Source organism: Homo sapiens, chromosome 6, assembly GCF_000001405.40.
Source record: "Homo sapiens chromosome 6, GRCh38.p14 Primary Assembly".
In the NCBI taxonomy this organism is placed as follows: Eukaryota; Metazoa; Chordata; class Mammalia; order Primates; family Hominidae; genus Homo; species Homo sapiens.
In genome coordinates, this window is record NC_000006.12 from 137,685,652 (window position 1) to 137,822,802 (window position 137,151).

Below are 137,151 nucleotides of genomic sequence, written 5' to 3' on the forward strand. Positions count from 1 at the left end.
ATATTTAATGGTTAAGCCTTTTAAATCTCTTTGATTACAGAGCAGCTCATCACTCTCCTTCCTCCCATCCCACCCTTATTATACCATGGGTTTATTGAAGATACTAAGTCACTAAAGGTCTTATGGATGGTAGTGACTTGATAAAATAAGTGTTTAATAAGGAATATTGTGGCCAAAGTGATGAGTGCATTGGAAGAAACATAAAACTAAAGATTGGGAGAGTACATGTAGGAAATAATTGCTGTATTCTGGGCAAGCAATGATGGTAATCTGAATTAGGTAATTAGAGCAGGAAATGGAGGGAGGAACTCATCTTAGGTTCAATCCAAGAGATAGTTCCAAACTCCAAAGTGCATTACAGAAGCATTATCTAAGATCCATAGTTATCTAACAAGTGAGAGTAATATTAAATAAGCTTTACTCAAATGTTTGAGCAATATAATTAGGTAGTGATCTCTCCAACCCAAGAAGTGTTGAAGAAAAAAACTGGATGACCAGCCATGGGCAATTATGTAACCTCAAGGCAAGAATCTCTTGTTTCCTCTTCTTCTTCAACAAGTGATTGTCCAACATGTCATTGAAGAGTGAGAGGAAACACAGCTTTGCAAAGCAGTCTATTTTTTGACTGAGCATCTATAATTATAAAAACTATAAGTAGCTCAAAACCTATCTAGTTGGTCCTGGTCTTCTTTCTAAGACTATATAGAAAGAGCTCCATTTCTTGCCATTTTCTCTTCTCCAGGCCAAACGCTTTAAGTTCCTGCAACTGTTTCTAATTTCCCATCCTCGTTCCTTTTTTCTGGCCATGCTCCCAACTGTCACTGTCCTTTTTGGAGTGTGCACCCAGAACTGAACACCCTTTGTGAGGTACAGTCTAACCTGAGTGCAATAGAGAGGCTGTTAACTCTGCTGTTCCAGACCTTTCATTAATGCAGCCAAAAGTTACAGTTAAGGTTTTAGCAGTTCCTTCATGCTCTTGACTCATTTTGAGTAAAAAAAATTCCCAAAGTTATTCTCTTTATATGCTACTGTTTTGACATGTATACATGTGAAGCTCACCTTGAAATCTAACCAGAAAACTTCATGTTAACCATAATACATGTTTCTTTGTTGGATTCAGGTTATTGTTCAAGTTCCTTTTGAACCCTACATCAGACATCCAGCATTGCAGCCACTGTTCTGTTAGTCTTATATTTTCTGGAGCATTGACTAGAAAGCCAGCTCAGTCTATATTCATTAAAACAGAAAGTTTAAATAGGGTCAGACTATGATGGAAAACTCATGCAGATCCCTCTGCTGGATGACATGGCTTCATGAGCAGCACTTCCTTAGATATGGTCCCTTACCAGTTACAAATGAACTTAGTAGATTTATTACATTCTATCCCCAAATATTCTTCTCATGCCCAAGGATACAAAAGACTTAATCTTGTCTGCCTGCAGCCTTACACTGGTCTACCTAAAGAAAACCTCTACAGACAAAGGAGATGAGCCCAGCATGGCTTGTTTACAGTGAATCTAAGCAGATTCCTCATCTGTTCTGGGATACGTGCGTCGAGATTGCCAGACTGTGGTTTGTAGACTTTATCTTCCTCCCCTTTTGAAAATCAAGGTAGTGTATGCCAAATTCTACCTTTTGGAGCCTGTGCCATTCTTCACTGTCACACATTAATGCAGCCTTGTGACCTTTCTGACAAATTCCCAGGAAGCTCATTAGTTTAGACCAAGAGATTTAAACTCAAGGGAGTTGAGTTTTAAGAATTTTTAACAGAGTTGGATCAAACATGGCAGGTCTAAAGATTACTTTCATTGATGAAGGCAATGGAAGCAAACTAGGAATAGAAGAGTATAGTTTTCTCCCTGTCTCCCATTGATGTTACACCACCAGCCCTTGGAGGAGGTCTTTGCCTTCTTCATTCTTTCTTTTTTATAATGGAGTGTTAAATAGCTCAGACGATTTATTCACTACTGTACTGAAAGTGAAAAACAGAGTGGCTGTATGGGTACTCCAAGTATGGTTTCTATTGAATGCATATTGCTGTTGCACCACAGCAAAGTAAAAGAAAAATCACATCAAACCACACTCAGGGACCATCTGTATAACCTTAGCTATTCATGGTATTCTTGGGAATATATTTTTTAAAGTTTTATTTTAGGTTTAGGGGTAAAAGCGCAGGTTTGTTATATAGATAAACTTTTGTCATGGGGGTTTGTTGTACAGATTATTTCATCACCCAGCTATTAAGTGTAGTACACTTTAGTTCTACTTCCTGCTTTGAACATACTCCAAATCCCCTCACTTTTCACTTCAGCACTTTTCACAAGCCTTTGTTCCTACAACTTTAGCATTCCAGGTCCTGGATGTAACCTCACATGCATATTACTCCTTAATTATGAGCTTTTCTACCTTTCCTGTGTGCGTTTCTAAAATCTGAGCTGAATTCCTTGAGAGCCATATGAGCACCTTTGCCGGCCACTTCAGCTTTACTCAGGCTGGGTTATTTGGAGAGATCATTAGTTACCCAAACATTTCAAATGCTCTCTATTTTATAGTTGAAATCATGGACTTACATCTAGCTTTAACTGAACTCTTTCTGAAATGTCTCCCCAGGTCTAGTTTAAATGTCTGACACTCTTCAGAAGACATAGTCTTTTTTACTCAAGATTCTCAAGGAAGCAATGTGGTGATGGAAGAGGCCTGGACTCTTGAGTCAGGGCTTTGCTCTAAACCTGCACCTGCTAAAACTAGCTGAGTGACCTAAGGCCAGTTACTTAATGTCTCTGAGGCTAGGTGGAAATACTGATGCATTCCCTCACACAGTCATTGAGATGAATAAATACAGTGGTATGTTTTAACTGCTGTGGGTGACATCTGATATGTGGTAGGGGCTCAGGAAGTGTTTGTACCCTTCCTCTTTGACTTTCCCTCTTTTCCCTTCAGTTCACCAACCTGCTTTCACTTGTTTTTCATAATTTATACAGGATAAAATCTCCCCTCATGAGTTTTTGCTTCTTTTGGGAGTGTCAGCATCTAGCCAGGTAAGTTAAAAACTTATCAGTCTTTCAGTGTGAATGAATTAAACTCTGTCAGCATATGAAAAATCCCCCATCACTGCCACATCATGCCTCTCTGCTGCTTTTGCAATCTAGGTCAAGACTTCAGTCATATCCTCCATCTGGTCAGATGTTGATCACTATTAACTCTAAAAATTATTTAGAAAATACTTAGAACATTTTCAGCCTTTTACAATTATCTGTTCTTATGTTTAGCTTCTTATTCCAAAACACAGTAATCTTTTACATCCCAAGATGATTTTTCTCATCTTGGAGAGATGAGAAAATATGGAGAGTCCAAAACAGTGTTTTAGCCTCTCCATGATACTTTTCTATTCAGATTCCCTACAGTTGTATGTACTTCTGCAGCTATGTTACCATTCCAAGAAAGTACAATGTAGACTCCAATTTGATGATGGATTCAGAAATAAGTTTTCAAACTCTCAAATCTAAATATGATGGATGTATACATTCTCTGATTCCAAAATAACACTATTTGGTCTGTTTTCACAATTTGAATTCTATTCCTGTTGGAACGCCTGGCTCAAAAGCCAGAGTGCCTTCTCCATCTTGATTCTCTCTTCATTCTCTCCTCTTTGAGTCAATTTGCAGTTTTATTCCAGAATGAACCTCCTGGGTTGTCTGGGAGTATCAACAAAGGCATATTATAACACAATACATTCCTAGTTTTATTTGGCAGCACCAGCCCTGAGACAGGCCTTCATTTGTGATGGTCAGAATGCCTACGAAACAAGGAAATATTTATATGTGCAAAATTTGGAAGGTACAGGGAGGCAAGTTGCATCAGTGGGAGATCAAAGGTCAATGCTGGATGGGATGTTTTGTTCCCAGCCTCCATCGGTTGAACTTAGGTGGGAACAGATCAAAGGCTCATGGGAAATGGGCATGGAACTCCCCACCGTCCGATGCCAAGTGGTGACCAGAACAGATGGGAGCAGAATGATAAGCACAGCATCCCACATCAATGGATACTTATTTGGAAGTAACTGAAGTGGAAAGGTCAGGATAAAATGTCAGCATCTCTGTGTGGGTGAAAATATGTCTGAGAAACTAACTTCGCTCCAAGAAATATGAAGGCAAAGGGGAATGCCTTGGAATCAAAGAGAAGACACTTTCAGTGCCTTTATCCCAGCTGAATGTACTCTTAGACTCCCTAAACCTGATTAAAGTTTTCTCTTACCCTTAGTATGCAATCCTTGCTTTACCCTTGTTGCTATTTGGTCAAAAAGTTGGAGAAGTTGCTGCTAGTGAAATGTTTATGGAAGAAAATGTTTTGGTAATGAAAATAACAGGAAACAATTTTCCCCTCTTGATATTTTTAGGATACTTAGAAAAACTTCAGGAAAGTCATTTTGAGCTGATCACTAGATGTTCATTATTTCCTCCTCATTTAGTTTGATGTTACTTATGAATTCACTAACATTTATTGAGCATTTGCATTGAGTCAGGTTCAAGAGAGGTTTATGGTCAGTCATATACACCTCAGGGGCACTTAACTGGGAAGGTTAGTGATTTATGGAAGCAATGACTCAGGAAAGCAAAGTCTAAGATAAATTGATAGTATTAACACAAATATTAATATCAACACAGGAGTGCCCTAAAGAGCAGAAGGGAGTGGGAGGTTGGATGAAGACTAGAAAGCTGCACAGCTTCACAGCTCTAGGCCTTATTCTCCATTGTATAGGAACCCTTATAGTTTCTGTTTGCTATGCTGTGCCCTTTGAAAGAAAACTGCAAACTTCCCTAATCATGATATGGTGCACCCACGTTTTCCAACATTAGCAATGGAGTAAGAATCCTGTGTCCAGAGGGGCAGATGGATCTTGCGCCTCTGACTTGCTCCACTTTCTTAGGAATTGTATTTTTTTTTTTCTCACTGTTGCCACCATGATGCCTCAGGCAGCACTGCTCCTTTACATCTTTGTCTACATGGAAAACAGGACCTAATGCCTTAATGCCCTCTTAGAACAGTGCTTACAGAAGTAATGAAAGCTAGAAATGGCATAAATATAAATAATGTGATTTACAAGATGCATTTACCATCTAGGACTCCAGGCCTCTTCCCATCTCATCTTGTGGTTTTTTTCCCATGAGCCTGACATTATCTCACCTCCCAGATCCCATGTTTCCTACACTTATACCCAAGGGATCATACCCCAGGAAGAAATACAAGTTCAACTTTTCCGCACAAGGTCATCAAGGGTGTGGTTACTTTTATGTGTCAACTTGACTGGGGATGCCCAGATAGCTAGTAAAACATTATTTTGGGGTGTGTCTGTGAGGGTGTTTTCAGAAGAGATCAGCATTTTAATCAGTAGACTAAATAAAGAAGATCCATCCTCACCAGTGTAGGCATTCATTATCCAATCCATTAGGAGCCCAAGTAAAACAAAAAAAGTGGAGGAAGGGAGAATATGTTCTCTGTTTCCCCTGAGCCATCATCTTCTCCTGCTCTTGGACATTGAAGCTGCTGGTTCTCAGGCCTTCAGACTTGAACTAAATAATACCACTGGCTTTCCTGATTCTCTAGTTTGCAGACAGCAGATTGTGGGACTTCTCAGCTTCCTTAATGTTGTGATCCAATTCTCATAATAAATCCTATTGGTTCTGTTTCTCTACAGAACCCTAAGTCCCTCAATCGATTCCCAGGCTTGAGCCAGTTTAAAGATCCAGAATGCTTGAGTGAAGGCGAGGTAGGGTCCCCTCAAGGAAGAACCCCAGTACACTACCAAAAATGTATAGTATTAATCATCCTCCCAGTCTTCCCCAAAGAGACCTATGGTTTTTTGTTGTTGTTGGTTTTTGTTTTGTTTTTGTTTTTTGAGATGGAGTCTCACTCTGTCGCCAGGCTGGAGTGCAGTGGTGTGATCTCGGCTCATGGCAACCTCTGCCTCCTGAGTTCAAGCTATTCTCCCGCCTCAGCCTCCCAAGTAGCTGGGACTACAGGTGTGTGCCACCACACCTAGCTAATTTTTGTATTTTTAGTAGAGATGAGGAAGACCTATGGATTTTTACCAGTATAAATGTGCACCAGAGAAAGGAAAATAATCAGACATTTTAGGGACTACAGAACACTGGGAGCAAGGTCCTGCCATCATCCACAGATAACTACTCTCCTTTTAAGAGACAGCTTTTGGCCTGCTCCTGGGCCTTGTGCAAATGGAATGCAGAACTACAGCCTCTCTCTATGGTATCCCTAAAAGACAGTGGTGAAGGGAAATCCTCCCAGTGGGCAGAACTTCAGGCAGTACACCTGGTTGTGACTTTGCAGGAGAAGAAGAAATGGCCATATGTGAGATTACATACTAATTCATGGGCCGTAACAGATGGTTTGGTTGGAGGATCAGGGACTTAGAAGAAACATGATTGGAAAATTGGTGACAAATGAAATTTGGAGATGTATATACATAGATTACTTTGAATGTGCAAAAAATATAAAAATATTTGTGTCCCATACAAATGCTCACCAAAGGGTGACCTCAGCTGGGGAGGATTTTAATAATTACATAGCTAGGATGACTGTTCTGTGGATATCAGTCAGCCCTATTGCCAGCCACCTCATGCTTGCCCAATGGGCGCATGAATAAAGTGGCCCCGGTGGCAGGGATGGAGATTATGCATGGGTTCAGCAACATCAGCTTCCACTCACCAAGGCAAACCAGGCTACGGCCACTGCTGAGAGCCCAATATACCAGCAACAGAGATTGACACTGATCCCCTGCTATGGCACCATTCCCTGGGGAGATCAGCCAGCTACCTGGTTGCAGGTTGACTAGATTGGACAGCTCCTATCGTGGAAGGGACAATGTTTTGACCTTACTTATTCTGGATATGAATTTGCCTTCCTTACATGCAATGCTTCTGCCAAAACTACCATTCATGGACTCACAGAATGCTTTATCCTCTGTCATAGTATTCCACACAGCATTGCTTCTCACCAATAACTCACTTCACAGCTAAAGAAGTGCAGCAATGGGCCCATGCTCATGGAATTCACTAATCCTACCATATCCTTCATCATCCTGAACAGCAGCCTCGACAGGAAGATAAAATGACTTTTTAAATTCTCAGTTACAGCACCAGCTAGGTGGCAATACCTTGCAGGCTGGGGCACAGTTCTCTAGAAGGCTGTATATGCTCTAAATCAGCATCCAATATATGGTACTGTTTCTTCCATAGCCAGGATTCACAGGTCCAGGATTAAAGGGGTGGAAATGGGAGTGGCACTACTTACCATTACCCCCAGTGACACACTAGTAAAATTTGTGCTTCCTGTTCCCATGACTTCATGCTCTGCTGGCCAAGAGGTCTTAGTTCCAGTGGGAGGAATATTACCACCAGTAGACATAACAATGACTCTATTGAACTGGAAGTTAAGACTGCCACTAGGCCACTTTGGGCTCCTTATGCCTGGGTCAACAGGCCAAGGAGGGAGTTATAGTGTTGGCTGCATGGCTGATCTGACTACTAAGGGGAAATTGGACTACTGCTCAACAATGGAGGTAAGAAATAGTATGTTCGAAATACAAGAGATCCCTTAGAGTGTCTCTTAGTATTACCATGTCCTGTGATTAAAGTCAATGGAAAACTACAGCAACTTAATCCAGGCAGAACTACTATTAGCTCAGATGCTTAAGGTATAAAGGTTTGGGTCACTCTGCCAGGTAAAAAACCATAACCAGTTGAGGTGCTTGCTGAAGGCAAAGGGCATACAGAATAGGTAGTAGAAGAAAGTAGTTATCAATACCACCTACAATTGTGTGACCAGTTATAGAAACAAGAACAGTAATTTTTATGAGTTTTTATCCTTATATTGTTATAAATGCTTTGTGTGTCTATGAACATACACTTAGGAAATATCTAAGTTTTCTTTTCTCTCTTACTTCCTTATGATGTAACATAAAGTGTATTGACTTTATACCAGGATTTAAGTATTATTAATATTAAATCAGTATTTAAGTTATAGAAAATCAGGAGAGTAAACTTTACTCAAGAGCTTTGCCTCTTCTTTTAGGGAAGGGATTTTTGGTTGTATACAGCATAGTTGTATCATGTTAGGTGGAATTATGACTCTGCTGTCTTTATTTATAGATTAAGTATGATGTAAAAAGATGTGTGTGGGTGCCAGATTAGCAAGGGGTGGACTTGTGATGGTGAATTTTTCAATTTGACTTGGCTAAGGGATGCTCAGATAGCTGGTAAAACATTTCTTCTGAATTTGTCTGGAGGGTGTTTTCAGATAAGATTAGTGCTTTAAATAGTAAACTGCATGACGAATATCTGCCCTCACCAATGTTGGCAGGCAACAGCCAATCTATTGAGGGCCTGAATAGAACAGAGGAAGAGAGAATCCATTCTTTCTGTATGAGCTGGGACATCCATCCTTTCCTGCCATTAGACATTGGAGTTTCTGATTCTCCAACATTGGGACTTGAACTGAATTATAGCACTGGCTTTCCTGGTTCTTCAGCTTACAGACAGCGGTTCTTGGTAACATCTTGTTCTCCATAATCACATGAGCTAATTCCCATAATTAATCTCCTGTTACATACATATATATCTTATTGGTTCTCTTTTTTTTTTAGATACCTGCTTAATACAAAGGGTTAGTGATTACATTGGGCTTTGAAATTCAATAGGCTGGATTTGAACTCTTGCTGGCTCCATCACTCACTAGCTGATTCCCATAGTTTTTTCAGCTATAAAATGGGGCTAATAATTGGCTGGTTGTGAGGATTAAATGAGCTAACACAAGGAGAGCCTTTGGAGTAGGCCTGGCACATTTAACTGCTCAATACATCTTAGTTTCAAACTACACAACAATCATCATGTCAATGAATCCAATGAACCCCTTGAGTTGCCCATGAGGCAACATCTAGGTCATTTTCTCACAGTTTGTTTTGTAGGAAAGGTCGTGACCTGTAAAATCTTTTGTAGCAAGGTTCTGCTTAGTCAGAACCTTCCTTAAGCATTGAATGGGCATTTATCCTCTGTTAAAATAAACATGCTATGAACCTAAAACTGCTATAGAAAATAAAATTTATTTAAAAAAGAAAAATAACACTGATGAATGATGAAAGCAGAAATATCCTTTCTTTTTCCTAAATTGCTCAGATAATTCTCTCAATCTTTGTATCGCATCAATGATTGGGTCCTGGCTAATCAATATATCAAGTTTAAAATAAGAAAGTAATAAGATGGAATGAAAAATAATTAATCTGGAAGTGAGCCTGGCCTCCTCCCTTTCTCCTGACTCCAAGGCAAAGCACTGATTGCTAGAACCACTTTCCCTCCTGGAGAAGACGGGGTGTCTCTGCCTGGGAGAGTGGGTGGATGGAGATGCATGGGAGAGTGTGGAATAGGCAGGTTGGGGGGCTGGGAGAGAAGAGCCACCTGAGGGTGGAAAGATTTGGTGCACTGAGAAGAGAGGCACGCAGAGCATGTGAGAGGGGCATTTCAAAGGAAAGGGAATTGCTGTAAGAGTAGCTGTGGGTATGTATTTTGATCCCTTTCACAGTTTTATTGTTTTGTTTTTTAAAAAACCCCACTGAAATAAAGGATTAATGTAACTTTCAAAAATTTATTTTGGTCATTGGTCTGTGATTCTGCAACTCTGTCAGCATCTCAGAAAAGTATAAGGCCAACTCAATTTGGCAAAGGATTCAGAAATATCCTTTTGAACTTGAAAATCCAAATGTGATAGTCTACAGATTCCCCAGTCCCAAAATATCAGAGTCTATTGTGTTTTAAAATGTGCATTCCATTCCTTTTGGAATGCCTCACTCACAGGCCAGAGCGCCTGCCCCATTTCCAGTCCCTTTCCAGCATCTCCCCAAAGTTCAGCTTCTGCCCTAGCATGAGCTCCTTTACTAAGACACAAATCTGATTGCATTATTCACCTGCCTTTGTTCACCACTGGCTTCCTCTCTCTAGCAGCATCCAGTTCATGCTTCTTAAATGATCCTGGCCCTCTACAGCCCCTCCTCCTAAATAAAACTCTCTACCCCACGGGAGCCCAGAACACTACAGCAGACCCCCAAACAAGCTCGCTGCTGTGCACACCCAAGCCTTCACAAAGGCTGCTGCTTTGAAACGTGCCGCCCACCCTTCCTGCCTACAGAATTTCTACGAGGACTCCCTTGAAAACCTCCTGGCTGCCTACCTGGCTGTCCCACCTCTGTCCAAAGAGAGGAAAGCTTTTCCTTTATGGCTTTCTCTGCCATGTGTAAATCCTGAATTTTGCTGTCAGCATTAATGTTTCTCCAGCAGGTCTGCAGTTCAAAGGACGTGAACTTGTCCTTTGTTCATGCTAGACACTCAGTGGTGGAGGGTAGATTAAATGAATGAATGTGCTCATCATCTCTGGGTTGTTTCATTGTGTTTGTTTGCTTGCTTTTTAAGGACACCTGGAGCATCTAATGACCATATTCCCATTGGTTTTAACCCAAAGAAGTTCAAAAGTAGCCCACAGGAACTTATTTTATTTTTCCTGTGATTTTTTTTTCCACTTTGAAAATCTATGTCTCTCATTAGCTGTTAAGTCTTTAGAGACATCTGAACACTTTCAATCTCATAATTGAAGACCATTTAATGCTATGAAGCCATATACCCACTGGGAGACCCTCTGGATTCATCTGAGCCATTCTAGAAGCCACAAAAATATTTTTCTATTTTCACGGGAACTTATGGGTGCCTTGTACATGGTAGACATTGACAAATATGGAACTGAACCAACGTCTTGAAGACAATATAATGTGGCAGAGAAAGGAAAGCACCTGCCCAGGAAGAAACCTCAAACCTTGCGGAATGTAATGATCTACCCTCTCCGCTGATGTTCTTGGGCTACTGAGCACAGCTGGAGGAAAGCCTCCTAGTGAATTGGTTGTTCCTCCTATGATCTCTTGGGCTTGGGCATCATCAGGCCCTCCCCACTCCTGAATTTCTCTAAGGAGCTGTTTTTCGATTTTCCACTTTCTTCAAACCATCCATCCTCTACTTTCCTAAGAGAAAACAGAAGCCATTTGATGAAAATTCTAGTAAATCCGCCACTAAAACTTTGAATATTTTTAAAGAATGCTTTCTATTACATACATTAGAAAACCTAACTCAGCTGACTGAATTAGTAAGCTAATTTTATCAGCTCACATCTCAACAAGTGTTGTAGCAGGGCCTGTGAGTTTGGTTTTTCAGCAGCTCAGTGATGTTGTCAAGGGCCCAGGGTTTTTTTCCATCTCTCTTCTGTACTATGTCAGCTTGTCGACAGGCACTACATCCCCATGCAGCAACCTTTAGTGGAAGAAAAATTGTTCCCAGAAACATTACCAAGCCCCATAGCAAATTTCCCTTCATACCTACTTGACCAGAACTAGATCGTACGCCCACCCCTAAATCAACCCCTGGCAAGAGGAATATTTCCATGTTTAGCTTCTTCTAGATTAAACCAAGCATCAAGTTCTCTTTCTTAAGAGGCTGAAAACTGAAAATTGGAGGATGGACTTACCCCCAAATCCATCCCTCCTTTCCTAACAGTTTCACTCACTGCTCTTTCCCTGCACATGGTGCAGAGCATGATTAATATGTGTTGAGTTGATAAGTGAAGCTTGGCTCCTTGTCTTGGCCCTGCCACTAACCAGCCATGTTAAAATACTGAATGAACTTCTTGGACCTCTGTTTCCTGTTCTGCAAAAGGAGGGATTTAGTATAGCTTAAGGCCAACTATCACTGGCTCCATCTCCACGACTTCCTAGTGAAGTGAACAAAAGGTTCCCATACCTTAGGAGTGCCCAGCCTGCCCAGAGAGTGGCTGTGACTCCTTGTGGAAATTGTCAGCAATGACAGCTGTTGATGACAAGAGGTGTAGTAGTCACCTTTGTCAAAGCCCAGTCATGGTTCAGCAGGCAGAAGTCTGCATGCCTTCAAACCAGCTTTAGTTTCAGCTCAAGGCAGCAAACAAGGCAATTTCTTCCTAGGAATGCTGCCTGGCCCTGTCCATCCTGCCCAGGGAAACTTTGCAGGCCTTGCCACTTCTCAGGGTGAGGCAGTTGAGAGTTTATCACCATAAGCCATTGTTTTCACAGCAGTGAGAGCTCTGGACTTTCCCAGGAATTCCACTGGAATGTAAACAGTCTTCAGATCCCAGGCAGAAACCAGCGGATATCCTGAGCTGTCCAAAGTCCCATGTTGGATCCCAAAGATTTGATTTCTTTTTTTTTTTAAATCTTAAAATGTATTTTTGCTCATTAGATACATTTCTTTTTCTATCTCTAAATATTTAACACCCCTGATATCAGTTAATATTAATGATCTGGAATGAAAGAATAAATCAACTGAATAATAATTCTGTAATGAAAGTGTCATGCAAACAAATCTCCATGTTTCTGAACTCTATAAACTGTTAGAAACACAAGCTCATCAAATGTCCACCTTTTCATTGTCTCAGCCTGGCATGGTGGCTCACGCCTGCAATCCCAGCACTTTGGGAGGCTGAGGCGGTGGATCACCTGAGATCGGGAGTTTGAGAGCAGCCTGACCAACATGGAGAAACCCGGTCTCTACTAAAAATACAAAATTAGCTGGACGTGGTGGCACATGCCTGTAATCTCAGCTACTCGGGAGGCTGAGGCAGGAGAATCACTTGAACCTGGGAGGCGGAGGTTGCAGTGAGCTGAGATCGCGCCATTGCACTCCAGCCTGGGCAACAAGAGCAAAACTGTCACAAAAAAAAAAAAAAAAAGAGAATTACAATTCTGAATTGTTGTTGTTGTTGTTGTTTAATGAAATACAAATTCCTCTCCTTCCTATGCCAAAGTGCTCGGCCATCCAGCACGGCCTTCAAGCAGGGGACTTCAGAAAGATAGTCCACAGGAAGCCTGGGACTAAAAACTTGATGTTATTCAACTTGTGTGTTGATGATGACTGTAGGGCTAATGTTTTTCTGATTCTGTCTCTTAGATTCTCTCTGGACTATTTCATGGCTCAGGAACCACATCCTCCTTCCCCACTTCCTGAGTGTATGGGATGGCCACATATACTGAAGCTCAATCTTATGAAAAGAGCATTTCAGAGGCAGGAGGATCTGGATTTGAATTCCGGCTTGATCCTGGGCTGAACAGGACCAGTTCTGCTTTCTGCCCTGGGGCAAGTTACCCAACATCGCTGAGCATCTGTTTCCTTCACTATAAAATGAGGATGATGATACCACGTGGGATTGTTGAGAAGATAAAAAGAGAAAGCACTTGAAAAGCTTCTAAACATGACCTCTCACAAAGCTGTTCAATAACTGTTAGCTCCCTTTTCTCCTCCTTGCAGCTGCTGTTTCCTGGAGTTGCAAACGTTTCTAGGTGAGCTCATGTGAGACCATCTGAAACATTCCAAGAAGTAGTCCAGATGTAAAGACAGCTTTATCTTTGGCCAGGTGCAGTCTTACTAGAATGGCCCATCCTGGTAGAGAATCATGTGGCCCCTTAGACAACTATGACACCAGGAATTGGATGAAACAAAGTTTCAGCTACAGGATGAGGATATATAGATAAATGTTGATGACATATTTCTTTCCTTTTTTGGTTTCCTTTTCCCTTGAAAATGCTTTCAGATCTCTGAGACATCCCGTTGTCATCTTCCTCTTTTAAAACCCTTCGTGTGCTCTTTTCTATGAAGGGCTGGTTGGCAGCTGATGAGGCCCCAGGCTGGAAGGAACTCACCGGCTCATGGCTCACCAACCCCTAACTACAGCTGGGCAGGCAAGGAGGGAGGCTGCAATTTCATTCACTTCTTTAGATTGATGTTTTGACATCTTTAGAAGCCTCTGTTAAAATGGAAATGTGGAATCTGAGTAGTGTGGTCAAACTGGTATACGAGGACATTTTGGTGGTGACTCAAGTCTGATGAAGCTTTTCTAGTAATTTGTGCCTTCCATTTCCTAGGAACAAGAGTGAGTGAGGACTAAGGACACAAAACAGCAGCAGTTTCAGCCCCACTCCTATAATATTCTAAAAGCTTGTCCTTAGATCTTGATATTCTTCTCTCAGGCAGAGAGCTTAAGAATATTAGAGAAATATCCTGATACTTTTGCATTTTAAGGTAAGCCACAGCCAGAAAGAACAATGGGAGGCCCAGAAGCCCACCTCCAACCACTCCAACCAGATACACCAAGGACTCTGGCTCAGACCAGATACAGCCACCTTGGTGATCCAGAGAGGCCTCCTGCTGGGTGCAGTGGCTCAAGCCTGTAATCCCACCACTTTGAGAAGCTGAGGTGGGAGGATTGCTTGAAGCCAGGAGTTCAAGACCAGCCTGGGCAACATAGCAAGACCCCATCTCTACAAAAGAAAAAAAGAGAGAGAGAGTGAGAGAGGCCTCCTATCAGGAATCATGCTCAAGTTCCAATTCAATTTCAATGAGAGATAAGGGAGTAAACAGCAGGAAGGAGGGAGATTCCAGAAGACCCCAAGACTGCATTGTTGGGCTGTCATTGTTCATGGGAATTACTCACCCATGGGTCTCCATCGGGTTTCACCCACAGGTCTGTGCACCATGTCTTGCTCTCTAGGAACCAGAACATCTCTATGGTTCTTTGGATAGAAGTACTCTATTTCAGTGACTCTTAGATTTTTGTTTATTTTTAAAAAGGGATAGTTGTGGTGAATTGCATTAGGATTACTAAAATAAAAGCATTAAGAAACTCCCCAAAACTCCAAATACATCTGGAGTCATTCTTTCCTAATAGGGACAATATTTTATTACCAAAAATGGTAGAAGGGTTAGAAGGGCCTAAGTCTCAGGATAAAGGATAGTTCATTGCATTTAACTAATTCACATTCAGAAAAATGTTTTTCAAATTGATCTTATTTTTCTTATTTTGCCATGGATTGATAAAACTTTATCACAAATTAGAACAGAGAATTAGGAGGTCTATGTTTAAATCCAGACCCTGATGCTATTTACATCCCCTAGGCAAAGGAATTATTCTCTCTGACTTTTATTTTGTTATTTCCTAAAGGAAAGAATTGTATTAGTTGATTTCTTAAGCAGCTCTCACTTTCTTTGAGCTCCTATTTCTCTGATTGTAATGTGGAAAACTGAGCTCTATTTCATACATAACCACACCCTTCATCTAACATTTTATAACAAATATTGTTTCCCTGATTTCTCCATTTGCAGCCCAGATAACAACTCTCTTCCTAGGATTAGTGAAAGCTTGTAGTATCATACAAAACCCAGTAATTTTCCCACTAATCGGGGAGTTTCCCAGAATTATCTGCCAAAGGTTATTTTGGCACCTAACAACGTTTTTTACTTTTCCGTCATCAGTATTATCATCAACAAAAAATATTTCTTAAGTTAACAAGGAAAATACTGAATACAGAGAATAAAGACATAATCATAGAATGGGTAAAAGTTCAGGCAGTCTGTTAGAGAGCAGTACTTTTCTCATATCTTAACCACATCAAGGACCTGGGACAGGGATGATGGTGATTGGAGCGGCAGCTTTGAGGGTCACATACTGATGTCGTCAGTGGAAAGAGAAGCCAGCACCCCCCTTCTCATCAGTCCAAAACCATCATAGAAAAAAAAAAACAGGATTACGTAAGAAGTTGGACTATGGGGAGGGCAGGAGAAGTGAGACTTTATGGGGCCAGATGTCAAGGACATTTCACAAAAGAGAGCCATACCTTAGATCAATGCTGCGACTGGCTCCCAGAGACATTTAGTCATGTCTGGAAACATCTTTGATTATCACATCTGTGAAGGAGTGCTATTGACATCTAGAGAGTAGAAGCCAGAGGTGCTGCTAAACATCCCAGAGAACACAGTCACCCTATAAACACAGGGCAGCCCCCACAATGAAGAATTATCCAGCCCAAAATGTCAATGGTGTTGAAGTTGAAAAATCCTGCATTGGAGTAAACTTGAGAGTGATCATGAGACTAAGAGCAAGAGAACATTTGACGTCGGTGTGATAAACAAGGAAAGGGATATCTTTGAGGCAGAGAAGAGGAAAGTGAGGAGGTACATTCCTTACCAAAATCTGGACACCTCCCATCCTTTACTGAGGTTCTAGAATCAGTCCTAAGAAGTACAGAAGATCTAGCATCCAGGCCGGGCCTGTTGTCCTGAGAGCAGAAGCAGGGAGTTGGGATGAAAAGCAGAGGGACTACTGCTCTCCCTCATCAGTGCATTTACCATGGAAAACTGCTGGTGTGAAGATGGCTAAGACCACACTGAATGAGAAGGAATGAGAGCAAGTGACGTGAGGGCCAAGTCGTCAGACCCAGAGCAAAGCATGGTGAGCAAAGTGGATCTGCTCCCTCAAGAGGTGCAAACCTAACTCCTGGACTTTCCCCAGCTCAGAGCAGCTGCCCTGTTAGAACAGGGCCACACCATTGCTGGGGTTTGGCACACAAAAATCCCTGACCTTAAGTGCTCTGAGTTACTAAATAATCCCAGGGTAATTAGGTAGTCCCAAGGGAATCCCATAGTTTAAAATTATGGGCTCCTGAAGGTCCTGTTTGGTCCCTAAAGTCTTACTAAGATTCATTATTTCCTTAATCAATAGTTATTGAATACCTATTACTTGCCAGGTCTGTCCAGCAGGTGAGAAAACAATTGGAAGCAGAAACAGACATAGTCCTCTCATGCCTAGCACTTAGAGTCTTTCAGGAGAAATAGTAAGTAAGCAAATCATCACGCAAGTATCATAGCTGAAATGCATGCTCTGAAGGCATGAGGGAGTATCATGGGGCGTCTGTTAGTCATGGGGGAACGGGGCAGCCTTTCCGTGAAAATGGGGCCAGGAAGGCCTTTTAACTAAGGGGGATTTACTGGCAAAAAGACTGTGAATTTACATTCTTGATAGTGTGTCCAAGTGAGGTTGTAGGTTCAGGTGCATTGACCCTCTGACAGGACTGAGAGAAGTTGCTAAGTCCCCCCGAAACAACCTCATATTCTGTCTTTTCAATCTCAGTGGAGGCCAACTAAATTTTCCAGTACTCAGGCCAAAAGTCTTGGGTCACCCTTTACTCTGCTCTTTCTCACGTCTCACAATGAATGAATCTCTACTTAAATTTTGCTAGTTCTATGTTAAGATTGTATGCAGAATCTGGCCATTTCTCATCAACTCCACTATACCCTCAGTGCAAGCCACCAGCACCCCTCCTCTGGCTGCCTTCAGCAGCCTCCTAACTGATCTCCTGACTCCTGTCCTTGCTCCCTAGTCTATTCTGAAAATAGCAGCTAGCATAATTCTTGCTCCCTACAGTCTATTCTTGCTCCCTACAGTCTATTCTGAAAATAGCAGCTAGCATAATTCTTTTAAAATGAATGTCAGATCACATTGCTTGTTTGTTCAAAACCTTCTAATGATTCCCCATTGCACTCAAGAGTAAAAGCCAAAGTCCTCCCTAAAACCCACAAGGCAATTCACAATCCACCTTCCCTGAATCATGTTCTAGGCCCCACCTACCTCCTTGCCTCCAGCACACTGGACTCCTTTATTATTCCAGACACTCTCCTTCCTCAGGCTCTTTGCATGGGCTGCTTGCTCCCCTCGCCTGGAGTGCTCCTCCTCCCCATGGCCACATGGCTCCCTGCTTCATGAACTACAAGTCTCTGCTCAGATGCCATCTTCTCCATGAAGTGTGCCCTGACTATCCAACTCAAAATTACAACCTACCCCTCTGCACACATTCCCCACTGCCATTCCCTGCAGTCTGTTTTTCCATAGCACTTATTACTATTTCCCATCCTCTCTATATAACAGACTTATTTAGTTTATTCATTGTTTATCTTCCCCCATTAGAATTGTATGCTCTTAGAGGCAGAGATTTTAGTCTGCTTTGTTCACTGATATATTTGAGCATCCAGTAGAGTGCTTGGCATATACATGTACACAGCATAGATAGATAGATAGATAGATAGATAGATAGATAGATAGATGATAGATAGATAATAGGTAGATGATAGATAGATGATAGATAATAGATAGATGATGATAGATGATGATAGATAGATAGATAGACAGATAGATAATAGGTAGATGATAGATAGATGATAGATAATAGATAGATGATGATAGATGATGATAGATAGATAGATAGACAGATAGATAATAGGTAGATGATAGATAGATGATAGATAATAGATAGATGATGATAGATAGATAGATAATAGATAGATATGAAAAAACCATGGCTATTCATTCCATTGCTATGTAGATTTATAAATTAATATTTTAAATAAATCTTACAATTGTACAATAGTGAACACAGTTAGATTGCATTGCAGTTCATAAAAATAATCATTTTTTTCAATATAAGCTTTTTTTTCTTTTTTTTTGAACGAACGTCTTGCTCTACTGCCCAGGCTGGAGTGTAGTGGTGCGATCACAGTTCACTGCAGCCTTGACCTCCTGGGCTATAGCCATCCTCCTGCTTCAATCTCCTGAGTAGCTGGGACTAAAAGTGTGCACCACCACACCCAGCTATGTTTTTGATTTTTTGTAGAGGGGAGGTTTTATCTTGTTGCACATATCTCAAACTCCTGGGCTCAAGCAATTCTCCCACCTTGGCCTCCCAAAGTGTTGGGATTACAGGCTTGAGCCACTTTGCCCAGCCTAGACATTTTAAATATAGAATTTCATTAATTTGATTGAAGTATGTCTTCATTTTTGTTTTTATTTTTATTTTTTCATGTCAAAGATGTCATAGCATTTTATTTCCGTTACAAAAGTCAACCAATGATATTTTCATTGAAATATCTGCACTGAATGATGATTCAACATATGAGGCAAAGAGGGAGGTTTTTGGAAAAGGCATTTAAGGTAGAACATTAGCAAATCTTACCGGTTGGCTAAAACAAAAATGAGCTCGTTCAACCTGGCTGGAGGCCTGTTAGGGCTGTTCCTTCTCACTGTGGCCTGACTAAAAAACCAGTGACATTAAGAAAGCATCACATTTCCCAAGTCTGGGGGTGCCCCAGTGGGGTGGTGCTGCTCTCAAAAGCCCTGTGTTCCTAAAAACATCCATCCTCACAAGATCAGTTTCCCCAAGTGCTGGTTCCAAAAATAAGCTCAGGGCTGGCAGAAATTGTTCAGGAAGCTTCTTGAAGTCCCCTCCTTTATTTCTCAGTCTGACTTTCAGCTTGTCCCAGCTACTGTAAGCAGCTTCGGCTTCCCAAGGTCACTGGCAACTCCTACTTTTGCTAATATCCTTGGTTTTCCATGGCACGGGTTGTGACTGTTTTTTAGACTAGTGGTCCCCCAATTAACTGCACCTCCACTTCATACCCTTTTCTTGAATCTGAGCCGGGCTTGTAACTTGTGTAGTAAGTAGAGGGCATACTCCAGCTCTCTTCTGATTAGAAAAAATCCTCATCGTTATCATAATCAACAGAGGGCAGTAAAAGGGATGCTGCGACAATTCTGGACTTAAGTCTTCAGGAGGCCTGGCCACTTCTGCTTTCAAGCTCTTGGTATGTGAGAGGTCTAGCTACCCTGCCAGCCAGCCACTGAAAGAGACAACACAGTGGTCTTTAAATGGTTTCAAATTTTGCTTATCAAAATGTAGTCAACAAAAATGCAAGCCTTCCAAATCCAAATTCTGTCTTCACATAAACTTTCTTGTGTCTGTTCTTCATCTTTCTAGGGAGAGGGTGAAAGTCCACATCTGTGGACTTTCTGTGCTGAAGTTTTCCAGGTTTTCTCATGTGAAACTTTTCTGTTGTATCAGGTCCACGTTTTCACAGACTCCAGCATTGTCTTCTCTCATTTCTGCACAGGGTGGCGCTGCAGTGCAAGGCGGGAGGGGGCTCTGGGCTCCACTTGTCTGGTCTGCTAGAGAATACTTAATATTTTTATATTCGTGCCCTTTCCTCTTGCTTTTCTGCTCTTCTTCAATCTTGTGCTGTAGTGTTTCAATATAATGCTGGACTGCCATATAGATAAATCGGTACTGTGCTTCTGTCTGGGCCATCCCTGACCTCTGAGACTGCACTGTGTGGATGGTTTTGAGAAGGTCAATGTTGCAGTTAATACCTTTCTCTCTGATGATGTCAATAAGACTATTAATCACAATGAACCTCCCTGTATGGCCAATTCCAGCACTGCAGTGGACCACGACCAGCCCTGCATCCATGATGCTCTCCTGCTTATGGTGCACCTCCTCCAGGAAGTCCAGCATGCCCCCGGGGTCACTGGGCACTCCGTGGTCTGGTCAGGTCCGAAAGTGGTATTGCCAGACCGTTCTCGCCATATTCCCCTGGAGTACAGCTTGTCCAACCTTTGAAAACTTAAGTTCTCTTAGCATATAGTCATGAACAGCACTTCCTTTGATGTTCCTAACACACATGACCCCATATTCTTGTAGAGCATCCTCTTCAGACCAGTATTTGACACATTTACTCTTTCCTCTCTCCATTTCTTTCATTGTCATGACAATCACTTGGGAGTTTTCTTGGAACACCATCCAGCAAAAGTCATTCACCATGTTTTGCAGGCAGCCTTGTGTGGCAATGCAACTCTTTTTGGGTTTTGAATTGTTGCACTTGGTTTCAAATTCAGGCATGATGGTGTTTGCACTGATGTAATCTGAAATAGGCTCATTGGGATCATCATCGTGTAGGACAACCCTGGTATGATCAAAGGGCAGGATGTTTTTATATCTATTTTTGTTTTTGTTTTCTTGCCTTTGACCCTCTTTTCGGCTGTAGAGAAGTTTGCACTCCTGTGGTTGTAGTGTCTCAAATTCTTCCCAAAAGCCTTGTTGGACTTTGTCTGTGGTCTCAGCTAATTTGCTTAGTTCTCAAACTCTGCTTTCTATTTCAGCAGCATTTATACGAGTCATGTTAAGGGGCTGCTTGAGTCGTAGTACTGTACCCAATGTTTCCAGCATAGGATTCTTCTTGTAATGTTCCACGAGATCCGTCAAAGAATCAAACCGTTTTCCTCCACCAACGTCGTATTTCAGTTCCTGACAGCGAATCATGACATGGGTCACTTTACACTTGCTGTCATTGCTCTCTTTTTTGTCATCACTGGTGCGCACAGAGAGAACAAAATCTCCAGGGTGGCTCTGGCTCTCTCGTATAAGAAAGCTACCATGTTTTCCTTTTTCAGTTAATTTCTCTGCTTCTTTCCCAAAGAGGTGTCCGTGAAACCATCTTTCAGAGGCAGGATCCGCACAGTTCAGAGGATATTTAAGCTCAACAACATCTCCATTCTTCTCTTTTAATTGCCTGTGATGTTCCATGTAATACTGGACCAACTCAGCCGAAGTGGCAAACTTTTCCCCCCAAACGGGTCCTAGTAATCACCAGTGTTCTGAATCTTGATGTGGGTGACAGCTCTATTTCTTCTAATGGAACATGTGAAGTCTCCAGGGGTACTTTTACTAGGCCTTGCCAAAAAACTGCCATCAACTCCTCTTGTCGACAATAGGTTTTTCTGCCTCCACACCACTGATATTTGGGTGAAACCATTGTCTCCAAGCCTCAGTTTCCTCCTTTCTTTTCTTTCTATAAGATAAAGATAGTAGGCTGGGTGCAGTGGCTCACGCCTGTAATCCCAACACTTTGGGAGGCTGCGGCAGGAGGATCGCTTGAGTCCAGGAGTTCGAGGCCAGCCTGGGCAAAAAAGCGAGACTTTGTTTCTACAAAAAATACAAAAAACTAACCGGGAGTGGAGGCTGAGGCGGGAGGATCACTTGAACCCAGGAAGTCAAGGCTGCAATGAGTCATGATCACCCCGCTGCACTCCAGGCTACTTTATTTTTATTTTTAATGAACAGGGATCTTTTTAAAATGGAAGTGGTTGGTCCTTGATGTCTGGCTTCCCTTGCTAATAAATAAACCCAGAGAACTATTTGCAATGGTGTAGCATTTAGAATCAACAGGCTTCAAAACAGAGAGGGTCTATTCTGTTTTGTTTTGAAGTCACCCTTTGCAAAAAACATATGGTAATCTCGGGCAGCCCATGAAGCAATCGGCAAGATCTGAAGGATGAGAACAGTGTGTTCTTTGAAATCCCTCTGACAAGCAGACAGTCCCTCCTTCCCTCAAACCATCCTCAAAGGGAAGTGTGTCGGCTTGGGCAGTAATGAGACGGTGTGGGAATTCCCCTGTCCCCTTGGTTCACTTTACAGACAAAGTTCATTAGGGTTAAAGATGGGTCATTCCCATCCACAGATTCCTTCACTTGAAATCAAGACTTCTTGGGAAATATAAATTTGGAGAACAGGTAACAGTGAACTATAGTTCCCCCCAAAACAAATTTTTTAAAAATCAGGTGGTATTAAAAATTGCTGTTTCATGACATTACCAATAGATGGCAGCACGGGATTCATCTTCGCCCATAAGCAGCTTCACCCCTGCTTTTCCTGGCGAATGTTCACTGACAACTCGGCCTCAGGACTTTGACGCTCTTGGTGTCATCAGAGAGCAATTTGAGGTGTGCAATAAAATCTTTGGGTTCCCCGCCCCGCCTTCTGTAGGTGACCTCAAACCACAATCACCAATCGACTGCGGTGCTGTGACCTGGAAAAACAGCAAGGAAACTAAAAACAAAACAAAACAAAACAAAACAAAAACCCATCCTGTGAGCTCTGCAAAGGAGAACAAGATCATGGCACACAGGCAATTAGCAAACTAAATTGAAGATGAGTTCTGTTAGAAGAGTCAAAAAACAAAGAGAACAATTTTTGTGAATTGCGTTTTTAAGATCACTGCATCCAAACACTGGAGCTTCAACATAAAGACTCCTGAGCCATGTATTCTGACTTGACCCCTGCAGTTCCTTCCAGTTCCAAAAATCTCTGATCTGTGAATAGAAAAGTTCCAGCAGATACGTTTCTAAGAGCATGAAATTATTTCTAGATACTAGTCTAGTACCTACATGTATTAAAACACAAAAATAAACAAACAAAAAGACCTTCATGCTAATCAAAATATTTTTTAACAGAAAGGAAACCAAAACCTATTGGACCCAGCCCACAAGAACTGTGTTTTTTCCAATGCACATAGCAATAGAGTCATGTTTTGAAAACCAATTATGTAGGCTATAACACCCATTGTAGAAAGAATAGAATAGAATAGAACAGATCAGAATGCATCACAGTCTGCAGGGTTGTAAAGTAAAATTTCTTGCTTTACATCATGGGCCAAAGAAAACTTGCAAAGCTCTATCATGGAGAACAGCATCTGTCTTCAACCTTTGTATCTTCCACAGCCCAACACCAACAAGCTCCTCACCATCAAAACATCTAAATGGGCAAATAGAACTTTTGGTGGGTTTGAGTGGCACCAAGCATCAAGCTACATTAATACTCTTCTCAATCACTGTCATACAAATATGGAGAATTCGGTTATTTATCATCATTTTCTGCATATCCATACTATTCCAAGACAATCCCAATTTCTGGCTTTTTGTTCTACTCTTCCATAAGCATATTCATAGTGATAATGTTGTATGTCCTGAGTTTCAGTTTGGAAAATATAGTCCCTGGTTAAATCAATGGGCATCGGATAAAAACTTTAATGTCTAAAGGGGCTGGGTAGGTAGAATCAATGAGTGAAGCAAGCCAGGAATAACAAAGGATTAAAATGTGGATTTTACAGGAGATGTATACATTTTTTAAAAGTTAATAATAACATTAAAAAAGGAAAGTGACATTGTGCGGGAAGAAGAAATTAGGTCTTCTATGGACTGAATTTTATCCCTTCAAAATTCATATATTGAAGTCCTAGCTCCCAATGTGACTATATTTGGAGACAGGTCTTTAGGAGGTAGTTAAGGTTAAACGAGGGCATAAGGGTGGGGCCCTAATCCTGTATGACTGGTGGCCTTATGACCTTATTATGGAAGGAAGAGGTCTCTCTCTCTCTCCCTCTCTTTCTCTCTCTCTCTGTGTGAACGTGCACCAAAGAAAGGCATGTGACCATGTTGCAAGACGACAAATGTGTGCAAGCCAGAAAGACAGCCTTCACCAGGGAACCGAATTAGCCAGCACCTTGATTTTTGACTTCCCAGCCTCCAGAACTGTGAGAAATAGATTTCTGTTGTTTAAGCCACCCAGGCTACGATCTTTTGTTACAGCAGCCTGAGCAGACTAACGCGAAGGCTTAGGCCTGGATGTGCTCAGGGCCCTCCAGGGGGCAACTTCAGGTTGAATGAAGCCCTGCAGATTGAAGGAAGCACAAACTCATTGGGGTTAATATCTGATGTCATTTAAGTATCAGTCCTCATCAGGGCTCTGAAGTCCTGGGGCAACCTGTAACAGGATATTCATTCATTAAACAAATGTTTCAGGAGTACAAGATTGAAACTAGTTTGACTGTGAGTCAAGTGGGCCAAAGAACAGCTACTTGGAGAGCATAGAAAGAAAAGTGAGCAATTCCAGAAGAATGGGTGATCTCCAGAATTTCAGAATGAGCATCTAAGCACTCCCACACCCATGGGCCTGGGAAGAGATTGACATCAGCAGGGCAGGGACCATAGCATGGGCTTTCAATTTCACCTTCTCATCCTGCTCCAAGTCATTTTCTCTCCTGTTCTAGTACAATTCAAATATTATTTGATTTAAGCCTCATGGTTTTCAGAATTTCTTTCATTTTTTTCAATAATTATTTTTTAAGTACACATCTAGGTACATTGGTGAAGAAAACAAATGAAAATTCTTGTGTTCATGGCACTTTAGTTAGGTAGATAATAAAGTAAGTAGAAAATGTGAGATGGCAGAAGGCCATAATATGCATTGGTAGTATTGTTTGAGAATATTCAATTCTGCTAAAGAAGAAATCAACTGAAATAAGTGAAACTCATGTTTAAGTATAGGAAGATCAGTTAGCAGCATGAGAGACAGGTTAGAAAGATCAAGTGGGTCATACGTATACACACAGGAAGAGGAAGGAAGGGCAGCGCCAGGATACCTGAGATTCATAACACTGTAATATATGTGAGACACTCGATATTCATGAGTTCTTTATTTGGCTACTCATTTGTGAAATTTATTCTGACCTTGAGTGACCTTTGCCCCCAAAAACCAAATAGAATCTTGCTGCTCAGCAGGTTAATTGGCAAGCACCAGCCACGCCCATGTGCTGGAGCCTCATACCGTTTCCACCTGCTGAGACTCCATGCTGAAAAGTTCAATGCTAGGCCGGGCACCGTGGCTCACGCCTGTAATCCCAGCACTTTGGGAGGCCGAGGTGGGCAGATCACCTGAGGTCAGGAGCTCGAGACCAGCCTGGCCAACATGGTGAAACCCTGTCTCTACTAAAAATACAAAAATAAGCTGGGCATGGTGGTGGGTGCCTGTAATCCCAGCTACTTGGGAGGCTGAGGCAGGAGAATTGCTTGAACCCGGGAGGAAGAATTTGCAGTGAGCTGAGATCGCACCACTGCTCTCTAGCCTGGGGGACAGTGTGAGACTCCGTCTCAAAAAAAAAAAAAAAAGAACTTCAGTGCTGGTCCTAGTGACTGCCAGGAAAGGCTGGTGTGGTAGAGAAAGAAACAGACATCTGAACATTGTCCTGGTTAGGGTTTTTACCCATTTGTGTGCCGTGTGGGGCATGTTAACTCACCCCCACTTCTCCAGCAGGAATTTGAGTCAATTTAATAAACCATGTGATTCCATCACCTTCATTTGATCTGTGATCCCTTCTGGAAGAGTTTGCCTAGTTGTGGACTCAGAGGCTGCCATTGATTGCAATGAAAATAATTTTCCACTTGACAGTGATAAAAAAAAAAAAGTATTACAGCCTCCAAAATAAAGCATGGAAGAGAGATAAGGAGTTTGGGAGATGGGTTTCCATTTTAAATACGATGCTCAGGGAAGGTCTGATTGAGAAGGTTCCATTTGAGCAAACACTTGAAGGAGGTGCGGAAGAAAGATATGTAGCTATCTTGAGGAAGATCATTCCAGACATAGGGAACCACAAATGCAGAGGTTCTCAGCCATGAGTTTGCCTGGCCAGCTCCAGCAACAGGAAGGAGGCCAGTATGACCACGTGGAGTGAGCAGGGTGGCAGGAACTAAAGTTCGAAGTCACACGGGACCTGTCTTTCCAGGCTCTATAGGTCATTGGAATAACTTTGGGCTTTTACTCTAAGATGGTTTTCCACTGGACAGGAAAGTGGTCAAATTTATATTTTTATGTGATCAGTCTGGCTGCTGTATACCAGAAGGGAATAGAGAAAGATTGTGGAGGTCAATTATGAGACTACTGCAATGAGCCAGGCAAAGGTGACCATGACTCAGATCAAAATGGTAGCAGTAAAGGTGGTAAGTAGTGATGAGACTCTGGTTATGTTCTGAAAGTGAAGCCACTGGGATTTGCTATTGGATTGGATGTGGGGGAGAAACAAAGGGAGGAGTCAATGATGCATCCAAGGATTTGGGCTTTAGCAGCTGGAAAGATGGAGATGCCACAAATGCAGGAGGGAGAAATTTGGGAGAAGTTAGTATCATTTTACAGAAGAAGGAACTGAAACTTAAATAACTTATCCAAACTCACATAGGAAATGAGTTATTCAAGTCAAGAATCAAGCCAAGCCAGGCCATTTCCAAGCTCATGCATGTGTTTTCTGTCTCTCAAGTCCGTGAGAAGAGTATCCAGGGAATAATGGGAGCTGAGTAGATGGAGCAGCTAATTCTGTCTGCCATGGGGTTCAAAGGTTTCACAGAAGAAAATGTGCAGCTTGGCCTTGAGGGGTCTGGACCAGGTCTGGGAGAAGGGCAGGTATTCCAGATAGAAAGGAACATGGATAGGACTGAACAATCAATAGTGTAGGGAAAATTCAGAGGTTTGAAATGTCACTTTATAATTCTGTAAAGCTGTCTTATTCATGTGAACATAGGGTCATACTGCAGCAATATTTCAATATGTATTCAGTGAGTAGCTAACTCTATTATTGCTAGATGTGGGAATACAATGTTTTCACTGTGCATTTATTATTATGCATATAAGCATGCGCAAAGATGGGGTCTGCATTGCCCCTCTGTTGAGAAGGAGGCACTGCCAGGTGCTGCGGACATTGCACCAGAGTGATGCAATGAGGCTGGTACAGGGACAGTAGAAAGAAGCTGGAAGATGGAATGGGCAAAGGCTTCTGCCTGGTGAAGAGCCGCTGGCACTGCCACGCACAAGAAGCAAATAGAGAGGATGAAATCCCTTCTCCCTCCTTCTGCCTTCCAGTCTCTCCTCACGGTCCTTTGGGGCAGAACCCAACTGGGAGCTGACATGGAGATAATAGGGATATCAGAGTCCAGCCCAGCATCAGAAAATTGAGTATTAACAGCTTAGTCTGGAGCTGACAGACACTAGGGTATCAACCACTAAAGCAGTAAAATAGGCATAATAATACCTGCCTTAAAGCCAGATTAGATTTTATGTGTAAAAATACAAAGCGCTTTGTATTGAAAACAACATTATTGACAAAGGCTATGGAAGGTTTATTGGGCTGGTTGTAGAGGATCAAACTGATGTATAGGATGTGGACAGTCTGCTTTTTAGCCACTAACTTGTACATACGTAAGCAAATAAGATAAAATTGACTTTAACCTTGAACTTCCATTTTGGAAAAGTGTCAAACTGCTTTGTTATAGATGCTTGTAAACAGGGTGAAAGATGTCCAATGTCCTGATTCTGATGACTATGCTTGTGAGAGCCCCTCCCCCCGACATGTAGGGCAATTTTCTGATTCTGGAAAAATCTCATGTCCTGGCTCTGGGAAAGGAGCTATCTCAGACTTGCTTCTGCTCAACAGGGAGCCTGAAAGAAGCTGGATTATTGGATGAGGTTGCACATGTATTGCTGGAACACGCCTATTGGGAAAAACCACTTTGTGTGGTGTTTGTTGTTTATGGTAGACACTGATATTTATATTTGACTTTTTTTCCGAGTAATTTTGCCACATAGCTTCTCAAACACATTATATTTCCATTTCTATTGGTTCGGGTCACAGAAACAAATCCTGTATTAACATGTAGTTGATCCCCAAAACTTTGCCTCTGAATTATGACATTTATCTTTAAGAATTGTTACTTTTGTTTTCCAAAGGGACCTTCACTTTGTATTTCATGAGATTCCATGTGTTACAGATTATATTGATTTACTAATTCTACAAATAATAATTGAGGGCTTACCATGTGCCTGATCCAACGCTAAGGGATCAACCAGAAAGTGATTGTCCTTGCCTTCATGGAGGTTATAATCTATTGAGAAAGAGATTATATATAAACACAAGAGATAGATATATAAACACACAAACACAAAGGCTCTCTATGAGGAAGGACTCTGTGAACTGGGATGAAGAGCATAGGAACTGAATTTAGCATATAAGTTTAGAGAGATCTCCTAAAAAAAAAATATTGGAATTGCAACCTATAGGACATGTCAAGCCCTTGATGGGTAAGTGGGTGTCTTGGCAGAATTGAAGGTAGAGGAGAAGACTACAAAGTGGTCAGTCAGTATGGCTGAGATGCAGTGAAAGGCCTCGGTGAGGCTAGAGAACAGCCAGACCCTCCCTGCATGCATTTTATTCTAAGGTCAACAGGAAGCCTTGGGGGACTTAAAAAATGGAGGGACATATTCCACTTTGACTTTTGTGTGGAGAATGGATGATGGTGCAGAAGTGGATGGAGGAGTTTAAGAGGATGCTGCAGTGGTCCAAACAGTGTCACCCTGTGTCTGTCTCCAGGGGTGGACATTCACATAGAGAGAGAAATTATCATGGCTTAGACTGGGGGAAGAGTGGTAAAGATACATTGAATTAGATTTGACCTCTATTTTGGAAATCTGATCTGCAAGACTTGGTTATTGATTGCATTCAAAGGAGGATATTCCTGGGTTCCTTGCTTGAGCAATTGGATGGATGGATAAAAGAGTTTCTGGATGAAAGGACTTGTGACAAGAGAAAAATGAAGGAAAAAGAGCCAAAAAGGATGTCAGGAATGAACGGCTTTCTACAACCAATCAATATATGTGCACACAATTAAAAGAAATGCACTCCTATATAAAAAGGACTCATACACAATAATTGTTGGTAACAGACCGACTCGTGGAAGACAGTATATATCCTTTTATTAAAAACTGAAATTTCTGTAGCAACAACTTAAAGTAGGGCCACTAGTTTTTCTCTACAAACTTATCTTGGTGAATTCACTACCATTTAAAATAGTTAATGCCTCTTGGCTTTAGAAATGGGAAAAAATCTCTAGGAACAATTATTTAATACATAATTTCAAGGCATATAAAAGGTAATCCTTTGGTGTCAATTTGCTCAACACAAAGTCATAGTTATTTACATCTTGGAGAATAAAGAGCCTTTGTTAGAGATGATCTGTGATTTTTGAAGATCATATTGATTCAGAAAATGGCAGAGTCAATATTGGAATCCAGGGGAAAATAAGAGTTGAAATTCTTGAATGAATCAGGACAGATGATCAGAATTACCTGGAGACAAAACTATCCACTTTCAGTTTTCAATAATCCCACCTGGCTGTCTATGCTCCCCAGAGTCATTGAAATACTGTTCCATGCTTTAATTTAATTGTTTGGATATGGTCATAAGCTTTGTAATAAACTCTCTAATTTAAATAGATCAATAAGATCATAATTACAGGTACTCCTTTAACAGTCTTTACTGTAGACCATGAAATGACAGAGAAAAACTTTCTATGATAACTAACTGCCAAAACAAAACTAAAACCTTCTAATTTGATTTCAAAGATATTTCCCAGTGTTAATCATGATAGACCAAACCATTAACTCATAATGGGATAAGGCTTTAAACATAGAAACTGTCACTCACTGAACCTGACCATAGAATAAGTGGCTTCTAACATTTTATTTTTAACATATCTCGGCTTAACATAGGTTATTTGTCACATGAAAATCCCAGCTGATGATGCCTGCAGATGAAAATAGGGTGATGAGAGTTTGGCCTTTGACATAGCAAAGCTCTGTTTATGGAGACACTGCTTAATGGTTCAGAGCGCAGACTCAGGGCTTAACTATCTGGATTTGAATTCCAACTGTCCCCTCTTACCACCACCAAATTTCTACCAGTATGATCTTCACTAAGTTGACATCAACAGTCTGCACTTTGGTTTCTTCATCAGTGAAGATAATAATCTACCCAACCCTAGGGTTTTGTATGGTTTAAGTGAGACAATGTGTCTAGAGGGTTTATGACGTGCTCTCTCCATGTAAGTACTAACACTCTGGGTGACTGTGTAAGAGGTGGTGTTTGTTTGGGTTTTAGCTCTTCATAAACCAACCACAGGAAGATGTGGTGACTTGATACGAGCAAATGCTTGTGCGGAATACTTTTTCAAACCATTCCTTGGGTGTATTAGAACCTAACCATAAACAATATGAAAAGCCCCACCTTTCAAAAAATTTGATGTTATTTGGATCCTTTTGACTGTACTATTTTTAACTTAGCTGATGAATGATATTCACATTCGAGATGCTTATCCCATTTAGGTATTATTTGAAGAGCTTGGAAAAGCAGTAAATGATGGCTTATATTTTAAGAATTAATTTTGTATTTATCATGACAGTCATATGCAGAGCCCTTGGCAAGCCTTATGGAAGAGATGCAAAAATCTTAAAATATGATTGCTTAGGCCAAAGTAGCTTATAGTCTTATCGGAGAGGTGAACATATATTCAGAAGATAAATTGAACCAAGCTGGGGGATGGCAGTGTTAAGTATAACTAAAATTAAAGTTCTCCAGTCTCAAATGCCAAATTACAATGCTGGAGTTACAGCCTTCCAATTACTTTTAAGCCCCATGGATATGCCAGAAACAGAGACTCCTCCTGGGGCCTGAGGCAGTAGGTATGGACAGGAGAGCAGGTCTTATAGAAGAGGCGAGGCTGCTTTTGAATTCCATCCAATGGTGTGGCAGTGGTGGGGTCTACCTATTTGGCTGGCCTTGGAAAGTAGGATAAATATCAGGGATATTTCTTTAGTACATTCTGATTTTTAGGAGCTTATTATTTCATCAAAGAGATGAGTTGTATGCCTCCCAAAACTGATCATTTCATTCCCCACGTAAAGCCCTTTAATGTCTTTCAGGACAAAACCACAGTCCTTAGCAAAGCATATAAGATCTTGAAGACTTGTTCCTGCCAGCAATGGTTAGGGGTGCTTTCATCTGCAAGTAATAAGACATTCAATCAACAGTGGCTCCAATCAGTGCTTCTTAAGCTCTAGTAAACCTTCCAATCACCAGGGCTTCTTATTAAAATGCACATTCTGATTTAGGAGGTTGGAGTGGGGGCCTGAGATTCTGCATTTCTAACAAGCTCCCAGGTGATGCTGATTCTGCTGGTCTAAGGCAAACTTGTGAATAGCAAGAGCTTAAAAAGACCTTTAAAAGATGGAGTTTTCTGCCTCTCACATAACAAGAAATCCGAAAGTTGTTCTACACTTGATTCAGAAGATCAACAATGTCATTGCTCTGGGATTGGCAGATCAGGGAGTAGCAAATTATGCCCCAAAGGCCAAATCTAGTCCAACAATTGCTTTTGTAAATAAAGTTTTATTGGAACACAGCTCTGCTCCCTTGTTTATGTATTGCCTATGGCTACTTTCGCACTAAAATGTTGGAGCTGTGACAGAGACCATATCACCCACAAAGCCCAAAATGTTTACCTTCACCTGGCCCTTTATGAAAATAGTTTGCTGACCCCCAGCTTAGACATCATTATTTGCCTCTGATCTGGGCACCTCTCCTCTCTAAACTCAGTGAGGACTCTGTTAACAAGGAAGAGAGGGAGGAGGGAGCCATGTCTGCAACGTGACTCCTCTCACTCACATCCTGCCATCCTTTGGTGTAGACTCACCTTGCAGCCATGGCAACCACGGGCAGTTCCCCAAAGGCATCATGCTTCACTGTGGCTTCAGAAAATGCCATGTGGGTTTTGAGGACAATGAGATCAGAATGTTTGCCTTAAACAATATAAAGGCTGAGACGCTGGGCAGGTAACTATGGGGACGAAACAGAGGGTGGCCTCAGGTTCCAAGCTAAAGCATTTGGACTTAAAAGTCATGGGGGTGGGCAGTGGCAGCCTTGGGGATTTGAAAAGCATAGGGTCAGTTTAGTGTTTTATGCATGTAATTCTGAGAATACTGGGCAGATAGCCTATTTATTAGTCTGTTATGACTGACATGAAATACCACAGACCAGGTGGCTACAACCACAGAAATTTAATTTATCATAGTTCTGGAGGCTAGAAGTTCAGATCAAGATGCTGGAAAATTCATCCTAGCAAGGCCCTCTTGCTGACTTGTAGATGGCCGCCTTTTCTCTGTGTATGAGCAGAGAGAAAGAGTAGTGTCTCATCCTCTTCCTATAAGGACACCAGTCCTATCAAATTAGGGCCCCATCCTTATAATCTCATGGAACCACAATTACCTCCAAAAATGCTCGGTCTCCTAACACAGTCACATGGGGTTAGGGCTTAAACATCTGAATCTGGGGTGTGTGGGGACATAATTCAGTTCATAACAGCTGCTGGAGGGAAAAATGTATGCAAGGAGACAAGTTGGACCTACACATGAAGTATTAGAGACTGAGAATACAAGCCCTGATCTAGAAAATTGGGCTCTAAGAATGGAAAGGAAGGAATGGGTGACAAGACAGAGACTGTTAAAAAAAAAATCAGTAGGTCTTGGTAACTAAATGAATTCAAACAAAGAGTGATTGTGTCTGACAGCTGTGTTTAAAGCCTAGTGAGTAGGGAATGGAGTCACAATTAACAGAAAAATGAAGACGTGGGAAACAAGAAAGTCTTTGGGCAAATGTAGTGGTTTGGGATCTATTTAGTCTGAGGTGAGGTTATCCAGGTGTATTTGGAGGACTATAAATTCTTCCCTGAAGTAAATACTACCTAACACACCTTTTATCAGGAAGTTATGAATATTGAATTTTTTTCAAAAGTCATTGCACCCTTCCCTTGAGACCCATGTAATTACATGTAAGAATGAATGTCAGGTTCTTCATTACCTATCCCCATCCCTACATACTAGGATTTTAGCCAACTTCTCTTATTCTGATGAGTGGGGATGAATTTATCACCATGACATGTTACACATAGGATACTCTAAAGAAATAGTTAGTGGAGATTCATTCACACATGCATTCAAGCAATAAATATATAGTAAATATATAGTTCTGGGCACTAGGGATTTTTTTTTTTTTTTGCAATTGCAAGATTTAATAGAGTAAAAACAGAGCTCCCATACAAAGGGAGGGGACCCAAAGGGGACAGCCATTGCCGGCTCCGATGCCTGGGTTTATATCCCGATCATTGTCCCTCCCCCTGTGCTCTCAGGCAATAGATGATTGGCTATTTCTTTACTTCCTGTTTTTGCCTAGTTAGCATTTTAGTGAGCTCTCTTTACTACCTGATTGGTTGTGTGTAAGCTAAGTTGCAAGCCTCGTGTTTAAAGGTGGATGTGGTCAACTTCCCAGCTAGGCTTAGGGATTCTTAGTTGGCCTAGGAAATCCAGCTAGTCCTGTCTCTTAGTAGCCCCTCTCAACAGGAAAACCCAAGTGCTCTTGCGGAGGTTGGCTGACGACAGCTCTAACTGCTTCCTGCTGAATTGGGGCATAGTAAGGGTCGTGCAGTTGAAATTTCCTTGGGAGGGGTGCCTTCGATGTCATCAACTTCGGAGCATGGGCTAGCAGGCCGGTCCAGGGGTCCATGGTAGATCTTAGTCATGGACTGCATCTGGGGCTCCATTTGAAGAATGATTTGTAGTTTTACAGCTTTGATTCTGGAAGAGACAAACTTAACAAAGGGGTTAAAGACACAGGGATTGAAATGTATGGCCTGCAGTGCAGGGGATTATTTCTTTGGCAGTTTTGAAAAATTATTTCTTTGGCAGATTATTTCTTTTCTTGACAGTTTTGAAAAGGCCTGGTCCAGTAAATAATAATTTGGCCATCTGATGGGTGCTATCAATGCCTAAGTGAAAGGTTTGGTGAAGGGTTTTAAGTAATTTCCATTGGTTAGCTGCAAGTAAAATATTTTTCCTTCTTCAGTGGTTAGCCATCCTGAGGAGAGGAAACTATGTCCTCGTGAGGTTCCGCATTCTATTTCTTTTTCTGAGTACTGGGGCTTGGTTTCCCAGGGGGGATTACTCCATACTAGGGGTCATTCTATAAGCATTTCTAATGGAGGGTCCTGCCTTGTGGCTCTTTTGGTTTCAATATCCACTTGGCGGTTCACTTCTATTTCCCTTTCCTTTCCTTTCTGATGCCCCCAGCAGTGTAAGACTGCCACCTCTTTAGGTTTCTGTACAGCCAATAATAATCTCCTAATGGCTTCCTGATGTTTGATAGGTGTTCTCTTGGAAGTTAGGAATTTCCTTTCTCTCCATATTGCTGCGTGGGCATGGAGGACTAGGTAAGCATACTTAGAGTCTATATATATATTTACCCTTTTTCCTTCTCCTAATTCTAGTGCCCGAGTGAGGGCTATTAGTTCTGCCAGCTGAGCACTAGCTCCTGGAGTGAGGGGATTACTTTCAAGTACTCCATTATCACTGAGCACTGCATACCCCGCTTTTTGAAGTCCTTTTTCTACAAAGGAACTTCCATCAGTATACAAGTTGAGGTCAGAATCAGTCAAGGGAACCTCTAGAAGGTCATTTTGAGAAGTGTAGGTTTGAGCAATCACCTATTGACAGTTATGTTCTATCTTTTCTTCATTGTCTGGAAGAAATGTGGCTGGGTTAAGAGTTGCACAAGTGTGCAGTCACAGCACTGGCCCTTCAATTAATAGAGCCTGATATTTAAGCGAACGGTTGTCTGACAGCCACAAGTCTCCTTTAGCAGTGAGTATGCCGTTCACATCATGAGATGTCCACACAGTAAGATCTCTTCCCTGTATCGTTTTAACTACTTCAGAAACTAAGACTGCTACTGCTGCCACTACCCGTAAACAATGAGGCCAACATTTTGCCACTACATCAATTTCCTTACTCAGGTATGCCACGGGTTGCAAGCTGGTCCCTTGGACCTGTGTAAGGACTCTTAGAGCTATTCCTGTTTTTTCTGTGACATATAAAGAAAAGTCTTGCCCCGTTGGCAAACTTAACACTGGGGCTTGGGTTAGGGCCTTTGTCAGGGCCTGGAAAGCTGCTTTTGCTTCAGGTATCCATCTTACTAAATGGGTATTGGCTTTCTGAGTTTCCTTAATTAGTGTATATAATGGCCTGGCTATTTTGCCGTACCTGGGAATCCATATTTGGCAGAAGCCTGTTATGCCAAGGAACCCTCGTAATTGCTTTTAGGGTTTTGGAATGAGGATAAGCCAGTATAGTCTGGATACATTCCTCACTGAGGGCCCTGGTGCCTTTGGATAATTTTAGCCATAAGTATTTAACCTGCTGTAAGCAGAGCTGAGCCTTTGGTTTGGAAACCTTATAGCCACAAGTGGCAAGGAAGTTTAAAAGCGCTTGGGTGGCTTGATGGCACAAGATTTCTGAACGGGCAGCTAGAAGTAAATTATCCACGTACTGAAGGACAAGAGTGTCCAGGTATGAGAATTGGCTCAAGTCTTGGGCTAATGCCTGGCCAAATAGATGGGGGCTATCCTTGAACCCTTGGGGTAAAACAGTCCAGGTGAGTTGAGACATTGGATTTGAAGGATCTTCAAAGGCAAACAAGAACTGAGAGTCAGGATGCACAGCGATGCAGAAAAAGGCAGCCTTAAAGTCCAGGACTGTAAACCACTCTATTTCCTCTGGTATTTGGGAAAGCAGAGTATAAGGGTTAGGTACAGCTGGGTATGGAGTGACAACGGCCTCACTGATAATCCTGAGATCTTGCACTAACCTCCACTGTCTGATGGGTTTCTGTACTCCTAAATTTGGAGTATTGCAGGGGCTATTGCATGCTTTTACTAGGCCTTGGGCTTTTAGGTCCTTAAAAATCTTTTGGAGTCATTGTTGGGGCTCGGGTCTAAGGGGGTACTGCTTTTGTTAGGGAAAGGAGGCGGAATCCTTTAGTTTAACTTGAACAGGATGGGCATTCTTTGCTCGTCCATATTGTCCTTCTGTTGCCCAGACTTCAGGATTAATTCCTTCCTCAAGCAGGGGACAGCAAATGTGTGTTCCTTCTCCTATGTTCAGGGGTATAATGGCCCCTGCTTTTGCTAGAATGTCTCTCCCTAACAAGGGAGTGGGGCTTTCAGGCATAATTAGAAAAGCATGTGAAAAGAGTAAAGTTCCCCAGTCACAACTTAGTGGCTGGGAGAAGTATCTAGTGACTGCCTGTCCTAGGACCCCTCAGATAGTGACAGATCTGGAGGACAGTTGTCTGGGATAGGAGAGTAAGACTGAGAAGGCTGTGCCAGCGTCCAGGAGACAGTTAACCTCCTGGCCCTCAATGGTCAAGCATATCTGGGACACTGTGAGGGTGATGGGCTGGCGTTTGCCCCGGGGAACCCTCAGTCCTGCTGCTGGATCATCTGGTTAGTGGCTTCTGACTCAGAAGACCTTTGTCCCCTGGGGCAGTGGGCCTTCCAGTGATTCCCTTGACATAAAGGGCATGGAAGAGGGGGCGGCTTATTTCTATCTGGACAACCTTTTTTTTTTTCTTTTTTTTTTTTTTTTTTTGAGACGGAGTCTCGCTCTGTCGCCCAGGCTGGAGTGCAGTGGCGGGATCTCGGCTCACTGTAAGCTCCGCCTCCCGGGTTCACGCCATTCTCCTGCCTCAGCCTCCCAAGTAGCTGGGACTACAGGCGCCCGCCACTACGCCCGGCTAATTTTTTGTATTTTTAGTACAGACGGGGTTTCACCGTTTTAGCCGAGATGGTCTCGATCTCCTGACCTCGTGATCCGCCCGCCTCGGCCTCCCAAAGTGCTGGGATTACAGGCGTGAGCCACCACGCCCGGCCTGGACAACCTTTTTTAAAGTGTCCTTGTAGACCGCACTGGAAGCAAGCCCTATTAGGCATTTGATTTGTCTGGGCACTAGGGATTTAAAGGTGTCTAAAAAGGGCGAACTTTAGCAACATTGAAAGTGAGCTTAATAGTTCTGTTTTAAAAGTGCTTACTCATTTTCTCATGTAAGCTTTCACTTTCTTAAGTTTTCTTTAACTGTCAGGAAATAAATGAGACAGCATTCTGAGAAGGATCTAGAGGTGCCACCACGAACATTCTGAAGGAGGCTGATAGAGCGGACAACCCACCAAGTCTGGGAGTTGACTTGACAGCCCTGCCCACGAGAAGCTGGCTAAGACAGCACAGTAGAAATGTGGCCTGAAGATTGGGGCACAAACACAGCACAAATCTATCATAACCGAGTCTTAAATTTGCTTTACATGTGAAAACCATATACTCACACACCAACAAGAACTCACCCCAGCTGGCCTAAGCTAAGGAATCTACAGTCCTTGGAAAAAGAACAAGTCAGAAGAAAGAACTTCAGGATCCTTCCAGCTGTTTCCCATGATTTATCATTCTTACAGTGTAGCCGCTTCAAAATACTTTTTTAACTTCATGCTATGAATTCCAAACACATTTAAGGTTAACCTCTGTCTTTGGTGTGATATAAGACCACTTATGCCACTCTGCTTTTTCTTGGTTGGCTTTTACATTTCCTTTCATGCATGCCCTGTTTTCCAGTAAAGTAACCCTATCCCAGGGCCTTTGACTAGCTCTACTTTTGAATCAACTAATATTTGCTGTTTCCACGTGGCAGGTGTGACCTTAGGCCAGGTGCTATGAGTTAAACAAAGATGAATGAGACTTGGACCCTGCCCTTAAATATTCAAACCAGCTAAGGGTTGGTGGTTAAACTCTGGACTCAGACAGACCTGGGGTGGAATTCCGGCTTCTCTACCTACCAGCTTGGGCAAGTTATTTACATTCTTCTAAATTCCCCCCTTTTTTTCCCCCACAACTGGGCATGATATTATCTACCTCATAGGCTTGCCATGAGGATTAATTAAATAATAAAGTGCAGTGCCACATAGTAAGCAAATAATTTAGCCTTCTCATTATTCCTATTATCATTATTTCCATGGGGAAGAGGATGTTTGGACTTTTCCTTCTGAACCCTCCCTCCCTTTTTTCATTCAACCTCTTAACTGCACAGAACTCTTCTGTTTTCTTTTAAGAGAAGAGGGAAAGCCATTCTGATGAAGATCTGAGATGTGAATATAACCTTGACTGCAGATGGACGGAGACAATAGGAAATTATGTCATACCTCTATTTAATCCACGTTGGTCCTGGTTTCATCTTCTCATTTCTGACCTTTGAGAAACATTTGTTGTAGAAAAGGACAAATAACATGATTACGTCGCTGATGATTAGTCTCTAGGCATTCACTCAATAAATATTTATTCTGTAGTTTCTGGGTGCCAGGCCCTGATTCAGTGCTAGAAACAGAGTGGTGGACATGGCAGCCACAGCCTCTAACCTCATGGAACACATAGCCCAGCAGATGGCAAGCACGTGCCCAAGGGAAAGAGGAAAGTCCTGGAGGTGAATGTGGGGGAGCTTTGCCTAATCCATCAGGCACACCATGACCTTCTATCATAGTGGAAGTCCCATGTGCATGGTGAGTCACCTGTGCATGGTGGCAACTCTTTATTTGCCCAAACTGGAAACTCAGGGTGAAATAAACAGCTGAAAGATTGCAGATCTATACAAGGGATTAAATAGTAGAATATTGAAGTCCATTGATATCATCGATTTTAAATTGAAAAAGAATTACAAAAGAATGTGGGTTAAGAGATGGTTTAAACCTCTCCAAGCTATTTTACCGCTAGAAATGTTAACACAAAAAAATATAATAATCTGATAATGGAGGATAATCGCTGATATTTCCTGTGCCTTCCTCCAATCCTCAGGATGACACTGGAAAGTAAACTATGAATTTGGATTCAAAATAATGTGGTATGGTTGGAGAGCATCAACTTCATCAACTGGATACAATGGCTGGAGATGCTCTGAATTTTCAGTTAGCAGGGCTCAGCTGGTCTCCATGAAAATGGTAGTTCCATTGGTCACAGTGTCTACAGTGATTTCATGTAAAAATTGCATCCCATTGCCTAGCCATCTGGCAAGGATCTGATTGCTGTCCCTTGAGATTCAGGAAGTTATGATGGTAAACTCACAGCTGAACATGGCTGGAGTAGAGATGGGGGACTGAGGCCTGGTATTACACCCATCTTCCAAATGGAATGAGTCCGGTGCTGGGTCAGGTCCCAGTTGACACTCAGAGAGCATGGCAGGCTGGTCAGCGATGCGACAGCTCACGAGAGTGAAACCGCACCACACAGAAGTAACAGGGACTCTTTGAGCTCATTTCCCTTCCTTCCATTGTGCAAGGAACTTGGCAGGCACCGCTGTGTGGGCCACAGTGGACACTCAGCAAAACAGCACGCGTTTGGCTTCTAAAACTCACTCTGCCAGCTCCTGACTTATGAGGGTGGTGGCAAAAGACCTGCTCTCTCTCAGCTTCTGTATCCATATCCCTAAAATGAGGGGGTTGTGTTGTACGATGCTGAGGAATGTTAGGATCAGATAAGATGATGAGAAACTCTGTTCCTCCTCTGTGTTCCCAGACACCTTAACCAGAAACCAGGCAGTCATGGGAGATGCCTCACTCCTTGTTTCTCCCCTCCTATTATTTCTACCTCCTAAACCCATCCCTTCCTCTTCTTCCCAATTGTCCCCCCTTATGTCAGGCTGTCCTGTTGTCTCACCTGGATAAACAGATTCCCAGTGTCTCACTTCACCCTCCTTTCCTGCGTCTGCCCCATTCACTCGCACTGTCTCCTCACGCCACCATGAAATAGTGAGAATGCATTCTGTCTTTTCTCTCTGCATCACCAGTGTCAAGCACAGTCATATGGAATAAGCTCCCCTCAAAATGTTTGATGGATGAATAACTAGGTAGAGGGATGAATTAATTAAACCTTCTGTGCAAGTACCATTTTTATAAGATAGTGTCTGAATGTGAGCTGCTATTCTCTGCAGTTCAATAAGCATAAATATTTGTTATAGATTTGGCACTGTGCTAGGTACTGGAGATGTGAAGATGAGTTAGATACAGTTCCTGACATTCGATTACCACCCAGTGAGCAAGACGGGCTGTATTAGTTAGGGTTCTCTAGAGAAACAGAGCCAACAGGATAGACAGATTGATAGGTAGATAGGGATTTATTTTAAGGAATTTTCTTGTGCAATTTTGGGGGAAGGCAAGTCAAAATTTGCGGAGATCAGCAGGCTAGAGACTCAGAGAAGAACTGATGTTGCAGTTCTAGTCTGAAGACAGACCGGAGGCAGAGGTCCCCCCTCCTTAGGGGACCTCAGATTTTTTTCTTTTTTTCTTTTTAAGGCCTTCAACTGATTAGCTGAAACCCACCATCATTATGGAGACTAATCTGCTTTGCTTAGTCTGCTGATTGAACTATTAGTCATATCTAAAAAATACCTTCACAGCCATTTCTAGACTGCTATTGGCCTAACATCTGAGCACCATAGCCTAGCCAAGTTGACACACAAAAACTGTCACACAGATGATGATAACACAATGCCTGCTATTGCATTTCTGCAAAGTAAACTAGATCTTTCTTTTATGAGAAGTTCTCTATACACTTTGGCATTCCAAAGCTAACATTTGTGAACTGCTTTCTCTGTAAATGCCATGCACTCTACAGGGTGCATTCATAAGCATGGCTTCCATCCCTACAACAATCTGTGATGTGGGTATTGTTCTTGCCTTTTACAAGTGAAAGAGGTCCAAGTAACATGCATGAGGTTCCACTGCTGATAGTGTAGTGGAGCTGAGATTTGAGTCCAAGCCTCTGCACTACTCCAAGTTCAATAATCTTTGCTGTACATCATGATACTTTAAACAAACATATTTAGCTTGAAGCTTAGCTTTTCCTAAAAGAAGCACTTCTTTAGCCAGGAATACTGTAGTATCACTAGATTTTGTAACAGGAATCATTTTCCCCCCCACCAAGCCCCACCACACACATACACACAAGGATGTGAATCAGTGCTCCCAGCTCATTTCCTATTGGCTATGAAGCTGGGAGAGGACCATGATTGGCCACAATCTTATTGGGTCATATTGATTCAATAAGATGAAAAGGGAGCTTCCCAAATATCACTATTATGACTGAGTTTTTGTCACACACACTAAAAAATCTTCTCCTTAACTCCAAGCCAGACACAGACCACATAGCCGCTAGTCTTTCTCAATAGACAAGACAGAATTGTTGGCACTAGGTTTACCTGTTAACTATCTGCTCAATATATAAAGAATATTCTTCTTTAAACTTGCCAAAATTAAATAGGAAATGAACTGCAAATGAAAAATACATTGTCTCGGGAGCTCTAACTTTTAACAGGAAAGCAAAGACACATGATATGAATACATGAATACAGTAATTATTTATTAATAGCCTACTAGGCGCCAAACAATGCTGCCCTTCCAAGGAAACAAAATGAGTAGAAATAATCTCATACCTCAAGGATGCACGGAATGGGGAAAAAGAGAAGAAGTGATATTTATTGAGTGGCTTTCATATGGCGGTTATTTTATCTCATTTAATCCTAACAATCCCATGAGATAGATAGCATCATCCCTTTATACAGATGGGGAAATTTAGTCTTTGCGAAATGGAGTGACTTGCCTGAGATCACACAACTGGTAAATACTGATAACTTAAACCAGATCTCTCTCTAAATCCAGAGCTCATGAACCTTCCACTGATCACACTGCAGAGAAGATAAAACAAATATATAAACCACTATAGCTAGCATGGACATATAACACCAAGAAGGGGTCAAGTAAAGTTTGAGGAATCTGGAGATGCTATTGGAAATGGTCTTTAGAAAGAACAGATGGTATTTTTCAGGCAGAGATGAGAAAGAGCATTTCAAAGGAGAGGAAAGAGCTGGAGCGAGACTTGGAGGGAGAAGTAGAAGGGGTTTGGAGGATAAGAGTTGGAAAAGCTTTATTGGCATTTTAAAAGCAGGATGATCCTCCTAGAAGGGGTAACTAATATAGATTAGAGTAGAGCAGATTGGAAGATAAGGAGACTGGGTGGGAGATCCTTGCAAGTGTCTTAGAGAGCACCTGCAGGAATGGAAGGAAAGACAGATTTGAGAGAGATCACAGAAGAGGATTGTAGGTGATCCTGAACTGAATGATGGACCAATGAGTTCAGACTGATGCAGAAGAATGAAACCAAATGCATTGGCGGAGTAGGTGACCAGATAAAAGTCATGCAGTAGAGGTCTCAGTTAAGATGAAATGCAAAGCAGAAAGAGGGAAGGAGGGAGCCAGAAAAGGAAGGGATTTCCGAATGTGCCGTCCTGAAAGTGGAGTCGATCTGAGTTGTGACCAAGCATAAGGTGTGGCCTCCTGGGGAGTGGCTGAGACAGAGCTCATCCAAATGGAAGACACCAGAAGATTACGAATCTGGAAGTCACCAGGAAATCTGGCGGTGAATTATATGGAAAGGATGTCAGGGCCGCAGAGACTGAAACCATGAAAGAATGTGAGAAAAAAGTCTTCAGAATTAGAAGTAACTGGGCAGAGAAGGGCAGAAAGTCAAAAGTTTACATCAAATCAGAAAAAATAAGTTGTCTACAAAATGGATGATGCATTATCCTGCAATCATAGTGAGGATTTCCATTGGAAAAATTAATAATAATAGTTAGAGTCTCACTTCTCCCTTCTTAGGGGAAAATGACATATTAGGCATATTCATATAGGGTATTGCATTTTTCATATTTGCTAGCAAGGAATGTCAAGAGAGGCAACTGGTGCTATCAGATAACATTGAAATGCCTCACCCTCACATTTCCTCACCTGTCCTGTGACCCACCTAGCCTGCATAAACCCAGTGAAGAGAGAAGGATCAAAGTTGAGCAAATTCTCTTCCATTTTTGTTGAGTCAATCACTTAACTATCACAGGAACAGGCAGGCATGTTTAAGGACACCCTGCCCATCTGTATCTCTTGTGCTGTCAAGATGAACGGGCAAAGTGTTAGTTCATGTAATGTGCAAGAAGACATGCAGCCCGGGTGAATAACTTCTGATCAGCATGTAGTATAAGAGAAAAGTCTGTCCAGCATGGCACTGAGCTGCATTCCAGCCCCATGACATGGCATCAGATTTGGCAACTGGGTCAGCAATTGTGCTCCAGTTGTTGCTTCTATTATCTACAGGGTTTTGCAAGCCTGGAACTTCCACCCACCGAAAGCAGACTGCTGGAGCTTATCTGGCGTTTGTTAGTGCAGAGCTCATTGTGTTGTCATGCATTGTCTAGTTTAGGCTTGATTCCACTGTCACATAATCCAAGGGAAAATGAAGAGCTCTGTGGACTGATCTCCATTTAATTTCAATTTTTCTATTGTTAGTGCTCTGCCTGCTAGGGAATTCCAGAAAGTGTTGCTTCATAATTACAAGGTAGGTCATAGCAAAGAAATGAATGGTGTAGCTGTCAGTCATAAGGGAAGTCTGGGGAAAACAGCCCTGGTTGCTGGCAACTGACTAGATGCGTTTGCTTTGTGCTGACATTAAAATCTCATTTGGAAGCAACGTGGGAGGTCAGTGAGTCTAACTGCTCCTGCTCTCTCAGAGCAGCAGCACTGGAATATGGTCTTTTTTTTTTTTTCTTGCTCTGTCACCCAGGCTAGAGTGCAGTGGCAAAATCTCAGCTTACTGCAACCTTCACCTCCCAGGTTCCAGTAATTATCATGCCTCAGCCTCCTGAGTAGCTGGGACCACAGGTGTGTGCCACCATACCCAGCTAATTTTTGCATTTTTAGTAAAGATGGGGGTTTTGCCATTTTGGCCAGGCTAGTCTCGAACTCCTGGCCTGAAGTCATCCACCCAGCTCAGCCTCCCAAAGTGCTGGGATTACAGGCGTGAGCCACCATGCCTGGCCCTGGAATATGGTCTTTTGGGCTGAGAGACCTGGCTACCTCATAATACATACAGTTGTATTACCAAGATGGCCTTGCATTTTCTCCCCATTGGGTTTAGTTTTCATAACTATATTAAGAGCTAATATTTAGTGAGTGCCCACTATGTGCCGTGCACTGTGCTAGTTCTTTAAATACATTATCTCAAATAGTCCTCACAATAAACCAGTAAGGTAGGCACTTTTATTTCCATTTTTCCAGATGGGATAGAGTCAAGCCCCATGGAGTCAGGATTTGAACACACATCTGCAGGTCTGGAGGATGATAGAACCTATCTTGTCTTTACTCACATTCCATGCTGGTCCCCAGGGCCCCAGTGCTGTACATTCCACAATGCAATCAAGATTCATTTGGAATTCTCTGAAGTGCTCCAGCAGGCCTTGTGCAACTCGAAGGTTCTGTCAACTCCTGTCTGGGGCTGACATAAATCTACAGCTTCTTTCACAATAATACTAGTAATAACAACAGTGACAGGTTTTTCAGTAATTTGCATATGTATTCTTTTATTTTATCCTTACAAAAGTCTTATAAAATGGGTAGAACAAATAGTTTACAGTTCAGTTTGCAAATAAGAAACCAAGACTCAGGTAAGTAATTTAAATTCTCTAACTCACAGCTAGTAAACTGTGGAATCCAGGAATCAAACCCACATCTTCTAAGCTCAAAGCCAGCGGGTCTCAGAGTGTGGCAACTGAACCAGTAGCATCCAGGAATTTGTTTTAAATAAACATTCTCAGGGCCCAGTGCAGACCTAATAAATCTGAAATTCTGGGGGTGAGTCCAGCCATCCGTGTTGGAACAAGCCCTCCAGGTGACAGTGGTGCACGCTCAAGCTTGGTCTAGGCCAGTGCTTCTTCCATTGCCTGGTGCGGCGTTCACTCCACCACCTCTAGTTCTGACCCTCTGCAATGAATGAAAAGAGAAAAAAGTGAACTGGTCTAACAGAATCTTTTGTATCTGAAGTGCAATTTCATCAGTGACTTCTTAAGATTATGCCTGAGGTTTTTGGTGTTGAGAAAAAAAAGACATCTCAGCCCTAATAGAGGAGGTTAATAAAGCCCATTGAACTTCATTTATTTTCTCACAGGGAACGCAAGGGTGACAATTCTCCAAAATAGGGATTGCATTTTTTCCTACTTATAAAAAAATTTATCTCAACAACATCTCTTCTATGAAATACAACACCATCATAATCACAAATGGCTTTTTAAAGAGTTTTTTGTTTGGTTTTGTTTTGTTTTGAGACAGGATCTCGCTCTGACACACAGGTTGGAGTGCAATGGTGTGGTCAGGGCTCATTGCAACCTCAACCTCCTGGGCTTAAGCACTCCTCCTGCCTCAGCCTCTCAAGTAGCTGGGACTACAGGTGTGTGCAACCAAACCTGGCTAATTTTTTATTTTTTTGTAGAGACAGAGTCTCGCTATGTTTCCCAGGCTGGTCTTGAACTCTTGCAGTCAAGCACTCCTCCCGCTTTGGCCTCCCAAAATGCTGGGATTACGGGCATGGGCCACCGTACCTGGCTAGGAGTTTTATTTTTGATAGGATTTCGCCTGTAACATTAAATAAAGAAAATATTTTCCAATGAACTGTTTATTAAAAATTAGCAATATTTATCTAAATATTAATCTCAGATAAGCATTTAATGACTAATGGAAACTGGGGGTGGGGGACCCAAGCAAATAGCCATCAAAATCAGTAGAAATAACACTTATTTAAAATAAATATTCATTAGGGAGAAAGTGCTGCACAGAACATAGGAACGTTGTCTTTAAAGTCAAATGGCCCTGGGATCCAGCACGGCTCTGCCATTTACTTGCTACCTGTGGGACTCAGAGCAAGTCATCTATCTACCCTCATCTGGACTTTATGCATCTGAAAAATGGAATCATAACTGAACCCACTCAAAGAGTTGTCCTGAGAATTAAATGAGCTCACATATGAAAAATACTTAAAACACAGTGACCTCTGCATAGTAAGGACTCAAAGACTGTTAGCAATTATTTTTGTGTTTTAAGTGACAAATATGTGCCATGTGCATAGTAGATCAGATGCCAGGGACAGAACAATGAATAGCATGTGAAACTTGCCCTCTGATCCTTCAAGGCTCACTCTTTCACTCTATTTTACAAAGTCTGTTTCTGTTTTGGTTTATTTTTAATGTAGCACTTGGAACATATCCCGAATTTACATATAACCTGGCAGGGCTGCGCTGGCTACCAGTAAGATTTCTTTTATGAGTACTTAAGATACCATCAATGATAAGACACATTATTTCAGGTACTGTTCAAAAAGAAAAAAAAAACACTGCTAATCATAATTATAAGATGTCATTGATTGTGAAATACTCCCTAATTTCAATTCAAGAAGCAGTAGAAAAAAATTTTTGTTTTAGAATTCATGCAATGTAGTATTTTCATTTCCCATCACTGCCTAGAACCCACAAAGAAACACTCTGCCTGGGCCATGTGTATATCTGTGTTAAGGGATGGAATGGGAAGTGGCTCACAAAAAGGATATTTCATAATAGATCGGAACTGGCTTTGAAGAAACTTTCTGAGTCAGAAAACAAATAAAACATCAATGGCAGATATCCTGCATCAAGAGGACAGTATGCTTCTGGAGCTGCCGGTACACTCTATAAAAATGACTGCAGTCAGGTCCAGTAAAAGTCCACTTATTTGGCTTCTACTCTTTGCCATTCATTGTTAGGTGGAGGGCTACCAGCAAAATCACATCTATTCTCTCTAGATATTCACATACTGGTAGGAGAGGTAGACAAACAGAATGCAGAGGACGGTTTCAATGTAGAAATATGCAAAGTCTAGAAATAGTACAAGAAAAATGAGGCATTAGGGGAGGAGAGGGAGTAAGAAGTGTGGCTAAAGAAGGCTCCTTGAGAAGGCAACGCCTGAGCAGTTTTGAAAGATAACTAAGAGCTGAACAAGCATTTGGGGAAAGCAACAACACTAAAAAAAATTGTAGGTGTTATGTCTATTTCAGCTAATGTTGTTTTTCCACAACTGTAGATTGGATGCCCTACCTCGGCTAATCAGGAGAGAGCTTGTGAAACAGCTGTACAAATATCTTTCTGCCAGAACCAGTGAATCTGGAAGCTCATATGAAGTCACTCATTATTATGACACACACACACACACACATACACACACACACACAGACACAAAACAAAATGAAAAAGAACCTGGCACAGACTTGGTACTTTTTGTTTTCATAGCTTTAAACAAACAAACAAACAAACAAAAAACAGGGCATTAGGATTGAGACTTAATGAAAAGTTGAGATATCACATTTCTTTTCAATTCTTCATATTGGACTCCGCAAGAGAAATAAAGGGGCGGGGAACACATTGTAATAAGAAATAACATGCATCATGAAATTGTTAAACAAGGCTGGGCACGGTGGTTCACACCTGTAATCCCAGCACTTTGGGAGGCCAAGGCCGGCAGATCACCTGAGGTCAGGAGTTCGAGACCAGCCTGGCCAAGATGGTGAAACCCTGTCTCTACTAAAACTACAAAAATTAGCCAGGCTTGGTGTTACGTGCCTGTAGTCCCAGCTACTCTGGAGGCTGAGGCAAGAGAATTGCTTGAACCCAGGAAGCGGAAGTTGCAGTGAGCTGAGATCACACCACTGCACTCCAGCCTGGGCGACAGAGTGAGTGAGACCCAGTCAAAAAAAAAAAAAAAAAAAAAAAGAAAAGAAAAGAAAGAAAAAGAAGAAAAAGAAGGGAAGAAAGCAAGCAAGCAAGCAAATGAGCGAGCAAGAAAGGAAGAAAGAAAGAGAAATTGTTAAGACAATACAAATAAATCAAATCAGGGGGATGGAGGAGCATGTGTGATTCTTCTCAAAGGAGGGGTTTTGCAAGGAATGGTCTATATTAGCTTGTAAAGTATGTACAAAATCCATTTTTCTCTGGGCACTTGTCCAATTCTGTCTCTTTTCCACTTTCAGTCAATGCTGATGGTGTGGTAAAGCTTTTTTTATTCAGAAAGAACTCTAGTCAACCTTGACACTTTTTTTTTTTTTTTTGAGATGGAGTCTTGCTCTGTCACCGAGGCTGGAGTGCAGTGGCACGATCTCGGCTCACTGGAAACTCTGCCTCCCAGGATCACGCCATTCTCCTGCCTCAGCCTCCCGAGTAGCTGGGACTACAGGCGCCCATCACCTCGCCCGGCTAATTTTTTGTATTTTTAGTAGAGACGGGGTTTCACCGTGTTAGCCAGGATGGTCTCGATCTCCTGACCTCATGATCCGCCCGCCTTGGCCTCCCAAAGTGCTTGGATTACAGGCATGAGCCACTGTGCCCGGCCGACACTTCTAAACTTAGCAATCCATTTCCTTGACCCTATCAGTTTGTTGTCACTTCCAACCTAGGGCCCCTCAAATGGCAGAAGTAAGTTGAACACAAATTTAGTGATGTTCCTTCCTTGTTTCATTTTATAGCTGCCATTCATCAAATTGCCTTCTTCCTACATCTGCTACCTACTATACAACCTCATTGACACTCTAAACAACACACCAGATAAAACCAGTTTGTTCACAGATCATATGCCAAGGCAACCATATACCAGGCAATTCAATTTTGGACTTTCTGGAATTTCAGGGAGAATTTATCCACAAAGAGCATATGCAGAACCCAGGTTCCCTCTGAAAAAAATTCTGAATTAGTTGCAAAATTCCCATGACACATCATAATTAGGGAGAGATGGACAAGAAGATAAGAGTATGGCTCCAATCAAGGAGACTTCATCGCATATAAATATTTGCATGGCAATCATGAGATCATGCATGCAAACAGCTAGCCCAGGGCCTGCTATATAAAACCATCAAAAGCTTAGTTTACCCCGTGTGGGGCTATCTCAAAGGCATCCCACCCTAATCTGAGGTAACAAGTATTCTGGAAGAATCCAAAGCTGTGGAAGAGGAGAAACACAGAGGAAAGAGAAAGTTGTTTGATTTGTGTTGGTTTGTTTTTTATCCGAACCTGTTTCAGCATTCTTACAGGGAAAAGCCAAGCCTTACCATCTTCCTCATTATTAAACAAGCTTAGAAAGCCTGCAAAATCTTATTTTTTAGCAGACGTTGGTAGCATATACTGTGTATCAATGGAACTGAATGCTCAAGTTAGAGCATAAATAATTTTTGTACATAATTTATATGTTTCTGTAAAGCAAAAGGAATTATGTTTGCATCAGAAGCTTTTCTCACGTTATTGCCAAACTCCCTCTTTTTTCTGTCTGATGTAAGGTCACGCTGTTGCACAATTGGGAACACTGGGGTAATAACGGGAGACAGAAAGGACAGGGAACTGTGCATTTCAGTTTGTTCAAATACATTGGTAACTCATCTCTGTCTCCTCCACACTTCCTCCTGGCTCTATGGGTCATGGTAGAGGAACAATTACGTGGAAGAAATCAAATATGAATGACTGCTTTCCCCCTCCAGCTCTCTTCCCTACTTCCTCCTTGTGATGGGTTTATCACTTTTCCCTCCAGGGTTGTAAATAAAGGCTTCTGGGGTTCTCACGGCTGGAGAGAGAAGTAGTCCCCTCCTATCAGCCCTTACAAACTGTTTTTCAGCAAATCGTGATGAGAACATCATTGTGATATACAGTATCTAATTAATTTCTAACTAATATTAATATTTTGGCCCGGCGCAGTGGCTTGCACCTGTAATCTCAGCACTTTGAAAGGCCGAGGCACCACTTCACCTATTCTATTTGTTTTCTATAACAAAAATTAAGCCCAGAGCACTTAAATGCTTCATTCAAAAACCACCCACAAGATAGTGGTGGAGGTACATATTGAGGTAAGAATCTTTCTACCACATCATGATACTCCTGAGTCAACCCCACGGATATGCTATATTGAGTCATGAAAATGTGACAATATATTTGGGAAAATAGTCTGAGGATCTTATCCAATATAAATACAATTTGCCAACATTTTCACTTATATTCTAAAGCAACATGCTCACAACTAACAATTATGTCTTCATTTTATGCTTTTGTAATAAGGTAGTCTGTCTAGTCTACCTTACTACTAACTCTGGTGTTACCCTTTGTTGTCTAAAAAAGTACCTAGGTTTGACTCATGGCAATGTCTCTTCTCTGGATCTGTTCCTCTGGCTATGCCTCAGTTAATACAATGTCTTCCTAATGCAGTTTCAATGGCCAACAAAAGAGATGCTTGAGCACTAAGAAGAATCCTTTCCAGTCCAATGAGAAACAAAAGTTCCCGTGAATTCCCTTTGATAGTTACACGTTCAATATTCACTCATTCATTCACTTACGAATTTCTTCTGAAGTCCCAGGCGCTGGATTAAGTGCTGCAGAGGCCAATGCCTAATAAGATACTGTCCCTGGACTCATGGAGTCCATAATCTCATGAGGACAAAATGTGTAAACCCTGCACTGTGGATATGGCCAGAGAAAGCAGTAAATAATCGAGGTGCTTTGGGGCGTGGAGAGGAAGGAGCCATGCCTGGGGAGGATGGGAAACAGCCTTATCTAAATATGCCAAATCCAAGCAGTCAAGACACCTAGGTTCTAAAATCTTTATAAGAACAATCTCATTTCCTTTGATGCAGAAGACACAGCCCAGCTGTGATCTAGTATCTGGGCATTCTGATCAAGGAGCAAAAGGTCAGGAGTCATTGCCTGATCACCAAACAGAACAGAAGGGTGGATCTCAGGACCTGGAGAGTGGGGATAGATGGTCAGAATTAGAGAGAATGGACCACAGAAAATCTATTTGAAAAGCAAGCCAGCCATCTGTAAGCCTCTTGAGAGAGAGTCAAACCACACAGTTTTGAAAACAAATTCTCAGCTGCTTGAGCAGGCAGGTGGATCAGCCTGGGCTAACTCTGGGAGATCTAATCAGTTGCAGGTGCATTTTGGGTGTTTTAAGAGCATGTTAGTCATAGGGGTAAACTGTCACTTTGCACAGTTGAGGTTGAGGCATAGAACTAGTACTTTCTCTTTACTGGAGTTGCTGCCGCCCCTGAGCCAGTGTGAGCTCCCAGCCACGCATGGGCCTGGGAGATGTCCAAATCGAATCGCTGTTTTGCCTAAATCTCAGAGCTCTCCAACAACACTAGTTACCTCTCAGGGCTAGGACAAGGATGAGGCAAGAGAGGCAGCGAGACTAAGATATAACTCAGTTTCCCACTCTGCACCGCCTTGAGCAAGACCAAGTTCTTCTTTAGATCCTGACTCTTTCTCCAGAATGGCTTTCCAATTCTAGGAGGAGGAAGGGCTTCAACGATTCTATGGCAGGCAGCACTTACTATTAAAGAGAAATGTGGAACAGGGAGGAGCCTGGTCGATTTCCCAAGGACCTCTGACCAAAAATTCCTGTTGAATTTTTACAAAGAGATGTTGGTCAGAGGATACAAAATTTCAGTTAGATAGGAGAAATGTTCAAGAGACCTATTGTGCAACTGATGACTATAGTCAATAACAATAGGTTGTGTTATTGAAAATTAGGAGAGTAGATTCTAAGTGTTCTCTCCACACACACACGTGAGGTAATGCATGTGTTAATTAGCTCGATTTAGTCATTCCACAATGTATGCATATTTCAAAACATGTTGCACATGATAAATATATATAATTTTTGTCACTTAAAAAACTAGTTTAGAAAAATTTCTATTGGCAGAGTCTCAAAAGCAATGGTACTCATAGTGCCCAATCTCAGATTACTAATGGGGTTTTTTTTGTGATTTATTTTTTTAAAGAAAATAATCTCCTGTCTCCTTCCATGTGTCTCCTTCACTTCTCCCAGTCAAAAATGCATTTCTCAGTATCTCCCTTCTCTGCTCATTGAAAACAGATTCAAAATATAAGCCCCTGAGAAAAAATTTCTTATGTAAGGCATATTTTTAATTCTGTTGTGGCTTAACCTTTGGTTATAACACCAGAGCCCTGCTAAGAACTATCAGATCTAATGTTTAAACACTATTTTAAGACTAATACATATTTATTACAATGTCCCCTGGGTTTCTCTTCTGAATGAGAGTTTAAGCCAACAATCATTTTTACAAACAGAGCAATAACCACAAAATACTCAACAAATTAAATACATGGCTTAACTATCTAATCTGGAGAGAACACATAAACATTACTATTTAGATAATATATCTTATTTTTTTATTATCCAATTTGCCTCAACTTCATTGTTTTCCTTTTTAAAAAATAAGGCTAGTATTATCATAAACTGGTATCCATGGTTTCCTTTTCATTAAGTTCTCTTTTTCTCATTGTCTTCACTCATCTTAAAAAAAAATCCGATTTGGGAAAGAGGAAGAAAATAAGGGGAAAAATGATTTACAAGGCAGGAGCGAGACATTTCCTCTACATGACACCATGGCTCCAAAAGCATTGGGCAGATTTTCTACAAAGGATAAGGAAAGAACTAAACATGTTCTATTTCAAAATATTACAGACTGATTATTGGATGCAAGATGGATTGCACCTCAGAAAGAGCACATCCTTTCGTCAACGCATACTGGCCATAGAGTCTCATAAAACATTTTCAAATAGCTGAGGGCAAGCCCGGAGATGAGAAGTCCCTTCATGCTGGGTTTCCAGGCAGAGGTCACTTTGCCAGTGAGCTTGTATGCTGCTCAGCTGACGCAGGAGTTAAGTAAAAGCCTCCAGCAGCACAGAAATGTGGGTCTTTCCCTCAGTGATTCATCACTATCAGCAATCAGACAAACTGTCTCATAAGGTCTGAGCATAAATTACTTCATCTCCACCAATTTAGGTTTAAAGATCATTAAACTCTGAATGCACTTGGAAAACACCTTGTTCATTTGTTACTTACTATTAACTCTAGAATATTTTATATGGTTGACCACAAGAAGACAGTGATGATAAAATACTGCAATTACCCAACCATAACTTTAAGAGAAATCCTCTCATGTTCAGAACTCGGTATAATTCATTAATAATATCCATCAATATCTATGAATATAAGAAAACAGAGGCACTTACCCAAATGAGTAATTTTTTTAAAAGCCACCATCTACAATATCGTATTTCATTGAATCCTCACAAAAATTTTGTGATATATGGCTGAGACTTTAAACCCATTTTGGGATAAGAAACTGAGATCCAGAAGGGTTAGGGCACTTGCTTAACGGTACACCACTTGTTAGTAGCAGAGCTGGGATTTGCACCAGGGTTGTTCCAAATTCTAGTCCAGTTTCTTCCTAATATACTAGGCTGTTTAACTCAGATGATGGCCAGGCTTACTAAGACCATTATGCTCAAAAATTTTAAATAAATATAAGAATCTAGGTAACAGACAAGTTCTTCCTGTGCAGTTGGAAAAGTAACTTCGTCTTAGAAGCACTTATCCTTTTGAAAAGATGACCTTGTGAATTACGTCAATGTTGCGTCAATTGTGTAGGACTCATGGTCAGTAGGAGAGAAAACTGATATGTGAACAAACCTAGTCATGCTGGGCCTTCTCTATTTGTTTCCAGCTCTCCTTTCCATCCTTCCCACCTGCTCTGTGCTCTAGGAGGCTGACCTCTATTAAATGAATTCCTTCCTCACTCTCTGGGGTTTGCTTCAGCCATGGAATGTCTTTGCAGGGGCCAGCGAGTGGGAGAGGAGGTTGGGTTGGACTGTGTGCTTCCCCTCCCTGTTGCCTGCTGGTCCAAGAGTTGGCAGTCACTGCATTCTTCCCCAGAGACAGCAATTTGTCTTCACCTTCAGCTTGCTCCTGCTCTGTCCCCTGCCTCTCCCCCTCCCTTTTGCCCCAGTAGCTCCACACTCCCTTTACCCCTTCTGCCAAAGAAGAGCCTGAGACAAAGGCTTGGGTGCAGGTGATCTATTTGGGAACTCAGCTTAGAGAAGAGGAATGAGGGGCAAGAAGAGTGAACAACAGGGAGGTTCAAAGCCGACAAGGATGAATTACTGAGTTGGCCATTGCTGTTGTCAATGGGTGCTTCATTCCTCAGAATCTTCCGTGGAATCTTATGAAATACACCTCAGACAGTCTGCTAGGGAGGAAGACAAGGAATGTGCACCAGTTGCCTTCCGCCCCTCATTCTTTAAGAGAAGCGCAACCCCACTGATTCACCCACATTTCCAGGTTGCACATGCCAGAAGGCCAGGCAGGGTCCCATAGGCATAGGCATCCCAGCATCAGGGAGGGCCTAGGGCAGGACCTGAAGGCACCATGGAGCAGGCCATTGGCAGCAGCCCTGACGGTACAGCTCTGACAAGGGGAAGGGCAGCAGGATTGGGGAAAATGGAGCCCTGCCACTGTTACTGGGGAAGGCTTCACTGCCCCTAGTTTGCTTGACTTTTTACTTAACTCTGACACTCATGGAAACAGTTCCTTCTTTAAACTCTCCTCGAGTTCCCCATTCGATGGGATATCTATTTTGTGTTAAATCCTGCCTGCTTTACTAGCATTCTGTATCTTTTCAACTATTCCTTCAAGACTCTTCCTCTCTTTTCCTCATTATTCTCTATCCCCAAACAATAACACCTCATGGTTTTATGCTTCCCTCTTTACCGGGTTGGGGAATGTCCCCGAGAATTCATGTTCTTTCCAGGATCTCAGAATGTTATCTTATTTGAAAATAGAGTTATTGCAGATGCAACTAGTTAAGATGAGGTCATCTTGGAGTAGGATGAGCCTTTAATAAAATACAACCAGTGTCCTTATAAGAAGAGAAGACACACAGAGACAGAGACACACATGGAAAACAGCTGGTGAAGACAAAGGCAGAGACTGGAGAGCGGCCTCTACAATCCAAGGAAAACCAAAGATTGCCAGCAATTCCCAGAAGCAACTCCCAGAGGCTAGAACAAAGGCATAGAACAGACTCTTTCAAAATGTCCAGAAGGAACCAACCCTCCTACATCTTGATTTCAGACTTCTGGCCTCTAGAACTATGAAAGAATAAATGTCTGTTGTTTTAAGCCACCCAGTTTGCGGTCATTTGTTATGACAGCTCTGGGAACCACGTACACCTCCCCATCAAGGCCCTCCTTCCAAGTCTCACGGGAGCCTGACAAAGACCCATGTTTCATTTTCTCTCAGTCCATCAAAACTTATCTGTCGTGGGTTTATCCTTCAGAGTCACAGCCTTTGCCAGGTGACAGTGGGTGAATAGACTGTCCTTGCTAATGCTTTAAGCAGCTAACTTGATGACTAGCAACACAATATACCTCTTTTCCTTCCAAAAACTGAACTCTAAGAAAACAACAATGACAATGTATCTCTTCCAGTTAAACTCTGCTTAAGGAGGCTCTTTAAGAACGCTTAATGCCCAGGTAATGGAGAGTGATTTGGGCAGCTCCTCAGAGCACACCCTGCAGGCCACCTGCTGTCCTTACATTCTTAGCTTGAATGAGGGGCTCAGCCAGGGTGGAGTCGTGCTGGAAATCTAAATGCCTGTCCACCTGTTAGATATCCCAGCAGGAACTACACGGGAACCAGGACTGCTGCAATGCAACCCATGGAGAGATGAAATCCCAGATCAGCTAGCCCGGTGGGGAAACAGAAACCACACTGGACGGGAACTGTTTTCCCGTAAGTGCAATCACCTCTTGCTAGGCACTTGTTGATCATTCCCCACCTTTGTTTCTCCCTCACCTTCCTTTGAACCGCTTTTTGCCACAGATTCACTCTACCCAAGGAAAAAAAGTCAAGAGCAAAAATATGCAGCTTGTTTCTTTGGGGTTTTTTCCTTTAATATGGTTCTCTAGATGATGTACTTTATCAGGCTAACATGAGGCTTTACATGCTATGGGTGTTTTGTTTGTTTCTTATTATCGTCTGCAAATGGCAGAGAGTGGAGCTGACCTTTAGCACCTCCCTGCTAGACTGCTCTGCCACCACCAAGCATGGACTTTGGAGATGAGCATGCCCAGGCTGACTCTAGCTCTCCTACTAACTGATGACCCAGAGCAAGTGAATGAGCGTCTCAAAGCCTGTCTTCTCACCCAAGAACTGGGAATAAGAATGCCTCATCATAGTTGAGTGTGAGGCTTAAACACATGACTGTACTTACGGCCCCATGCAGAGTGGCAGGTATATAGTAAAAGTTAAGATCCCTTCTCAGAATGACTTCTTACTTAAGTTCTATTTTAAATCTCACTTTGCCTGGTCATCTTAACTCCAAGGTGTCTCAGCCTGTTTGGGCACTAATTGTGCATCAACCATTTATATACTTTTTAAATTGATTTTCTGTTTTGTCTCCCAAATTTAAGCTGGGACCACAGGTATACACCACCATGCCTGGCTATTTTTTTGCTTTTTTTTTTTTTTTTGGAGAGATGTTGTTTCACCATGTTGCCCAGACTGGTCTCAAACTCCTGGGCTCAAGCAATCCACCTGGCCTCTCTATGTGCTGGGATTACAGATGTGAGCCACTGTGCCCAGACTGAAAAATATTAATAGTAACATTCATGAGCCCATTCTGTGTGTCAGACACCATGCTAAGCACTTCACTTACCTAACCCTGACAACAACAAACTGAGTTAGGATATTAACCTCATTTTAGGAACCTAAAGGGTAAACCTTACTTTAGACAACTAGTGAGTGGCAGAACCAGAATTCACAAGAATGTCTGTCTCAATTCTAGCATCAGCTCTCTTAAACAGATGATGTCAGGCACATAGTAGGAACTCTAAAGTAATCAAAAAAAAAAAAAAAAGGCTGGACACAGTGGCTCACGCCTGTAATCCCAACACTTTGGGATTACGAGGCAGGCAGATCACCTGAGGTCAGGAGTTCGAGACCAGCCAGGCCAACATGGTGAAACCCCATCTCTACTAAAAATACAAAAAAAAAAAAAATTTGCTGGGTGTGGTGGTTCGCACCTATAATCCCAGCTACTTGGGAGGCTGAAGCAGGAAAATTGCTTGAACCCAGGAGGTGGAGGTTGCAGTGAGCCAAGATAGCGCAACTGCACTCATGCCTGGGTCTCAAAAAAAAAAAAAAAGAAAAAGAGGGTGAGGGGGTGTCTCGCTATGTTGCCCAGGCTGGTCTTGAACTCCTGGTCTCAAGTGATTCTCCTGCCTCGGCCTCCCAAAATGCTGGGAGTATAGGCATGAGCCACCATGCCTGGCCAGAACTTTATAGTAATCTTTAAAAATTATAAACAGATCCTGATCTATCAGATACCAAAGAAGACATAAATATGCACTTAATGACAAAGCTTATTTGAAAAAGACATGTATCAAAATCAAACGTATTCCATGATTATTTTTTAAATGTATTATTCTTTTTCTTTTTTCTATTAAATTCTCTCCAGTTAGGCTTATCCCTGCCCTTCCACTGAAATCGAACTTATTAAAATTATTCAAGACCACCATAGTACTAATTCAGTGGTCACTTCGCAGTGAGTCCTCTTCTTTTTCTTGGTCTCTCTGCAGAGCCAGATGTGGGCATTCAAGCCTTCTTTGAACTTTCTTCACTTTACTTCCAGAACACCATGGTCTCCTGGGTTTCCTCCTATCTCACCAGACAGCTCCTTTGCTGGCTCCTCTTCTCCTAGGCCTGTTATAGTTGATGTGTCCCTGGATGCAACCCTTGGCCTCTTCTGTATCTACACTCACCCACTGAATGATCTCATCCAGTCTGTTCTGCTCTCATATAACATAGTGTTTGTAAAAAAAAAAAAAAAAAAAAAAAAAACTCTGTGCCATGCAAAATACACACGGTAACAACCAAAGGTCTTATGCAAAAAATGTGATTGGGGCACAACACTTAAAAATGTCAGCAACTGGCCGGGCATGGTGGCTCCCACCTGTAATCCCAGCACTTTGGGAAGCCGGGGCAGGCAAATCACTTGAGCTCAGAAGTTCAAGACCAGCCTGGGCAACATGGTGAAATCCTGAATCTATTAAAAAAAAAATGCAGAAAATTAGCCGGGTGTGGTGGCATGCCCCTGGAGTCCCAACTACTCAGGAGGCTGAGGTGGCAGAATCACCTGAGCCTGGGATGTCGAAGCTACAGTGAGCTGTGACTGAGTCACTGCACTCCAGCCTGGGTGAAGGAGAGAGATCTTATCTCAAAATTAAAAAAAAGAAAGAAAGAAAGGAGATAACCTGATAAAAAGAATGGCACAGTTTCATACATATTAAATGGTTAAAAAATGAATAAATACTACAGTAAATCTCATAGTCTACCTTGACAAAGACCGGAAATTTGCTTGGGAAGGATTGCAGCTTATGAGTTAGTGTAAAGTGGTGGAAGGAAGGTTTTCTGAAATCAGTGGGGAAGTTACACCAACAGACATGAATAGGTGTAGCTCGTAACAGGGTGAACCGAGGTTAGCTGGTGGATGTTTTGAGGTGTGCTTGTGTGAATAATTTGAGTTTTTCTATACAGTTTGGTTCACCTGAGTGCAGTTTTTAATGCGTTCACTTAGTATTTCTTCCAGAATCAATAGCACATATGCAAATGCAAAATTTGCATTACGTTTAAATTGTTATTGAATATATTTATCTGTATTAGGTCTTCAAAGACTGTTTCTGAATAAAGTCACATTCACAGGTAACTGGACTTAAGATTTTAACTACGTTTTTGGGAGACATTTCAATCCATAACACAAAATATGTCCCCACATTTCTAGAAGTCCCACCTAATGTCTCACAAGGATCATTTTTTACCTTTTTATTGACAGCTACCCACAGTAAGAAAGATTCTCTGCCTCATCTCCCAGTGCACACACACACACACACACACACAACTGAAATGTTTCACAAAACTTACTTTGTGTGTTGCGATCAGATATTTTGTATTCTACTTGATCTACCATAGAAAAGAAAAAATGCTAGTCATGACCCACTCATTGATTTTATGACCCACTGATTATTTGTGACCTGCATTTTGAAAAACACCACTCTAGAATAAGGAAAAAAGTTCCTATCTTTAAGATTAGGTTAGGTTTTAAAAGATTGTTCCCGAGTATTTATTTGTAAGTAAAAAGCATGTGATTATTGTTGATTACATTGCACAGGATGCGATTTGATTTGCTGTGTGATAGACTTTTAGTCTTCAAAATACTTTTCACTGTTTTAAGGTTCATTCCATTTGCATTTCCAGCAGGCTTTCTCTCTCTCTGTCTCTCCCACTTTATTATATTATCTCACATTTGGGTCATTTTGTAATCGTTAACCTCTTCTTACCCACTGCTCTATCACTTACCAGACTTGACCGGGTTAATAGTGCTTATTAGTGTGTCCATGTCATCATGAATGTAGGAATGGGCAGGAAGCTAAGGGCCAATGGCTAAATGAACACTTGACTTTCACCATCTGTCATCCTGCAGATTTGAAAGTGGAGGTGCTTCTGCACTTTCAGCCGCTGCATGGTCTTTGTGGCCTTGGTGGTTTTTACCCTCCCTCCTCTTGCAGCCCCTTTGCATAGAGGGCTGTTATTAAGGAGTATAAACCTTGTCAGTGGGTAGCAGGTGCCAGCTCCTGCCTCCAGTGTTGCTTCTCACTCTGCCCCCGAGGTTGCATTGTGCCAGCCAAGGCCCTGAGGCCACTCTGCTAAAATGGGAAAAGTACCCCCAGCCTAGCCCTGCTCCCAACTCACTGGATAATTCCAAAGAAATACAACTCTGTGCTCCCAACTGCTCAGATATGTCATGGGAGATCAACCCTCCTTCAATGCTAATTTTGGAAAAGAGCATATTGCAAGTTTAGAGAATGTGCCCCTGTCATATCACATATTCATTGCAAAGTTAGAACCTAAACTCATGCTCCTGATGTTCCTGGGAGCTTTTCCATAAGCTATAATGACTCTTCACCTATTTCACAATATTGCTAAAGGCAGGTCCCGTTCATCTTCAAATAAACTGGGATGAGTAAAACTATTCATGAAATACTTACAATTTGCTAAAGATACTCAAGTCCTCAATCTGGTATAAATCTTAGCCAAGTTGTGATCTTTCTTTTCTCACAATTCTCTTGGCATTTTTTCCCAGCAACTTCTCCCCAACTACAGCCCCCCACCTCCACTATAGCTCACATTTCTCACATTTGAAATGAGAAATCTGAGCTTCGATCTCTCTGGTAGAACAATAAGAACAACCATTTTCCCTCTAGACTAAAATTCTCACCTCTCACAGTTCTAATCTTTCTAAAATTCAGCTCTGTGAGAATTGATGTATCCATTTAATGTGGTTTGCTTTTTCATCCTTAAAACACTGTTTACATTGATAGTGCTTTGCAAAATCTTTGTAAATCTGGATAGTGCTTTGTAGAATTCATATATATCTTTAAAATATTAAATATATATATGAATATCTCTTATGTGCTCATATAATAAATGGGGCTGAAATACATGAAATTACAAAATTTTTCATGTGTTTCCTAGTATTACAGGAATTACATTGGGAATAGTTTTTGTAATTTAATGAACATGTTTTAGACAGGATTATAGACTTTCTCTGATGATCAAAGCTTTTGTCAAGATTGGCTGACAACTGGACCTCTCTCTCTCTTACGTTCTCTTTTCTTTTCCTGGTTCTCACTTAAGCATCTCAAATTCTTCATAATTCTACATGTATGCTGTTAACTACTCAGCCTTCTGACTTATTGTAAATGTTTTTAGAAGTCAGAAGGTGTGCATATTCCTCTATTGAGTCTGCAGTCAATGCTTTCTGGAAGCTGGCTGCTGTTTGGGGGAACAGTAGAAGTTAAGGGGTTTCCCTATAATTTGCGCCGCTGACTGCACCATTCAATTCTTTTGGAAAGCCCCTCTCAGGGAAGCATTTTATACTTTAAAAACAAAGGTTTTTGTTTCTGCAGTGATACAGAACCTTGACATTTCAAAACTGAAAGGAACAAAAGTCAATGACCCAAGGAAAAACAATGATGAGAGAATAAGTAAACCAAGTCTAGTGTAAACAAAGGCAGAAAAATATATTTTATTATAGAAATAAGGTTTTTAAGGACAAGTAGGGGTTGGGTTAAACATAAAAAGGGGAGATTTTTTCCTTTTTAAATACTTGGCAACGTTTCCTAGACCAGCCTGCATTAGCCAACAATTTATTTCTGGTTCTTTGAAGTTACTGCTTTGACTCAAGTAGAGGTTTTTCCATTAATATCTAAAAATTATCTATTAGTCTAAAAAGTATTAAATAATAGAATCAAGTCATTATCTATTAAAATATTATCAGTATTTATTCCCGCTATTGTCAGACCTACACGTCGTCTCTTTGGGATGAAGCACTTATAATTACGTAAGGTAATTTTTTTAAATGCTATATTTATTCAGCTGCAAGTAACAGAGAAGCTAAATACAAGAGTTAGAATAGATATAAGTTTGCTTATTCTCTCACAACAGGAAGTTTCTTGGGTAGTTGCTGGAGTTGGTTCAGTTACTCAGTAATGGCAGGGCCAATGTCTCTGTAATTCCCTGGGCTTGGCCTTTCTCTCATTATTACCAGATAGCTGCTGAAGCTCCAATGATCAGGCTTGTGTCCACAAAAGGGAAGATGTATGTCTTCTTTAATGATGAAAGCAAGGCCGGGCACGGTGGCTCACGCCTGTAATCCCAGCACTTCGGGAGGCCGAGGTGAGTGGATCATGAGGTCAGGAGATCGAGACCACCCTGGCTAACACGGTGAAACCCCGTCTGTACTAAAAATACAAGAAAAAATTAGCCAGGCGTGGTGGCGGGCGCCTGTAGTCCCAGCTACTCAGGAGGCTGACGCAGGAGAATGGTGTGAACCTGGGAGGCGGAGCTTGCAATGAGTGGAGATCATGCCACTGCACTCCAGCCTGGGCGACAGAGCAAGACTCCATCTCAAAAAAAAAAAAAAAAATGATGAAAGCAAAGTTTTCAAAAACTCTCCAACAGATTTTTACTTCCATCTCATTGGTAAGAGCTGTCAATTAGCCACTCCAAGGAAGGATGGACTTTTAAGTAGAGGAAATGGAGAAGAAGGTTAAAATTAGTTGCTGAATCAGCCAACTCATAATGTCTGTCAGAGTTTTTTTGTGGACATTTCTGACACATGATATTATATAAATAATTCCTGGGAATAATTAATTGATGATTCTGAGTCACCTAACTTCAAAATATCAGTGTTACCCAGTCTTTAGATTTTACTGAAGATGAGAAATAAAATTAAATTTTAAAATTGGCGGTGGCAGACGGAATAAAGGACCCCCAATTATGTCCACATCCTAATCCCTAAAACCCATGATCTTGTTATGAAGAGATGGGGAGATGATCCTGGATGATGTAAGTAGACCCAATAGCATTGCAAGTTTTCTTAGAAGAGGGAAGCAGGAGTATCAAAGTCACAGAGGGAAATGTCATGACAAAAGCTGAGGCCAAAGAGAGAGAAAAAGATTTGAAGACACTACACTGCTGGCTTTGAAGATGGAGAAAGGAGCCAGGAACCAAGGACTGCTGCAGCCTCTAGAAGCTAGAACATGTAAGGAGGTGGAGTCTTCCCCAGAACCTCCAAATGGAAAGTAGCCCTGTCTACTACCTTGATTTCAGGACTTCTGACCTCCAGAACTGTAAGATAATAAATGTGTGCTATTTCAATCTACTATGTTTAAGGTACGTTTTACTGTACCAGTAGGAAACTAATACAGTAGCCCAGATCAGATTAGAATGAAAGCTTTAAATTGCTCTTGAAAAGTAAAAATTAAGGCTTTATGAGACTGTGGCTACAAGCCCCACAAATTACTTCCTGTGGTCATGCAAAACAGCAATGATAATTGCTAACATGTATTGAAAATTTACTATGTTCCTGGAAAATACCATTGCATTGTGGGCATTTAATTCCATCCTTACAATAACCCTATGAGGTACATACTAATAGTATCACCCATTTTTCTCAGCACAGATGAATAGACTACAAGGAGACAGGGACATGAGGACTGGGGGGTGGGGGTGGGCGTGGCACATGGACAGCCGCACATCCATGGGCAGCAGGGCTGGCATGGGTTGGCAGATGGTTGGTAAGGAGTATCTGTGATTGGTGGCACAGGCTCACCTGGCTTCTTGGATGCAGCTGGCTACTACACCAGTGACCTGGGAACCCAAGAGATTGTGTGAGACACAAAGAGTCACTTAGAGCACTCTCCTTACTGTGTTTGAGGACACTGGAAAGAACCTGACTAAGGGCTGGAATTGCATCTGAACCACCTAATGGAGTAATGAACTGTGCAGAGAGTTCTTTGTGTTTGTCCTGCACTTGGAGTAGATCAAGGCTGATATTCACAGAGGCAATGTAAGTCTGATAAAGACAACCCAAATAGCTTCTCAATTGTAGAGGAAAGTGCCAATGCAATCAGAAGACAAAGTTATTCCAGTCTCCCAAAAGTGATGTTTGAATCCTGATAAGTTAATACAAACAGAAAAGCATACAGCAGCCCTTGCTTTGCACACTTCTGATACAAATGAGTTTCAGTTAACACAGCACTGTGCAAAGCAAAGGCTGCCTGTATTCAATTCTCAAAGGAGCAAAAGTAATGCAGAAAATTACTCTGCAAGGATTCAAATGTCAAAAATACATTACATGCTACTGTCTTGAATACTGTATTTATCAAAGATAAGTACTTTAATTGTACACTGAAAATATATACAATAAAGTAAAAGCAACTCTTTAAAACTTAATGTTATTTATAAGCAAGCTTCAAAACTTCCAACTTACTATAATTTTACTTGGTATTTGGTTAAAAAGTGTTCCAAAACTTACGGGAAAATGTAAGTTTAAAAATAGTGGTTGTTGCAATTACGGATAAGAATAGCTAAAGAACACCAATAACTTCATTTTATTACTTGTGCAAACATAAGCATCAAGGTGAAAGTAAATGAATCAGGCTGCTTTATATTATCAGAAGGAACATGATCTCAAAGGGACATTTAAGTTAATTGTTTAGCCTGCCTTACTGTATTTGGTTTGTGTAAAAAAGGAAAAAAGCAAACCAAACAAAAAATATCTCCCCTCAAAGTCCTCCCTTTCTCTGCGTTTAAGTAGGATTAAGAACCATTCCAAAATTTTGTTGTTGAGCCATGTCAAAAAAAAAAAGGTCCTAAAATAACCACTGTTGTGTCCCTTGAGGGAAGAACTCTAATGTCATCAAGCTGATATTTGGATCCTGATGGCGGAAAAAGAAAGTGTGTCTCGTTCCCGGGAAAAAAAGGAGATACACAAGCAAGGAAATTGCATGATGAGCTGTTGAGGTTCAAAAAATAAATCAGATGAGGTGTCATGCAGGCTGTCTCCATGACTTAGGGAGGATTTTTTGAGATCTTCGTATTTCAGACTTTTCTTACATCATTCTCCTTTGTCCTAAAAGATGACAGTCCTGGCTGTTACTTCCTGTAGACGTAAGGGTAGCTGAAAGGAATGAGGCATAACCGCCTCCACCTCCCTGTTTCCTCCCGTTTCCATTATATATTCAGGCAGTGACCATTGCTTCCAGGACCCGCTGCTATTTCTGGTGGTGCCACAGATCTGGCACAATGGGTAGATCAGAATTAAAAGCTTTTCCACTTGACAGGTTTCTTTGTCATTTCCAACTCTTGTCATCTCCGTTGTGTGGCTTCCAATTGTGCTGAGGATGCACTGGAAACATCTCTCCTTCCTGCCCATTTTCAGAATATCGCAGTGGTAGCCCTTTCTGGTTGATGTTAAATTTAGCACAAGAATTTTAGGCACATATTTGAAAGAATTAATAGGCTCTAAACAAAACCATACACATCAGAAGTGATTACCACGCAACCACCAACACTGCCTAACAGTGTCTCTGTGTGCCCATTAAAACTGTTCCTATCTCATTCCTTTTGTCAGCCTTCAACATAGAGTCACTGTTTGTGAGGATAACTGTGTACTGCCCCGACTGTGGCCTCTGATAGAGTCACAAGTCACGGTTTTTGCATATTCCAGTGAACAGCATTTAAAACTTTTGAATGTATCATTTTAATATCCAACGATGATCCTTATCTCTTACAGCCAGTTAACCTGCTCCACCAATTAACCATCATTTAATGAGTTTATTTCAGTGTTCTCAGTAATAAACATTACAAAAATAGTTTTAGCCGGGCGTGGTGGTGCACACACACCTTTAATCCCAGTTATTCAGGAGGTTTCTGTGGAGGATCCCTTGAGCCCAGGACTTTGAGGGTGCAGTGAGCTGGGATTGTGCCACTGTACTCCAGCCTGGGCGAGAGAGTGAGATACTGTCTTTAAAAAATGGAATTAAATAAATAAATAAATAAATGGATTTTGCCACCAATAAATTTGGAAAATTGATTACAATTTGGAAGCACACCTGTGAAGGAGTCTCAGCACACCTTTTGCTCCCACCTCTTGGGAGTTACATAATGGTACTGAATTTCCATGTGCTTTTCCCAGCCTACTTCTATCTTCCATTAAGCCTAAATGTGAGGCAGAGGGAGATATAGCTCAAAGCAAGCCCTTTGCACGTATGGTGTCCCTTTTCACGAATATTCATTAGAGTCTCCTTGTGTACAATTCAGAGGGAAATTCTTCGTTCTATTCCCTTGCTTCACATTAGTTGAAAGGGAAACAATCCAATGCTAGCTCAGAATTTGGCAGGAAGGCTGAAATACCTTTCTTTTGTTTTTTATTTTTGCAGTGATGGGGGTCTCACTATGTTGCCCTGACTGGTCTCAAACTCCTGGCCTTAAATAATTAAATAATTCTCCTGTCTCAGCCAGGAGTTTATTGTGTATATTCAAGGTTTACAACATGATCTTATGGGATACATAGAGATAGTAAGATGGTTATGATAGTGAAGCAAACTAATGTATCCCAGTGAGAGAAAACAGTGCAGATGCGTTCCGCCTTGCCTGTCTTTGTCCATCCCTACAGTGGTGGGACTCCAAGGCAAAATTAGCTTGAATTCACCAGTGATAGTAGTGCTTAGAGAGAAATCTTCTCGTGAAAATAAAGCTAAATTGTATTAAATATGTATGTGCCAGACAATGATCTAAGCTGTCTATACAAGTTAATTCATGGCATCCTTACTACTCTCTCCTCATAGAAGACTATTATTATCTCCATGTTAAAGACCCAGCAGCTGGGACACAGAGAGAAGAGATCATTTGCCAACAGAGTAAAGAATAAGCAGCAGCAGAAGGGATTATTACCAGGAGCCAGTCCTGACCATTACTGGCATGGGGCAGGTATTTAAAGAACAGATACAGTTGCAGGCACTGAAGAGATCATTTTTCAGACTAAGGACAATATTTGAAGAGGAAAGGCCAAAAATATTGAGCCTAGCAAACAGGAATTGACGGCAGTGATGGAAAGTCTGTGAGGAAGTGATCCTCCAGGTCTGTGCAGGCAGGGGACAACCTGTGGATGTTGGCAGGGGGTCTCTTCAGCAGAGAGTAGGATCCAGCTGCGGGGTCATGGTCAGTTTCTGGGCATGGAATGTGAAAGCCCAACATGGACTTTAGTACTGAAATTAGCCTGGGTCATCTGTGTAGCTACCGGAAGTGAAATTTGAAAACTGTAACCAAAAGAAACCAAGCCATCAAAAAGTGTAATATCCAATGGGGACTGATCTAAGGAAGTGAGAGGCCAGTAATCCAAAAGGAAAAGGAGGCCAAGAGCGAAGAACAGCCCAGGAGGCATGCCGAACCTCATCTCCAGCATGGTCCTGGCCACTGCGAGACTAGCTGGGTTTCCACCTTTCCTGGCCCAGTTGTGGTCAGGTGGCCCAGCTTCAGGCCAGGAGGGGAAGAAACAGCAGCCAAGGCTGACAGGAAACCTGAAACCTAAAAACTCCCCATGCCTTCCACATGACAAACACGACAGGACTCAAGTGTCCAACACTAGCATTTCAACTCCGTCTCAACTTGATACCAATCCTTGCACTTTCAGGCCAGGAGAAAATAGATTTTGAGCTCAAATAATGTTAATGCTCCATTTTTTTTTAATGTGGGAAAATAAGAAACAACCAAAATCTGATGGGATGTCATCAAGAAAATCATGAAACAGCATTTGATCACGTAATCTGCCATCATCACAAATCACGTTTTCAAGGAATATTCACTGTCTAAGGAAATGCACGTCACGTAAGGGTATGAAGAAAAGCAGGCTGACATGCCAGAATGTGCTCTAGATTTGCTGAGAGAAATTGTGTTTTGGTACAATAAAGAAGTTGTACTGACAGAATATAGCCCTGTTTTATATAATTAATAAATTGCCTTCATTCACAGAATATTGATGGTACTGTTATACCATAAGAATAGTCAAGATATGTGAAATATCAAAGTGTCCTTACTTGCATAAAATTTAATCCCTAAAAACCTGTCACCTGATATATCTAGATACTTGAAAACTTAATCATGGTAATTTTTACCTTTTTTTTGGTTAGCCTTTTAGCAACTTGGTTTAGTTTTCCCCTTTTGGAACTAAATAAACATTGTAAAATTTAAAATTACTACATAGAGACTAAAATTGTTCATGTAAAATTTCCACATAGCAGATTAATACATATTGACCTTTACCTTTAACAGATATGGACAAAAGTAGTTAAATGTTTTTGTTGAGTGTTTATTTAACTGCCTGTGGGAAAAAAAGAAAAACTTTTCTGAGCGTAATTTAATTGTTTGGAAGTTTTGGATAGTGCAGACTTTCTATTCTTATAGATTGAGAATCAATCAAGTATAGGTAAATTTTAAGGGGTTGAGATTTCTTTGAAACCATAAAGAAGAGGCAGGGAACTGCTCATACTTCTGTTTTGTTTTGCATGGTAGCCATTGCAAGTACCTTATGCATGAAATTAAATTGCTTGGGCTACAAACACTAAAGAGTCACATTAGCAATCCTCAAGCATTTGGTGGGAGAAGGGGGTGTTGTTGATGGTAGAGAACTACTTTCTGATTTTCTTCAAGTCTAATGGAGGGGATAGGAGTGGTGTGGCTTAAATAGAAGAGTGGAGTGGTGTGGCTTAAATAGAAGAGCGGACTTCCCGTGAGAGAGTGCAGATAAGCCAATTGATCCCCTTTCCCACACTGCTGGCATGAGGCAGGGCCAGAGATGCCAGGCCCCAGAGCCACAGGAAACCTGGAAGAGGCAGGACAGGCTGAGGGGTGAACAGGGTGGAGAGGGCACAGGAAGTGCACAGGATCCTCAGGGCGACCAAGGAAAGGAATGTGTGAGCTGGTGCCAAGAAGCTGAGGATAAAAAAGGATGAAGAAAGGAGAAGGGACTGGGTCAGCTGTAGGATAAGGAAGCTGGAGGAGGGGGCTCCTGGGCAGCCCTTGGTATGCCATCTTAGTTTCATTCCACACCTTGATAGGTAAGTCTTAGTTCTTCCATGGTCCCTCTCTTCTGAATTCTCAGGTGACCTCTCCCATAAGAGATACAACAGCTAATTCAGGCACCATCAGACAGCCCGGAGCCTGGGCTTCTGGGCATCATCCACACACCCCATGCAGGGATGGGGAGGTTAGGAAGATGCTGGGGAGTTTGTGGGTGTCTGAGATCAAGGTATGGGGAGGGAGGAGGTCTGTTGGTGGAGTCTACACTATTCCCCACTGCTCCAGGGTAATTCTCACCAGTATTCAGATTTGCCCCATCAAGTAGAGATATAAAAATACAGCTAGTACGTGAGGCCCTAGTCAGGAATACCTGCCCTCAATCCAGTCAACCCCATGTTCTCCCCATCTTCTCCCGATTCACCACAAGCTCTCCCCTCACTCCCATGATTGTCTTTAAGATGTTCAGGAGGTTATCACTCATGGCTACAGCAGTTCCAAATACAAAATTCATTTCTGGCTTATACTTCCAACCACCCCCCCACATTACCCACACCCACTTTCAAAAAGGATCTGAGGTCTATAAGTTGATATTCTATATAAATTGAAATAGAAAACGAAAAACTATTTGGAGAAAAGAGGAAGGAAATATACCAGCGGGTATAATTACTGTCACAGAGTAAGTCACAAAGAAATTGACTGAGGAAGTTGAAACTACTAAATACTCTTGTCTGTCTATATGTACTAACATCTCAGAGAAAATTCATTTCAATAGCACTAATTAATATCAATTTTATTGTATTCAATTAAAATGCTGTAGTTATAAAGCAAAATAATCTTAAAGATTATAAAATAGGTTTATGTTGATAGCAGAAGACACCTGATACCAGTAGCTGTATGAAAGCCATCACTTGGCAAAAGTCAAATGTGAAAGACAAACACAAGGATGCTTAACCACACATGTGGAGCCTGAAAATCAAGCAAATTGAAGCAGGTTGAATCACAGAAAAAAGCATGGATTTTAAAATCAGGCAAACCTTCTGAATTCAACTCAGCTTCCTATTCACTAGCTATGTCTCATGACCTCTCTGTGCTTCAACTTATTCATACCCAAAGCTTAGAAAGTTTGTAGTGAGAAATAGCCATAGGCATCTAATGAATCTACTACAGTGCCTGCCACACAGGAGGCACTCAATAAATAGTATTTATTAATCAAGCCCCTATAATAATTCAGGCAGTATTCTAGGTGCCAAAATTAGACTAATGAATGAAAGAAATCTTTGTTTTAATGAGGTTTATGCTGTGATGGGAGCAAATAGCCAGCAAGTAAGCAGAGAAAGAAGAAAGGGTGGGAGGAGGAAAGAAGGAAAGGAGGGAGAGGAGAGAGATCTGAAAGTGATATTCTATTGAAAAAATACAATAGTAATAAGGTAGAGAGTATCTTGGGGCAAGGGCTAGCTCCTCTAGCTAAGCAGTTGGACTTCTCCAACTGCCTCCTCAGAAGGCCTCTCTTAGGAGATGACATTTTGTCTGAGTGCTGATTGATGGAAAGGAAGTCAGAGTGGGTTAAGATCTTGTGAACAAGGACTCCAGCCAGAGGGAGTGGCAAACAGCAAAGGCCTTGGGACCAGAACAAATTTAACGTTTCCAGAGACAAAGAAAAGCCAATGAGGGACACGAAAGAAGTGTTATAAGTGGCATGTTATGAGTGGCAGAGGAGGGTATAGGCTAGGTCCTAGGTATTGGTGGAGTCAATTCAAGTAAGCCCTTGAAGGCCCAAATTGAGCTTAGATTTTATTTTAATTACAATGGGAAATGATGGGAGGGTTTTAAGCAGGAGAGTCATATGATGAAATGTAATTTTCAGAAAGACTATTCTGTGTGCTGTATGAAGAATGAAGGTGAGTTCTCACGGGTGGAGAAAGGCTGGAAGCAGGCAGACCAGGTAGGACACTGTGGGAGTCATTCAGGTGAAAGGTTGCTCAGGTGATCCTCAGCGATGGAGCAGGTGAGATGTGGTTGGATTGGGGATATATTTTGGAGGCAGAGAGGACAGGACTTCCCAAAGAATTAGATATGAGGGAAGAAAGAGATCAGAGATGATTCCCAGATGTTAGACCTGAGCCATAGGCTGATAGGTAAGGCAATGTCATTTGCTAAGATAAGGAAGAGCAGTGGAGAGATGGTTTGGGATTGATGGGGTAAAGATGGTCAGACATCTAAGTGGACATTCCAAGTAGACAGTTAGACATACAGACTGGAAATCAGGACCACACCTGGGAGATAATGCCTTCAATCCCAGAACTTTGGGAAACTGAGGTGGGCAGATCATGAAGTCAGGAGATCGAGACCATCTTGACCAACAAGGTGAAACCCCGTCTTTACTAAAATACAAAAAATTAGCCAGGCGTGGTGGTGTGCGCTTGTAGTCCCAGCTACTCAGGAGACTGAGGCGGGCGAATCGCTTGAACCCGGGAGGCAGAGGTTGCAGTGAGCTGAGATTGCACCACTGTACTCCAGCCTGGCGACAGAGCAAGACTCTGTCTCCAAAACGAAAAAAAAAAAGAAAAGAAAAAAAAAAAGAAAATTGTATTTATATAAAGTGTAATGTAAACTTACATTATACAAAATATCCAATTCAGTTTTACCAAATCGAAAAGAAAAAGCTTGACACTATTAGAAAGTGATATTCACTATTTTTTATGGAATTAAGTATTCTCAAAAACTTTTATTTAAATAACTCTTAAGTTACCTCTATCAACACACAAAAGTTGATTCAGTTAAAGAAAAAACAAAAAAAACTTAATTTCTCTGTGGGCATCAAAATCTGATAGAAGCAAGAAATGATTCAGTTGCAGTATCAGAAACATAGTTTTTATATCAACAAAATTCCTTCTTTGTTTCTTTGTTGGGTTTTTTTTTTTTTTTTTTTTTTTTTTTGACTAAGTCTTGCTCTGTCACACAGGCTGGAGTGCCGTGGCTCCATCGTACCTCACTGCAACCTCAACCTCCTGGGCTCAAGCGATCCTCTTGACTCAGCCTCCCAGATAGCTGGAACTATAGGCATGCACCACCACACCCAGCTAAAACAAAATTCTTATAAAACACAATCATTGATGCTAGATAAAATTCTGTGTCACTGATTCATAGCTTCTGATGGGTATAGTTAAAATCCTTCCTTTGGGGTGGAAAAAAGGGAGAAAGGTGCCCTCAGAGCAGTATTTTTCTTAATATTCTAGTGATGTCCAAGATGGCCTGCATTAATTATAATAAACTGATTTTGGTTGGATTCCTCTATTCTGCTCTGGTAGGGTGCTCAGGCTAACCTGTTCTGAAGATCTCAGAGATGTGGTATCAGGTGAGAAGTCCAAATGCCACATACCGAAGCTTCCATTGAAATGAGCATGGAGAAATGACTAGAGAGATTACCTGCTTCTACTCTTAATACCCAATTAGACCTATCTTGAGAAATCGACTATTGTTGAGTGTCAATTACGGTGATATTTACTATTCATTAAATATCTCCTGTAGGCCAGGCTTATGCATGATCTCATTTTAACCACCAAAACAAATTCAGGTGTTTTTTTTTGTTTTAGAGGTAAGAAAACTAAAGATCAACTAGATTATTATTTGCTCAGAGGTAGAACATGGGTTTATTCACAGTTGTGTCTAAATCTAAATGTAATTCTCTGCCTAGTTTATTATATTGTGCCCATCAGTAAAAATAAACATCACTGAAAATTAACATTGATAACAGAGATAGCTGAAGATGTAGGGGTGAGTTGTTACAAAGACTGTAACTTACTTTCACATGGTTCTGCAAACACATACAGCTGATCCTTATTATCTGCAGTAGTCACATTCTATACAGTCTCTATGAACACTACATTAGCAAATACTGAGCCATTGCTCCCAGGAGAAATACAGGGTTAGGTTCTTGCGAGCCTCTGGTCACAACATTTCTGTCAATGAACATATATATATATAAAAAATCTTGTTTCATGTGTGTTTCTATTTAAAGTCACCTTATTTAATATATATTTTTCACTCATTAATATTGAACTCATGGCAAACTATACTATAACTCATGCCTGAACTAAGCTTCTCTAACACAGATATTTTCTGTTAGGCACATCACAGCCTTTTTGAGCTTAGGATCACTAGGCAGTACTTCAGCACTATGCTCAGGGTCCATTTTAAATAGTGAAATCATCCACAGGAAAAAAAATGCAAAAAAAATGTGACACTGAATAAACTGTGGAAAGGACACTTGCTGAGTTTTGGGGGATTGAGGAGAGATGCAGGATGCATGAGCCCTGCCATCATGGAGCTTTTAATCTATTACTAGAGGCAAAATTAACACAGTGAAATATTCACAAGACAATATAATTGAGCAGGTGAATGGGGTGAGGACAGTGTTTTATATTACACTATCTGTTCTTGGTGGCTTTTATCTTTCCTTTTTCCAGGTTTTTCAGGCACCAGTGGTACTTTCTATATGAGCTTCTTTTAGGGTAAGGCAGATCAGCCTAAAACAAAGAAGTCCATTAAAAATGTGACTGGATTTCTTAAATGCAGAGTAGAAACTATAATCTGAAAGCCAAAGGGTTGTTTATTTGTGAGAACCAGCCTTTGTTCTGTGAACTAAATTGATTCCATGGAATTCTAAAAGCTGAGATTAATAAGATTGTATTATATGATTTATAATTCAAGTTTTGTGGATTGGACACTGAGCAGTAACCTCTACAGAACAGTGAAGAGTGCCAGTTGATATATTTGCCTTCTTACCCACAATGGAAAGGATTTCCCAGTGAGCAAGAAGAGGAAATTTAGAGAGAATAAAATAGAGTGCTTAATAAGAATAAGATAGCTAGTGACAAAATCTGTTCCCTCCTGTGGTCAAACCTTAGGTGGAGTGTGGTAAAGACACTCAGAAATCCTTACTTAATAGTACTTTCCATGGCAGACCCCAAGAAGACAGCCAGTGTTTTAACCTCAGGTGCTATAATGAAATACCATGACTGATGGCTTCAACAACAAACATGTATTTCCCATAGTTCTGGAGGCTGGGAAGACCACAATCGAGGTGCCAGCAGATTTGGTGTCTAGTAAAGGCCCACTTCCTGGCTCATAGGCGATGCCTTCTCATGGTGTCCTCGCATGGTGGGGAGAAGAAGCAAGCTATCTTAAGATTATTCTAAGAACATTAATCCCATTAATAAGGGCTCCATTCTCATGACCTCATCTAATCCTACTTACCTCCCAAAGACCCCACCTCCTAATACTATCACATTACAAGGTAGGGTTTCAACATACAAGTTTTGGGAGACACAAGCATTCAGTTTCTAACAGAGTTTCATGGAAAAACATCTATTTTGAATGGCATTTGAACAACACGGCTCTTCGAAAATGAATGAGCAATGACTGAGAGAGGTGGTGAGGCAGACCAGGCCTTCGCACAGCCTTGCAGAGCCATGTACATCACAGAATACTAAAGATAGGCAACAGAGAGTTTTCAGTCCTCAAGGAGAGGAATAGAAGAGGTGTAGGAGTGGGTGGGTCACAGGGGGTCTGGGAGAAGAGCAGGAGGACACAGATATGTGGACTTCACTGTTGATCAGAGCAAGGCAGGGACTAGGGTCAGCAGCAGCAGCTACCAGCCCACCATGTGAAAGATCAGGCAGGATGGAGACCCCTTTTGGGTGCCAGCCACAATTCCCCAAGGACCAGAGCATGACAACACAGTGGCCATCAACGGGAGAAGGCTATATGAGAACCCAGGTTACTTCTAAGCTCCCTGGATCATAAGGTCACTCTTGGGAAGAAGGAAGTGAGAACTCTGAATTTCACAGAATCCTTACTAAAAAAGGCAACATTTTAAACCAGAAGTAGAGTTATCTGCTTTTTTGTTTTGTGTTGTTGTTGTTGTTGTTGTTGTTGTTGTTGTTTTGAACCAGGCAGGCTCCCTCTGTCACACAGGCTGGAGTGCAGTGGTGTGATCTCAGCTCACTGCAACCTCTGCATCCTGGGTTCAAGTGATCCTCCTGCCTCAGCCTCCCAAGTAGCTGAGACAACAGGCATGAGCCACCAGGCCCAACTAATTTTTGTATTTTTTGTAGAGACGGGGTCTCTCCATGTTGCCCAGGCTGGTCTCAAACTCCTGAGCTCAAGCCATCCTCCTGCCTTCACCTCCCAAAGTGCTGGGAGTATAGGCATGAGCCACCGTGCCCAGCCCAGAAGTAGAGTTGTCTTAAAACAGAAAAATTAAAAGCTTTAGACTATCAGTAAAAATGGATTCTACAACTGGAGCTGAGCTGATTTCAATTACAGAAAAATTTAAAATGTTACTTTTTTTCACATCGGACTGTGACTATAAATTTTGAACTTGCTCCATGTGCTACACTGTGGTGCACCACTCAAAAGCCCCAGAGCATTGCAAAGTTGAGGGAAATGAGTGAAGCCAGGAATGGACAGGGATGGTTGGGTTGGGCCCAACCAGAAGAGAGGAGGGCAAGGCCCTGGATCAGGGCAATGGTTGAGTTGCATAAGCAGAAACTTACTGGGAGAGGCAGACAGCTGGGATCCTCAGGGTGCAGCTGTGAAGTATGAAATTACCTGCCTTGGGAATTGTAAGCACTGTAGCAGAAAAGTTAGCAGATTTGCCTACTCCAAAAATCCTTGATTAGAAGGCAATGGCCATGAGGTCTGAGCCCACCGCCTTCCAACAACATCCTCAGTTGAATGGACTGAGGGTGTTCTACACACTGGACCCAAGCAGGCCAATCAGCAGCCCTTTCCAGGGAATTTGGAATTGGGACACAGGGGCTCTGGTTCATCAACTCTCAAAGCTTAGCATACCTAAGACCCTTGTGAGTTTTTATGCTCCACCACTGTATCTTCAGAATTGGAGCTGAAAGATCTTTGGTCTTCAAAATCTTTGCTTTTCAAAATGTGTCTGGTGTAGCAGGTTTAGAGCTCAGGAATCAGTATTTCGACTCATATCCCTGGTGAATCTGAAACAGGAAGGCCATGGATCACCATCTGGGAAATAGGCTTCTGGACTAGGGGTTCCATAGAGCTAAGGTGGACATTTTTGGTCCTATAACTGTGACGCAGAAGAAAGAAGCCTGGAGAGAGGGAAGTATACAGCAGACATACAGAGAAAAGTCATGAGGTCCCAGGAGCTGGGCTCACCAGTCACACTTTCCCAGCCCTTCTCCTTTGCCTCCCCCACTCTAGTGGAGATTAGAAATTCTAAGCATTTTTCAGTCTCTTTTGAAGCCAAGAGGTCACGTGATGTATTTTTGGCCTATGAGAGGTATGTGGAAGTTGGCTTAGTTGAGAGAGGGCATTTTGGGAAAGCATTTGCTTCCTGATTGAAGGGTAGATATACAGGCAGCTGCCCATTTCTACCCTTCTACCTGCATGAAGCTTGGAGCTGCAACATTTTTAATCCATGAAGCAATAAATGCAAAGAGCCAACACACTAAAGCTGCAGAGTGAGAAGAAAGGCCTCAAGCAACAGACTCAATGCCCCCACTCTTGCTTGTGGCACATGCATAGACTATGCTTACATTTTCAGTGGCTTATAGGAAGAGAGCTTACATACATTTAAAAAATCTGTGTAATCAGGAACATGAGAACAGAATTGTGGTGAGTACATTCTAGCGGGATGATTAGGTAGAAAGAACTGAGCGCAAAGGGACCTGTACAATAACCACTACAAAAGCAGTCCCAGCAGGGCCATTTTGAGAAAATTAATTAGAGAGCTAATTGCCCAGCCAAGAAACTGAATCCTCTAGATTTTTCTACAAATTATAAGGAAGTCCCAGCAGCTACAATTATGCTACAGAATGTGTCACTGTGGTATAGTTATAGACCAAACCAACTTAAAGACACCTAATCTGAAAAAACATAAAGTCAATAGGAAAGGCAGTTAAAAATCCTATGAGAAAACCAGAGAAGATGATTACAGAAGGACCTTAGCCTATGATCAGCAGCTCATGTTTGCATCACCTTAGCGTGGGCAACCAGACCTCAGGGCCCAACTGAGTTAACTGGTCAACAAATGCAGAATGTGCAAACTTACGTCCTGATTGGAAAGTATTTTATACATGGGATGGTACAATTACTAAAATCTTAGGAAGGAGATTTATTAAAACCCAGGAAAATAGAAAATATGATTAAGAAACAGGCCAAGCACAGTGGCTCACACCTGTAATCCCAGCACTTTGGGAGACCCAGGCAGGTAGATTGCTTGAACCCAGGAGTTTGAGACCAGCCTGGGAAACATGGTGAGACCCTGTCTGCAGAAAAAAATAACAAGTTAGCCAGGTGTGGTGGCACATGTCTGTGGTCCTAGCTACTCAAGAGGCTGAGGTGGGAGCATCTCTTGAGCTTGGGAGGTCTAGGCTGCACTGAGCCATGATCATGCCACTGCACTCCAGCCTAAAGAAGAAGATTAAGAGACAAAGTCAAATCCAACACATTTAAAAAAATTTTTTTTTGTAGAGATGGGGTCTCACTATGTTGCTCAGGCTAGTCTTGAAGTCCTGGGCTCCAGTGATCCTCCTGCCTCAGCCTCCCAAAGTGCTGGGATTACAGGCTTGAGCCACCATGCCTGGCCCATCACACTTTTTAAACCAGAAATGGTGTGAAGACATTTAAACAGTTTTGTAACCATAGTGACATTTTATGTTGTTTTGGTTGCTGCTTAAGGTATTAGAGAGTTTATTAGTTTCCTGTGTCTGCTGTAACAATTACCACAAACTTGGTAGCTTAAGACAACAGAAATTTATTCTCTCATAGTTCTGGAGAAGAAAAGAGTCTGAAATCAAGGTTGTGCTGCCTCCAAAAGCTCTAGGAAAGAATTCATCCCTTTCTAGTGACAATGGCATTCCTTGACTTGTGGCCTCATCCCTCTGAACTCTGCCCCTGTGGTCACGTGGCCTCCTCATCTTCTGTGTGTCCATCTAATCTCCCTCTGTCTCCTCCTATAAGGACACTTGTAATTGGAATTAAGGTCCACTCAGATAATCCAGGGTAATCCCCCAAGTCCAGATCCTTAATCACATCAGCAAAGACCCTTTTTCCTCATTAGGTAAAATTTACAGATCCTAGGGATTAGGATCTGGTATCTTTCAGTGGCCACACATCAGCTTCCTACAGAGAATGCCTAAGAAACTCTGATATACTTGATTTGTGATTTAATTTTCTATTTAAATGTTTTTACATTTATAATTGATGTATGCACATTTAGGGAATTATGTTTTTGATGTATTATTTAGACAAGAAGTATGTGAATTTTTAAAGGAAGGTTGTTTTTAAAACGATTTTTAAATAAATTCATAAGATTACTAAATTAGACTTTTAAACAAAGTACAAGTGGTAGCAAATATTCTTTTCCACACAAAATCTCTTGGAAACATAATGAATCTATAACATACTTTACTTGAAGTCTTCCTTCACTTGCTCTGTGTGTGTGTGTGTGCTCCAGTGATCCCCAGTAGAATAGAGAATATTTCTCATTTCTACTCTAAAAGATGAGGACAAAATTGGACCCTTGCAAAAGGCAAACTTAGATGAGTGCACTCACCTACTTATTCCATTACTGATGAGATGTAGGATGAGAGGTTGAGCAATGAACAGGCACACAACACCCTGGGTCATCCACAGCCCATGGCAACTGCGCACACACAGCCTCTGGAGGACTTCAGAGCTCACAGGTTAACTGCTGTTTGCCTCATAATGACTCCTGTGTCTTGTGCTGGTGGATTTGGGTTCCTTTAGCAATGGGTCATAAGGCTGCTATAGAATGCTTTATTTTGTTTCTTTTCCCTGAGTAGGCTAAATATGTCCTAGGTTTTAAAGCCACTTTTTGAAGAGAGACGTTTGCTGAGCTGCATTTTTACAATACACTCTATTCCATGAGGCACATGATGGAGTTCAAGGATTGCTCATCATTATCCAGTTGGACACTAGGACAAGAAACTTCTGGAAAACAGTTTTACTCCAGGGCATCTGCTCCTCCCATCAACATATTACCTTCTTAAGGTAATTCCTTTCCTGGCCACTGTACTTCTTTTCTTCCAAAAATCTCTCACCCTTCTCCTGAAAGATTTCTGCATGTCTGAGCAGATAGATGACTCCACTTCACAGGATTTGCATAAATTACACCATGTGGGGCTCTCCAAGAAAGTGGTCATTGATCAAGTCTCAGAGACCTTTAAAATGTCTCTCATGTCCCCAGCATGCCATACTTTTGGCTATCTTTTGTCTGCGGAAACTACTTCCACCACTGAAGGAGATGTTTCCTCTGGTCCTCTTTAACTTTGCTCTGTGGTCAAAATGTTGGACCAAGGCTGTATTTTATGCTGCTCCTTTTTCCTTTCTGAGATCTAGTCTACTGAATATAATGCCCAGGCCATTGATTCATTCATGGCCATTCATTCTATAGGTTCTGGCAAGCACTACGAAGTATTACTAATTATGCTATGTATATGTAGTTTTGATCTTCAGGATATGTTATAAATAAGAACTCAGTCACTTTCCTTATCAGGTAATCAGTTCCTCATACCTAGCCCTGTGCCTTTTGCAACTTAGGAAATTAGAGGGAGAGAGCTTAAGTAACTTATCTTGGATCACAAAGAGGCATCATGTGTCAGAGAAGAAGTATGTTATTTCATGATGAGTAGATCAAGTATAAATCATTTCAAACTTGAAACACTTGAATAAAGCTAAACTAGTATGGTTTTTGAGTCACTAACATAGCATTTCCTCAATGCTTTGGGAGTTTCTTTGGATGCCTTCCACTAGACTATCAATGAGCCCCAATCCCATTAAGCCTTTGAGAAGAAGTGAAGTTACTAGAGGATTACATGGCTCCTGGAATTTTTGTGTTTTTTCAGTGATGTGTTGATGGATATGAGTCAAAAAGTAGATAGGAGCATTCCATAATTGAGGGAAATGAGAAAGGAGATTGGTTAATGATCCAAACAATTCTAACTGGGAAGGCTGTAAAATTTGCTTTTCTTAATAAGACTGATGCTTTTTAATGTTGTCTTCCAGCTCCTTAAGGAAAATGACTATAGAAAATTGGAGGGGGTGTCCAGAAAAAGCACAGAGATTTGGAAGTCTACACAGAATTTCAAGTTCCTGTTCAAAGATTACACTTAAACACACCTTGATGGGCTTAGTCACTCAAGTGAGTTGGTATTGCAGGTGTTTGTCTTCCGTCCAACCGTGGGCTTCCTCTGTGGGAATTTCTTTTTGTGCAGCTGAGATGGTGTATAAGAAATCTCCAAAGTCAAAGCAAAGGGTAGTGACTAACTTGAAATTCCTTAATGGGGAAATTTCACAAAGGTCCCACCAAGGGCAGAAAATAAATGAGTCTTAAAGTTTTGGGAACTGATCATATAAGCACATAAAATAAAGAAACAGGGTGGGAAAATTCACTTCCCAGAGAGCCCTGGTAGCAAGAAGGCCAAGTCTTCCCAAAGCTGTGTCACCAATAAATCCCCACAGATTGGACCCATTTTTCCCCCAGAAAACATGACAAAGCTCACATGGAAATCCACACTGTGTCCAAAGTGCATTTTAAAATAATATTTTTCGATGAAAATAAGATTTAAAATATTTATATAGTTGAACACACATGCATACATCTATATAGATATCCGCACAGAATATAGTATAAAGAACATAAAATTAAGAATCAAGACACTTGGGTTGAGAACAATCTATACCTCTCTCCCTTTGGAAATTCCCTAAACTTCAGTTTTCTATTTGTAAAATAATAATAGGATAGGGCTGGGCACGGTGGCCCATGCCTATAATCCCAGCACTTTGGGAGGCCAAGACAGGCAGATCACCTGAGGTAAGGAATTCGAGACCAGCCGGGCCTACATGGCAAAACCCCACCTCTACTAAAAGTGCAAAAATTAGCTGGGCATGGTGGCATGCACCTATAGTCCCAGCTACTTGGGAGGCTGAGACAGGAGAATTGCTTGAACCCAGGAGGTGGAGGTTGCAGTGAGCCGATATTGTGCCATTGCACTCCAGCCTGGGTGACAGAGCAAGACTCTGTCTCAAAATAATAACAATAATAATAGTAATAATAATAGGATAATTATATTTTCCTTACCTAAGTTGTTGTGAAGCTCAAATGAGGAAATAAATGTGAAAGTACTTTTAAAATTGTAAACAATTATTCAAATGTAACTTATTATTATGTCCATTATTATAAGCAAACTCAATATAATGGAAAAACCACCTATATTCCCTGATGCTCTGGCCACACCTATGAGATACAGTACATGAAAATCAAGTCCAAGTTTGGAGCTAACAATAAGAGGATGGGGATAAAGGACTCAACTGTGAGATACCTCCTCATTTTACTCTCTTTGCTGGATACCGTAGAGTAAGGCAGAAGTCATAGCTAATTGTCTAATTTTCCTCAACTTATTCCACCAGAAACTTCTCTAGACTAATAATGTTGGTTCTAAAATGAAGGTACAGTCTTGGATAATTGAGGTGATTAAAACTGTAGGTACCAGAGCCCAGAGCCAGACCACCTGGGTTCAAATTCTAGATGTGTCACTTACTGACTGTGCATCCTTTAGAAAATTTTTTCTAAAGGAGTGATAACTGTACCTACATAAACAATGCTCCATAACTGTGCTGTAGTTGGAATGACTTTAACCTACTAAGAAGAATGGCAGTGGATGAAAAATTTTCTGTTCTTTTTATTTCTTGAATGAGTCGGTATACCTCCCTCTGATCCCCTCAGAGTAAAACACTTGCTAGTCGGTACAGGGCCCTCATACACACTAGGAAAATATGTACATTGCTCAAGACACTTTATCACATTCAGTGGGAGAAAAAAAGTCTCTAATGACAACAGTGCAACTGATCTCCCCTAGAATTGGGCAGTAGACAATCTGCTCAACCTTACATGATAGTCTTGTCTCTGAAACTCAGTCTCCTTTTGTGGAGGGAGAGAGGAGTGGTTAGGTTAGATCTCCCTAAATCCTCTGATAATTCCAAAAGATTCTGTGATTTTTTTTTTCTTTTAGGTGTTTAGACTGTCTTTAGGATGCAACACTTCATTCCAATTCTAGGGCTAAGGAGGGCTAGCAGACCAAGCACAGTTTGATCTCAGGGTTCTGTGGACTAGGGCAGATAACAGAGCATTTCAAGCAGATAACAGAGCATTTCAAGCAGATAGCTGGCGAGGCTTGCATTTTCTGGCTAGATTAGCATCCTTCTCACCACCTTTTTACACATAGAACCCAAAACTAGGAAGACATAGCATGAGTCCACCCTGTGCCCTGCGTCATCCTGTATAGTCCAGGGAAGATACCGAGACTTGAATTGAAGCAAGGGTGCCTTTGCTTATGAAGAAGACTTTTTTTTTTAAAGGAGGCCATACATTTTCCCTTGCAAAGGAAACAGAAATTTCCATTTGTAAAGGTGTCCTCCTCTGCTGTACCAGGAAAAGGAGAATGACTCTTAATGACCAGAGAGACAACTCTTGTCACTGGAGGTGTACCAACTCGAGTCTGCATAACAAGCCTTATAAAATTGTTCTTATCTACCGTTAGTTTCCCCCAAATATTTACCTTCCCATCAGAAGCTCAAATTCCTTTTCCTTTGTCTAGTCATTTTTCTAGGATTTATCATCCTTTGTTAAAATGGGATATAAGCCTCTAGGCCTAACCATTTTTTTAGGTTTTTCACTTATTTTCTGTAAAGCTCCTGTGTATATATGAAATATTCTTCTATTAATCTGTCTTTTGTCAGTTTAATTTGCAGGCCTCAGTCACTGAACCTAGAGGGTAGAGGAAAAGTTGTCCCCATATTTGCCTCTCACCTCATTGGCTATTGCAAACAAAACAACTATTCTTTTTACATCACTGAAAACATGAAATCTAAAGGAAGAAAAATCAGTGAGAGGGAAGTCCTTACTAATGGGAATTAGGAGTGGGAAGATCAGGACCCGAGCAGCTGACCTTGCTTCTCAACCACTTAATGCTCTTGGGGCCCCAGATTGGAAAGAACTGAGTCACCACCAAAATTCCTTTCTTCTTCCATCAATGTTCCCCTTGCTGTCTTTCTTGCTTCCTGCCATTTCTCCAGCCCTCTTTGGTATATCTTGGCCCTTTCTTCTCATGACTTCCTTTGCTGTTGCAAAGGAACTGCTATTCTACTCAGAAATCACTAAACTACAATGGATTCATTTGCCTTTGCACATAAGCTTCTGGGGTGACCCTTTGGTTAGCCCCAACGTGCATCTCTGGGAATGATTTAGCAATCTAAGACTTAGTCTCAGCAAGAAGAGGAACCAAGATGTTCCTTTCTCACAGAACCTGTAATTTGACCTCCCTCTCAGAACAAAGATAAAGGGATGTGGTTTTTACTTACTGGCTGTAAGACACATTATACATTCATTTTATAGATGCTGAAAAAATGGAAGCCCCGGAAAGAGAACATTTTATAAGGAGAATCTCCAGGCATGTCTTAAAACACAGAGACAAGTAAACGACACCTGAGTGTCAGGACTGCCAGGACTTTCCCGAGACATATCAAAGAAACCATAAACATAAATCACCCCAGGAAGACCAAGTGTGCAGATGAAGATAATACTTTAGACAAGCAGTGTGCTTTGGTTCACAAAGGACTTTCATTTTCACAATCTTTTTTGATCTACAAAACCTAAGCAGTAGTCAGGCCATATATTATTATAATTCCTACTTTACAGGTCACAAAATGACCACCTAGGGAGGCAAAGTGACTTCTAAACTCACACAGCTAATACGTGGTGAATAGGATAGGCTTTCCCTTCTTGGCTTCTTATCCTGTGATTTTTCTTCAAAAGAACTAGGATTGGAGTGTGCTGGGGGAAACAGAGGGCAGAAGAATGCAGCCAACAGCTCTGCCCTAGTAACCTGCTTTGCCAGCATCATCTTGGGGAACCTCAAGCACCTATTAGACCCCTTCTGTTTGCACAAGCACACTAGCCCTACATTCCAATAGTGAGACTTTCTGTTCTTCTCCAGAACTATTCTCTATTGTAGGGAAGGATCACAGATGCCCCCAGGGGCTACAGTTTTGCCTAGAAGTCTCATCTTAGTCTCTCCTCTATTGCATCATGACCACTGTTGATGCAAAGCTACCTGGGGGGATAACACATAATCCATTGTGTAATAACTTCTTAGGTCACCAATCATGTACCAGCGCAAGCTCTGTGCCAGGCCCTGTTAGGTGCCCACAGCATGAGACTTAATAAGCCAAGAGCTACAAGGAAGAATGGAAAGGCAAAAACAAGTGAATACAGGGTTGTGTAGAGAGAACAGTGGAGGGAGTGTCAAAGGAGAGCATCTGATCCCAAACACGTTATCAACTTTCTAAGCAGGGAATAGGAAGGCAATAGTTTTATGATCAGGATGACCAACACTTCCAAGTTCCTAAGACATCTCAGAATGAGGAACAGAGCCATTGTGTTGTGCTAATGAGAAGGAAGCAGGTTCTGGAGTCTGGTATACCTGTGTTCAAACTCTGCAATGTATCCCTCGACCCACACTGAGGCTAGTGACAGTCCCTTATTTTACTCACATTTCCCACCATGTAGAAATGGGGCTGTGGTAGTGCCTATAGCATTGTACTGCTGTGTGCATTATATAATTGGGCTTCACTTAATGAAGGGATGTGGGATGGTGATTAAGAGCACACACTGTTGGCATTCTAATATTGGCACTACCTCTAACTCTGCACCTTGGACAAGTAAATTTATTTGTACCTCAATGGTCTCATATGTAAAAATGATGATAATAGTACCTCCCCCAGAAGGTTGTTATGAGGATTAGATGGTTTAATGCATGTAAAGTCCTCAGCACAGAGCCTGGCATATGGTAAACACCCAATAAATGCTAGCTGATATTATGACGAACTGGCTTACTATCTACTAGGCCATAAGGCTCCCCATCATAGCACCAAAAATCTTCAAGGAAACCTCTTTAGTCCCTTTTCAAATTGTAATTCGTGCTCCTTATATGCAAATTGGGGCATGACAGAGCCTATGTTCACCTTTTTCTGGGTTGACTAGTCAACTAAAACAACGCTAGTTCTGAACTATGGTCAGGAACTACATAGTTCCTACATCTCATGGTCAGTAACGCATATCGAGATCCAGGGTTTACCTCACCTCTTCATTTCTACCCCCTTGTGGATTCAACATGAGGCTGCCTGAGTAGGCACATTGAACCACAGTGGGCACTGGTCTCATGAGAGATTGCTGAGAGCCCCGCTGTCTTAGACAGTTACAGCTGCTATAACAGAATACTGTAGACTGGGCAGCTTAAACAACAACAATTATCTGGCATCTTGATTTTGGACTTCCCAGCCTCCAGAATTGTTCTGGGAAGTCCAAGCTCAAGATGCTAATTTGGTCCCTGGAGAAGGCTCTCTTGCTCTTGCAGATTGCTGCCTTCTTGCTGTATCCTCACCTGACTGAGAGAAAGTTTTTCTTTAGTCTCTTCTTATAAAGTCACAAATCCCATTCATGTGGTCATGAGGGCTCCACCCTCATGGGCTAATTACTTCCTAAAGGCCAAACCACCACATTGGTGATTAGGGCTTCAATATATTAATTAGGGCAAGGGGATGAGACACAAATATTTAGTCCTTGGCACAAGCTCACCAACAGCCAAATGATGTATCACTGTCACCATCCCCAACACTATTGTCCCTGTAATCACCATAGATCCATGGTGTGATGAAGATAAACTTTAAGCGAACAATGTTCTTGAAAATAAGGACAGCAATTTTTAGCATTCTCATATGAGTTCAAATTTAGTGTTTCTTGAATTTTAAATTTTGATTTATAAACAAATTGCTTTACAAGGAGCCAACAACTAGAGGTAGCCATCTCTGTCACACATGGCAGTGAGCTATAAAGACTGAGACTTCAACATAATTTAGTATGTGTCTCAAAAAGAAAGCAATTTATCATGAGCACAAAACATTGACAACCCCACCATAGCTTCCAAAAAGCAGGCATGTATGAGACCCCCCAGGGCTGAGACTGTTTTGCGCTTGGTGTAGTAGAGACCTGGGGTCAAGGAACTGACATATGCAATGATCTGAATTCCAGTAGAGTAAGCCATTATCTAACCTGAGTGCATTCTCCTGGAATACAGAGACTCCCTCTTTACCTTCTTTATATTCCTAGTGTTTGGCTCAGAATGAATCCTCATACATATTAGAGGATAACAGATATTCCATGACTTCAAACAAGAAAGATTTTAGAATTAATGTTTTCATATGGAGAAATCTGAACTGGTGTTGGTGCAGCATAAGCCGGGGAGGAACTAGTATTCATGTCTCTTTCTTTGCCACTAAAGGTAAGACTCATTAGCCAATGACTTCCTTTGAGAATGAGTCCAACACATACATTCTACATGAAGAACATGCCAAACATTTATTTCCAGGACAACTAAGTACGTGTGTGTGTGTGTGTGTGTGTGTGTGTGTGTAAATGTTTAGTTTATAATGTCATATACCTGACAGGAAATCATGTGTGGGTTAATACTGATCATGCTACATTGAAGAGGCATTTATTGTTTCAATTATACAATGCCATTTTCATCACTAGTTTTTACCAGGAAATTCTATAAACAGCTGCTTAACCTGTACCTGTTATCAGAATTGTCTAACATTGTTATATTAGAATTAGAATTGTCTAAGTATTGTTATAGTTACTGCCTAGAGCCAATAGCTCCTATCAGGGAGACACGATGCCTATCTCCTTTGAGAGAAAAAGGAAAAGACTGTTTCCAGATACTCAAGAGCCTTCCAGCACATTCATACTTCATCTGAAGACTCTGAACTTTATGAAAATAGAGTTATTTATTCATACATTTTTAGAATATTATTTGTCTTTGGAGCATCCAGGTAATCATTCATTTTCTGGTACTTGGAGCAACAGAAAAAGTTCACGAAGACTGAAATGGTAAAATGTTCCTTTTTTATGAGGACAAGTAGAAATTGCATTCCACCGAATACTGACCTAATATTTGTTTTTGACAAATTTCTTAAACTTACTAGTAAGCATGTGGTTTGGGAGTAAATTTGTTAAAATGCATTTATCCCTAGGGGCCAATATGGGTTTTTAGAAGTATAAAATGCCCGAATAAATAGACTTTCTTGATGATCGTTGAAAATGATTGTCTTTAATGCAAAAGATGCATTCATAAAGATTTTGCACCATTCAAACTCACAAGGAGTGTCCCAGGAATTGTCTTAGCTGTCCTTGTTTAAACAGCCTTCTCCACTATTTTCTGGTTTCCACAATTTCTCTCTCTTTCACTGGCTCTGACTCTCTGTGAGGATTTCTACTTTCAAGACCTCCAATACTCTATATAATAGTGAAAATGTCTTGAAGCCATTACATCAATGGGCTTTCCATGTCCTTTCTCCATATATGGTGTTCCCCAAGATCCATTGTGCCATTATAATCCAAAGGGAAAGAAGAGAGAGAGTGCGTGACACTTCAGAAGGGCACCATGTATGCTGTAGAAGAAGGATCCCTAAGATTGGAAGTGAAAGTGCCAATCTGGTCTTGGTGGATGATGGGAAGGGAAAAAAAAGAAAAAGATTGGGCAGAAGGTTCAGACTTATAAGCTATCACTTTAATGGCAGAAATGTCCATATGGGTATAGGAAAGATCAAGAGCATTCCGGGCCTAACAGCACCTCTGGGATGCAGCCACGTCAGCGTGGAGAAGGAGCCACAGACCCGCATTGGGGGAGGGCAGTGGCTAAATAGCTGCACGTGAGGGAGCATTCCAGGTTTCCCATGGTCTACACAGACCATGCACTGTAACTAGTGGTTTGCATGTACCATATTGAGCGGCACCAAGACTTGGGGTGAAAAAGAAGACATAGTATACTCCCCAGGCCCACAGTCTCCTGTCAGGCAGTAGTTCTAGAGTGATGACCAAATGACCACACAGGCACCATGTGATTCTCAGGTCTTGTCTCCTCCACCACAGCAAGTCACATGAACCTCTTCCCCCTCACATCAAGATGCCCCCTTGGAAAGTTGCAGTGGGAGGTGCAGCAGGAAACAAAAAAAGAGCAAGTCATTATTTGAAATAGATGAAGCCTGATGAAATGGTGAGGTCACATATCGTCAGGCTTAAAGTTAGTTTTCTCTTGTGTTGAAGGATGTATTTTTAAGGGTCAAAACTATGACTCTCATCTGTTAAAGATTTTATTTCAAGTTATAAGGAAGCCAGTAAGACGTTAAAACCAGTTCAAAGGAGGATTCACACACACACACATACAGGCCATCCAGAAGATTGAAATTAATTTTGAGAATTGGCCAATATCCACAAGGCAATTATTAACTCATCTCCACCAGACACACTGGCAAGATCCATCTGCATTACTCTCAGTATTCTACAACTTACAGAGTTTTAAAATAGCTCAAAGGCAATAAGGGGAGAGTTAACCAAGAAGGGTGTACTAGATGGGATAGTAACATTTTTGCTCAAAATCTCTCACAATTTTTTCCTGATAGTTGCTACCAAAAAATGAGGATTCTTGCAAAAGTCCAAATCAGTTATAGAAATTGACATTAAAGCTGGGCCTGGTGGCACATGCCTGTAATCCCAGCTACTCGGGAGGCTGAGGCAGGAGGATTGCTAGAGTCCAGGAGTTTGAGACCAGTTTGGCAACATAGTGAGATCTCATTTCAAAAAAAAACAAAAAAGTGAAGTTAAATTTTCTTTGCATATTTTAGAAGTAACACATAGGTGGGTGGATCATGAGGTCAAGAGATTGAGACCATCCTGGCCAACATGGTGAAACCCCCTTCTCTACTAAAAATACAAAAATTAGCCGGGCGTGATGGCGCAAACCTGTAGTCCCAGCTACTTGGGAGGCTGAGGCAGAAGAATTGCTTGAATCTGGGAGGCGGAGGCTGCAGTGAGCTGAGATTGCACCACTGCACTCCAGCCTGGCGACAGAGCGACACTCTGTCTCAAAAAAAAAAAGAAAAAAAAACAAGAAGTAACATGTACATTTTGCAATTCTCTATGAAGTCAGCTTCCAAGATATTACTACCATCTGCCATTAATGTTCATCTGAGTTATTCCTCATCAGTGCTCTGCAGAACTGAAGGTGACTCACTGAGCCAAAGGCTCTGAGAACCTGAAGCATTTGCATGCAGGGCCCTCAAAGCCAGTGCTGCCAGAGTCTGGACTTTGATGAAGTGAAGAGAATACCTCTCTCCCTGCTGAGTGCCAACACCATTTATATGAGGAGACCCAGTGCCATGCTCTCATCTTAGAGAACTGTCCTTTAGATTCTGTTTGGAGCCCCTCTCCCTAGGACCCAAACTTAAGTTCTTGTGGGCCAGGCCCAAGGGCGATCCGAGTGACAGGTAATGATGATTAGATCCATACTTTCATTCTTTGACTATTGAAGGCCTCCTTGTTTGTGATTCTATTCCATCCATCCATCCTTTCATCCATCCATCTATCTATCCAATCTTCCAATTAGTCATAACAGGTCATGCAATTGGGCTAATATTATTAAAAATTAGCAGAAAGTTCCTAAGTCCCATCAACTGACACCCTTTCAGAGAGCTCTGTCTTTTTTTAAAATTATTTTTATTTTGAGACGGAGTCTTGTTCTGTCACCCAGGCTGGAGTGCAGTGGCATGATCTCAGCTCACTGCAACCTCTGCCTCCCAAGTTTAAGCTTTTCTCCTGTCCTAGCCTCCTGAGTAGCTGGGACTACAGGCACAAGACACCACGCCCAACTAATTTTTTGTATTTTTAGTGGAGACAGGGTTTCACTATGTTGGCTAGGCTGGTGTTGAACTCCTGGCCTCAGGTGATCTACCTGCCTTGGCCTCCCAAAGTGCTGGTATTACAGGCATAAGCCACCCTGGCTGGCCCAGAAAGCTCTGTCTTCCAATCCAGGGAAATAGTGTGTCATCTTGGGGAAGCAGCAAAGTGCTAGAGTCAAAGAAATTCAAACTTATTGGCTTGCTCACTCTCTGTAGGCAAATTATTAACATCTGTGAAATATGGGGATGTTAATTTCCACCACCTCATAAAGTTGATGCAATAATTAGGGATTCATTTGACAAATAATGATCAATTATTAGGTGCGAATTCCTGTAGTCCACCACATCTACCATGTAGCTAGGTCTCAGGTTCAGCCCAATTGCCAATAACACTCTTTTCCTCCCACTTAATATTTATATCTTATTTCCTCATTAGTCATTTATGTAAACTTTACTATTTTTATTCTTTCTGATTGGTTTACTGGCATATTATTATTCTCTATCTTACTATAAAACTAATATTCGAGTCATAATGCTGTTAACTTGTTTGTAATCTCATTAACATAACTGCTTTGGGCTATAATGACCTCATTTTTCTCTTCTTAAAGTGTGCACTCATCATGAATGATTTCATTTATTCTTAGTTCTTACCACTTCCTTCTTGACTTCAGATTGCCTACTGGAATTTTCTAGTTTGTGATTTGTAACTGGGATTACTTACGTGTTCAAACCCAAAGTTGCCAGCCTCCCCTAGGATCTGTTCCTATTATTCTTTTTTTTTTTTTCTTTTTGAGACAGAGTCTCACTCTGTCACCCAGGCTGGAGTGCAATGCCGTGATCTCGGCTCACTGCAACCTCCACCTTCCTGGATGGAAGCAATTGATTCTCCTGCCTCAGCCTCCGGAGTAGCTGAGGTTACAGGCACACACCACCACGTCAAGCTAATTTTGGTATTTTTCATAGAGACTGGGTGTCGCCATGTTGGCCAGGCTGGTCTCAAACTCCTGACCTCAGGTGATCTGCCGCCTCGGCCTCCCAAAGTGCTGAGATTACAGGCATGAGCCACTTGTGCCCGGCCCCTATTATTCTTTTTGTTCTAAGCATCATGTTTCTGACCAGTACAGCATGTCAACTTCCCAGTTTGTGCATAACCTGGACCCTTTCCAGCTTTCCATTGTTCTACAAAGATGGCTCTCTTCCAGGCCAATGGTAAGGGCTGGAGAGAGAAAGGGGCTAGAAAGCCCTCCAGAAGTTCAAAGCCAGTGGATAGAAATTAAAAAGAGACAGATATTTAATTCAACATGTGAAATAACTTTCTTAACATTTTTGTTTCAAAAGTTGAATAGGGTATTCCAGGAGATGCTGAGGTCCTTTTACTGTACTGTTCGAGCTGAGACTAAAAGACCATCCTATTGAGTGGGAGAGGACGAATAAAACAGTCTCGGAGCTTCTATGTTTCCGGTTACCTCTTGGGACAATGAAGAACCAGCTCCAACGACAGCGAGGAGACCAACCCTTTCTTGTTGCCTCTTTCTTTCTCTCCATCCTAAGGAGAGGCTCTTCGGGGACAAGAAGTAGAGAAGAGAAGATCACTGGAGAAGGGTGTTAAAAGGAGGCTTCCGGCCAGGCACTGTGGCTCATGCCTATAACCCCAGCACTTTGGGAGGCCGAGGTGGGCTCATTGCTTGAGCCCGGGAGTTCAAGACCAGCCTGGGCAACATGACTAAACCTCGTCTCTACAAAAAACACAAAAATTAGTCAGGCATGTGCCTGTAGTCCCAGGTATTCAGAGGTGAGGTGAGAGGATCACTTGAGCCCAGGAGGTCGAGGCTGCAGAGAGCTGAGATGGCACCACTGCACTCCAGCATGGGTGACAGATCGAGACCCTGTCTTTAAAAAAAAAAAAGAAACTTTCTTCATTCTTATTTTTACCTTATGATTTCCACAGGACTAAAAAACTTTCATTAAGTAATTTCTATAGGACTAAAAGAGCCCCAGTGAAATTTCTATTTGGGAGCCGAAGATTTACATTCATATCCGTCATCATTAAACAAATATTTATGCAATGCTGGCAATGTGAAATGTCTCATGGAGACTAAATGAGGGATTAACTGCAAAGGACATAGCCCAGAACAGCATATAAACAACAAACGGGAGTTCCCTTTGGCCACCAGGGCCGTGCTGGTACGTCACTCTGGAAACGTTCTGTTGTTTCATTTGAGGATTAGCAAAACCCCTGTCTCCGTTCTGCTTCTTTGTATTAAAATGAAAAGCTCCTCTGTTCTTTAACGTATTATGTTCATAGCATAATAAATATCTGCAACTCAATTCATGGGTGTTCTGTATCCGCATTCTGCGGCCCCCCTCTGAACAGTGAGGAAGCATTTGTGTGTGTTCTTCCATGTGTTCTAGATATAAGATTACTTGCCCCAGGACAAAGATTATCTTTGGATTTGCTTTAAGTCTAGCACAGAGCCAAATATATGAAATGTTTATAAAGATGTTCATAAAAATGTCAAAGAGGGGACTTTCCTTCATGCAATGCTTGTCATTTTTCAGCCTTATTTTAGTTATAGGTGAAGAACAAAGTGTTCAATCAATTTGCATTCCCGTTTGTACTGAAGAAAAAAAACTGCATGTAAGGACATAAATGTTTGACTAGTTGTACGTGAAGAACTCTTATCTGGAAAGGAAGATGACAATGCTAATGATGAATTCACGGAGGAAATGCATTAGATAAAGCAGATTGTCATCTTTTGTTTCAAATCATGAAAGGGATAGGGGACATGCCTAACCATAGTGTGTCAACCAGGAGGGTATTTTACACGTTCTTAGATATGATATTAGTGATTGAGACTGTTTCCCAGCAAGGCGTAACCACTGATTATTACCAAAAAAAAGTTCAGCTTTATGATAAATGTACTGTATGAACTCTAGCATCTCTGCTGCAATTGTTTCTTTGTGTGCAGCACAGCTATGATTAACCTTATTGCCTGGCTACCTCCTGGAATATTATGAAAGTCAGTGATGTGATATTAGCAAAAGACATCCAACTCTTAGTCTTCAGCTTCAAAGAAAAGCCTGAGCCATCAGTGACAAGAAACAGATGGTCTTACTGAAGGGCAGAGAAGGAGGCTGCAAAATCTGTGGTGAGAATGTCAAGCGAGAGGTTCCCAAAGCCCCCTCATTCTGACATCTCAGAAGCCTGTCTCTCATTAAGAGACACATGAACCCTTAGTTGGTGCTCACCCTGAGGCTTCTCTGCTGTCTCTGTCCTCCTGGCCATCCTGCAAGCTTCCTGGCTTTGACCACAGGGTCTTTTTTTTTTTTTTTTTTTTTTTTTGAGACAGGGTCTCTCTCTGTCACCCAGGCTGGAGTGCAGTGGTGCGATCTCTGCTCACTGCAACCTCTGCCTCCCAGGTTCAAGGGATTTTCCTGCCTCAGCCTCCCAAGCAGCTGGGATTACAAGCATGCACCACAATTACTAGCTAATTTTTTGTGTTTTTTAGTAGAGATGGGGTTTCGCCATGTTGGCCAGGCTGGTCTTGAACTCCTGATCTCAAGTGATCTTCCTGGCTCGGCCTCCAAAAGTACTGGGATTACAGGCATGAGCCACCATGCTCTGCTGACCACAGGATCTTATGCAAAACCATGAAGATGGAATAACTTTTCTTGTGCCTCTTTCCGTTTTCTCTCTTTGCATCCTTATCTTCAGTTTTAGAGCCCAGTGCAAAATGATAATGTGGAATCCCATGTTAGAAAATTAAGAATTTCAAGATGGTGACTGACAGCAGAGTGTTAAACTGAGCATGAGGTCCTGTTAAGTGTGGGGCCATATGTGAATGATCTGGTGGCATGCCCATGAAGGGGGTTTGCTCCCACCCCTTTACCAACAGGCCTTCAGCCTCCATGAGAAGTCTCTTCTTGGCTGGTCCAAGGGAAGTGCCTACCCCATAGTGCCCCAGACAGTCCCATTCTTAATTTTTCTTCCTTGGAACCCTGCTCTCTGCCCCCACTCAGCTGAGTTTGTATGTGATAAGATGCTGATGTTGGTATTCCGTAACGATGGAATAATAAGGTACAAGGAGCTGGCATTTTAACTCACTCTAGAGTCTCTGGTAGAAGGATTTCTAGGACAAAATTCTATAGGAAAGTATTTGAACATTTTCATTTACAGATAATTCAACCTCTTGCTTTTTCCTACCTGTGATTTGACCACGAGTGTTGGGATGTTTTTATCTATATATCCATCTGACATTTATTGAAGACTTTCTATCTCCCAGGCCTGGTGCTAGGTCCTGGGAATGCAAAGGGTAATAAAATTTGTTCCCAATCTTTGAAGAGCTTCCTTCTACTATGATTAGCAGATACAAAGGAGAAAAAGCATATAAATTGTATAAATCGTACTAGCGCTGACCTCCCATGAGACACATAAAGCAGTTTTGTGATACTGGAGAATGAAGTGTAGGTGGTGAGAAGGATGGAGCGTGGAAAGCATTTTGTTTGTTTGTTTTTAACTACTCTCGTAGGTAAAAGCTGAGTAGTTACAAGACAGATGTGCAGAAACATAACTAATTTTATTTCTAAAATTGACTTGGTGTTGCTACGAATCCCACAGTCTGCTTAAAGGAGAGCTCTTGTTCTATACCACTCAGTGTACTCAATCCCATGCAGTGATTTTTCAGCCAAATTCATGTATTTTATCTCAGGATTTTCCAGCTCAGACACAGTTCTTTCTGGGGGGTAAATGCCTGATTATGTAGGGATTCTTCCCCATCTCCCTCTGAGAAAGATTCTCCTTTCACCAAATGTGAGTCAGGCTTCTCTGAGGCCTCTTTCTGATGAGGTCCTAACCTTGGGCTTCTCTATCTGCCCTTGTAGAATCCAGTTTGACCAAGAATCCTGCTAAGTCAGTTTAGCAAAAATCCCCCTTCTTTGGAATCTGTCTTTATCCCCCCACCCTCGTTCTGTTATCGCCCTGGCCTGCCTTCAGCAAGAATTCTATTTTGTCCATCTAAGAAGAAATCCCCTTCTTCCTGATGTTTCCTCTTAGTAATTTTCCACTGAGAAATTCCTGGCCTTGGCTATCAATCCCCCCTTGCCCTCATTGGAGTCAGAGGTGAGCCCAGCCTCTCTCCCCTACTGCAAGGGCCCAGTACAGTGGTCTCTATACCTATAGCGATAGTTCCCAAGTGACAAGTGTTGTGAATGATTTTCTCTTTAACACTTCTTCGCCTGCTCTTTTCTAAGTTCCTAGGGCACAGAAGTTACCATGTGTTGTTTTGTATTAGGGAGGGTGACCCTCCAGTCCTCTACTCACTGCTGACTCACCCATGTCCTTTTCAGACATGGGCCTCCCTCCGTGTGGCCTCTGCTGTGGTGGACCTGCCTGGTCACAGGACATCCAGGGCCAGAAGCTCTGAAGGTAGTGCAGCCTCATCTCCACAATAACATCACAATCCTGCTGCTGTCACTGCCATTGGCCTTCACTCTCCTACTTTGGGACCTGGGTACTAAGTTATGGCCTCAGAGTACAGGCCTTGGTGAGGCTATGTGGGGGCCACCTTCCTCAGCCCATTCCCCAGCCACAAAGATCACGCAGGTGGAACACAGGCTCAACCCCATACTTCTCCGGAAGGCCGGCAAATCTCCCAGCTACCCCCAGGAGAACAGAGTTCCAGAACATTCTCATGTTCCCTTGAAACTGTATGTACCGCACCCCACCTCAGATTCTGGGCCCGATGCAAGAGCCAGAGGATCTTCCTGCCTCCTCCCTGCCCTCTCCACTCCCAACTCCCTTGGGCTTTTCTACTGAGAGAAGGGAACTGCCTCTTATCCTGCATTCTTCCTAGATCTGTGATCCGCTCTACAGTTAGCCCTCTAAGTTTAGTTTCTTGACATGTGGAATGTAAACTGAGAGTTCTCAGAAAACTCCTGTCTCTTGAAAGCCTGATTTCTGAGTCTGCTGTCTCCTTACGGACTTTAACATGTAAACCCAAGCCTGAGCAACGGCTTTTTTCTTCCACTTGTCTCTGTCTTCCTCTTTCCTGGGGCCAGGTCTGCATAGTTACATAGGTCTGAGCAAAAAGTCAGAACTACTGGGAAGGGAAAAGAAAACTGTTTCAGATGCTCCACTAGGTCCAGGAGTGGGAACTTTATCCCATAAATATGAAGTGCCACTGAAGACTTTTTTTAGAAAAGCGGTACCACTGAGCAGAGGCAGAGCTTACATACAGGCTGTGTCTGGTCCAAGCAGTTGCAAGCATTTAAAAACCAAGAGATTTCACATACAAGTCTGGTTTTCTAGCTTCTCTTATACGAAGATCTGGCAAAAGTGGATTCCCATTCCAGGAAAACAACAAATGGCTGTGGCTGAGGAGTGCTCACCTTTTTTGGATGGACACAATCTTCCTATTTTATCATAGTCCCAGTCAGCCCACTTCATTAATTTCTGGTACCTTCCTGGGCCCTGCACCTTCCTCACTTATTCCCGTTACCTATTTCACAGGGATTTGTGAAAGACAGATTTGAGGGGCACCAAAAATAGTACCAAAGAAACCAGTCAGGATGCTGTCAGGGAGGTCAGTGAGAGCTCCTGGGGGTTTAATTTAGAGCACTTTGAGTAAGGAGGGAGAAGAGAGTCAGATTAAATGTGGGCCGGGGGCGCTGGCTCATGCCTGTAATCCCAGCACTTTGGGAGGCCGAGGTGGGCAGATCGTGTGAGGTCAGGCGTTCAAGACCAGCCTGGTCAACATGGTGAAACCACGGCTCTACAAAAACACAAAAGTTAGCTGGGCATGATAGCCGGTGCCTGTAATCTGAGATACTCGTGAGGCTGAGGCAGGAGAGTTGCTTGAACCCAGGAGGTAGAGGTTGGAGTGAGCCAAGATGGAAATTGTGCCACCACTGCACTCCAGCCTGGGAGACAAGAGTGAGACGCTGTCAAAAAAAAAAAAAAAAAAAAAAAGATTAAAGAGTGTGGGGAGGTGACCTGGGCAATGAGAAGTGAGAGAGAGGAAGAGGACAAGAACGACACCCAGGTTTCAGGCCTGAGTAACCAGTGAACTGTTAGCTAAAGAGTGAGGATGCTAGAAAGCCAAGTTTGAGAATAGTGAGTTTGAGGGACCCGAGAGACAATTAACTGAAGATGTTCACCAACTGGAAGCACACTGGCATGATCTAATATAAAGATATAATTTTGATATTAACAGTATATAAGCATAAGTTAGAACCATGAGAGTTTTGTCAGGGAAGGAATAAAAATCTTCCTCAAACCCCAGAAGTCCTTTTTTTTTTCTTTGAGAGAAGGTTTCATTCTGCCTCCCAGGCTTGAGTGCAGGGGCACAATCATGGTTCATTGCAACCTCCACCTCCTAAGCTCAAGTGATCTTCCCACCAACTCCCAAGTAGCTGAGACCCCAGGCACACACCACCACGCCAGGCTAATTTTTTGTGTTTTTTTGGTAGAGATGGGGTTTCACCATGTTGCCCAGGCTAGTCTCAAACTCCTGGACTCGAGCAATCCGCCAGCCTCAGACTCCCAAAGTGTTGAGATTACAGATGTGAGCCACTGCGCTGCGCCTCCTGTGAGTTCTTAGTTGGGACAGACTCCTGTAACAAAAGACAGATGAACAAGAGGAAAACAAACACGTTTATTGACACATGCAGTGCACATCACACTGGAGAAACCTCAGTAAGAATGATCTCAAAGCAGTGGCCTAGAACTCTGGCTTCTAAAGCATCTTCGACAAAGAACAATCAATATGTAGATAAATGACAGGATGAAGGGCAGTAGTCTTAGGCTTCCAAAGAGAGGAAACTGTGGGAAGGTAAATATGGGAGAAAGCTGACAGAATAATGTTTATTTGCAGATTCCTCTGGTGCTGTATCTGGGCTGATGAGGGTATAAAGCTCTCCAGCAGAGGAGAATTTACATCCCATCTTCAGGAAGGAAAAAAGGAGGATAGGGAGAGTTTCCCCTTTTTCTGCTGCTTCTTAATTGTCTTTAGCTCAAAAATAATTTTTGTCAACGAGGCATATTTTGGGTTGACATATTCTGGTTTCCTATAGTTTCTTCTCCCGTTTCTCTCTTCTCCACCCCTTCCCCACACCACGCATAAACACAGACAACACAGACACTTGCTCTCAACTTTGATATCAGGCCCAGTGAGTGCCTCTTACTCCACTCAAATAAAGCAACTCCTAATGACATCCCAGCTGGCCATTGTCACAGCCAACAAACGCCAAAGACTATGGGAACATTCTCCTTCATTCACTTCACCCATGAAAATTGTATAAAGCCAAAATTTCATTTGTATTTAGTTGAATATTCCCTAGAACCCTCCTGCCTTTACTCTTTTCTTGGCTGACGTTTGCTTGTTCCTTAAGTTTCCATGTAACGCTTCTTCCTCAAAGTACCCTACAGTGCACCAAATTCTAAGTCACTTAGTAATCATCTTCCATTTCACCTTTCACCTTACATTCTCAGTATTTATCAGAAATTATAATTAAACACTTGTATGATTATTTGCTTCGTGTCCACTGCCCCACTAGATGTAAGGACAAGGAGAACAGGGAATGTTGTTTGCTTTTGTTTTCACTGGTATCCGCAATAGACTTGACTCACAGTGGGAATTCATGACTATTTATTAAATTGATTAAAAATAGTTCAGATCAAGCTTTTTAAAAAATAGTTTTTTAAACAAATACACAACATTCTTCCTCACCTGCCCATGAGGGAAGAATTGTTATGGGAATTGTGCTTTTCTATAAACAACTAGGAATATAGACAAAATATGTGAAACAATGTTTTTCGAATATTTAGACAGCAGGCACAGCTGGATTGTGATCCTCTGGGAGAAGAGAAACAAACCAGGTGACTCTGATTGTTACAGCTTTCTGTGTGGAGACAATTTCCAGACCACAGGAAGGGGAAAGAAAGCCTGGTGATCTCTTTAAATAGAGGAGACAGATAAAGAAGATAGCAGAGACTGAGATTTCTGCTATGTGTATGGCAGAGTGCCAGAGAGGAAGAAATTACACAAGGAAAGGGATCCAACGATCCCCTTAGGCCCAAATACTAATACTCCTTGGCTGAATACTAATCTGTGCATGGTAGGCTAAATTTCCATGAGGCTGAGGAAAGAATAACTGCCACAGTAATATAAGCTGAACAACTTCCTGAACTCAAACACATCTGGGAGAAATTTGGATCCCTACCAGCCAGAATGGACAGGCCTCATTGAATACCCAGTGCATTCAGTAGAGACTCCAGAAGGGTTATGTCTTAGTAATAAGTCTAAACTAGCTCTAGAATAAAAACTATTTTACAATGATCCTAAGAAAGCTTAAAAACAAGTATCTAAAATCAAAAAGATGACAAGTTATCTCATTGCTTGCTTCATAATATTCAGCATTTTTAAACGAAAGATAACAAAATCGAAACACTCACCAGCATAGAATTCATAATGTCTACCATTCAATGAAAAATTACTAGATATGCAAAAGAAAAGCCACAAAATGTGATCCATAATCAGGGAGATAATTAGTCAATAGGAACAACCAGGGCTGGTCTGAAGGTAATGAGTTATTTCAATTTACTGTTCACAGTCAGTTACAGATCAAATTTTGTGTTCTATTCTTTCACCCCTCCTCACTATTGCACTTGACTAGTCCTGAAAAGAGATCGAGAGAGAGAGAGAGGAGAAACAGCCAACACAAATGATGAAATTAGCATATAAGGATATTTTAGAGTTTAAAAGCAGGCTGGCCCAATTGCTCAAGCCTGTGATCTCAGCATTTTGAGGGGCTAAGGCTGGAGGATCACTTGAGCCTACGAATTTGAGGCCAGCTTGGGCAACATAAGGACACCCTCCAATCTTTACAAAAAGTAAATATAAAAAAATTAGCATGGAAGCACACACCTGTGGTCCCAACTACTCACTACTCAGGAGACTGAAGAGGGAGGATTGCTTGAGTACAGGAGGTCAAGGCTGCAGTGAGCCATGTTCATACCACTGCACCCTAGCCAGGACAACAGAGCAAAACCCTGTCAGAACAACAACAAAAGAAAACAGTTATTACAATTACAATCATGTTATTTAAAGAAAAATATAAACAAAATAAGGAAAAAATGGGAGCTATAGAGAGAACAACATGGATATTACAGGGCTGAAAAATACAATACATAAAATGTAAAATGTATTAGACCAAACTTATGGCAGATTAGGCTCTACAGAAGAACAGATCAGTGAACTTGAAAATAATAGCCATATAAACTATTCAAGCTGAATCACAGCGAAAAAAAATATCAAAAAGTTAATAGAGTTCAGTGACCTGTCAGACAATACTGAGCAGTCTAATGGAGTCTCAGAAAGCAAGGAAAAAGACATATAAATATACATATATATGTATATTTATTTATTTAAGAATATTGGCCAGAAAATTCCAAATTTTGTGAAAATTATATATCCCCAGATCCAGGAATCTCAACAAATGTGAGGATATATAAATATATATGTGTGTTTATAATTGTCTATACACACACACACATATATCTCTTTCCTGATATTTTCTTCTGTAGATCCTAATCTTCCATATGTTCTGTCTAATAAATTTTTCATTTTATGTATTGTATTTTTCAGCCCTGTAATATCCAGTTGTTCTCTTTATACACAATACACACACACACTCAAACTACACCAACAGACATCATAAATTTCTAGAAACCTCTGATAAAGAGAAATTTTTAAAACAGCTAGAGGAAATAGAGAACAGTGATACAAAATACCACATATTCATAATTGTGTGGTATTATGCGGCTGTTTTTTAGCTGGAAGATTAAAAAATGATATCTTTAAAGTGATAAAACAAGATCCCGATGACTTAAAATTATATGGAAATATTAGTAATAATATCTTTCTAACAAAAACTGAGAAAAATGTCATCAGTAGTGGTAGTATAGCTCCAAAATTCTTCAGGCACAATGAAAACAACAGATGGAAACTGACTCTTATGCTAGAAAAACAAATATGTAAGTGTATGACTTTTTTCCTCACACAAAATTCTCTCAAAAATAATTGTTAAAAATAAAAAGTAACGCCAATCTATTTTGTGGGGTTTCTAACATATGTGAAAGCATAAGGAATGACGAAAAATAGCATAAAGCATAGGAAGGAAGAAATGGAAGTATACCATGGTAAGGATTTTACATTAAATATGAAAGCCTATAATATTACTTGAAGATAGATTGTGATAAGTTAAAAATTTATGTTCATAACATAAAGTCCAGACAAAATAAAGAGGTACAGTGAATAAACCAGTTATAGAGATAAAGTACTCAATCCCAAAGATAGCAAGGCAAGAGAAAGGGAAAAGAACAAAGAATAGATAAAACAAATAGAATTTATCTATCAAGATGGTAGACTTAAATTTAACTATATTAATAATTACATTAAATGTAAATAGCCACTATTTTCCATTTGGATTTCACATTTTTACATTTACATACACCCCAATTCAAAGGCAGAGATTGCCAGACTGTATGAGAAGCAAGACCCACTATAAGTTGCTACAGGAAATAGACTTAAATATAAAGACATGTATAAGTTAAAAGTAAAAGAATGAAATAATTATACTATGTCAATACTAATCATGAGAAATCTAGAGTGACTATGTTAATGTCAGACAAATAGACTTCAGGAAAAAGAATATTATCAGGGATCAATAAGATCATGTCATATTAACAGAATCAATTCAATAAGAGGGCATAATAATCCTAAAAATATGTACTTAACAACAAAGTTTCAAAATATATAAAACAAAAGCTGATGGATTGATTGACAGGAGAAATATTCAAATCCACAATTATAGCGATTTCAATACTTCTTTCTCAGTACTTGATAGAAAAAGTCAACAGAAAATCAGTAAAGATCAGCCGGGCGCGGTGGCTCACTCCTGTAATCCCAGCACTTTGGGAGCCTGAGTTGGGTGGATCACAAGGTCAGGAGTTTGACACCAGCCTGGCCAATATGGTGACATCCCGTCTTCACTAAAAATACAACAATTAACTAGGCATGGTGGCGGGCGCCTGTAGTCCCAGCTACTCAGAAGGCTGAGGCAGGAGAATCGCTTGAACCCGGAAGACAGAGGTTGCAGTGAGCTGAGATCACACCACTGCACTCCAGCCTGGGCAATAAAGCAAGACTCCATCTCAAAAAAAAAAAAAAAAAAAAAAGGAAAAAAAAAAACAGAAAGAAAGAAAGAAAATCAGTAAAGATCTGGAGATCTTAACAACACCATCAGTCCACTTGGCCTAATAGAATGTTATACCCAAATAGCCTACTTGGCCTAGTAGAATGCTACACGGCTGGTGCTGCTACGCCCAGCAGGACACACATTCTTTTCAAATGCACATGGAACATTCACTAATATAGACCATATGCTGGACCATAAAACACATTGCAATACATTTACAAGTACTTTATTCACACAGAGAATGTCCTCTGGCCAAAATGAAATTAAACTAAAAGGTTTAAAATGATACTTGAAAAATCTCCAAATATTTCAAAATTAAACCATACAGTTCTGAATAGCTCATAGATCAAAAGAAATTAGAAGGAAAGAAAACACAGTACAAGTTATCCTTGCTTTGCACAGGTCCTAATATGCACAGATGTCAATTACCAAAAAATAACACCAGTCCCCCAACAACATGGTTCAAATTTCAGCTACCACATTTCTGTTACTACCATATATTAACTGCAAGCAATTCCATAAAATATAAACTTCATTGTTAGCACATCAGTCCATGAATAATTATATAAGTAACATCATGTGTATCATGATCTGTGACCAATCACATCCCTTCTTCTAAAGGCTGTTGGTGATTGGTTGCTGTGCATTTCATACTCAGTTCACACACATATAGTAAAGCTGTTTCCTCTTGGTCTCCCATTGATAAACTCACATGGCATTTTACAAAAATCGATGACCAAAAGAAGAAATTGGCCAACAAAGATGAAAGTGCAGCAAGCAAACAAAAAGTTATAATGTTGGAAGTGAAATATTTATATTGAATGTAGATGGAATTACAAAAATAGCTGATATTGAAATGTTAACATTGTCACTTTTTGAGAGACTAGGTATGCAAAGGACTTGATGAAAGTAACAAATGAAGAGAGAATTTATGATGAAAAGGATAAAGATGTGTCCCAAAAGAAGTGATGCCAGCAAAAATTTTACATGAAAGGAGCTCTCAGATATTTCACACCATTGAAAATGCAAAGAATAAGATGTTGGAAGTTGACCTGAACTTACAAAGGAGTCTGACAATTCACAGAGGCATGGAAAAGAAGATCACTTTATATCATAAATTACACAATGAGAAGGCATCAAGCATTGTCCAAACTACTCCTGATAACATCTTTTAAATTGTGTAACATATACATTATATAAAATTTACCATTTTAACTATTTTTAAATATACAGTTCAGTGGTATTGCATACATTCATATTGCTGTGTAACTATCACCACCATCCATCTCCAGAATTTTTTCATTTTCCCAAACTGAAACTCTACATTCACTCTCTCATAAGTTGTTGGTGGGTTTTTTTTCCCCACAGAGCTTATTGGGTTTATAACTGGAGGAAGTCACATGTGTACAAAATGAAGCTCACACTATCCCAAAGCACAGTAGGAACTGAGAGCTGACTGATAAGTTTTTACAAAGACACAAAGTACTTTAGTTCTTAATGTTTCTAATATTTTAAATTATGGTATTAAAAAATTTCACCATTTTTTTCATTTTCCGATACATTTATAAAAGATAATAAGAGTTTTTAATGTCATGATAAAAAACGTAAAGGTCACAGAACAGTTGTAATTTTTTTCTATTTATTATTAAGATCACTTTGCATGATTTCAGCTAGCATCATCGTTTTCATGGTTCTTTCCTACTAGGTAAAACAAGGATTGCCTTGCGAGGTATATATAAAAATTCGTGAGGTGCATCAAAGTTCTTTAATGGAAAAATCAAAGTCCTGCACACTTACTTTAGAAAAGAAAATCCCTCCCAGCACTTTGGGAGGCTGAGGCGGGCGGATCACGAGGTCAGGAGATCAAGACCATCCTGGCTAACACGGTGAAACCCCGTCTCTACTAAAAATACAAAAAAAAAATAGCCGGGAGGGGTGGCAGGCACCTGTAGTCCCAGCTACTTGGGAGGTTGAGGCAGGAGAATGGCAGGAACCCAGGAGGCAGAGCTTGCAGTGAGCTGAGATCGCACCACTGCACTCCAGCCTAGGCAACAGAGCGAGACTCCATCTCAAAAAAAAAGGAACATTTTGAAGTCAATCATCCAAGGTTTCACCTTAAAGCTACAAAAAGAAGAGCAAACTGAACCTGAAGAAAGGAAATCATAAAGAGCAGAAATTAATGTATAGAATAATGCATAAACAACAGAGAAAAATAAATGAAATCAAATGACACAGCAATAGTATTCCTAAGATGTATGTAAAAGAAATGAAAACATATTCCCATGCAAAGATTGGTACCTATTCATTATAACCCAAGCTAAAAACAAGACAAATAGTCATCAAGGGGTAAATGGAAAAATAAATTGTGGTATATCCATTCAATGGCAAGCCACTACTCTGCAGTAAAAAAGAATAAACTGGCAGGGCGTGGTGACTCATGCCTGAATCCCAGCACTTTGGGAGGCCGAGGTGGGTGGATCACGAGGTCAGGAGGCCGAGACCACCCTGGCTAACATGGTGAAACCCCATCTCTACTAAAAATACAAAAAATTAGCTGGGCATGGTGGCGGGCACCTGTAGTCCCAGCTACCCGGGAGGCTGAGGCAGGAGAAGAACCTGGGAGGTGGAGCTTGCAGTGAGCCGAGGTTGCACCACTGCACTTCAGCCTGGGCAACAGAGCGAGACTCCAGCTCAAAAAAAAAAAAAAAAAGGAATAAACTACAAGTTTATGCAACAACATAAATCTTAACATTTTGAAAACATTATGCTGTGTAAAGAAAAGCCAGACACCAAAAGGTGTCTGTGATAACCTGCATAATTCTATTTCTGTGAAAATCTGGAATGGGAAAATCTAATCTGTATTGATTGAAAGTGGATTAGTGGCTGCCTGGTACCTGGGGGGAGCTGAGAGGATTGACTATCAAAGGGCATGAGGAAACATTTTAGGGTGATGGAAATGTTCTATATTTTGTTTGTTATGGTGGTTACTTGGTGCCTGTATTTGTTAAAACTTGCTGAATTGTACATTTAACATGGGTGCATTTAATTGAAAATAAAATAAAACATGAGGAATCCCAAAATGTGAATTTGAAGAATATGTTTATGTAACCTTGGATTCTTGTGAACCAAGAGTGTGGATGGTGGTATGGGGGTAGGGGGAGGTGGCGTGCACTTGTTTACAGTGATGCCTGTTTGTGTTCAGGTGTGTGTGTGTGTGTGTGTGTGTGGTGATGGTGGTAGTGAGAGAGCCTTCATTGTATATTTATTTTCAACAACAAAATTCGGTCAACAATAAGAAAATCTGTAGCCTTCTGCATCGTCTACCTTAAATGCATTGGCACTGAGAACTGAAGGCATGTTCTCTGCCAATGAGTAATTTACAACCTAATGCTCCACAACAAAGTGAGTTTATCTCTCTCCAAGTTCCCTAACAACAGGCCACCTACTTCCTCGGGGTTTTTTCCAGGAACTAGGTCTTTCAGGCAAATGATGGGTAATAGTCGCCTCCTCCCCACCCCACCCCTCATACACACACACACACACACACACACACACACACACACACACACACACACACAGGCTGTACTTCCTGGGGGAATTCAGACCCAATCTGAACTAGTTTTTGGAAGCCTGACAGTTCCTCTACAGCTGGCGGCCTGAGAGGATGTGGGGCTGCTGCAAGCAATGTGAAACAGAATGGAAGGTGGAGGGGCCCCACAAACTATCCCAGAAGGTGCTTGGTTTCCTACTTTGAAAGATGGCACAGCTTTCTTTAAGCCTTGGCCCCAGGGCAAAGGATAACAGACTTTATTGCGTTTCATTGGTCATCTCTTCTGGGACCAAACCTCTTGCTCAGCAAACCAATGCTAAGCCTAGTGGGCCAGGCAATCTGCCCAGAATCATCCCTTCCAGAAGACATGGCCTGAGCTTGGCTTCTTCCAGGACTGGACGTCTGTGTTTTCTGCCGCTATAGGCACGTGCAGGCTGTGGAAATTGCTGGGGCTCTGCTTCACCAATGTCTGTTCAGTGTTGCTTCTGTTCATTTTTCCATATAGCACTGTTTGTAAAGCCCAGAAGCTGCCTAACTTCTCCTGTTAAGCACCTTCTTCACAAGTTACTTCTTTTAAGTAGTTGCCCATGATATTCCAAAGTTGCATTCACATACCATCCTTTTTCGCTGGATGTTACAAATGATTGAGCTTGGCAGAAGTCAGAGTACTTCTTGTTTTCTCAACCTGCAGCTTACGGGAGGTTATGTACTATACTAGAATACACCACATCCAGCCCTTTGATCCATACACTTTAGTACTCAAGTTGATGATGTCAAATATTAAACATTCAATAATAGTGCCCCAAACCAAAAAAGCTATGCATTGTTTTTTCCAATCTTCAAGGGTTAGGATGTGACTGTGTCATATGAGAAACATTAGCCTCCTTGCCTGAGGATGAATCTAGAGTAGACAATGCCCACCCCATAGACAGACAAGCAATGCAGAGATATCTACTGAGAGGTGTCTCCTCCTTGCCCATCTACAGCTTCCTGTTGGGGATTTGAACTTGACTTCCAAGGTCTCTGACTCACCGATCCAACCAAATCCACTTTAATCATTTCCGATTCCCTCTCACATGTCCTTGGGACTGGATAGAGACAGGCAGACAAACAACTTACACGTTAGGTCTAAAAACTCAAGACTCTAATGTTAATCTAAAACATAAATGCATTTTCTTTCACTGCAGCAGAGTTTCTTTTGCTCCCACAAATGCTAGCCAAGAAAATCCAAGTGAAATCTCTGGGGAGAATAGATGAATGTCACAACCAGAGTCACATTATCAAGAATGAGGCTGACTTGAGTTATATAACAGATGAAGAACCTTATAGGATTGATGCCTGTTATCAGGTCAGAATCACATTGCAAGCCAAATCCTATTTAAGATGTGTGTGGTTAACACTCGCTGCTAGAGTGCTCTTATGCACTGTTCAGGAATAAAAACTGGCTGTGCTCGGCTCAAGTGTCCTCATGGCACCAGGGCAAAATACACAAGCATGGCACTGGTACTTGTCCAGAAATGAAGAAAAGTTGCTAGAAAATGGCCAAGCCAATCAACCATGATTTTGGACATATTTTAAAATTTGTTTTCAAGTTTAATTTGAAGGTAGACATAGTAGTTTCTGCCAACTGTCAAAGTGAAACAACTTAACGTACTCTTTGACCTATTGCCACCTCTTGATACACGGCAAGATGGAAAAACTTAGAATATAAATCCCACATTTATAGTGTGTGTACCCCCTCTCTGATCTAGATAGAGAAACTGGGTGGGAGGGTTGGGACGGGGGATAGAAGTTCCTCTTAAGCTCAAACTCCCCAGAAACTTTTTTCCTACAGTTGTAAAAGTATTGGTAATTTTTAAAATAAGTTTACTCTGTATTTTACAAACATTACTCTTGAGAGCTTCATCTCACCAGAAGCAGAAGTATCCAGTATTGTGGGATAACAAGGCCCCCAGGGTATTTCCAACCAGACTGGCAATGAGAAGCAGTAGAACCACCTAACAAAGGAAACATCATTCTCTTGCATTACCTAAAAATTGCTGAGCCCCGACATGGTCAGTCAAAATAAAGAAGTGTTAGAGAATAATGTGAAGACTCACTGACCCCCAGACAGACCCCGCAAACTGGCAATTACCTTGGTGAACTTGTTGCTCTCCAAAATCTGGTCCATAATTTTGTAGGTGCAGAAATGATGTTGTAAGTGCACCAGGATTGGCTAGACTGGAAATGCTGACTCACTCAAAGCCCACAAGATAATGATGTATAAAGCTAGAATGCAAATTGAGAATTTTACACTCACGGTGGTCTGAGTAGCCCATTCTCTTATTTTAAACAAGCTACATTAACATAAGGTTGGTTGTTAATTTATTTAATTTTATTTTTGTTTAATTTTATTTATTTATTTATTGGGACAAAGTCTCACTCCATCACCCAGGCTGGAGTGCAGTGGCATGATGTAGGCTCACTGCAACCTTCGCCTCCCGGGTTCAAGTGATTCTCATTCCTCAGCCTTTCAAGTAGCTGGGACTCAGGCGTGCACCACCACACCCAGCTAATTTTTGTATTTTCAGTAGAGACGAGATTTTGCCATGTTGGCCAGGCTGGTCTCAAACTCCTGGCCTCAAGTGATCCACCTGCCTTAGCCTCCCAAAGTGCTGGGATTATAGATGTGAGCCACCACGCCCAGCTAGATTGGTTGTTAGGCATGGAGTGCCAAGAAAGGTAATGAGGGCACAATGGCATTAGACCCTGATGGCCTGTTATGTCCATTTCTTTCTTTCTTTCTTTCTTTCTTTCTTTCTTTCTTTCTTTCTTTCTTTCTTTCTTTCTTTTTTTTTGAGATGGAGTCTTGCTCTGTCCCCCAGACTGGAATGTAGTGGCCCAATCTTGGCTCACTGCAACCTCTGCCTCCCGGGTTCAAGTGATTCTCCTGCCTCCGCCTCCTGAGTAGCTGGGACTACAGGTGCACACCACCATGTCCGGCTAGTTTTTGTATTTTTAGTAAAGACGGGGTTTCACCATGTTGTTCAGGCTGGTCTTGAACTCCTGACCTCATGATCCACCTGCCTCGGCCTCCCAAAGTGCTGGGATTATAGGTGTGAGCCACTGCGCCCAGCCCATTTCTAAATTATAGATAGACTTGCCAGACAAACCAAATACATAGTCACTGACAGAGTATCTTCTTTTCAGCCACATGCTTTTATGGGTCTTTTTGTCATCTGTGTCTGCTGCTGATTAATTCCCTATCTGGTTGACATTTCTTTTTTCTCTGTGTTCCTATGTTCTGTTAAGTTTACCAGTAGTCATTCAATAGAGTTACTCTCTATGGCTGTGCTAGTCTGGCAAGCTCCTTTCTGAATTTCACTCATCAAATGCAGTCTCATTGCAAGTTGTTAGAGAGCATTTCCCCAAGTGCCACCTACATTCCAAAAGGATATGAAGATATTTGATGAAAACCTGCAAACCGTGTGGTTTGGTGATAGTCGGTGTCTCTTGGGAGGGGCAGAGCTTCAGAATAGGAGAGAGAAGGCGTCAGTCACCATGATGATTGTGTATTTGTGGGGGTTTTTTACGTAAAGGAATATTTGGCTGCAGGATCACTAAGGTGTGACGATGGAGGAAGAAGGAAAGAAAAAAGATACTAATCAACACCTGTAGGTTGGAGGTGTGGCAACCACGTAGTAGTTCTTGATAGCTTCCGACTGAGTGCAGTCTTTCACTGAGCCCCTATCACGTTCAGGGTACAGAGCTCTGCTCTATGAGGCTTTCAGGGACAATGAGGACTACTTGTTACAAATGATTAATGAACTTTGCTCTTCTTGCTTGGCCAGTACATCAATTTCCCCTCATTGGCCTGGAATATCTAGAAGTAAGGAGGGATACAGGGGAGATTAAGGGGATTGTTAGAGAAGGAATCCAGTGAACTAGAAGATAATAATCACATTCCGGCATTCCATAATAGGACTTTGCAGCATGACATTAGCTTCATAAACTTGCCGAATACCTTGACAAAAGATTGTTTCTGTGTCTTTATCTGCTCTTTAGCTTACAGACAAGTTTGCCTGACCAACCAGATCACAGAGTTCTGATAAGGTAATTCAAGAACAGGAAGTGGGTTAGTGAAGGCCAGTGTGTGAGGTGGCGAAAGGGGACTGTTTCTTTTGGACCCCAGAGAAGTGGGAAGAAAAGGAGGAAGGTGGGGGAGGCAGGAGAGCCACATGAATGTCCCATTTGTCCTTTCCTGACTTTTGGCCTAGAGTAGGAGTATATCCAGCAAATTTTTGTTATTTTCCATAGTTATACTCATCACGGTCACTGCTGTAGGAAACCAGAACACATCATCCCCAAATATGAAGAATTGTTGAGCTGAAACAGTTAAGAAGTGGATACAGGAAAGCTCTCTACCCTCTCTCTGTTGACCTAAAAGCAGGACATAGTTTTTCAAAGATAAAAGGCATCTTCCTTCCTCCCTGCCCCCACTGGGGAGAACAAAGGTAAACACTGAACACAACTTTGGACCCTTATTGGCCTGAAAATGGTATCAGAGGAATCTACATTAAGGGCTTTACTAACTGGCCTTCATCTGCCATTAATTTGCCTTCCCCCAAACTGCCACCCCTAGAGACTCAAAATCCTTTTCCTTTGTCCTGTCACTTTTCTAAAAATTTAGTGTTCTTTGATGAAAATGCTATGTGAGCTGGAATTAAAAACCACCCCTTTGAGAACTACTCATTACCTGGGTGTCACCCATGTACATATGAAATTTATCTGTTAATAAACTTTTGTTTGTTTTTCTCTTGCTAATCTGTCTTTTGTTATGGGGCCAGAACCTATGGGGATTAAAGAAAAAAATTATTCTTTCCCTCCACCACAAACACTGAATTAACAAATACTAAACTATTGTTCTCAAGAGAAATACACAGTTGTGTTCCTGTGAGCCTCTGTTCACAGCATTTTTTTTCTTTTTAAATAGACTATTTTTTAGAGCAATTTTAGATTCACAGCAAAGTAAAGCAGGAAATACAGAGAACTACCATTTACCACCTGCCCCTGCCCCTTTCCCTGCACTGCCTCCCCAACTATCAACATCCCTCACAGAGTGGTATGTTTGTTGCAATTGATGAGCCCGCATAATCACCCAACATCCGTGGTTTACGTTAGGGTTCATTCTTGGTGTTTTACATTCTATGAGTTGTGGCAAGTGCATAATGACATACATCCACCATTATAATATTGTATTATACAGAGTATTTTCATTGCCCTAAAAATTCTCTGTGCTTTGCCTATTCATCCCTCACTTCTCCCTAACCCCGGCAACGACTGATCTTTTTACTGTCTCCATAGTTTACTTTTTACCTTTTCCAGAATGTCATATAATCAGAACCATACAGCATGGAGCTTTTCATATTGGTTTCTTTCTCTTAGTACTATGCATTTAAGATTCCACCATGTCTTTTCATGGCTTCACAGCTGCTTTCTTTTTAATGTTGACAAATTTTCTAATGTCTGGGTGTGCCACAGGGTTTTAGATCAAATTGTGTCCTCCCAGAATTCATATGTTCAAGCCCTAACCCTCAATGGGACTATATTTGGTGATAAGGCCCTTTAAGGGAGTAATTAAGGTTAAATGAGGTCTTATGATAGGGATTTCATTGGATGGGACTGGTGTTCTTTTTTTTTTTTTTTTGAGATGGAGTCTCACTCTGTTACCCAGGCTGGAGTGCAGTGGCATGATCTCAGCTCACTGCATCCTCCGTCAAGTGGGTTCAAGCCATTCTCCTGCCTCAGCCTCCAGAGTAGATGGGATTACAGGCACCCGCCACTGTGCCCAGCTAATTTTTTGTATTTTTTTTTGTAGAGATGTGGTTTCACCATGTTGGCCAGGCTGGTCACGAACTCCTGACCTCAGGTGATACACCCACCTTGGCCTTTCAGAGTGCTGGGATTACAGGCATGAGCCACCACACCCAGCTGGGACTGGTGTTCTTATAAGAAGAGATACCACAGAGCTTGCTCTCTCAAGAAAAGGCCATGTGAGGACTTAACAAGAAGGCAGCCATCTGCAATCCAGGAAGAGAGCCCTCACCAGAACTGAAATCGTCTGAGGCCTTGATCTTGGACTTCTGACTGCCAGAACTGTTAGAAAATAAATTTTTGTTGTTTAAGCCACTCAGTCTGTTTTATTTTGTTATATTGGCCTGAGCAAATACACACGATTTATCTATTCACTTACTGAAGGATAGCTTGAGTGCTTCTAAGTTATGGCAATTATGAATAATGCTGTTATAAACATTCACGTGCAGGATTTTTGTGTGGACATAAGTTTTCAACTCATGTGGGTAAGTACCAAGAAGTGAGACTGCTAGATCATATGGTAAGAGTGTTTAGTTTTGTAAAAAAAAAAACTGCCAAACTGGCTGTACCATTTTGCATTCCCACCAGCAATGAATGAGAGTTCCTGTTGCCCTACATCCTTACAAGCATTTGATGTTTTCAGTGTTCCAGACTTTGGCCATTCTAATAGGCATGTAGCGGTATCACACTGTTTTTTTGTTTTGTTTTGTTTTGTTTTTTGTTTGAGATGGAATTTTGCTCTTTTTGCCTAGGCTGGAGTGCAGTAGCACAATCCCTCTAAGTATGATCCCTTTAAAAGAATTCTTATACATGTGTGGGTAGAGGCTGGAGGTATGTATACATGCATGTACATAGACAGAGGGAAAGATGCCTGCATGCCTGTTTTCGTTTTGAGACAGAGTCTTGCTCTGTCACCCAGGCTGGAGTGCAATGGCATGATCTCGGCTCACTGTAACCTCCGCCTCCTGGGTTCAAGCAAATCTCCTGCCTCAGTCTCCCAAGTAGCTGGGATTACAGGCATGCACCACCACACCCGGCTAATTGTGTATTTTTAGTAGAGATAGGGTTTCACCATGTTGACCAGACTGGTCTCAAACTCCTGACCCCAGGTGATCCACCTGCCTCAGCCTCCCAAAGTGCTAGAATTATAAGCATGAGCCACCGCACCCGGCCTGCATTGTTGTTTTAAATTGCAATTCCCTGATGACATATGATGTGGAGCATTTTTTTATACGTTGATTTGCTATTCGTATATCTTCTTTTATGAGGTCTATATTCATGTCTTTTGCCCTTCTTTTTCAGCAGGTTATTTGTTTTCTTATTGAATTTTAAGAGCTCTTTATACATGTATTAGTTCATTCTCACACTGCTATAAAGAAATACCTCAGATTGGGTAATTTATAAAGCAAAGAGGTTTAACTGGCCCATGGTTCTGCAGGCTGTATAGGCTTCTGCTTCTGGGAAGGCCTCAGGAAACTTACAATCATGGCAGAAGGCAAAGAGGAAGCTGGCACATCTTATAGAGCTAGAGCAGGGGGAAGAGAGACAAGGGGGAGGTGCCACACATTTTTAAACAACCAGATCTCCTGAGAACTCTGTCATGAGACAGCACCAGGCGGATGGTGCCAAACCATTAGAATCCACTCCCATGGTCCAATCACCTCTCACCAGGACCCACTTCCAACATTGGGGATTACAATTCAACATGAGACCTGAGTGGAGACACAGATGCAAACCATGTCAGTATATTTTGAATAACAGTTCTTTACCAGATATATCTTCTTGCAAATATTTCCTCCCGGTCTGCAACTTTTTCCTTCTCTTAACAGGGAGTAAGTATTTTTAATTCATTAATCGATCAGTATATAATCTTGTTTTATGTGTGTGTCTATTTTTAAACACCTTACTTAATAGATATTATTGACTCAGTAGCACTGAACTCATGGCCAGTAACACTATAACTCATGTGTGATTGTAGCTTATCTAAGACATGTTGTCTCAATCTGCCCGGGCTGAGCTAATAAAATTCCACAGACTCTGTGGCTTAAAGAGCAGAAATCTATTTTCTCAAACTTCTGGTGGCTAGAAACTCCAAGATCAAGGTGCCCACAGGTTTGGTTTCTGGCAAAGGCTCTCTTCCTGGCTTTCAGACAGTTGCCTTGTCCACATATGGCTTTTCCTCTGAAGGGGGGAGATGGGCAGGGTGGGCAGAAGAGAGAGAAAGCTCTTTTTATAAAGACACTAATTTTATCAGATCAGGGCCCAATTTATGACCCCCCCCCCAATAACCTGATAAGGCCCATTCTTTTAACCTTAAAACCTCTTTAAAGACCCCATTTCCATATACAGCCAAACTTGGGCTGGACCTTCAACATATGAATTTGCAGGGACACAAACCTTCAGTCCATAACACGTCTTTTCTCTGTAAGGTCATCACAGCATTCTTCAGCTTAGGAACACCAAACATCACTTCTGCACTATGGCGGGGAGCCATTTGAAACAGTAAAGTCACAAAGAAAAAACCACAAAAATGAAAACATGGGCAACTAAGGAGGCAGAAGGACTTTTGTTTACAGGATGAGAGCTGAAACAAAAAGGCAGAGCCTCACCTGGTGCGACCTCAACTGGAAAAGTGCATGAGTGACTCAAATTTTTTACCACATCATGCATGTCTATGAATGATACAAAAGCACAAGTTTTGATTTGGGGGTTAGAAATAAATTTTAGCAAATAGGCAAATCTACAAATAATGAGGATCAACTGTATATTTTTTGGATACATTGAGAGGATCACCCAGGAGACGGGCTGCCATAAATGCCCATTTGGATGGTAGGGAGAGGATTACAGTGAAGACAGGCCCACACCCACATGTGATCATCAGGTGCTTAAGAGGGTGGAAGGACATGAGCAGACAGAAAGAGCTAGCTGGCAAGCTAGCTGGCAATCTGGAGCTTCCCTTCATTCTCTTGCCCCACTGGATGCTGAGATGAAAGCCAGAGGACTTGCCACAGGGTCTGGATGCTGAGATGAAAGCCAGAGGACTTGCCACAGGGTCTGCTGAGACAAAGCAAGGTGACCCCACAGCACAGGATGGACAGCCAAGCCAAGGGATGGAGGCAGCAGAAACCCAAAGGGCTAGAGCTCATTTGAGTTGAAGAGAAGCAGAGATCAGGAAATGAGTGTCGAGTTCTTTTTAAGAACATTGCTGGAGCTGGAGACCACCAGCTGCAGGTTTCAGCCCTGAAGAGCAACAGGGCAGCAGCTCTGGACAAGGGGCTGGCTGCTACAGATACACGGATTCCTGTCAGCGCAACCTGTGAACTGTCATGAGCCCAGGGCCTATCCATATCCCGTCAGCACAACATGGAACCAGCAAGTCACGTTCTTTTCCATGCTTTCACCTAGACCTCACTATCTCAACTAGGTTGAACTGGTGGAAGCTTGGGAGGGCCAATTTAGTTAAACAAAAGATAAAGAAATCCCCTTTTCTCTACATCTCAGCTGTACTATGAACTGACATATGTGATCCAGTTACATAATGTTTTTAATTGGCTATCCTCTTAATGGTGGTCATAATCTAGGGAGGAAATTAGATGCTTCCTGATTCATCATAATAAGACAATTTATGATGAGAGCTTCAAGTGTTCATTAAGTTGGTTTGTTTTATCCAGGGGGCAGCAGTGAGCTTTGGCAATGCTATCAGCAAAGAAAGACACTGAATTGGTGCTCAGGACAGTGAGTGCTACTCAGAATGTCTTGGGAAGGCTGTTACAGTACTTTCAGGTGTATTTCTTATGGTTTTCAGGGCTGACTGAAAAAGGCTAATCTGTCAGGTTCGCAGCACCACAGCCCTGCCCTGCCATCTTCCTTTCTCCTTCCCCAACACTTTATACCTCCACATCCCCTCCTGATTCCAAGACGCCTGGCCTTGGCCGTCTCCTATAACTGATGCTCTCAGCAGTAGTGGTAGTAGAGATGACTTCCCTTTTGGTCTACTCACTCCCTTAATTGTCCAGCAATTCTTCATGTTGGTGATGTTGTTCTTAAGATTTGAAATATGCTGATGATTTTCCATTGCCACCCCTGCCTGCCCTTCTCTGCCCTGTTTAGTGCCCAGAGAAACTGCCCCTTGGAATTGCTCATTCAGGCTCCCTTGTTGGCTGGCTTCCATTTGGGTTCTACCACTGTAGGTGCCTGGCCTGTTTGACCCTCCCTGTTTTTATGCACCCTCCCTGTCTCTGGCACCTGCTGCATCCCTTTTTGGCTACAGCCCTTGTTGGGGGCCTGTCCTCATCAGCCCCATTGCTTAATGGAATTTAGTGACACTATTACATTCCCCTTGTTCCTTCAGCCCTATGGACGGTGATGATTTCCAGCTATTGCCAGTCTCTGAATGCTTTAACAACCCCTATTGTTTCCTTTAAACCTACCCACATGCTCATAATTTCTTCACTGAAATTCTTTATTCAGTCACAGGAGTTGGAGTCTGCTTCCTGCTGCAACCCTTCCTGATCCTTTAAGTTAATCTCTAACTTGCTATTGGTGATGCTTCCTTTAAGCCTTGAGTTTTTCATAGTTCAGCCCACAAACATCTTGCTTTCAGAATTGTCGTAGGTGCTTGCTAAAAATGCAATTTCCTGGGACCCATCTTTCTAATCAGAATCTCTAAGAGAGCCCAGTGGTGATGAGTGCATCTCCATCTTAACACGCTCCTGAAGCTGAAGGACCTGATATGAGGCTCACCACTGCTGGGAGTCAGCTAGTGCCTGAGAGCGTGTTCTTGGGAATGTCAGTAGCCTTCCAGAGCCCTCTGATCTCTGATAAAGCCCGTCTTTATTCATTAAGATTAATTACATGCATTTCAAGTGATTTAAACTTCTAAGAGAAAAAGGTATCTGTAAATAAGATATTTTTGAGCCAAACCCACCAAGTGTTTGGAGCCCTGCTGAACACGAATCTCAGTCTGCCTTCTTGGGAACACCAAAAGCGTGAATATCAAAGGGGAGGTGAAAGTTCAGGCCAGTGTACTCAGGTTTGAAATGGTCTCTTTTAGAAAGCCACTCCTGTTCCTCCAGCACTCACTCTTTGGGATCCTTACAGAATTCAGAACTGCAGGAAACAACCGCCTAGTTATTCTCGACTTCCATTTATTAACTTTACAGAAGGGAAACTGAGCAAAAGGCTGCCCAGAGGCTCACTCTGAGGTTTCTGGAGGTCAAAGTCTAGGCCCAGATGTGCTGGAGCTTCTGCTCAGGGTCTCATACAACTGAAATAAAGGTGTCAGCCAGGCTGCATTCCTTTCTGGAGATCAGCAGAATTCAGTTCCTTGTGATTGCAAAACTGAGGCTCCAGTTCTTTCACTGACCATGCACCTGGGGTGCTCCCAAGTCTTAGAGGCTGTCCGGCAGTTCCTGGGCATGTGGCCTCCTCCATGAGCCCTGTCTCACTCAGGCTTAATGGATAATCTCCCTTTTATGAACTCAAAGTCAACTGATGAGTAACCTCATCATAAAGTAATATGCCTTCATCTTCACAGCTTCTGCCCACACAAGATGGGAGGGAATTATACAAGACATATATACCAGGGACAGGAATCATGGGGACATCTTAAAACCCTGGCTATCACCAGGGCTTGCCTTAAAGCAGCATATTAATAGCAAACATTTATTGAGTGCCAAACACTGGTCTAAGCCCTATACACATGTTAACTCATATAATCTTTAATCTTTACAACAGCTCTAAGAAATAGGGACCATTATTATCACCCCGTTTTTGTTGTTGTTGTTGTTGTTGTTCTTTTTTTGTTTTGTTTTTATTTTTTTTGTTTTGTTTTGAGAAGGAGTTTCGCTCTTGTTGCCCAGGCTGGAGTGCAGTGGCACAATCTCGGCTCACTGCAGCCTCTGCCTCCCGGGTTCAAGCGATACACCTGCCTCAGGCTCCCAAGCAGCTGGGATTACAGGCGCCCACCACCAACACTGGCTAATATTTTTTGTATTTTTAGTAGGGATGGGGTTTCGCCATGTTGGCCAGGCTGGTCTTGAACTCCTGACCTCAGGTGATCCGCCTGCCTTGGCCTCCCAAACTGCTGGATTACAGGCGTGAGCCACCGCACCCAGCCAACACCCTGTTTTTATAGGCAAATCACTTGAGGGATCTGAGGATAAATGCAAATTAGAAATAAGGCTTAATTCTCCCTGTTGAAAATAAGGGAAGGAGCATCCCACCCTTTCCTTTTCTTCAGAGTTTCTTTCTCTGTCCTTGTCAAATGTATGTAAACCTTTTTAATGGCTAACTAAACCTCTGGCCAGTGTCAATACTCAGGAATGTTTCCTGAAGTATCTGAGAGGCTTCTCTTTGAACTATAATCAAGGAAGATAACAGCCAGTCTCCCTGTGTCCTGGGAAGAGATAGGCCTACCTGTCACCTGACTCAAATGGCAAAACCTACCCAAGGTAATGGGTTGGATCCACTTGGCTATATAAAAGAATGAAATTGCTTTCTTTATAACCCCTTCAGCAGGTTGCCTGTCTGTGATACACATCACATTCTCGTTTTTTGTTTTTACCTTTCTGGGTTTTCTTTGAGACAGGGTCTTACTCTGTAACCTAGGCTGGAGTGCAGTGGCACCATCTCAGCTTATTGCAAGCTTTGCCTCTTGGGGTCAAGCGATTCTCCTGTTGCAGCCTCCCGAGTAGCTGGGATTACAGGTGCCCACCACAATGCCTGGCTAATTTTTGCATTTTTAGTAGAAACAAGGTTTCACAATGTTGGCCAGGCTGGTCTCGAACTCCTGACCTCAGGAGTTCGCCTTGGCCTCCCAAAGTGCCAGGATTACAGGCGTGAGCCACCACCCCTGGCCGCATTCTGGTTTAATGCTGAGTCAGTAGTGAAGTTGTTTCCTACTTTTCCACCTTTGTAAAGAGGTTTTCTGGATTTGGAGGTGATATGGTTTGGCTCTGTGTCCCCACCCAAATCTCATCTTGTAGCTCCAATAATTCCCATGTGTTGTGGGCGGGACGTGGTAGGAGATGATCGAATCATGGGTGCGGGTCTCTCCCATGCTGTTCTCGTGATAGTGAATGGGTCTCACAAGATCTGATGGTTTTAAAAATGGGAGTGTATCTGCATAAGCTCTCTTTGCATGCCGCCATTCACATAACATGTGACTTGCTCCTCCTTCCCTTCCACCATGATTGTGAGGCCTCCCCATCCACTTGAAGCTGTGAGTTCTCCATTAAACCTCTTTTCTTTGTAAATTTCCCAGTCTCAGGTATGTCTTTAACAACAGCACGAAAACAGACTAATACAGGAGATTCTGTTTTTAATTATATTTCCCTAATAGGTGCAGAAAAGTTAAGTAACTTGTCAGTGACACCTTGCTACTGAGTGGCAGAGTTTACACTGTGAACCCAGGTCTCTGGCTCTAGCTCTAAAGTCCATGTACCTATCCACCTCGTAAATCTTACAGTTTTACCAGAAATAGTTTGGAGTATCCACCTATTCTTTACCTGAAGCTTCCCCATACACCTATTAATGACCAGTGAGGCCTCCATATCTAAACCTTCAGATCAGGGTTTGGAGCCATGTAATGTGTTGTGGTGTGGGCTACCTTGTGCATTTATAGGATGTTTAGCAGCATCCTTGGCCTTTACCCATGAGAAACCAGTAAGGTACCAGGATGTGACAATCAAACATGTCTCCAAACATTGTCATACATTTTGAGGGAAAAGGGACAAAATCACCACAAGCTGAGAACCAGTCCTTTAGTGGACACACACACACACACACACCACTTGCTTGGCAGGGAGACAGGGAAAAAGAGAAGAGGACCTATAGTTGGGAGAAAGGCTTTGACTTTCACACAGTGACTAGAAGCCAATGGCCTGGTAGCTGAGGCTGCAGCCTCCTAAATCTTGCTTTTTCAGAAACAAGAAGAAAAGGGTTGGGTTAGCAGTGGTCTCATGAATCTTTCTTCCCATTCTTTCTTTCTGGTTGGATTGGAAAAGTTAAGTGTCTGAGAAGAGTTAATCACAATAAAAATAATTTCTCTTTAACAAAGATTTGGGCTCCTCTACCTTGTACTGTATTTCCCTTTATTCTTTAGTGAAATTTGAAGTTTTGTTAAATCCTCTAAAGGATCATTGGCAGGAAAAATAATGAGTTTGGTCAAAGACTCTAACTTCAGACTTTCTACAGCTGCAGACCACAGCAAGAAGGTGACTTCACCTTGGAAAATTCTCAACTGAAAGCCTGGGAACAATCAAATGAAACGTTTTTTTCCAAAAGATTATATGCTGCCCATAGTCAAGCATTTGTCTTTCTTAAACTAACCAAAACGTACAGAATTATCTTTTGGAACTAGATGATTTATGAATTGAAAACAAACCTAATGTACTTTCACTCCCTTGCCTGAACATCCTGTACTTTAAATATGTCAGAACCTTACTGTTTTTGTTCTGGGCTCTTTCCTTCCAAGCTGTATAAAGGACTATTCCTTTCACACAGTCAGCAAATAATAAGCACATATCAAAGATGTGCTATCTTACAAACACTTTAGGAAAACAAAGAATGGTAAGATCCAGTCTCTCTTCTCTCAAGTTAGGTCACTGCTGTGAGAGACCAGCTTTATATTTGAAGTGAAAAAGCATTTGCAAAATTTTCTAATCTAGGAGCTTTTCTACTCAGAAACAGGTTTGGTTTTCAAAGTTTATTCATCAATCCTTTTGTTTATAAGTAAAAGGAGACCAAAAGTGTTTAATATTGTATTACTTCTTGATGTATTCCTACCAAACAGAAGAAGGAATGATTTCTTTCATGCTTTGAAAGTTGGCATACATTTTCTCTTTACTTGGATATGTTGCAGTTGCCTCAGGCATCTCCTTTCTGAAATCAAGCAATTTCAATTACAATAAAGACCTGTTGAGGAAAACCACCTCTTATTGATGGTTTTTCCAATGTTCTATGAAGTCCCTGAGCAAGTATATTTTGATGTTATGTAAATCCCAACAGGCATTACATTTATGAAACCCTAGTCACATTTTTCCATGCTTAACTTTGGACTTTTAAACCTGCACTCTAGACTTCTCCTAAATTAACTGTAGGCTACCTGCCTTGGCTGGGAGACCCGGTGGACCCTATTTGATTTTTGCTACCACAAGCCAAACGCAAAGCCTTGACACTGATCCCTCCAATACTTTCCACCACTACGTGGCTGCCAAGGTCAAAAGCTGCCTTCAAGGTCTCCAAGACAGGGATCATAGGAAGCTTGTAACCTTGGAAAAATCCCCAGTGAATTGTTGCTGACGTCACTGAATAATGTGAGGATAGGCTGATCTGACCTCTCGGCTTCTCAAAAGCCCAGTTCCTGGCGGGCGTTCTTTGGCCTTCAGGAATCTCCTGCTTTCCTTTCCTTTGGCAGAAGGCCAGTCTAGCAAGGGTCTGGATGGTTATCATGATATGGCCCTCCAGGAAGTCGCTGTGAAATCTTTCACTTCTTGCCTGATTTGCTATATCTTAGTGGGGGAAATGGCCTGGACCTCAGGCATGTACTCAAGAGTATGGCTGACACTCACATTTGCTACGATTGACCCAACTCTCTCTATATATATATATTTGATATATAGAGATACACACACACACACACACACACACACACACACACACACATACACACACATGCATATATAAGACATATGATATATTTTTCCCCATTTCATCAGATTTTTATTCCTTCTATTACTGATTGTTGAGCAGTATATGTATGTGTTGCTTTTCACTGGTTGCATAATTCATTCTTTGTGCTTTAGAATATTTCCCACTGTCCAACAATGTATCTAGTTTGCCCTGCAACATTTGCCATTTTCTCATAATTTTCATTGTGTTATCTGTACCTACATTTTTGTCACAATGACACACTTCTTCTAAAAGAATGATCCTAAAGCATCTTTGTAACTAAACCTCATCTTAGAGAAAAAACTCAATGGCATAAACTGACTGCGCAAAACTATTGATACCATCATTTGGTGCAAGCACAGTTGAAGTGCCTTTCTGGAATAATTTTAGTCTATTTAGGTTTAAAAATTATTTAGTGGAAATAACTTATCTGGTGTTAATTTGGAGGCAGTTAACTCATCATTCATCATTTATCTTCTCCTCAACTCTTAGAAGATACTGCAGTGTAAGTGCAAGAGGAATGGACTAGGAATCAAGGTACCTGTGCAAAAACAACAAAAAAGATCCTGAACCATTCCTCTCCTCTAGCTGTACTTTTGCACAAATATCTGCACTAGTATCATTCAATAGAATTTTCCACAATGATGTAAATTCTCTATACCCCTACTGCCCAATACTGTGTGCCCAACATAATAAAGTGTCACTGGCCCCATGTGATTATTGAGCACTTAAAATGTGACTAGAGTGACTGAAGAACTAAATTTTTCACTTAATTTAATTTTAATTAATTTAAATTTAAATAGCCATACAAAGTGAGTGGCTACTGGATTGGACAAGGCAGGTCATATGGTTTGGATCTGTGTCCCTGCCCAAATCTCACGTCAAATTGTAATCCCCAGTGTTGGAGGTGGGGCCTCGTAGGAGGTGATTGGATCACAGGGTTGGATTCTTCATAAATGGTTTAGCAACATCCCCTCAGTGTTATTCTTGTGGTCATGTGTTATCATGAGATCTGGTTGTTTAAAAGTGTATAACAACTGCCCCTCTCTCTCTTCCTTCTGCTCTGGCCATGTGAGATGTCTCACTCCCCCTTTGCCTTCCACCATGATTGGAAGCTTCCTGAGGACTACCCAGAAGCAGAGGCTGCTATGTTTCCTGTACAACCTGCAGATCTGTGAGCCAACTAAATCTCTTTTCCTTATAAGTTACCCAGTCTCAGATATTTCTTTATAGCAATGCGAGAACAGACTATTGTAACTAACAGGCCTATGATTAATTTCTTGCAATTAAGTGACGAAGACTTTCAAACCACAAACTTTACAAATATCTTCCCCCATATTAGGTCTATTGTGAGTGAAACAACTGAAGTTTAGCACCTGGTTCACATCACCAGAATGAAATTATTAGTCCTGTTTACTAACAGAGTGCTGGTAGAAAGTCAGTTAGTATTTCCCAATGGGCTGGTGAAGCATTGCTGTATCTAAGCAAGAAAAGGTATAGACTTCATGTCACATGTGCATGGTTTTTGTTAGAACTGCTTGCGATGGGTTATCCAAGTGGAAAGGATAACCGTGTCCAAAGACATTGAATCCCAGCTCTAACTTTCTCAGGCTTTCTAAGTCTCCATTCAAATCTCCCTGAATATTCACCAGTTCTAGAAAACAAAGGAAGTAAAAAATAAAAGCAAGGGGCAGGGCGAGAAGCAAAACAGTGAGAGTCCAAGAAGTCAGCAGAAAAACATACTTTTGTAAATTGGACCGGTTAGCAACAAAATCATCTGATTCAATGTAGGTAAGGTTGGCACTGCATCAAGGTATGGGAGTTCCCTCCTTGCCCTGGTTTGACCCTTCCTTCCAGGATGGACCTCTGGGACTCGCTCTTTCCATCCAGTTGCTCCTCCAGAGCCTCTTGGGTTCAGCTTTGGTCCCTGCAGGTGAAAAGCCCTTTTTCTTTTGTTTCTAGACTGTTCACTTCTTGCTTCAAACTGTGGTGCACTGCTCTTACAAGGTTCTACTTCGCTTTCTTCTCAGGCTATTGCACTGTTTGGGGCTCCTAAAAGTCCACCTGTATCCCTGTCCCATTAATCTTTATACAGGGTAGTTTACCTGAAGCATGTTTAACAACATGTAGTAACATGCAAGGATATTGAAACATGGTTTTATTTCTCCCATGTTTGGAATGAAATAGCTGCTGAATAAATATTTTGTGAGTGACTCATAACCTGGGAACATGGAAGTTGTAGAATGAATGATCAAGCCCCTCCCAATCAAAGAATTGATGTCACCATCACCCACTTCACAAATGTGTCACAGCTACCAAAATGCTTTAAACATTTGTAACAGGAATAACATTTTTGAGGCATTAAGTAAATATTTATTTGTTTCTGGTGATTCCTTTTCCCTAATTGTCTTATATGTCATTACCTATTGAACTAATGGGCAGAATCCAGTGAGAATGAGAGCCATTACTGTTCTTCGTGTAAAAATGGGTCTTAGAAAATTACAGGTAGACTAAAGCCTGCAAGCATACACCACTGTTCTGCAGAGGCCATGCTTTACTCAGAAAAAAAAAAAAAAAAGATTTAAAAAGACACTTGTGTGGTCTGAGGAGCTGAATGCTGGGGGCCGATCAAGGGGTAGGTATGGACAGCACTGGCCACAGAAGGGTTCCCCCACGACAGCCCCACGGCAGCCTTCCTGGGCTGTGGAAAGGAGCCGAATGAGAGGGAGGAAGATGGGGAAGGGCCATCATAGGGCAGTCAGAGAGGTCTGGGGGTAATCTGTGAGCACAGTGTAAGCCAGGAAAACAGCCAGTCTTTCACAGACTTCCAGTCATCTAGAACTGGAGAACCAGCCTGGGGCAACTCCCACGGTCTCACGTGCTGCAATATAGAAATAAGACAGCAACAGGAGGATGGGGTGGGGGCAGGAGGGAGGATGTAGGTGCAAGTAGGACCGTCCGAGTAGATGGGGACAGGGTGCAGAGTCCAGGCCTACACGTACAGTGTAAGCAGGCCCCTGACATCAGCCAGGAACTCCAGCTCAGCACCTGAGGTGCATGGGGCTAATCACTCCTCTGCGTACAGCAGAGCTCAGAGAGCAGGCTCCTCAGGAGAAGCCATGAGTCTGCAGAGGGCAACACAAGGTCAGAGCCCCTCCTCTCTCTGCCAGCCCACAATTCTCTCACCTAGGAATAGAAGGAGGAAGAGAGGAACTCTTGGGAGGGGAGAAACTGCCCTGGAAGAGGGTTTCAACTTTCAATGGACTGAATATTTACCCCCAAAGAACTATTTTAGCCCAGAAAGACTGGAAATTGTCAAGAAAATTGTCAAGAATGGAAATTGTCAAGACACTGCTGTCAATGAAAACAGGGGCTCCGGGCAAGATGAGCTCAGTGAAGGAAAATAAAGATGCACTTCTTTATTTTTTATTTATGCACATGTGATTCATATGTGTGAATTTTGACCCCACTACAAATACATCAATTAGTTTCCTATCAATATGTTAAGAGAAAAAAATGCTTCCCACTCCCCAAATTAAAAGCAATGATTACCAGATTGTGTCTTAAATCTAGAAAACGTCCCCATTCAATATATGTGCTCTTTATTATGGGCTCCCCATTCAATACTAGGCTCTTACTGTATACCATGCAATGTGCAAGCTCCGTAAGTTCAGATTAAACATGTAATGTTCATATAGGACACTGAGAGCAAACAATCTTCACAGCCAGAGAAAACAAAAAGATCCTTAGAAAGATTATACCTGCAGCCTGGCCAACATGGTGAAACCCTGTCTCTACTAAAGATGCAAAAAAATTAGCTGGGCTTGGTGGCGCGTGCCTGTAATCCCAGCTACTCAGGAGGCTGAGGCAGGAGAATCTCTTGAACCCAGGAGGCAGAGGTTGCAGTGAGCTGAGATCGCGCCATTGTGCTCCAGCCTGGGAGACAGGTGAGACTCCAAAAAAAAAAAAGAAAGAAAGAAGGAAAGAGAGAAAGAGGGAGAGAGAGAGAGAAAGGGAGGGAGGAAGGAAGGAAGGAAGGAGAGAAAGAAGAAAGAAAGACAGAAAGAAAGAAAAGAAAGAAAGAAAGAAAAGAAAGAAAGAAAGAAAAGAAAGAAAGAAAAGAAAAGAAAGAAAGAAAGAAAGAAAGGAAGAAAGAAAGAGAAAAGAAAGGAAAATACCTTTATTAGTTAGAATATTTTAAAAACAAATGTCCTCATCCTGCTTCTAGCAAGACCCCAGAGCAAGCTGATGCAAGTGCTCATTGGTCACCTGCATGTTGCAATTTGATATTTACAGTTAGCACCCCTACCTCGAACTCTTCCTCATAACCTATATATGGCTGTTTAAATTACCATTTTAGTCCTTAAAGTCAAGCAGTATCTGTATACGCAAAATTATATTCCTAAAATCATCGTACGTACGTTACCATTAACAATAGCTTAAGGTTATTACGTGAGTTATAGTTTACACTGAGATTCACAGAATTATTTAACCTGGATGGCAGGTTGGACGTATTTTGCACCCATTTTGCAGATGAGGAAATAGAGGCACCTTTGTTCAACAGTCTTTCTCAACAAAGATTAACCCAGATCTTTAGACTTGTGGACCTGCACCACCAGCCCATTCAAATATCTGCTTGCCTGCTGCCATTCCTAGGATAACTGATTTGGACTTTGCTACTTATCTATAGATTCTTTCTGCTTTAAAAGTGTAGCATAGCTCTAGATCCACTGTTTGCCCAAAAACTTCCCTTATCTACCTTGCCCACACTAAACTCCCCTTTCTCTGAATGCCCACAACACATCCTCTTGACATTGCTATTTTGTAATCCATCATGTTCTTCCTTGAAACAACTCTTAAACTCTTACTTACCTTTCCAAATGCTTACATCTTGTTGCCCCCAACTAGATAGAGCTCCTCAAGGATCTTTTCCTGTCCATTTGCCCCATACTCCCTTGCAGACTTGGCACACAAGTTCTCATATATTTCTGGTTTTATTGATTAACTAAAACACTTCAATTTCTCTCCCTAAACCTCTGGGAAAAGGGAAGAACTCCCCAAAGCGGACAACCACACTGACAAAGCCAATGTTCTGCTTCACAATTCGGCATGTGACCGTCCCTGCCAAGACCCCAGAAATTAATTTATTATTTAACCAAAGCCAGTGATTATTGCATAATTTCATCCTTCCAATCAAGAATGCTGCTCTTTATTTAATGACTGAGACCTACTTACTTAGCTTCCAAATATGGTAGTAATTACTTGATATACAGATTAATGCATTCCCAGGCTAGTGCCTTGCACAGAACTATCAAATATAATTGGGGTTTCTAACCTTGTGACACAGCCCTACAAATTGCCTTCTTTATTTCCTTTTCTTAAAAAGTACGTTCAGTCTACTCTGGACTTTCCCATCTGTCGTCAGGTGACTTCCTGCTCTGTTAGCTGACCGTGAGTCACGTCGTTGCTGCACAGCACGTTCAGTGAGGCTGCCTCTGCGTGTGAGGCGACCAGGAGAGGAAAGGACAGACTTGAGCTATCAGACCTCTCTCCTGGTGGGATATTGTTTGTTTCCCCTACCCTGTTCATTTAAAACCTCTCAGTTATAAGCTTTGCTCCTCAGTTTATGCCTCTGTGATGATGCTTCAAGAGACAGGGAAACCAGTTTCCTACATTCCAAAATAAAAATGACATTTTAAAAAGTCTATCCTTTTAGGCAATGAATCATTTATCCGGGCAACCCCTTTCGTCAAGGGTCTTCTTCCTTTCAGCCACATTTCGGGGATGTCTTCTGTAAGGCAAACGGTTGTGACCAAGTGCGTACTCTGGAATCCAAATGATGCAAGTAGAGTTGAAAAGGAATTTCAAAATTACAGGAAAGGAGCTATGAGGGTAGAGAGGATGGGTTTAAAATACAAATAAGGAAACTTTGTGGATTGGGGAAGTCATTGGAGCAAAATAATGGGGAAGTTGGAGGCTCAAGAATAAACAACGTCTAGAAAGTTAGAGGAGTCTGGAGGGCACTTTTGCCTTCTGCAAATATCTTGTATATTATTTTGCTACGTGGGGGCTTAAATTCATTCTCATTAAAAGAAGATAAAGGAACAGTAACACTAGCCTGTCTCATCTGATGTTTTTAGGTTTGTTTGTTTTTATTATTATTATTTCTTTTTAGAGACAGGGTCTTGCTCTGTTGCCCAGGCTGGCATGCAGTGGCATGATCATAGCTCACTGCAGCCTTGAAATTCTGGACTCAAGCAATCCTCCCACCTCAGCCTCCCAAAGTGCTGGGATAATAGGCATGAGCCGCCATGCCTAGCCTGTTTTTAGTTATTATTTATTTTTTCTTTTTTGGGACAGGGTTTCACTATTTGGCCCAAGCAGGCTTAACACACTTCCACTTAATATGCTAATAAAGTAATCAGTATTTGGATAAAAAGTTGGCTAAACATAGAAATAATAATCTAAACTCAATGTAATAATTTACAGATCATTTGGGGATTCTAAACAGGACACAGACATCTATTAGCTGAATAATAACTAGCATGTGTATAGCCAACTTCTTTATGCCAATCTTTCTGGATTGGTGATATTATGGATTTGTGTTGGAGAAATAAATGTATCCATTAACATTTTAGATCAGCACTTTTAAGCCCCAAATAAAAAAGGATATGCATTGATTAGGGTTGTATCTTTACAACATTCAATGAAGTTATTCTTGGCATCCTGTTTTGGAGAAATTGGATCTGCACTTGTAGGTATGTTTACATGTCTTCTTTAAATAGAAGATTTCAGGTTTTTTTTTTCTTCTCATAAGGCCTAGTGATATATGGGTGCTCTTCAAATGTTCATTTTATAACAGTTTAAAAATCTCAGTAATGTAGAGTGGGAATCTAGTACTATTGAATTAAATTGGAAAGCTCTGCATTTTTATTAAGGAAAAGCTTCACCAATTATTTAGAATGAATTGCTCCAAGATTCTCCATTGGCTTTCATTTAGGAAGACCCTGTCATAGGGTTTGGACATCGTAGTTGTTTCTGGATTACTATGGAAATATGATGGTCATTCTCTAAGGCTGAACCTATTATTCCTAGAAAGGAGGTGAGTAATAACATCTTCAACTAAAATCAATGTGGAATCATAAGGAAAAATCTTGTGAATCTTTCAATTAAGAAGAAATCACCTTTTAAGGTAACATATTCTGTAGACAATTTTTCTGCCTTCTTCAATATGACCTTAGAGGGCTAGTTCCAGTGACTAAACCCCCAACCAGGCAAAGCTAAAATTCTGTCTTGACTCAAAAGCAGAATTCCACTACCTGAGTCACCTACAAAACTTCAACAGCACCCTGGATTTTCCTGAAAGCATCCCCAGCCAAGGATTGAGCAGGTTTAGGCATGTTCTCTTATGAAACCAGCTGATGACACAGTTACAGGGACTATGGCTCAAAAGTTATGGGCTGGGTTAGTGCCAACCCTGGTATAGTGCCCTCCATTAAGTACTGAGAATGCTCATCTCTAAATATCAAGACACTGTTTGAGATGAAATATCTATGTGGACTGCTCATGGCAAACACACCACTTTTAGATCTATCCTTTCACGATATGAAGTGTATTTCATCCACGTTGGCTTAATTCCATCCAATTCCCATGAAGTACATGTTCATTTTCAGCTGCATTTGCTCATTTGCTTTTAATACTTCTTCTCTCTGGCTCGCTTCTAGGTAGAGAATCATTTCTTTTTTTATATACTTTAAGATTTAGGGTACATGTGCACCACGTGCAGGTTAGTTGCATATGTATACATGTGCCATGTTGGTGTGCTGCACCCATTAACTCATCATTTAACATTAGGTATATGTCCAAATGCTATCCTTCCCCCCTCCCCCAACCCCACAACAGGCCCTGGTGTGTGATGTTCCCCTTCTTGTGTCCATGTGTTCTCATTGTTCAATTCCCACCTATGAGTGAGAACATGCAGTGTTTGGTTTTTTGTCCTTGCGATAGTTTGCTAAGAATGATGGTTTCCAGCTTCATCCAAGTCCCTACAAAGGACACGAACTCATCCTTTTTTATGGCTGCATAGTATTCCATGGTGTACATGTGCCACATTTTCTTAATCCAGTCTATCATTGTTGGACATTTGGGTTGGTTCCAAGTCTTTGCTATTGTGAATAGTGCCGCAATAAACATATGTGTGCATGTGTCTTTATAGCAGCATGATTTATAATCCTTTGGGTATATACCCAGTAATGGGATGGCTGGGTCAAATGGTATTTCTAGTTCTAGATCCCTGAGGAATCGCCACACTGACTTCCACAATGATTGAACTAGTTTACAGTCCCACCAACAGTGTAAAATTATTCCTATTTCTCCACATCCTCTCCAGCACCTGTTGTTTCCTGCCTTTTTAATGATCACCATTCTAACTGGTGTGAGATGGTATCTCATTGTGGTTTTGATTTGCATTTCTCTGATGGCCACTGATGATGAGCATTTTTTCATGTGCCTTTTGGCTGCATAAATGTCTTCTTTTGAGAAGTGTCTGTTCATATCCTTCACCCACTTTTTGATGGGGTTGTTTGTTTTTTTCTTGTAAATTTATTGGAGTTCATTGTAGATTCTGGATATTAGCCCTTTGTCAGATGAGTAGATTGCAAAAATTTTCTCCCATTCTGTAAGTTGCCTGTTCACTCTGATGGTAGTTTCTTTTGCTTGCAGAAGCTCTTTAGTTTAATTAGATCCCATTTGTCAATTTTGGCTTTTGTTGCCATTGCTTTTGGTGTTTTAGACATGAAGTCCTTGCCCATGCCTATGTCCTGAATGGTGATGCCTAGGTTTTCTTCTAGGGTTTTTATGGTTTTAGGTCTAACATTTAAGTCTTTAATCCATCTTGAATTAATTTTTGTATAAGGTGTAAGGAAGGGATCCAGTTTCAGCTTTCTACATATGGCTAGCCAGTTTTCTCAGCACCATTTATTAAATAGGGAATCATTTCCCCATTTCTTGTTTTTGTCAGGTTTGTCAAAGATCAGATGGTTGTAGATATGCGGCATTATTTCTGAGGGCTCTGTTCTGTTCCATTGATCTATATCTCTGTTTTGGTACCAGTACCATGCTGTTTTGGTTACTGGTAGAGAATCATTTCTAAAACCCAGTATAAAAATCAGCCTCAAGCAGCCATCACCTAGAGGAGGCTGGAAATCTCAAAACTAATTAGAGCGGGCCGGGGGCGGTGGCTCACGCCCATAATCCCAGCACTTTGGGAGGCCGAGGCGGGCAGATCACGAGGTCAGGAGATCGAGGCCATCCTGGCTAACACAGTGAAACCTGTCTCTACTAAAAATACAAAAAATTAGCCGGGCATGGGGGCGAGCGCCTGTAGTCCCAGCTACTCGGGAGGCTGAGGCAGGAGAATGGCGTGAACCCGGGAGGCGGAGCTTGCAGTGAGCCGAGATCGCGCCACTGCACTCCAGCCTGGGCGACAAAGCGAGACTCCGTCTCAAAAAAAAAAAAAAAGAAAGAAAATGATTCATTTTCCCCACCAATACTCCCTGCAGCCTGTTAAGGTCAAAGCCTCTGGTGGAGGCTGCACAGGTAGTGATATGGGAGTATTGATAACTGTTCTTTCTTCCCCAGTGACTGGTATGGGCCTTCACTGGAATATTTCTCTCTGTCAACTCTGTGCACGGGGTTGAGTCCTGGCCATGATAGTATGAATACTGTCATTCAAGTTTCCCCTGGCCTTACCAGACTGTACAGATAACAGGAACCACCCCAACTCAAATTTCCCTGGTTTTTTCCATAGCCTGGGGATGGTGGACCTTTAATACCCTGTAAGGTATCTTTCAAATATTTCTTGAGGTCCCTACAAGGTGTCTCCCAGGTACTGCTGCATAACATCCCTCCTCTAAGCTGGCCCATGGCTTCTCCTGGCCACTGGCTGGCCAGCAGTGTCTCCTGTTTGCCCCTTCCATGTACTTCCACAGCTGAGGCTCAGGAAAGCTGCAGATGTCCAAGTGACACGGCATTCTCTTTTAAGTAGGAGGAGCGCTTCCTTCCCCTACCCCCTCATGCCAACCACAATGAGGACACCCAGCACTGATGCCCAGCAATGTGGCTTCTGCTCCAGTATATTACAGAGTTCGAATTCAGAATTTCAGTTTCCCTTTGTAGGCTGCTGACTGCTCAGAGGAGGTAGGCTTTCATTCTTAAATATGTACTGATTGCCTGCTCTGTGTAGATGCCTACAACGTGCACAGGGATGAGTGAAACCGCCAAGGACTCTGACCATGAAATTTTCAGCCTAGTCATGGAGAAAGATGATGACCAAGAAATAAAAGCAAATAAATACACAACCACAAATTGAGATAAGTGCTATGAAGGAAACAGGCAGAGAGGTGTGAGAGAAAATAACAAAGGAGCTACTTTCGATCAGAGGGTCAGAAAAGGTCTCCAAGCTCATGACAGTTTATAATAATAACTATTAATAGGACATATTAGAAATCCAGACTTGGAAAAAGGGAGGGGAGGGGTTTTTAGAAGAAATTTATTGGGGAGGATGGGGGTGGTACAAAGAGGAGGAGGAGTTAATATTTTGAGACATTACTATGACCCAGTAACATTCTAAGAACTTTACACATGTTATATTCTTTAATCCTAACACAACCCTATGTAGGAACTACTGTTAACCCTGCTTAACAGAGGTATAAGATGAAGCACAGAAGGGTTAAGTAACTTGCCCTTGTCACACAGCTACTAAGTGGTGAAGGCAGAATTTGAATCCGAGCAGTTTCAGACCCTAAGGAAGAAAAGACTTTGGATTATTTTAGCAACTTAAAGACCAGTGTGACTGAAATGGAAAGGAAAACGGGGAGGGAAATGGGAGAGAAATGGAGTTGGCAAAGCAGGCAGGGCCTAGAGCATGCATGGAAAGGTGGTCATATTTCATCCTCAGAGAGTGTCATGGCTGATTAATTAATGCTGCTCCAAAGGAACAATACTGTTCTGAGGAGCCAGCTGTGGTCATGAAAATAATGATCACCTCTATTACTTTCTTAGGCTGAGGTATTAGAAAATGAGAGTGCTTCCTTTATGCTGAGAAGAAGAAAGGAGCCTAAGATCTTGGGGATGGAATTACCCTCTCTGGCAGATAGGCCAACTTCATGCATAACCCAGGAAACTGCACCACTTCCCAGGACCTACCGGTAGCAACCCATTCCCTGCATTATAGAATGACGGATGGCCAAATTAAACAGTATTCCACCAGGGGGTGAGCACTGGGTTAGTAATACAGGGATGGGGAAGGGCATGGAGAGGAACCAGTTATCAGAGTGGGCCTCTCTAGGGGACAATCTCCACTTTGGCAGGAGCCGCCTGGGGAAACGCCTGTGTTCCTGGCCACGGGCTGCAACTCACAGCCTCTCTACGTGGCTGCCTAACTGGGACAATAAATCCCTGGAGATGAAGAAGAAGCAGTGTCTGGTGTACCCACCAAGTAAACTCTGGTAAGTTATATCCACAGGAAAAGTGAAGAGGCAACAATCTCTTGATTCTTAAGGTCAGCATCTTGTTTGGTTGCTCTCTCCTGAATTCTCTTAGGAGATTCCTCCCACGCTTAGGAAATCTCAAATTTGTCCCACAAAGAATATTAACTCAGTCTAGCCTCCTAAACTGAGTCTAACCTCATCTCTAGTGACATAAACTAGGTAGAATTGGGAGGGGATTTTCCAAATTCTGTTTGCTTGCTTGTAATGGTAAACTTTTCCTTTCTTTTTTTTTTTTTTTTTTTTTTTTTGAGAAGGAGTTTTGCTCTTTTTGCCCAGGCTGGTGTGTAATTGTGCGATATTGGCTCACTGCAACCTCTGCCTCCCAGGTTCAAGTGATTCTCCTACCTCAGCCTCCCAAGTATCTGGGATTACAGGCACCCACCACCATGCTCAGCTAATATTTTTATTTTTAGTACAGATGGGATTTCACCATGTTGGTCAGCTGGTCTCGAACTCCAGACCTCAGGTGATCCACCTGCCTCAGCCTCCCAAAGTGCTGGGATTACAGGCGTGAGCCACTGCGCCTGGCCTGTAATGGTAAACTTTTAACCGATTAACCTGTTCTTGCTTGTCGAGTAATGTGGACATCCATTCTCCATGTTTCCCTCTCCAGCAGCCCCTCAATTTCTGTTTGGGGATACGTATGATACCTGAGAGTCTAATTCCATCTGAGTGGCAAGAAGGGAACACGTGGCCTGGGCTAAGCCATCAGCACGTTCTATCAACCCCGGCCACAGTGACTGTGACCTAAGCCCATTTGTTCAGTGTGAGTCTCAGGATCTCTGCTTTGGAATACAAGACGAAGTTCCTCTCTCCCTCTTGGTGTATTTGAATAAGAAGCAAGAGTCATCTAGGAATCACAGAAGGAGGCTGACTTAGGATAGAGCCAACATCAAAAAAAAAAAATAGAGTTATAAAGAGCTATGTCCTGCATGACATCATTAAGCAGAATGACTCCCCACCTCATCAAAACCCTGCTCTTTCCAGGGATGAGAGTTGATTAAATTGAGCTCAACAAATATTGACAGAGTGCCTTGTCATGTGCCAGACATGGTATTGGACACTCACAATACGTTAGCGCATAAAACAGGTAAGAATCCCTGTCCTCAGGGAGAAGGAGACAGAAAATAGACAATAAGCAGAATAAGTGAAATAATAGCATGTTAGAGGAGGGTAAGTATGGTGGGGAAAAGGAAAAGAAGAGCAGGTAAGGGAGATGGGACTGGGTGAGTAGAGCTGGAGATGAGGCTCTGTATTCTTTAAGGTGGGGGTCTCTCTGCTACTTGTTATCTATTACTTGCTAATAAACCTACAACACCTTAGGACATTCTAAATACCTGTAACGTAACCCCTTTCCCCTAACACACACCCAGAGGTAAACATTTCTATAGATTTTTTAAAAAAAGAATTTTAGGCTGGGCTTGGTGGCTCACACCTGTAATCCCAGCACTTTGGGAGGCCAAGGCGGGCAGATCACGAGGTCAGGAGATCGAGACCATCCGGGTTAACACGGTGAAACCCCGTCTCTACTAAAAACTACAAAAAAATTAGCCAGGCATGGTGGCGGGGGCCTGTAGTCCCAGCTACTCAGGAGGCTGAGGCAGGAGAATGGTGTGAACCCGGGAGGCAGAGCTTGCAGTGAGACGAGATCACACCACTGCACTCCAGCCTGGGCGACAGAGGGAGACTCCATCTAAAAAAAATAAATGTATAAATAAAAATTTAAAAAATAAAAAAGAATATTAATTACATTTGTCTAAGATTTGGCTTGGGGAGGGACGTTATATTTGAGTTCTAGATAAAGGTTGAATTCATCAGTTTTGGAAAATACATATCCACATTTTGGGGGCAGGGCACGGGAATTAAAATGTTTCCATTTCAATCCTGTAGCACTCTGACATAAATTATGCTGCTTTCCTGAAGCAGCAAGGTTCTTTTACTCCCATTGTTTTCTGCTTCTTGAAATATACAAATAATCACCTGTTTCTGTTTCCAATATTGATTTATGGAAAATGCATCAAATTAGTATTGACAATGCTTTACAACTTGAGAAGTTATATTCTGTGACTCTGATTTTCTCAGAGACCAACTTGCAAGAACTATAATATTGTAACTGAGTCAAAAGCTGGTGAGCAAGAAGGTGAACAAGAAAGCAAGCAAGAGCAAATTAACTTAATATAAAGATGTCTCTTCCCCCAACTGTTCTGAGTACGTGGCTAGTGGCTTCCTGTGAAGGAAACACTTGGTTGGCTCTTGTCTTAGTTAAGACTGGCATTCCCCCTTTTGTACAACTCTGCGATGCTGTGTAAAGGAAGAAACTATCACCATAGAGACTTGGGTCTCCTGCACATTCAAATGATTATCTAGGAACACTAGATAATCTGTCTCTTGCCATAGCACTTACTTTTTAGCAGTCATCTCTTCATAGGCTATACATTTTTTAAAAAGGTCCAATGCCAGACAAACTAAAGCTGTGCTCTGATAGTGCCAGAAAGACACACTTACAAACATGGCCAAATTAGCCTGGTGGGCTTTCATGCAAATGCCCTGTGCCTTTACTGTTTCAGATCTCAAGCTTTCCTTAGATGCTCAGAGTTCAACTTCAGTGAAGTTGCTGCTGAACAGAGGCACACAGAGCCAGGGGAGTGAGTGGGGAGAAGCATGGAAGCAGAAGAAGGTACTGTGCCTTCTCAAAGTCTGTGAAAAGAGACACCTGAGATCATTGGGAAACAAAAAATCTACAAATCATGGTAAGACAATTGGTCAGTACCTTTAGCAAAAGAAAACCCTCCCCTCCTGCCAAATGACAAATTAAATTATCAGTGGATGAGACTCAAGTACATGTGCACATAAATGCACATACACAAGTACACGCACATGCACACACACACACCACACGTGCACACACACACACATAGGCAAAGAAATAAAACTGTATACATGCCAAAAATAGCTGAATATTTATTTAATCACTGCTGTTGAAGAGCACTGTGAGTTTGTCATGTAAGAAATCCCATGGGAAATGATAACAGACCTGACCACAGAAAAATGGTAAACTTCTGAACATTAAGAAGGGCACAGACTAAAATACAAACATCTACATAGAAAGATCTACAGTAAAAAATAAGAGATAATCATCTAATATCTTCTGAAACATAGAGCTTATAAAAATTGATTCGAAAAACATGAAGATTTCAGAATAGAAATGGACAAAGGACACAAGACAACTCACAATACAGCAAATATAAATAAATAAAAAACAGATGGAAAATGTTCATCTTGTTACTTAACAAAGGCAAAATTGAAACAGTAGTAGAGTAATTTTTCTTACTATCAAGTTAGCAAAAATAATTTCTTTGCCTAATCATGTTGATAAGAGCACAATGAAACAGGAAATCTCATAAACTGCTTGCAGGAGTATAAAACTTTCTGGAAAGCAATGTGCTGTTTCCCAAGAGGACTCTAAGGGTTTGTATCCTTTGACCTAGTAATTCTGCTTCCAAGAACTTATCATCAGAAAGTAATTTAAAAATTCCAAAATATGGACATCATGCATAAAAGATGTTCATTTCATCATTGCTTATTAAAAAAAAAACGGAACACCCTAAATGCCTACTATTCATTTCAATATTTTTTGAGCACCTAATATGTGTCAAACAATGAGCTAGAACAGACACCAAACACAAACCAGTTATGATTCTTATCCTTCCAATACTGGGAGGAACTGCAGGTTGGGAGGAGATATACATTGAATTAAGTAATTATTACACTTGTTACAGGAATGCATAGCAGAGGCACCTAACCAGAGGGGGGTGACATTTAAACTAACTCCTGAAAACTATGTGAAAGTAAGCAGAAGGGGATGGCAGATGAAATATTCTGATTAATACTTCAAGAAGCAGAAACAATGGGAATAAAAGAATCTTGCCGTTTCAAGGAAGTATCATAATGTGTTCCAGAAAAAGGAAACAACATATTGCAAGTCCAGGAGGAAAAAAATTTGACCTAAATTAAGAGTGTCCTCATATTTCAAAGTGGCGATGAAGAGAGTCCAAGCATCTGTTGGGAAGATGAGACCTAGCAGGAAACACAGTGGAGTTGCTTTCCTCCTCTTCTTCTGATTAATTTCACAGGTTTTTCACATTTTTAGTTTAAATGTCACCTACGCTGGTTAAGTCCCCTCTGCTATGAACTCTTGTAGCAAATGTCATAATTACTTGATTAAATGCTTATCTCCTCCAAGACTGTAAGTTCTGCAAGGGTAAGAATTATATCTGCCTTGCAGATGGGTGTGGTGGCTCACACCTGTAATCCCAGCACTTTGGGAGGCCGAGGATCACCCTAGGCCAGGAGTTCGAGACCAGCCTGGCCAATGTGGTGAAATCCCATCTCTACCAAAAGTACAAAAATTTAGTTGGACATGGTGGTGCACATCTGTGGTCCCAGCTACTTGGGAGGCTGATGTGAGAGGATTTCTTGAGCCTGGCAGGCGGAGGTTGTAGTAGTGAGCCAAGATTGCACCACTGCACTCCAGCCTGGGTGACAGAGCGAGACTCTCTCTCAAAAAAAAAAAAAAAAGAATTTTATTTGTCTTGTGTTTGGTTTCTGTTCTAGATCAGTGTTTGACACATATTAGGTGCTCATAATGGTGTTAGGGAGTGACCCACCACCAGGAAGCACATGGGAGGATGGCTATGTGGCAGTGTTGAGGGACACTGAATCCGAAGTGCTGGGTCTTGAATTCATCAGTAAAAACATGAAGACCTGGCCCATCAGGAGGACCCACAAGGGAATGAGGAAAGGTCATCGTGTTGGACACACATCTATGGTCTGGGCCTGTCAGGCTCCAAGGGTTGTGGTGTGTGTGCACTTGTATCTCCAAGAGAACGGGAGTGACATCCCCAAACACAAATGAGGTTAACTTTTCTAAGGAACATTGGTTAGTGGCCAGGCGTGGTGGTTCACACCTATAATCCCAGCACTCTGGGAGGCCGTGGAGGGTGGATCACTTGAGGTCAGGAGTTTGAGACCAGCCTGATCAACATGGTGAAACCCCATCTCTACTAAAAATACAAAAATTAGCCAGGCATGGTGACACATGCCTGTAATCCCAGC

General features: G+C 41.6%; 2 long non-coding RNA genes and 1 pseudogene across 3 annotated transcripts, besides 12 other annotated features; 1 reads left to right on the forward strand and 2 right to left on the reverse strand.

The window, feature by feature from the left end:
• The first annotated feature begins 7,413 nt into the window (after positions 1-7,413).
• Positions 7,414-14,764, forward strand: LOC124901411 (uncharacterized). The gene is made up of 2 exons (XR_007059789.1): positions 7,414-7,576; positions 13,026-14,764. It is a non-coding gene; the product is annotated as an uncharacterized LOC124901411 (long non-coding RNA).
• Positions 10,236-10,405: an enhancer, noted in NCBI's record as "experimental_90467 CRE fragment used in MPRA reporter constructs". NCBI's record gives its function as "activates a minimal promoter by MPRAs in K562 erythroleukemia cells, with activity observed for both the introgressed and non-introgressed 6:138017109 variant alleles {active_cell/tissue: K562}" and the evidence as "EXISTENCE:reporter gene assay evidence [ECO:0000049][PMID:34662402]".
• Positions 13,583-14,782: an enhancer, noted in NCBI's record as "CDK7 strongly-dependent group 2 enhancer chr6:138020371-138021570 (GRCh37/hg19 assembly coordinates)". NCBI's record gives its function as "activates an origin of replication core promoter dependent on BRD2, BRD4, P300/CBP, MED14 and CDK7 cofactors, with strong dependence on CDK7, by STARR-seq in HCT116 cells {active_cell/tissue: HCT116}" and the evidence as "EXISTENCE:reporter gene assay evidence [ECO:0000049][PMID:35650434]".
• Positions 13,593-13,722: an enhancer, noted in NCBI's record as "active region_25144". NCBI's record gives its function as "activates an Ori minimal core promoter by ATAC-STARR-seq in GM12878 lymphoblastoid cells {active_cell/tissue: GM12878}" and the evidence as "EXISTENCE:reporter gene assay evidence [ECO:0000049][PMID:35858748]".
• PTPN11P3 (PTPN11 pseudogene 3) lies at positions 20,172-21,569 on the reverse strand (annotated as a pseudogene).
• Positions 22,092-22,141: a silencer, noted in NCBI's record as "silent region_17586". NCBI's record gives its function as "represses an Ori minimal core promoter by ATAC-STARR-seq in GM12878 lymphoblastoid cells {active_cell/tissue: GM12878}" and the evidence as "EXISTENCE:reporter gene assay evidence [ECO:0000049][PMID:35858748]".
• Positions 33,170-33,376: a silencer, noted in NCBI's record as "fragment chr6:138039958-138040164 (GRCh37/hg19 assembly coordinates)". NCBI's record gives its function as "represses an EF-1alpha promoter that drives an FKBP-Casp9 reporter gene in an ReSE screen in K562 erythroleukemia cells {active_cell/tissue: K562}" and the evidence as "EXISTENCE:reporter gene assay evidence [ECO:0000049][PMID:32094911]".
• LINC02539 (long intergenic non-protein coding RNA 2539) lies at positions 44,519-53,386 on the reverse strand. Of its 2 annotated transcripts, NR_121618.1 has the most exons (3): positions 53,058-53,386; positions 45,561-45,594; positions 44,519-44,946 (listed from the first exon to the last, which is right to left on the reverse strand). It is a non-coding gene; the product is annotated as a long intergenic non-protein coding RNA 2539 (long non-coding RNA). The 2 variants fall into 2 exon arrangements; NR_121619.1 differs by lacking the exon at positions 45,561-45,594.
• Positions 55,374-55,423: a silencer, noted in NCBI's record as "silent region_17587". NCBI's record gives its function as "represses an Ori minimal core promoter by ATAC-STARR-seq in GM12878 lymphoblastoid cells {active_cell/tissue: GM12878}" and the evidence as "EXISTENCE:reporter gene assay evidence [ECO:0000049][PMID:35858748]".
• Positions 59,391-59,450: a silencer, noted in NCBI's record as "silent region_17588". NCBI's record gives its function as "represses an Ori minimal core promoter by ATAC-STARR-seq in GM12878 lymphoblastoid cells {active_cell/tissue: GM12878}" and the evidence as "EXISTENCE:reporter gene assay evidence [ECO:0000049][PMID:35858748]".
• Positions 82,404-82,533: an enhancer, noted in NCBI's record as "active region_25145". NCBI's record gives its function as "activates an Ori minimal core promoter by ATAC-STARR-seq in GM12878 lymphoblastoid cells {active_cell/tissue: GM12878}" and the evidence as "EXISTENCE:reporter gene assay evidence [ECO:0000049][PMID:35858748]".
• Positions 125,791-126,050: an enhancer, noted in NCBI's record as "active region_25146". NCBI's record gives its function as "activates an Ori minimal core promoter by ATAC-STARR-seq in GM12878 lymphoblastoid cells {active_cell/tissue: GM12878}" and the evidence as "EXISTENCE:reporter gene assay evidence [ECO:0000049][PMID:35858748]".
• Positions 126,081-126,200: an enhancer, noted in NCBI's record as "active region_25147". NCBI's record gives its function as "activates an Ori minimal core promoter by ATAC-STARR-seq in GM12878 lymphoblastoid cells {active_cell/tissue: GM12878}" and the evidence as "EXISTENCE:reporter gene assay evidence [ECO:0000049][PMID:35858748]".
• Positions 130,144-130,193: an enhancer, noted in NCBI's record as "active region_25148". NCBI's record gives its function as "activates an Ori minimal core promoter by ATAC-STARR-seq in GM12878 lymphoblastoid cells {active_cell/tissue: GM12878}" and the evidence as "EXISTENCE:reporter gene assay evidence [ECO:0000049][PMID:35858748]".
• Positions 130,524-130,613: an enhancer, noted in NCBI's record as "active region_25149". NCBI's record gives its function as "activates an Ori minimal core promoter by ATAC-STARR-seq in GM12878 lymphoblastoid cells {active_cell/tissue: GM12878}" and the evidence as "EXISTENCE:reporter gene assay evidence [ECO:0000049][PMID:35858748]".